At 39.0% G+C, this 144179-nt stretch overlaps 3 protein-coding genes across 7 annotated transcripts; 2 read left to right on the plus strand and 1 right to left on the minus strand.

Annotated features, from left to right (window-relative positions):
* Window positions 1-3081: 3081 nt before the first annotated feature.
* LOC306911762 (glucocorticoid receptor-like) lies at window positions 3082-59191 on the plus strand. Of its 2 annotated transcripts, XM_079487390.1 has the most exons (10): window positions 3082-3867; window positions 4988-5997; window positions 39320-39483; window positions 43864-43890; window positions 48159-48275; window positions 50752-51030; window positions 53219-53363; window positions 53600-53730; window positions 55145-55302; window positions 56595-59191. In XM_079487390.1, the coding sequence occupies exons 2-10, from the start codon at window positions 4997-4999 to the stop codon at window positions 56745-56747; spliced, it is 2175 nt and encodes a 724-aa protein (XP_079343516.1). In that variant the 5' UTR covers window positions 3082-3867; window positions 4988-4996; the 3' UTR covers window positions 56748-59191. The 2 variants fall into 2 exon arrangements, with proteins under 2 accessions (XP_079343516.1, XP_079343517.1); XM_079487391.1 differs by lacking the exon at window positions 43864-43890 and having other exon boundaries at window positions 56595-56871.
* Window positions 59192-59960: 769 nt separating this feature from the next.
* On the minus strand, window positions 59961-117435 carry LOC306911761 (rho GTPase-activating protein 26-like). 4 transcript variants are annotated; one of them, XM_079487387.1, is made up of 24 exons: window positions 116831-117435; window positions 94764-94859; window positions 93126-93187; window positions 90369-90440; window positions 89043-89144; window positions 88715-88825; window positions 88368-88472; window positions 87883-88012; window positions 87322-87422; window positions 85356-85450; window positions 82932-83010; window positions 81186-81222; window positions 80890-80955; window positions 80737-80811; window positions 78925-79009; window positions 77608-77666; window positions 75589-75694; window positions 73350-73509; window positions 71551-71701; window positions 70656-70809; window positions 63854-63889; window positions 63148-63249; window positions 62098-62189; window positions 59961-60822 (listed from the first exon to the last, which is right to left on the minus strand). In XM_079487387.1, exons 1-24 carry the CDS (start codon window positions 116982-116984, stop codon window positions 60734-60736), a joined length of 2319 nt encoding a protein of 772 aa, XP_079343513.1. In that variant the 5' UTR covers window positions 116985-117435; the 3' UTR covers window positions 59961-60733. The 4 variants fall into 4 exon arrangements, with proteins under 4 accessions (XP_079343513.1, XP_079343512.1, XP_079343515.1 ...); XM_079487386.1 differs by having other exon boundaries at window positions 70656-70812; XM_079487389.1 differs by lacking the exon at window positions 63148-63249.
* Window positions 117436-126905: 9470 nt separating this feature from the next.
* On the plus strand, window positions 126906-128597 carry fgf1b (fibroblast growth factor 1b). The gene is made up of 3 exons (XM_079487160.1): window positions 126906-127208; window positions 127362-127465; window positions 127653-128597. The coding sequence occupies exons 1-3, from the start codon at window positions 127004-127006 to the stop codon at window positions 127851-127853; spliced, it is 510 nt and encodes a 169-aa protein (XP_079343286.1). The 5' UTR covers window positions 126906-127003; the 3' UTR covers window positions 127854-128597.
* Window positions 128598-144179: the final 15582 nt, after the last annotated feature.

Raw genomic sequence — 144179 nt, forward strand, 5'->3', positions numbered from 1 at the left:
AAGTAAGTCATTTTTTGCAGTGCACATAGCCTGTACTGTGAGATTCAGGCAATCATGGCTCATCGCTTAACATTTACATTTAGTCATTTAGCAGACGCTTTTATCCAAAGCGACTTACAGATGAGGAAACATTGGAAACAATTGTAACAACATAGGCAACAAAATACATAAGTGCATCAAAACTAGTCCATTAAAGCCTAGCACAGTATACAAAGCTAAGTATAGTGAGGTTAGTAAGTGTTATTTTTTATTTTTTAAAGAAGGAAAGCGAAGAGAATTAGGATAAATCAATCAGCGACGTGTTGACGGAAGAGATGCGTTTTCAGGCGTTTTTTAAAGATGGCAACCGAGTCTGCTGATCTTGTAGCAGCAGGTAGATCATTCCACCAATGTGGAACAGATCCAGAGAAGGTACTTTTTTCCTTTTTGGGATGGTACCACTAGTCGTTGTTCATTTGCAGACCGCAGTGATCTGGCAGGAACATAGATCTGCATTAGCGAGTGGAGATACGATGGTGCAGATCCGGTGTTGGTCTTGTAGGCCAGGAGCATAGCTTTGAACTTTATGCGGGCGGCAACAGGGAGCCAGTGTAACCTGATGAAGAGCGGAGTTACATGCGCTCTCTTCGGTTCATTGAAGACCACTCTTACCGCCGCATTCTGGATCATCTGGAGAGGTTTGATTGTGCTTAAATAAGCCAAAACTTGTCGTTTTAATAAAACTGGCACACAGAAGCTATTTTTCAAACGTTCTGAAAAGGGCATAACGCCAAAAATAATAATTATAATTATGTATCTTTACAGCTGAAACTGAAAGAGTAGCTTATTGGGCCTAGCGTGGGAATAATTCTTCATAAGGGCGGTGAATCAAGAACAGGTTTCTATTCAGAACTGGTTTAATTATATTTATACCGGACCCAATCACTTTCATGATGTCAAGTTTTGTAAATGTAAGTGATGAAATGGATTTGAACATTGATGGATTTAGTAAAGCATGCTATCTTTGAATACACTCCAACAAAGAAAGCAAAATGTTCAGAGTCGCTACAAGCTGTCTGGGAGTGACCCTTGATGGCGGTTAAAAACGTGGGGGAATGGGTGTTGGTGCATCCGTAATGACCCAATTGCACACAACAACCTAGAGTCTCTGTGTTCCCTGTTACTGCTTCACAGAGTCAAAGAACAGTGCGATTTCTTCTAGCTGGCCCCTGGAGATGGTTTGTATGCTTTTCTTCTCCGCTGGCATAATGAGACATCCACATGCCCACGCCACACCCGTCACCCCGTAATGAACTTGTTTGCATGGGGGAGTGAATCTGCCTAGTCCCTTCACTCGCACAGCTTAGAACACCTTCCCAGTTCCTCAACACGCTTCCAGCTAACCCATCTATCATTTATGCTTTTGTATATTAGTAGAGCATTGCATTATGAGTGTACAGGTGGTGGGTTTGAATGATAAAAAGGTATAGCGTGAATGCACTGTATACGTCTCATTGGAGGAAAGCATCTGCCGAATGCGTAAATGTAATTGTGATTGAAGGCACATGAATAGTTGTGCAAAATAAATGCTTCCTACATCCTATGTCATGAATACTTGTTGTGTAATTGTATTGGGAGAAAAATTCTCATAATTTTCTCTATATCTTATTTTGAATTAGAACTTTTATGTTTACTTAATTAATATTGCATATAGGAATTTAAAGTCTGTTTAATATTTGACGTGTTTCTCTCTCCTTTATCTTAAATGTGTAATTCTCAGTTATAACCACTGTGCGTGTGTGTGTATGTGTGTGCGCGTGCGCATACATCTGTGTGTGTGTGTGTGTGTGTGGAATGTTTTGTATGTGGGTGTGTTTGAATCGGTGTGTGTGTGTCTGTTTTCACCTTTTTTTTGTACTTGTACAACCTTGTATGTTTTTCTTATAGTCAATATGTTTCTTGCACAGCTGCTTTGTGACGATGAAAATTGTAAAAAGCGCTATATACATAAAGTTGACTATACTAGACTAGATTTGTTGTTTTATTGCATTTAGCATCCTTTTAAAGGTATAGTTCACCCCAAAACGAAAATTCTTCAACGTTTAAATGTATTTGTTCGGTTCAACACAAAAGAAGATATTTGGAAGAATGTCGGTAACCAAACAGATCCCATCCCCCATTTACTTCCATAGTAGAGAAAAGAAATACTATGGGAGTCAATGGAGGATGAGATCTGTCTTGTCACTAACATACTTCTAAATATCTATAAATATATTCAATTCAGTCAGTAAATAGTTAAATTTCGTTCTAACGTGTTACAAACTGAACCACGTAGTGCTCCTGGACCAGGTTTGTTTGTCTATAGCGTTTTGGGCATCACAGTGGCTGAAAGGTTTGCGAGTCCTGCTCGAAGGTTATGTTCTCCCCGTCACCGTGGGTTTCCTCCAGGTACTCGGGTTACCCCCACAGTCCCAAGTGATGCAGATCAGGTGAACTCCAGTCACTCAAATTGCCCTTGTGCGTAGTTTTAAGTGGGCTGCTTTGTAAGTCACTTTGGATGAAAGCATCACTTACATGGCTAAAATATAAGATGCTGGGATAGACTCCAGCCCCACAGCAGAGGATAAGCAGGCTTAAATGCGTTTTAATGACGCATTGCCAAACAACTACATAACAATGTATAATCATGACAGATATAAAAGCACGACTTTTGTTTATGTATCTCCATAGATATGTTAGGACATATGTTACGTTCGAGCTTCGCCTCGCTGGGTGTAAATCAACATGACGTCAGCGCAATAGTTTAAATGTAAAGTTCGTCTAACATGCGCATCTATAACACTACGTTAAAGTAGATCCCCCAGTGCGCATGTCTCTTACCTCAGTCTAAAGTCTCAAACATTTTGTTTATGTTTATTGAGCAGATGGGGAATAATTGCCGGACATGGTGCAACGGGGGGAAGTTGCTACCGACGATAAAGACGTTCGCGGGCGCGTTTGTTATCCGTGAGGTTTTATTTGGCGTTTGAGCTCCGTTTCGCGCGTATGTGCCCTTTGCCCCTCCACGGACTGTACTGCGCCATCGAAGCCCTGAATGTCTGTTCCGTCGTGTTTCCTGTGCGCACCCGTGGATAGTTACCTGACATCAAACGCGCACATCTCGCTTGTTTATGTCGCCGTGGGCCGGATACAAAACTTGCGTTACACCGGGCGAAAGTTGCAGCGCGCGCGACCTGCGCTAACTGGCATTAGCTACTAGATCGGTTCAACCGAACTAATCGCTCTGGATCTCTTTTGACAGTGTTCGTGCGATGCCCGAGGACTGAAACGACACCCGCAGAATGACATTCGCCGGTAAACGACGCGCTTGACAGTTTTAATCTTCTCCCACAGCCGCGCTGGCATTATCACGCGCGTACACACTTTGGGCATTTACAGACGCGTCAGCGCGATCGTATGTGGTTTATATGTTGCGTCGCGTTCGTATTGGCAGGGCTGAAGGGTAGCTTGTGACCCACACTTGCTCGAGTTTGTGTCTGAGGGGCGTGCACCGCGAAGCAGAAGCTGTTTGACGGGCAGATCGCGGGCTGTCGGGAGTTTGACAAGCGGCTTATGTAACGCTGGAGATTCTGCGCTCGAGCGTCAGCAAAATAACGATTATTCCTGCGGCGCAAAGTTTATTCGCCGACATGTTTTGCGCGCGTCGACCCCGCGCCGCGTCGATTTCTGCGTGAGTTGTTTGTCGAGGCTCGCTTGTGTCGAAGCTGCAACGCGTCCTGGCAACATCTTACAACGCTTATCGGCCATGCTGGAAGTTCCTCGAGCAAGTGTCGCGGATGTGATCTGAACGTATAGAAATATGCACTTTTCGACGGAAAGCTTATAAAGGTAAGTGTGGACTTGAGGTCATTTGCGCTGCGTAGCGAGTGCGTTGCGCGTTTTGGCCAAAAACGCAATTCGGACAAAGATTTTGCCTTTTTGGTGAAGGCGAATTTATATTCTTGGCATTTGAAATAAAACACTTCGCACGGCAGTATATGTTTTACACGTCTCCGGCTGCCTCAAAACGCTTGCGTCATGTGGAGGTCATTTTTCGGATTACACCGCGCTGTTTTGTTTCTTTCCGATTATTGCTGGTAATCTAAAGCTGTTGCGTTATTTCCTGTTTACAGGATCTATGTTTGTCAATCTTTAATAAACATTAAGCGGTTTGCTCGCTTGGTTCTGGGCGCAGTAGCGGAGCTCGGCCGACAGCTGGCGGCACTGCGGCGCCTCCGCCGAATATGCGTTTGTAGGGTTTTTATGAGTGATAACGTCGCTGCGTGCCTCGAGCCTTCGTTATCTGAAAAAACAGCCTCCCCATCAAACTCCATGTTGTGGTGTTAGTTTGAATGCTTTGTGTTAGTTTAATCAACTTTAGGGAACAGGATTTAATAGCACCGCGATGTTGCTTATGGATTCACGAGAGACAGGGACTTGTGTGCAAGGGTCAAAGGCTACAGTTAGGCTACAGGTTTATTTACAGTCAATATAGTATAACATTTTAGAAATGAAATCAAATCCGAGGAGATGAACGGCCTTTTTTCTTGCACTGGTATTCTGGAAGTCTAAGACGGACAGGCACCATTGAAAGTCTAAATGTGAAACATTCCTTACGAAAATAAATATTTTGTTATTAATATAGTTTAACTATGGCATTTAGAGTTAAACCGCAGTAAGCAGAACTGTGTGATGGTATCATCACAATAAAAATAGTTAAAATGGGATATTTGTATTAAAACCAATGGAATACAAATAATAATTTGTCAAGAAACCCATGTTTACTACTTTTACTAATACATCCATACTTCATTTTTCTTTAGTGCAAAAGCCAGTTTCATTTATACATATTTGCTTATACTTATGTGAACGGTATTGCAATGCAACCGATGTCGTTTTATATAAATGTATTCCTGCCAACCACCGGTTTTGTTGATGGTAATAACTTGTTGATCTGTTTGTTTGACAGGATCAAGCTATGGAACGCGGAGTGAAACGCAGCAGTAGTGAAGCTGAGGGTTTGACTTTTGGGGACTGCATTGAGAGAGGCCTGGTCCCTGATGTTTCCGATTTCTCGAATGGACTGAACGCTGATGACGTTCACAGGAATCTATCCATGGCCGAGCCTTCTTCGATAGGACACAACAATGAGGAACCAGATCTTAAGATATTGAAACCCTTCAGAATGCACCGCCAGCAAAAGGTTAAGGAGCCGCTTAGTCTGAGCATTGGGGAGAACTTTTCTCTCTTGGACGAGAGCATCACAGAATTAAACCGCAGTTCTGGCATGCATGCCACGGACACTTTCGCTTTGAAAATGGAGGAGTTCTCCCCTGTGGAGAAAGATCGGCTGGACTTTCCGTCCTACGGCTACCAGGATAAAGATACAGATATTAGCGAGAGACTTATCGGAGACAACGCGCTGGACATCCTGAAGGATCTGGACCTTCCCGGCTCTCTTTCAGACCTGGATGAGTTTTACGTTGCCGACGAGACTGCCTTCCTCTCATCCCTGGCAGTGGACGAGGCCCTGCTCGTAGAGAGCAACTTGCTGAAGGAAACCAGCCCTGTTGTCACTGGCAACAGCGCAACCTGTACAAATGTGAACGGCGCGGGGAGACGGCAGCAGATGGTGGAGGCCAATGTCAACATGCCGGTCATAAAGACGGAGAAAGACACAGATTTTATCCAGCTGTGTACACCGGGTGTCATCAAACAGGAGAATGAAAGGCGGAGCTTCTGTCAGATGTCAGGAATGGGTGGGTCTCACGGTGGGCCCGCCGCTGTGGGAGATCTGGGCGGACAGGGGTTCCACTACGGAACCGGTAATGTCGGGAGTTTACCCGATCAGAAACCTGTTTTCGGCTTGTTTCCGCCCCTGCATACCATCAATGATGGCTGGAATCGAGGAAATGGATACGGAGATGGGATGCAGAGAGCCAATGAGAATGTACTTCCGTCAAACTACCCCTACAGCAGGTAGGACAAAGGGCTTTTGAATGAGATTATTAGAATCATTTATGCAATTACCTTATTTTCCACAGAATTAAATAAACTGAGGTGATATATTTGCAGGGTTCCCACGGATATGAAATTATAAAGACATTTTAAAACTGGAATAGTCATAGAAACGAATAACATCCTTAGTCTCTTGAAAATTGTTATAGTTAATATTTTTATTTAGTTCTTCTCAACGATTAATCGCATCCAGAATAAAAGTTAGCGTTCTGTGTCACAAGTGTACTGTGTGAGCAAATTCATTTTTGTATTTACATCACAAACACATACACATGTGTATATATATATATATATATATATATATATATATATATATATATATATATATATATATATATATATATTTAGGAAAAATATAATATAAAAGTGTAATTTAAATGAAACATGCGTGTATTGCAAATATTTCCTAAATATATACATGTTTGTGTACGTGTATGTGTTTATAAATACAAAATAAACACGCACAGGGCACAGATGTATATTATGTAAACGCAAACTTTTATTCTGGATGCGATTAATCGATGAACAAGCATTATTAATGTAAATCTATTATCGTGTTTAATATCATTCTATAACATCTATTAATATAAATATATATTTTTAAAGCTTTTGTCCAAAAAATGACTTTTAGTACATTCGGACATTTTATCAGTATTTGTGTTCTCTGAGATTAAACCCATAACCTTTGTGCTGCTCCTGCAATGTTTTACTATTTGAGCAACAGAAACACTTTTTATGTGTTTTAACAGCAATCACAAATGCCTCGTGAAGTCATAGAAATGGCAAAAGCTCTCATATGCCTTGTGTTTGATAAAGTTGTTGATTTCAACTTTAATTAGTTTGAAAAGATCATGTGCCGAGCAGCGCGGCGTCCCATGAGGCCGCGTGTGCTGATCTGTATAGGTGCTGTGCCTGCCGGCACAAACACATGGGCCTGGTGGAGCTCCCCTCGGCCCAGAACAGCACACACGCCGCGCTCGTCTCCGAGTCTGACTCCGAAAGCCTTCAAGTGCTAATAGTGCTCGGCTGATATTTCACTGTATTTTAGACTTTGGGATATTGTTTTTCACGGAGTGGACTACAAGCTGCGACTCAATATAGCTGAAAAGTCCCCCAGTTCTGGAAATAATAAAGAAGGGAGTCTTTTGGTCTTTGGAAATATGACTTTGCGACTTGGGGCCAGACTTTCAGATGAACTGAATAAATGGTTGGGCGTGGGCCTGCAATGGGAAGTTTAAATGCACATTTATACACTCTGGGAGATTTTGTAAGATGTGAACTTGCTTGTTGTGTATTACAAGAGGTTGAAGTCATGGGTTTACTTAGGTGCATGTTTCGAATTTGTATGTTTAGTACCGCTCTGTTTATTGGTCTATCATGGTGAAGCATGAAACTGCGGTGTTGTTATTTTCTTCAACTGGTGCTTCGTGTCAGACTTTCTGAACGATGGTATTGAATATCAGTCTTGAAGTCGACAACATTAGATTATTTGTTGACCGTAGTAAATGCATCAGCTAACAATGAACAATTTCGTTTTTCAGCATTTATTGTTAGTTCATGTTAACTAATGCATTAATCGGTAACATGTACATCCTTCTTGTTAAGTGTTACTATCAGATATTTGGTTTCTTGCCACAGTTGCCTTTGGCTTGCTCACAGGACTGCCGACATTAACACACATACTTTCTTATTATCGCTATGAACAGTTTACAATGTAAAACAATGTAAAATTTGGGAAATTATCACACTGCATTAGAGAGAGCGAGCTTTATTAAGGCAGTAAACATGTCGGCAGTAGGGCTGTGTATTGGCAAGGGCCTCACGATACGATACATATCACGATAGATGGGTCCCGATACAATATATCACAATAAATTCGATACGATACAAACGTTCGATATATTGCAATAATTTGTTTCAAATAAAAATTAAGAGTGACCTAAAAATACATGTTGGTGTGTACAATCTATGGTATTTTGTTTTGTTCATCACATTATAGTGATAACTCTACACACACAAAAGATTCCATTCAATTTTATTAACAAAGCTATTTATTTTTATTTGTCATCTTGCTTGCACAGTGTTACTGAACAGCGAACATATACTGAAGTGTTTAAAGTGCATATTTTGTCAGTAAACACTTGAATGCAAATGCCACAAAAAACGGCATTAAGTGAACATTTATGAAACTCGCTGTCAGACAGAATGTTGTAAATAAAAAACAAAGTACATTAAAATTAATTCATGAAACTGAAATAGTGAGTATGCTTTACTATGCTGTAAACAATAACAAACTGCAGTTTTGCAACAAACTTATTTGTTGTTTTTAACTTATAATTCATAAAAAGTATCCAATGTGAATAACTTTAGCGGTCCTCTGAGTAACTTTAGGCCCACCTGAAGTGAACTGAACCAACTTTCCAACAAGGATACAAATACAGTGTTAGTTTATCTTTCGATTTTTGTTCAGGAACAGAATTTGATCAACATGTCCTGGGCTAAGTGCACTCCTCTGTGCTGTGATTATATCCCCTGAAGTAGAGAACACTCTTTCTGAGGAGACACTTGTGCCCGGGATACACGGGTATCTTTTTTGCGAGGTGTGACAAGAGTGGATACTAAGAGTTAGATAACCCTAACCCTAATCTTGTCATCTCCTCCTTTGACTGGTCGTGTGTGGTTTTCCTGTGTGAGGGTCTCACTGCACTGTACGTTTGCCCAAGTGGGTCAGCTAGAGTGAAAGAAACCCTTGGTCTCTTGGATGGACCTGCAGAGATGTCTTCTTGCACAGGACCTTGATAGCCCTCCTCTGGCACTACATCAGTCTTTCCTGTCTCCACACTAGTCTCTCTCTGCTGAAAAAAACATCAATAATTGTTTTAATCTATGGGATTGATTTAGTGCATCAGTAAATAGTCCCAAATACAAACAATGACTAGTGCATTAATTGTAATGTTAAATAATTATATTGGTGTAATTCTTTTTTAAATATAATTAAATAAAGTATTTATGGTTTTCAAATTTTTTTAATGTTAGCATTTATTTCATGCTTTTTCAACTTAAAATCCAATTGGTGGCATTGATTGTTTCTATGTGAAAAATGTAAATGGGATATCTCATAATATTGACAGAGCATTCTAATTTTTATTGGCAGAGCTTACCTGGCTCTTCGCAGCTTCTGCAATGACTTTCTCATTGATGTCCTGGCGTTTGTCCTCAGACAGAAAGGGCAAAGCCTTAAATCTGGGATCCATAGTAGATGCCACATAAAGAACGGCCTTCTCTTCATCATCCAAGTACCTCTTGTTAAGATCTAGGCATATGGCAGATTTGATTTCTTTTGTAATAGTGGAATCAGTGGGGCTTTCTTGTAGATCATGGATAAGCTGGGCATGGAGCGGTGCCACAACTGATACCGTTGGTGTGCTCTCCTCTGACATCACAAGTGTAGCTACCTTCATGGGTTTCAGCGCGATGACAATTTCCTCAGCCGATGTTATGTCTGACTCACTGAGGGTACAACCTTCCTTCTCAGTCTTCCTCACTTCACCTGAGAGGAGGGCAGCATGGATGGCTGGCTGCTGCTCCAGAAATCGTTGCAGCATGTCGAAAGCACTATTCCATCTGGTAACGACGTCAGTCATCAGTTTGTGTTCAGGCAGCTGTTGTAGTTTTTGTTTCTCCCGTAGTACATGGCTAGCTGTAGTGCTTCGTCTGAAAAAGCTGGTTATGCGTCTCGCTCTTCCCAGTAAGCGTGCGACTGATGTGAGCTTCAGTGCACGCTGTGAAGCTAAATTGATAGTATGCGCGAAACATTTCACATGTGTCATACCGGCCAGTTGCGCTGCTATGGCCGTGTTTGATGCGTTGTCTGTTACAATGGCTGGGTCTTTGTCTTTTATGTCCCACTCCACCAGTGCAGTTTTCAGTAAATCCGCAATGTTTATGCCTGTATGGCTCTCGTGCATTGCGCGTGTCTGTAAAACATTTGAAACGAGTTCCCACTCCTCAGACATGTGGTGTGATGTAATCATAATGTACGACTCCGTCACTCGAGAGGTCCATGCATCGCAAGTCAGGGCCACTCGCTCTGCCGAGCTAAGGGATGATTTGACCCTTGTTTTTACCTCTTCGTAAATCCTGGGTACTTCTACGTCCGTTATGTACCTCCGAGTCGGAATCACGTAACGAGGCTCCATAGTGTTCACCATTTGCCTGAAGCCGGGGTTTTCAACCACAGACTGTACGGTCGTAAATCTTTACAAATAAAATGTACCACCGACTCCGTTATTTTCTTTGCGCGAGCTGAGGTAGACGGAAGTTTGTTAGTGATATTATCTAATGTAGTTTGCCTTAAATCGACAGGTTTCGGCTGAGGTAGCTGTGCCGCCACTGCTCCTGAGTGATGTTTTGTTAGATGATAGCGCAAGTTGGTTGTGTTGCCTGGATATTTTAGTGTAGCCTGGCAAATCTTGCAAACAACATTTGTTTTGTCTAATTCGTTACTACCAGATTTATTTTTAAAGCCGAAGTGCGCCCACACGTCTGCCCTGCAAGCTGCAGGCACTCTAATACTTTCCGCCATTTGCTTTCTCGCACCCGCTTCATTTTGAGACATTGGCCGTATCTCAGCAAATCAGCGACATCAACAGGAACGGGAAAAATGGTCATGTGATGAAATTTTAACGTAATTTTAAATCCGTTCAAAACATGACTTATTTAAGGTATCGATACTATAGGTCGGACTATCGATACACTATCGTGAAAAAAAATATCGCAATAGTTAGCTGTATCGATAGTATTGCACAGCCCTAGTCGGCAGTGTGTGGAGCATTTTAAAGTGTCAGAGAAAGACACAGCAGGGAACTCGCCGCGCCGGAGTACATTTCTGAATGAAAGCATCTTTAACTTGTGTACTTTTTTTCTTCAAATCATTTTGCAATGTAGCCTATAATAATCCTACAGTTTATTCATATTTTGATCTAATAGTGTTGAATGACACTTTTTAATGAAGTGTCTTGTTGTAGGGGTACAGAGTACAGTGCATTCTTTCAGCAGTTATAGGCCTGATATAGGCCTATTCAAAAAGGGAGAGGGCTCTTTTTTTGTTTTAATTTAGCCCACTTGTTTTGCTCAATGTTCAATTTATATTCAAGACAAAAAATAAGAAGCATTTTGACCGTTCAGTTTATTCAATGGTGAAAAAGTTGGTTAAATAAATAGAAATACGAAAAAGCCACGTTCTGTGTTTCATTTTTATCCGGCTTCAGCCAAGAATTCTTTCGTTTTGGTGCATCGCTAGTATTTATAATCGAACCGTGATAACATTGAAATAGTGACAGTTGTTTCAAACTTAATGGTGTTTTTCTTGCCTTGGTTTAATCTGGATAGTTTAAACTGCACATAATCTGTTTGTTGATTCTTGTTCGCGGCCGAGTGAAAACATGTCCTTTGCCTCACCAGCGCTGGTGTTTCGTCCAGAAAATGCTGATCTCTTTTATGCTATGAAATTTCAGTCATTCTAAAACTAGATTTTAAACTTTTGTTCAGGACTTATTTCTTGGATATGTGTCATGATGAAAATATGCTTTTTGTTTCGCTGGGGATTTATGAGTGAAAATTTGCCGAAGGCTGGGACTGTCATCTCGGCTATAAAAGGGACGATGAATCATATCGAAATATTGACACTTCTTATAAACCTGTAAAAGATGAGAGTCAGAAAAGGGACACGTCAGTACTGATTCATGGTGATGTTGTAAATAGTTAGTCTCAAAAGGCTCATGTCAGTATATATATATAATTACATACAGATTGTCATGATGACTAAAGAATTATTGTTTTAATATTAATATGTTTAGGATGTCTGCATTAACTTTTAACATATAAGCTTTGGACCTCACAATTAACTTTACATTTTTGCATTTGCACAACTAGTAAAACTGTACTGGGTCGTGAGAGACCAGGGTCTGCTATGGTGCAGTGTAGTTTACTTGTCCATCACATTTTATTTTCAAGCCCCATGTGTTGAAGTGATGGCTAGGGCTAATCTCACGATTAGGGCTGAACGATTAAATGCATTTGCGATTAAATCGCGATGTGGTGAAACGCGATTTTCTAATCGCAAAGACTGCGATTAATTATGGGGATGCACTGTGTGATGCGACCCTGCTTGGAGCTGACCAGTACCATCTCAAAAGCATTAAAAATGCATGGAAAATGCGTGGCATTTTCTCCTTTTCCCCAAAGTGCTCGGGGCGGAAGCTTGCTCTCCTGTGGAGGAGAGAAGACACGTAAGCGCTGTTCGTCCACTAGTTATTCCATCACAGAGACAGTAATTAGCACAGATGGATAAAATAAATGTGATGGCCATAAATATACCTAAAGTAAATGCATTGTATGGGGATCGCTGGACATTGTTTAAGTGCAATCTACATGTTTATTACAGTGACTGCATTATTAGATTTATGTCATTTGCACTTTTGTTTTTGTGATTAATGACTTTCTTGTTACACCAAGTTTATTTGTCAGCGCTTTATGTCATGATAATAATAACATGGCTAGAAATGTATCAAATTATTCAATATATTAGAATGATTGAGGTACAAGTATAAAACGTTTGTAATCGACTTTAAAAAGCATCACCGGAATACACTTTTTAAGGACAAAGGAGATTAATTTTATATACAAATGGATCCATTAAGGCCATACAATATTTTGTTTATTTTTATTGTTCTGTGTTGTCCATTTTTTTAACTATACAATAGTAATATATTTGGCCACATAAAAATACTGTAGTAGCCTATACTATTGTATATACTAGGCCTATAGGAAACTGCAGCAGATAATATAGTGTTTTTGAACCTTTCCATAGTACATATTAAAGTACACAACAGTTGATCAATTTACAACAAGAATGCAACAATTTGCTGTATCAAATACTATATAACGCAACGGTATTGTTTCATTCATGTGTTGAGGTTAACCTGTGTTTTTTTTGGACATGAAACTCTGGACATGAGTCCGCATTACAGAAACACATCAAGGACCTTGCAGCATGGCGAGAGCGATTCGATAGCACACAGAGATCTTTACTCTCGCCGTGCTTCAACGTCGACTCGTACCCCGATGGGTCTGTTCAGCGCTGAATGTTGTCCAACACACCTCTTGTTTTAGACAACCGACAAGATCACCATCCTCGCGATTCCGTTGAAAAGTGGATCGAGGACGCCTTCAAGATCAGTTGAGATTTAAGATCGTCAGACATCTTGTTTTGTTGATTTGTTTGAACTTGTTGTTGAATCGGAGAAACAAGCTCATGGAATTTCCTACAGCAGGCCTGAATTCCAGCAGTTCTCTCATACTTCACTGAAGAGAAATATCTTGTCCATATCGGTCCAGTCGGTTCTGCGCTCCGTCCTGTGGGCAACATATCAAAATATGCTCATTTGCTTCACATTGATAGTAATTTGGTCATTCTTACAAAACAGATGGTCATTTAATTATGAAACATAATTGGATGACACAAAATGATCGTAATGAAAGTAATTGTGTTTTCAACCTTACACAAAGCATAATTTACCATGCGAATGAATTATGTATTTTATTGCTTTTTCTGCTGAAATTTTCATTAACCGTAACACATCCCGATTTGTCTAAATGTGCGTTATACATTCTAATTTAAACCGATTATGATACATCGCTTATTGCTCCCTGAACTCTCTGTAAGTAGCTTTGGATAAAAGCGTCTGCTTAATGACTAAATGTAAAATTATAGTATTCTGGATGTTGGATGTTCTTCTAGAATCTAGACGTTCTCAAATGGCAAAAGAAATTTGACTGAACATTCATGTATAATAAAAACGAGGAAATAGTAGAAAAAAGAAACATTTTCAAAGACTGTTTAAACACACACAAATATATTTACATTAAGTTTGATTTTATGCGAAGGAACACGTGTACAAGGATTAACAGATTACTTGATATTTTTGTAGTTAAAGGCTTAAAAGGAATTGTTCACTTTCGACATACAGTTTCATGATAATTCACTCACCCCGTAGTCATCAAAGATGTTTGTATTTTTTTCTTTAGTCGAAAAGAAATTAATTTTTTGATGAAAAGCACGCTCAGGACTTCACGTAATACGTAATTACGTTGAAAAGGTCACGCGTGATGTAGGCGGTACTGAGTCAGTGTTTACATGTTGAACATGCCAATGTCAAAGGCCGTTTACAAAAAAAATGGAGTTAAAAGGTAAAACAACGATGTCGGATGATTTTGAATTTGGGGGAGAAGATGAGAAGGATTTTTTCGCCCTGTCCTACCGACGTCAAGTGTGACCTTGTCAACATAGTTACGTATTACGTGAAGTCCTGAGCGCGCTTTGCAGAACAGAGCAAGGCGAGCATTTGTGTTTATAAAGCATATTGATTTAAATCTTTTGAGAAAATGACAGATTATTTTGCTAGATAAGACCCTTATTCATCGTCTGGTATCGTATAAAGCCCTTTGAAGCTGCACTGAAACTAATTTTGACCTTCAACCGTTTGGAGTCCATTGAAGTCCACTATTGGAGAATAATCCTTGAATGTTTTATAATTTACTCTGTTTCATTAAAACTTGATGAGGCATAAATGCTTTCCCTTTTTTTAACAAAACATGCGGTGGGATTGACGTTTTAATTGGTTACTGTAAAGTCCATTTTAAAGCCTTTTTAATTTTTTTATAACACATTTGATCTGGGTGGGACTTTAATCAGTTGCGCTTGTTGTAAAAGATTCTTTGTGTTTATCTTGAATGCACCACAATCGGTTTTGGACCAGCCTAAGTGTCTGCACAATGTGTGTAAATGTAAAATGCAATTAATTTAAATGTTTTCTATTCTCTGTTTCATGATTTACCAAAACTCCAGGGATTATATCAATATAATCCTCTCCTAAATCCAGTTCATGTCGTGGAATGACATAAGAGGTTTTGCTGGTGTTTCTAGGCGAGCAGATGTCAGCACAAATAGAAGAATATTCCTCCATGAAAATGAAACTCATTCCACTGGACGGTGCCCAAACGCTGAGTGCATTTGTCAGCCGAACAGTTGTGTGACTTTGAATAATTGGTGTCTCTTCTGAAGTTGCGATCTTACACCTTCCTTAAGGAGACTCTCACGTTTCTCGCAGTGGGACTTATCATAAGATAAACATTAGTTTGCCTCGCAAGTGAAGTTATATAACAGATTTCCTGTTTGGTTTCCAGTGATCCACTCTGTCGACAGTAGTGCTGGTTTTTATTTTATAACTTTATCTTATTGGAAAGACACATTGGGGAGTATCGCTGGAAATGAAGGGGGCGAGATTGTGAAATCCACTAGATTTGAACCCACTATCATTTTTAACTCCTGACTCATCTAGTGCACAGAATCAACAGTGTCGTGGCACAGCATTTGGAGAATATTCCTTTCCGAATCAAAACTCTGATATAAAAATCCTTTTGAAATATTCAGATATTTCATTTTTTATTCAGTGAATACTCATTAATTACCCATGTTGCATCGCGTGACACATTTTACAGCCTAGTATAAAAAAAACGTGTTAACTGGTCACACTGTCTAAATACACTTCTGGTGCTTTTTAAATGTTCAGTGTTACATGTTTTTCTTGTATTTGCTGTTATTGAATAATGACATGCTGTTATACGCATACATAGAATACAGTGAATTTTCATTTGTAAGGGATAGGGCTGAGGATGATGTATCGCTATTCACTCTTATTATACAAATCTATGCTTTATCCTCCATGAATAATGGATCTTGATCAGTTGGAAGTACCACCAATGTGCAAATGTATAGTATAATGCAATCTAGGTAGCTTTGGATAAAAGTGTCTGCCAAATCCATAAATGTAAAGTAAATTTAGCAATTGCAAGCATTACATTATATTAAATGCACTCACGAGCAAACATCTTAAAATGCAGGTGTGTTCGTCTCATACCTGCTAAATATAAGCATATAACATGATGTGTTTTTAGTTTTAATTGATTCTCTGTGTGCTATGATGAGAAATAAGGGTCAGTATAGGAAGGAGGATTGACAGCGTGATGCGATCGCTTTCCTCTCACATATCTAATTTAAGATTTAAAAATATGATTTCCGGAAATCATGAAGCCTTTGACTATGTAAAACACAGCAAACATCACATGCATGCTTTTAATGTTAAAATTGTCAGTATTTTGTATTCAAGTATTCAGACAGACCATGGTATTAAAATTCAGGTCCACCAGTGCTACCAAGCAGAAAAGTTAATTTCGACACACATCGTACATTTATTAGTGTGAATGTTATTGCTACAACTATCCACTTTTTTATTTTTACAACGTGTGGATGTTACAACAGGGCAGAGGTTGTGCTACGTCACTTTGGTGCGATGTGATATTCGTGCCAATTTGACGCACATGTGTTCTTTACACTTACTGTATTTTAATACCACTTAATACCACATTTTAACCACTGGTTTGTGCGCGCCTGTGTGTGTGTGTATGAGAGACTGCGACGAGAGGCAGATGAATGACAGATGTAACGTTATGCTTGCAGAATCAGATCCAGAAACAACACCACAAACAACGTTAGTTATTATAAAAAGTGCAAAAAAAAATTCTGTTTGTTTTGAAACTTTGGCGAAACAAATTAGACTGTGGTGGGCCGTCATAGTTGTCTTGATTATAAACGCCCCTGGCTCATATGGCTCTGCACCGCGAGTCTCCGCTGATCCGCGAGGGTTTTCCTGAATGGACGAGGCGTTTATGAGTAATGAATGGGAAACGTACACGTCCCTACGATCACGTTCTAATGAAAGGAAATGATAGGATGCTACCAACTCGACAAAAAGGGGCCTTACGAACTGCCCTCATTGTAATCCATCAAAAAGAAGGAGGGCCTTCAGAATTGTCAGTTAACACGACCTCTGCAACAGGGAGCATATCGTTCATTCATTGCTTCATTAGCATGGCGGATGTGGGTGTGTTGTCGAATTGAACATAACCTTCATATAAAAGGCAGAGGTGATCACAACCCCTCGTATCTGCTAATTTGGGGAAATTTAGTTTGTTATACTGCAACTTAAATGTAAAATAACCTGTTGTGTTTCAACATACCCAAGTACAAACTTGTATTGCGATTCATTTTACATCTCAACCGACTTGAATTGTCACGTTTTAATCGATTTTCAACGGGCTCGCGGTGAATCGTTACGGCTAGAGTTTGTCGTGGTGTCACTGGCTTTTGTTTTTATATTTAAATACAGTTGCGTGGGCTTGATTTCGATTCGCTCTGATTATTGTGCCACTGGCTGCCAGCCCTGATCATTTGTAATCTGCCGATGGCCATCTGGTTAGAGTAAAATCCCCATCTTTCTTAAAGAAATGGTTTTCTTCTTTTCAAGTTCAGAGGAAGGAAGGCTATGCCTCGGTACACATTTTATGTGACGGTGCATGTCCTGCTTAAAGCTGAACATTGCTGTAGAAATTGGACATGGCCCTGCGTAATAGGGGTTAAAACGCAACAGATGTGCTCTCTGTGTTTCCTTCTCTTGCAATCCTTTGCTGGCATTCCTCAAAACCATTTCTTAAGACTCCTGACCATTTAAGACCATTAGTATTTAAATTGCTCAACTTCTACGTATCCCCATTTTCTTAGGGGTAAATGTGGCAAAGAAACCCTCACACAGTCTTAACTGTAAGATTATTTAGTCCCACAAGAAGGATTTCCTCCCCAGAAAACACGTCAGCTTTTCTGTGGTGCGTGCTCCTTGGAGTGGATTGATTGATGTGTACTGTAGCATTCTGCTTTGTACAGTAGAAAACTGTACAGGAAATGCTAGAGTTTTTCGAGCTGTGGAATGTGGGTCACAACGATGCCACCGACAGACTTGCATCCGTTTCGCAACTTTTTTTTTTGCTCTTTATGCAATGCAGTCTTAAGCAAAAATCACTATCGTCGCAAACCAATGTGCACCATATGACCTGTCAAACTTCGACACGAATGAAGTCTTTTAGTTCTGAAGCTTAAAATAAAATATTGACCCAAAAATGAACATTGTCGTTATTTAAGCGCCTTTAAATGTTTAATGCAATTTTAACCTTAGATCTCGAATCAGATATGGTTGTGTCGATGTTAAAGGGACAGTTCCCCCCAAAATGAAAATAAAACAAGAATGTTTGGGTGAACTATCCCTTTAATGATTTTTGGTCATGTTACAATCATTTTAGGCTTTATAGGAGTGTTCCCCATTCACTATTTTTGTGTTTGAAACCACACATAAGCGAATGGATGCAAAGGTATATAAGAAATGTGATATTTTTGAGTGAACGGTCCCTTTAAGAAACGAAGTTCTTGCTTTGGTGTTCGAGTGGGAGCTCTTGGCCTGTTTCCTGGCTTCTGCAAAAGCGTCTGCCCTCCCCTGACTATCATGAGAGGAGGAGTCGAGCTGTACTGTAAGTGGGCCTGACGCCAGCTGGACTAAAGTTTCAACTTCACCCTCAAGCTTGGTGAATTCCTCACTGTTTATTTTGACATTTCCAGGAGCTTTGCTTGGATTCGCTCTCGGGTGCTGGGGGGTTATTGCAGTGGTCGGAATGCAGTACCTGAATCACGCAGAAATCTCACTGCAGACCTTTTTTACCGCCATTGTGTGTTTTTTCAGCTGTTCACACGTTGAATTGTGGGTATATTTGATATACACAAGCTGTGCTTTTTTCCAGACTGAAAGCCCAATTTTAAGATTAGTGCGTAGACAGATGTCCTGTGCTCTTAGTTAGGAAATGGTCATGGGGAAATGGTTAGATCTGCGCTGGATTGAACACCTTATACTGAAAATGGACAAATAATACCTTTTGAGATTGCGACGATCAAACCCTCTAAGAAAACCCATCTAACTCTTTCTACTGTGAAATTTCTACTGTAAACCGTTTCAAAATCAACCCAAATATAAATTCATGTTTTTATGGTTGAAAGTGCACAAATAGCATAACAAAAAATCATTTTAAATAAAAATAATTGAAATGTAACTGACGAAAACAAGCACCAAAACACTTCATGTAATGCGTTTTCTTTCTTTCATGCAAATCTGTTTCAGATTTACAGTAGCTTTCAGTGGACGCTGAATTGACTAGATGTAAATTCGGGTTTAATCCGGGTGTTATTTAATGAATGCTGGGCTAATTCGCTTAACCCGACCACTTCATTCTCTGTCTGCAAGCGACGACAGGATAGTTGGTAAGGACACGCTCTGAATGCGGTTTTTCTTTTCATCCATTAACTAAAAGCTGATGCTGAATCTAGGCTGTATAAGTAAAGATACGCTGGATATTCAGATCGAAGCAAAGCCCTGTCGTCGTCTCAAGTGGTGCACTTGAAGTCACTTGGGTTTAAAAGCATCTGTTAATTGCCAACTAACCAAATCTTTCGCACGCATTTGCATGACGTGTCTTTTTATTCGAATGCATTCGAAATGCAGATTTTTGGCACGTTCATTTCTTGTCTCCTGTCCTATGGCAACAGAGGAATCGCATGGATTTCCTCGTGCCTTCGCCCTTTCGGACCGTGTCTTCTGTGTGCTTGACCTCTGACCGCAAAAATCAACATTTCAGTCCCCCAATTACACTTGTTTTTTTCTCGGCACCTAATGAGAGGCGTTTTTCTCGGCAAAATTAGTTCACCATTTTCAGCGGATGCGGAAACTAAATTGCCTGCCGTCTCGAAAGGCACATCTTTAAATGGAAAACGAAAGATATAGGACGTGAAATGGAAATGCAAAAAAATACATGCAGGTCTCTGCTCTTGAGAAAGACACAATCTAGACCACAAACAAATGCCTCACAGCTGGTTTCCGTTGGTGAGGCTTGTCTGGTTTGGTGAGTTTAAGGGGGCTTGCCCCCCCCCGTAGCAGAAATAAGGTTTTAGCCTAGCACAACACATTTGGTTGCAGGACTGTATGTGTAAAAGCAGCAGTCATTGATTTTATTGCAGGTCTCCACTAATGCATCAGTTGCCATGGTGAGAATTTCAGGGTCTTGTTCATGTTTACCTTTGATGACTTCCTGTCTGCTGTCGGCTTTCATTTGGTCATTGCTCTAGCTGGTGCGATGCTCCCACGAATGCCACGACACCACCCTTATCTTTTTCACACCACAACAACTACCTACGTGGAACTTTCTGTTCTTTGATAAGGGTGCAATTTTTTATCTTGTTTTTTTGAGGCTGAATGGATTTTTGTTCACATGCAGGCTCGCTGCAGTCTGATTTGCGATTCCCATGAGTTTGTTTATCTGTTATTCAATATTTCTGGGCTGGTAACCGAAGGGTCGTAGGTTCAAATCCAAAAGTATTGGTCAAAGGAAATGTCTTTTGATGAGATCAATGGTACTTTTGTTTACGGTCAGATAATATGTCTGTGGTATTCTAGTGGTCCGTATTTTTTGTATAGATATGGCAGGTTGTTCCCTAATGGTAGCTAGAGAATTCTGGGCTTATATTCTTATAAATGTTTTATGAACTTATGAAACGTTGTCTTAAATAAGTGCATGAAGACTTTGAACAAACTAATAAAAGACAGTACATTATTAAATTGAATTAATGTAATAATGACCATCATACTGTATAATAGTCTTTTCAATCAGTTTGTTATCAAATAACGAAAGTTAAAATTAAAAATGTAAATAAATAAAAATACCACTTAAATGTTAAAAAAGTCTTGATGTTTGATGAAAATAATTTGGTTTTGCATAATATATAATCAAATAAAGCCAATAAATATATTTATTAAAAAGCGTGCAGAACCCTGTTTAAATTCCATTGTTTTCTCTAAAAGTATTTTTTGCTAGAATACTATTGTATATAGTTGAACTATACTATACTATACTATAACATCACTATGGTATACTTATAGTAACCAATACAGTTTATGCAACAAGTGTACTAATGTGTATTAGGCCCCTGGGCATTTGGGGCCCCTAGAGTTGTCACCACCTTTCACCCTGGTGCCGGTTGACATGTTAGAATCACATAAACCAGCCAGTTTTGCAGTTAATAAACACAAACCAGTGCTAGAGTGAGTGGTTGCCAGCACGTTGTAATGTGGTTGCTGTGATGTTGCGAGTTGTCTTTGGCATTGTGCTATAGGGTTTGCTGAGTGGTTTCTTACTGGACCAAATCTAACAGGGCAAACCTACCTTATTTATTTCATTACTGCTGAGAAGAACTGTCACTTTAGATAACACAAAACATAAATTAAAAGGATAAACTAAAACGAACCCTTTGATGAATAAATCAATGAAAACAAATGACATGATTCTGTACTCTATAAAGACTCTATGAAAAGCCGTCTATGGGGAGCTCCGAGTTTAGAGTTGAGTGTGAGTTTATCTGATGAATGATGTAGATACGTCATATCGGCTGATATCTTTCCACCGTGTATTTTCTTCCATCTTCTTCCTCATCAGCAGAGGCCTCGGTGGAAAAAGAAAACCACTTTTGCACTTGTTCATTTTGGCCAACGTTTTACAAGTCCCTTTCCACCTCTTCACCGGCTCTTCGACTAAAATTGAAAGACTGAGATCAGTTAATTGAGTTTCTCTAAGCTTAGACGCTCAGCCTTGCAGCCTGTTAAACTCAAATCACCCCGTGTATCAGACAGAAATTCTACTAAATTCAGAGGAAACATGGTCGGTATGACCGTATCATGCCCAGACCATGAACCGTTTTTACTGTGGATAAACTGGTCGAGCATGGCGCCTGCAAGGTTAATGCGAAAATGCAAATAAGAATTGAAAGCATAGATTGAATGCACTGCAAGTCAGATAAAAACGCATACGATGGAATGAAAACAAGAGAGCGCGATGTACAGACTTGTACATTTGCTTGTAATTTACATGTCTGTTAGGATTTAGTTTTTTTCATTATCAAAGAAGAACGTTAGCAGTTATGCAAAAGAAAAACGGATAAAAATTCAACGCGTTTCAAGAAAACATTGTTCTACTATTACTTTAATATTTTGAGTAGTATATGAATACAAATTTCAATACTTTTCTTTTTTGGTCTTTATTATTTTAAAAATCATGTATATAGCAGAGGATGTGATAGATTTTTTTATTGGAACGGCTCTTGTCCGTCACAATCTATTATTATGCAAGGTGGCGTTACGTGGTAATTAGCATGTTCGTGACATCATCACGCTATATTTTACTGCGGTTTACTCTCCGAACTTGCTGTATTTTAATACAACTGACTGCACAATAAAGCCGTTGTTGTTTATATTCATTTATATATCAAATGTTTATGTTCATATGTCTTGTAGGTAACCATGACAGGTGCTTGTAAATAGTGTAAATGAATGTGAACAGAGATGATTCCGACATTTTTCCGCTCGCTGAAAGTTGAGGTTTATCCAAAAAGAAGCTAGTCGTTTTCTGAACGAAAAAACTCTCTAAACACTACACCAATGCGCGCCTGTATGCTTGCATGCGACGCAGGGGTCTGTGACATATGCATCTGCACCGCTGACCGCGCGCGCGCGCACGTTCCTAAGTGGCATTGTAAGTAAGGTAATGAATGGGAAACACACATCCCTTCTCAATCATGATCAAGGCCGTAGTAGTAGCCTGTGATCGTGCTCTAATGAAGGGAAATGACAAAACGGGAGTCACAAATTGCCCTTATTGTAATCCGTCAAAATGACAGAGAACTTTCGGTTAATGTGACCTTTTGTATATATTCCAAAATGTTTTGATTAACTAGCAAGACTAACACGTGTTTTCCGGCACATTTTGGCACGCTACAGTTATTTTCCTACTGTGCTATAAGTGACATGGAGTGCAATGAACACATGACCTCGACATAAACCACATGTCACACATTAACCTATGACCTTGATGTTACTAGCCTCATGCGCATTCATCTAAGTTACATGGAAATACCTATCATTGCATACAAACTGTACATACATATACAATTTGTGTGGGCTGGAAGAATCGCATGTTTTTGACGTGTTGCATGATTCTGGGTATTTCCTGAACCTTATTTTAACTTTCAAGGGTTTCATTGAACTGAGGCAATGTAATTTGGAAAACAGTCAAACTAGGCCTCAGAAATCTGCAGGTGTAGCCAGACAGCAGTCATGACGACAAGTATGACGACACAATAGAGCGACACCGTACTCTCACTCTTTTTAAAGCGGGGGTAACGCGCAGTCTCTGCCAATCTCATATTAACCTCGAGAACCTATATAGTAGTATTGCATACTTCGTATCTTCACATTTACATTTATGCATTTAACAGACTCTTTTATCCAAAGCGACCTATATTGCATTTAGGGATGCACCGATTTTAAGGATCGAGTACGAGTCCTGGTACTCGCCGATACCGACGCCGATGCTAGTTTTTTTTTGTTTGCGGCAATTTTCTAAGACCAACACAATGAGACTAATGAACATATCAGCATCTTTATTTTTAACAACTTCAACTCATATTATGAAAAAATAAATCAATCTTATCTGCTTATCAACAATTTCAAAGCCCAAAATTCACAGTGTCCAATAACCTCCAAAGGGCAAAACCAAGGACATAAGCATGCAGATTGCCATGCGTGGGTCGTCATCATTGATTTGGAAAGATTTCCACACTGCAAAGCGCGAATGAAGCGTTAACAGAGAGTGATTTACATGTTAAGTCAATGCAAAGACGCGATAGACCTACTTGCGGTAGGAATGAGGCGGCGCGAATTGAGCGTTCGCGTTATTCGCGCGAGTTAAAAAATCTGAACTTTGGTGAAAATTTGCGCTGGGATCGTGCCATCTATCAAATTCAAACGACCTGCAAATCCAGCGTTATTTCCACCGTTTATATAACATTCATCACCCAAATGCACTGAACTAACAAACACACTTTGTTACGTAACAGAAATCCTTTTAGAAAAAAAACTTGCCAGCGTGTATATGGCGCGCGTTCATAAGTGCACTTCGTCGTCGTCTTGGACGAGAGCACTTTGCCTCATAGCGTATTAGGTTTGCGCGCTGAACGCCACTTGGGTCTTGCCCTTATTGTATGCGCTCTGATTCACAATGCGAAAGTGCTCTCGTCCAAGAATGAGAAGACCAAGAAGAAGTGCTCTCGTGAACATGCGCCATACACTGACAAGACATAGGAGAATATATCAATTACAGTCAGTATTTTGGTTTGTTTTTCGCACATAAAGCATTCTCATCACTTCTAAGAAAATGTACTGCGCCACCATGCACGGATGGACCAATTTAACCATGTCTTTAGTACTTTTCCGACATGATGATGTCTACGGGGAGGCCTGTAAATCTCTCGGATGTCACCTAAATAACATGTTTAGCGTCATCTGTTGGTTTCCTTCAGATGCTCCAACACGATGTGACTTAAAACACATCATTTAACCCACATTTTCCTCTGAACTGTGCTGAATTACAAACAAACTGCTCTATTAGTCTGCACCAGATTACTTCAAATTGTGACAATTCACCGATACACCAACTGCTTTGTAAGCGTGTTTCAGCGTCATCTTCACTCTCGGTCTGTCTTTTCCTTACTTTGGGTTTCCTGGGGCCTTGCGACACATAAGTACAGCTCCATATGGGCAGAGGTGGTGGGTGGGTATGACGCATACAACACTTGCAGGTGCGGTGCGGCTCGGCATCATCCAAAGGACTGACCTCTTTTTTGATGTCCCCTAGTCAAAATATCTTTCTCGGGTTGATCTTGAAATGGGGATGTTGAAATCCTTCAGTTGTCTGCACAAACACATGTTGATTACAGGTGTAGAAATGCTATTTCAGGACAGATGAGGGCGCAAACTTCCTGCATTTTATTGCACTTCCTGAGGGCTGCCAGGTGGGCCGCTTGGCTCCTTTTATACTCCTCACATGTTGTTCACAACAGGCAAAACAACAAATGGATATTTCCATTGAAAAGCACAAAGTAACCGCACACGTTAAAGTTAAATTTAAAGTGAACCAACTTTTATTAAAAACAGATTGGAGTTTTGCAATAAGAGATAAATGCGTCAGGATTCTTATTTATCATTATGTAGTACTAGTTTAAACCTTTAGTTTTTATGTTTAGTTTTGGTTTTAACAGTTTCTGTGTTCAGCATAGAATGGCTTTTACTTTTTTGAGCATTTGTGGTTCTGCAAATTTAACTGAATAGCTTCATGTCTACAGTAGTGGACCACACCGGAGAACAATGATCACTGATTTCAAAGATTTGCCTGATGGCATCAAATCTTTAAAATCTATTCAAGAGTTTTGGCCATTTGTCTCTACTAAATGAGTCCTGTTTATTCACCGATGTTTTACAGGCACTGCGGCTCGATTATTTGATTAAGATTTCACACACTTAGCCTCATGCTGATTTGTTTTTGTGTAATTATAGTAAAGTGGTCTCCTAAAGTAAACCTGAAAAGGATGTTTTACATTTCTTTCATACGCCCCCGTTGCCTAATTGGCCATTTTACATCAGTAGTGAGAATTCAGGCTTTGTTCATAGTGTACATTTCTTGTAATGGTTTTCTCATTTATCATCAACTTTTTTTGGTAGTTTACTTAAGTTTAATTTAAATGGTGTAAATATTTTGTGTCCTCTCTCAGTTAGTGGTTTAAACGGTTTATATATGGCGATGTCGATACAATAAATAAAAAAACACTGGCTGATTGGTGGATATAAATCAAATGCAATTACAGGAACCAGAGCCGTTGAGAGAGAGAGTTGCGACATCGGAAGTTCAAATTGTTTGCGATTCACGTGATTCATGGAGCCTTCAGATAGTTCAAGGAAGTTATTTTTAAATGCTTTTTTTCTTTCCTTTTTTATTCATTAAATGACTTGCGGTATTTAAATGGGTTAAAAGTTCGTCACAATCGGTCTGTTTTGTTGCAGCTCTGTGCGTTACTAGTAACCGTGACAAAACTGTTCCATTGACGCAACTCTCTCTCTCAATGGCTCTGACAGAGACATACAGTAAGACACTTCCATGTAAAAACACAAAATGTAAGCACATATATTAGTTTGTAGCTTAGCACACTAGGTGTACACATGGTGGTATGCTAATCTTGGGCAGCTCCATGTGGTTAAATATGAATAAAACATATAGGAATGTATTATTAGTACTTTCCATAAAATATTTGTGTCTTATCCACCTCACATGAGAACCGAAGTGCGCTATGTAGTGGACGAACAGAAAAAATGATCGGCCATTTGTAAAAACGTATAGGCCAATGCAGATCATTTAAAAATCCAGATATCGGCCATGGTGAGATAATTGACTATGACTCTCACAAACGTATAGCAGTAATAAAATGTGCAAGTTTCTTAGTTGCCTCTATATCATCTATTTCTCTGTTTGAAACATGACATTGCAGGATACTTAATGTACTTATCTGTAGGTTAAACGTAGGGGTGTGACGAGACAAGACATGAGACACGACATTTTTGGCATTTTCAATGATGAAATGCTTTTAGTAAAGAGCTGTGGTGGTTTTCTCTATATATTCATGTTACCAGAGGTGGGGATAACAAAGTCGATCCTCCTTCCTCCACTGACTGAACCCTCATAGCCTTCAGAGAAACAGTTAAAACTACATAAACGCATCATGTTTAATGCTTACATTGCACATATGTATGAGACAGATGATCCGATTTTGAAGAAGTTTGCCTGTGTATGTATTTAAAATAAAACAATGTGAACTTTCAGTTGCTATACTGTACTTGTGGTACAGTCAGCTCAGCTGCTGTTCAGCCGCGTGCTGTGCCAAAGCGCTGGCTGTTTATATAGAAACATGGTGGGAAAGTAGCACCACAGGATCGAAAATCGCATCGTCAATGAATGGCCCGGCCGGTCACTATAGCTCACAGCAAGGCACATACTTTGTGCAGGTATAAGCGTGTTCTGTACAGTGATGAAACCACAACAAAACGTGCACTTGGACAAATACACCCAAATATATTTTAAGGTCACACAGGTCAAAGTAAGGGTCGCAACTTCAAGCCAAGGACTCCATCATGCCAATTGCGTGAATAAATTGTGTTTTAGCGAGACCGTCTAGCAAGCCTTATCGGATCTCATGAGATCTCGTGCCAAGAGATCTGGTCACACCCCTAGTTAAAGTCAAAGGACATCAAAATCAAGTAAAATTTTCCCTGAAATTGTACTTGACAGCCCAAATTATTCATTATTGTTGAAAGATTACCGTTGTGATTCTAATCAGTTTTTCTGTTCTTTGCTTCGCTTTTTGATCAAAAATGTTACGTATTGCAGCTTTATTTTCAAATATTTTAGATAAACGGGTACCCTACGTCATGGTTATTATAGATAAGTAAAACCATAGCTATAACAAGTTTCCCCAAAATAACCTGCAAAGGAAAAACAAGAGACTAGAATTTTCCAATTTCCCAACTACATCAGAACTAAAGCAAAATAAAAATGATTCTAAATTATTTTATTTTCAATACTTGTGTACGCATGCATTTTAAGCATGTGCCCCTGTTTTTTTATGATTTTGTTGAAGGGTTTGCTTCAATGTGCGGGCTGTTATCATTTTGGGTTGTGGAACAGGGCCACCACCTCCCAGGATCAAAGAGTGTTCTTTAAAATTAACAAGAAAAATGTGTCTGTTGACTGAGGAAATTTCCATCAACACACAAACACATTTATATCGACTGCAAAGAAGAGTTGTCAACATCACTTTGTTCAGTGCTTGTCAGTTAGTCATTTTCTTCTTCATATGAATCCTCATGCTGGGGCGTGATGCCAGTCTGTTTCAATTCACAGAATCACCGTCCATAAAGTAGATACACGTGATAAAGACAAAATAGGTAAATGATGTGTAAGCCGATGTAGAATGTGAAAACTGTGTCATTTCAAATGAATTCGCCACAGTACTTAAACCAATATTGAAATATATATGTTTACAGCAAAGTCATTTTCTCATCTGTATTAACTTAAATCAAAATAGACTCAAATGGTGTCTGCACTAATATAAACGGAAAACTAATAAACAGAGTAACATAACTGAAAGGAAATAGAGTTTTAAGCTGTAAAAAGCAGGTGTGAGAAGTCCTCACGTGTCCCCCTGTATTTCAGAACTTTTCCGCGGGACCTCACGTGTCCGGAGACAGGAGGGCGGTTGTGTCCGTGAGACGCCACTCCTCTTCGGGTGCACTGCATTTAACTGTGGCAGGTGTCCAAGAATTTATCAATCACAGACTCTTCCATTCATGTGTGTAATTGTTGCTAGGGCTTGAAGCTCTTTCTCATTTCTTCTACCAGATGACATTTAACACAACATGTAAGATCCAGGTCGAGGAACGGCAATTGCACATCAACATGTCAACAACTGTGACATGGTTTTAAATAGTGCGAAGGAAACTTAAAAACAAGCAAACTTATACTAATGCCAGCAAAAGTGTGTGCGCGCGCTTGTTTCTATATCTCGGTGGCGACCTAAACTTGAATGCACACAACACATGGGGACCAAAATTGAGGTCTGCTAAAAAGAGAATACATCGCACCGAATGATATTTTTCAAAAATCTAAAATGCTAAAACGTTTTCTTAGATCTTTAGGTTTAGAGGATAAAATATACAGTTTGTACAGTATAATAATCATTACGTTTATAGACCTTCCCCATGGGGATAATAAACCAGACGTGTGTGCGCTTGCGTGCATTAATGAAATATAACACAAAGGTGTGTTCAAATTCCAAGGATTTCAGGATTGGAAGCTAAAACGCATTGCTTTATTTTTAAGATAGTTTCACAAAATATGTACCGTCATACTGCCAAGACATCCTAAGCAAAAAACTGTTATCTTGTTGTACCGCATCTCTTTTTCTCATGCTAAGAATTACAATTTGCTCCGTAATTTGTCATCCGAATGTTTCCCTTCCACGTGTTTCATTTACCTGATCTGACATGCCCCTGTTGATCCCACTTTTCATCTCTGTTTGCCTAACCCAGTTTGAGAACTTTGTACATTGATTTGTTCTTTAGCCAGGATCTGATGATCACCACAGCTCATTTACTTTCTTTATCCTCCAAGCCAGGAAACAACAGCTCCCAAAGTCCTCAAAACACAGAGAGAATAAAGACAGACGGCTCGAGTCGCTTTAATCTGTCAGCAGTGTGCAAACAATGTGTTATCGTCAGCTTTTCGGCAGCTTTAACGCGCTAAAATGAAGGCTAATCGCATAAATTTGAGCAAGAAACGGCCCGTCTATCGACACCCTGACCATCCGTCTGCTTTAACAGTGAGGATGTGTCAGGAGTTAATCGAATTGCCTTCTCTGGATCCGATCTTTGAATTCTTTTATTGCTGCCCCGTGGTATCGAGAATAAGCGCGTGTGAGCGCTCCCTCCGCGTCGACTCGCTCTTACTGCGGGCTGGAACGACGCAAGAGTCACCACAACCCACAGAAACGACCTTGAAAATGTCAAAGCTTGAATTTTTATTGGAAATGCGCGAAAACAGCTCATCTGCCACTCTCTGTGGGGTTTAACCCACGTACGCGCTTCAAGCTTTCAGTTTTGTCCTGGGAGTCTCTGGCCTGCCCCTTGCCGGCCCGCAGATACTCGTCCCGGTGTCAGGACTCTTAAAATGGAAGCTGAAGCCATTCAGTTGCAAAGCCTCTGCAGTCTGAAGCTCTTGGTTTTCTTGTGCTGCGCTTATTCATAGTTTAGACGTGCTTGAAGATGGAGGAGTCACAACGAACACTGGACTTTCTGAAGTGATAGCAGCGCAGTGTCAGATGTGAGAGAATAGCAATGACATAAGCTCCATGTTGGGACTTCCTACAGAAAAATATGGCTTGTTGCTGAGTGAATATTTCGCTTTTTTACCGTTATAATGTCTTATTTTAATTGTATAATCTCATTTCAGCTTAACAAATACTGACTTTCTAGTCTTTTCTCGTGTATTGTAATGCAGACACAATGCCACATACAAAACCTTGGCGTATGTTGTATCATCTCATTAATAATTGCACAGTACATTATAATTCTTACCTATTTGTGGTTATAAGAGTGATATGATTTATAACACACGGGTAGTTGACAGATAAACCACACATATGTCCGATGGTGTGACATGGAAACATTTTAGAAAAGAAGCTAACAATGAAGATGAATCTCTCTTGTGCTATTTTATATTATAAATATACACATCAATAATAAAATGAAATGTGTTGTTTTCTACATTTGTTTTCTACATTTGTGCTGTCACACCATCAACAGTTTATTTGTCATCTACTCGCATGATAAACTTCACATAGTTACTGTAGTTTAATGTGTTATAAGTATTATAATGTATGCTCTCGACATTGCATTTGGAGTTGTTTTATATAATGTCATCATAACAGACTCATCGTAGTCTTAAAAGTTATAACCACAAACAGAAACCAATTACAAAGCCAAACTGTTGTTTTTATACCAGTATGAATGCAGGTATTTTATTTTCTTATTGTTTTGGTGATGCATTCATGTTTTTAGCACCATTTAAATATTCTTGTATTAAATGCATGTGCCAAATGCATACATGTAGATAAAAGCGTCTGCTAAATGACTAAATGTAAATGTGTAATAGCTCGGAATCGGTCGAATGCATTTTTTCTTAACCAGAAAGTAGTGTTGAACGGCTAAAAAAAGTCAGATTGTTCTATGAATAATGTTATTCAGATGCGGAAAGAGTGACGCGGTTACGTGAACTGCACGTGGGATGCTTGTGGAGCTTTCACATCAATGTCTCAAAACGAGGAAGCGACCGCATCGAAGCTACGGTCAAACACCCTTTGCGGCGACCCGTCAAAATAAAAGTCTGGTTAACTTAAACAAGTAATAACACACACGTTGTACGACACCACCCCGTTGATTTTTTTTATTCAACCAATTAGTATATTATTAACTTTAGTAAATGGAAGTTAATGTGCTAGTAAAATTATTAAAGAAAAATATACCAAAATAGCACATTAAAACAGTACTTAAATTCAGGTAGAGAAAAAGAAAAAAAGAAAATGTACTGGTTAGATGCTGGTTATTGACATAATTGTAAATGATAGACTGGTTTGACATATTTTTCCCTGTGTGGTGCATCTTCTGTAGGTTTTTAAATGCAGATTATAAAGGAATATGTGTGCAGATATATTACTATTTTATAGTAAAACAGGGAACACAGAATCCAGAAAAATTTAAACGGGAAAACCTATTTTCTTTAGAATAAATCTAACATTTCATAGGACCCTATTTGTTTTACATGACAAACACACTAAGCGGGTACATATAGAAACATCTGTAGAACATGCGCAGGGTCTTTTTCTTCGATTACTAATCTTACCATTTGCATTTCTGAGTTAACATCCAAATTATTGAACACAATATCTGACAAAATCCCATGAGCTCTTTCTTGTCCTGTATGCCCGACGTTTTTTAAACAAATATTTGAAGATAGAAAAGGAAAGTTATTAAAGTAAATCTTGAACAACTTTAAAGGTCCAATGCGTGATTTTTTTATAATATCCAAAACATTTCTTATCTATTGACAGAAATGCAAAATAATAGTACATAATAATGTGTTCAGACGTGTGTTCATACCTTACATAATGAAACGTTATGATCTTGTTACCTTAGAATGAACTATTTCTATCTACACACAGCCCAGGTCCCCTAACATGGAATTCACCTTGTAGCCTAAACGGACAAACTGCGCTTTCGTAAATACATTATCTCATTCGGCTAAGAAGCAAATTATTATTATTATTATATCTTTGTCCTGTGTCGGCCACCGTAGTGCTTTAAAAGTGAGCTTTTGGGTGCAATTCGCAACCTCACCGCTATATGTCTCGAAATTTTCTACAATGGACCTTTACTGTTGTCAAAGGTTTTAAATAGGTTATCAACAAAGTGTCAGCACAACACAGGCGTCTTTTCCATTTTTTCTACTTTGCGCTTCATTTTATGGGTGGTCAACACAGGGGGTGTAAAGTACATGTACGGGACACTTGGATGAGTGAGAGACTGATTGATATCCACAGATCGAAGGACACCGCACAAGCCAGTGGGCGATTTAAGCATCCGGCGAGTTTGGTCCCAAAATAGATGAGTGAGTGCAGGATCAGATGCTTGTCGGCGACGAGTCCAAATGATATTCTTGAACATAAAGTCTGTGAAGGAAACAGAGAGCTCATTCATCAGCGTACCAAAAAACTAATCGGCCACACAGAAGAGACACTGTGAACAACTGTTGCTGCGCATTTCCTTAAACCCCGAGCCTGCCAAGGGTGATCTCCCAGCCTTAAAACTTTTAGTCATAGAGATTTAAGAGGCGCATATTTATGAAATGATCGAATAAACTGTGGATTGGGTGACGTAACGCGCCATGGTTTTTAGGTAGCCGTGTGTACCTAATGTCATATAAAGCCGCGAGAACGGCCATTCTTTCTCCGGCATGAAAGCTCGGTGTTCTGCTGGCAGCCTCAGTGGAAATTGGTGGTAATGAGACAACGTGGCAAGTTAAGCTAATCACCCTTTTTGGCCAATGAGAATGAACACAAGCCGTGAACACGAGAGGAAGCCGAAGTTCCTTTCTCTTCACAGTCTCTTGAGGCCGTATGAGCTGCTTTGCGAATGTGAATTCGTTTGGCTAGCTGTCGGCCCCAGTCTGAGCGGACGAGGTGATTAAACGGGCTGTGAGAGATAAAGGGGCGGTCTGTTTAATGACCTGTACCGTGATGGAGTTTGTTATGCATTGTTCAGCTGACAGAACTCATTTTGCAAAAGTTGAATTCTGGAAAACAAACGCTGTGAAGATTTACAACGTGTTCTTTTGTAGAGCTAATGGTTCTCCGCCAACAGAAAAATAAACGGATGATCCTCATGACCTCCTTTACTCTTCGTGTGTGGAGCGGGACGCAGTTGGGCGGCTGAAGGTCCGCAAGCGGCATTCGAGATATTATATGCACCTCCGTGCGGGAGTGAGCGTGCAGAGGCGGAAGAGAAGAAGCCGGAGTTTACAGCTGGAGCAAACCCCAGCACTTCAGCCCGTGAGAAAGTCATGAATTCTCCTGAGGGGAAAGTCAAATGACTGTTTCTGCATCAGTACACATGTGACATCTGTGTGACTTCGACCGGCCTTCAGTGACCAATGCAGATTTGGTTATATCAGTCGGTCAGTCTTGAAGATGATAGTGACAGACGGTATGACACTGGATATCTGCATTTACGGTCATCGGCATTGAATGAGACATTTCGGGAATTATCTGTAGCAACTTTGTGGTTATGAAACTAGTCTTTCCTGTTGGGCGTGAACTCTGTCCTAGCAGACTTTCTGTTTGAGAACTACTACTTATTATGATAGTCATAGGATGCTTTGGAAAAATATAATTTCCTTCATAAGTGTTTTTATGTTGTTTTTCAGTGAAGTTATCTTTTTAACTCACTTAAAGCAAAGTTGCATTAGGTTCATGTAGGAAAGTGGTTCTCTAGGTCTTATTTACTTAGTTTTTCTTCCCAAGTAAAATGATCTTGTTAAGAAGATGGTTAGATGTTTTTACTGTAAAATGAGACCGATTTTGGACCGTTGCTCGCCTAAATGAAATGGGATCTCAATTTGTTTTTGCACATAAGCAGGTTGTTTACGGGACTGTTCAGGTCAGACATTTTGCTTCCGGCAAAAGGCTAATGTGATTATGATTTATTAAACACATGGCTCTTACTGGTATCTAATACTTGAGAGAAATGTGCTTGAGAGGAGTGCCATTACCATGGAGGTGGGGGATTTTTCACGATCTTTCTCACATTGAGATCGGGAACATACCTATGCACTTATTCGCAAAACATCAGCCTTATTAAAATGGTGGGAAGATAGAAAGAAACTGAAACCGCTACTAGACTTGATATATGATGTACTTTAGGATAGATCATAATCTGTACCTTTTGACGATGTAGTAGTCGTGGGCCTCTACAAAAGCAATCATGATACAAAATCGTCCAATCTTCCTGTAAGGATCAGCTCATCTTATCCTTAAAGTCTATATTTCTGCCATCCCAGAGGTATGTGACGAATTTCATTGATCTTAACTGGTTATATGAATAGAAATGTCTGGCATCAGTGCAGAAATGGCTAACTCACACTATATAATAAATACATTACAAAATATAATAACCGCACATCAGTGAATTATATAGTAATGTGCTATATTAATGTCGCACCTTTGCGTTACATTGTGACATAGTCAAAGTGTGTCAACAGATGTTTGTCACGACATGTTGTCCAGTGTTGTTTCCTGTTGTTCTACTGTATAGCGAAACCTCTTCCTGCTGACAGATATATAGCCTCACATTTACACTGTCATACCGCAAAACCCAACAGAAGTCCATGCCGTGCAAACATTATTACAGTGCAATTCAATCTTGTAGCGGTTCACGGTTTTGGACCAATACATTTGCCATTTTTTTCCACCAGACAAAAGCCACAGTGGTAAACTACCCATCAATAGTGCGTATTTAAAGATTAGGCACTTTCAGTTGTAGGTTAGCTTCATATCATCCTTCAAGATCGTAGGAGGCAAAGCATTGCTGAGGTCACCGAACTGAGTTGTCATGATGTGGAGCAGCCGTGTGTTTGTGCAGAGGAGATCCGAGATTGTCAAGAGACACAAGAGACCGTCACACACCACCTGCTGGACTGAGCTTAAATCCCCAAATCCTTCAGGGAAATATAAACCCCGTGAGCAGAACCTCTATGTCTTTCAGCGTCCGAGCTTTACACTGTAGCTAGTGCTGCACGGTTCATTCGAAACGAAAACAAAGTAACGATCACATCTGCCATTGTGACAACACTGTGTAATGTTTGGAGCGTACAAATCGCTTCGAATAAGAGTCAACTAAGTGAATGAAGATATGGAAATATCCCTGGGCGATTTACTAACAAGGCATAATATCTCATTCCCATAAAGACCAATGCAATCTAGCAAAAGCAGTGCCAATAGAGTACCGCAGAGATGACTTGTTGTTGTATGCAAACCCTGGAAACGAGTTGGCATTTTGGCACATCCGGGTGAGTTTTGGTAAATTAAGAGTGTGGTTAACAAACAAACTCCCTAAACGTGTTGGAATCATTCAGAATATAAGAGTATTTAGTTACCAGGGAACACGTTTTTAATAAAGTTCGGAGGCTTGGTGGTGATGATGTTGATATTGAGCAACCCTGGTGAAGTTTGTTTATAGCCTGATGTTAGCTTTTTACTTCTGGGGATTTAATTTAGGCTGCGTAATTTAGGCTGCGTAATACTCTCCTCTGTGTATGCGTCTGATGAGGAAACTCCTACAAATGCAAATGCAGTTAGGTCCACGTCCATGCCTTTCCAGCGCTAGTTTTTACTGCGTGTCTTTAGTAAATACTGACAGTAGCCTATAGCAGCATATTTTCACTGGGTGTAAATATATTCTATTGCTATTTAAACTTGAGGTAAATAGTTTCAACTTGGTTGGTAATAATTTGACTCACAGCAGAATACAAATTTGTCATTTGATCAGAGGGAGAAAACAATTCAAAGACACGATTCGTCACGGTCAACTCGTGAAGGATTTTGGCTGACATCTAATGTCCAGACTGGCGCACTGGTTTATTACCAGTGTGATTTTTCCAGTGACCCCTCTTTTCAACCTAACTTTAGGTCAGACATGTTGGCCGTGTGCCTCGTATCTGAATACAAATATCTGCATACATTCTGGAGAGCGCTTGGTATTACATTATTCTGCAACCCGAACCACTATCCCAATTATTGTAGTTCTTTAAATGGCCGTGAAGGTATTACTCGCACGCAATTACAAATCTGTTTGCTTTGAACGGTGAGTCGATCGGCTGGCAGATGGGAGCTAAATAGGGCAGCGTGTAAGACAGCCTAACCCGTATGAAGGTTCTGGTTACATGAGAAGGTGTTAGCAATCACGCAATACCAAAATCCCATCATCAGAGCGGTAAACCAGAATAAATGAAGCTGGGTGGGGACTGCATAACGGTAGCTGGTTAACATTGTCAACATAGCGGCACTATGCTGATAATGATTATTAGCCGTCATAAGTATTTGTAGCCGACACAGATGGGCAACACATGTGGTATGTTAAGATGTCATTGAGCTTTTGAAATCCACCGTTTAAATCTCCGGCCTTCCTCTATTCTGTTTTTTCCATTGATCATGGGTTTTAAAAGCCACAAGTTATAACGTGGTTCATCTATATCACGTTTTCTTTTTGAAACCTTAAATTGCAGATTATTCATGTACTTATCTGTACATAGAATGAATTTCAATGAGGTCAAACTGACATTCCCCACAAGCCCCTATTCCACAGCTGAAATAATACGTTTTTATTGTAAGATTACTGTCTGTGAATTGGAGACAATTTTACTTTTTATATTTTTGAACCATGAAAGGTGCAGCTGGATTTGTTTGTCAGGTGTTGGGTTTTGAAAGATTGTTTTGCATCAGGTACTAGCAATCAAATCAAATCCTTGACATAGAGTCAGGTCAGTTTTGTTACTGCATGCGACATTTCATTCAGAATGCCGCACCATTAGCTGTTGTTGTCGTGAGCGATCTATCATGGTTTTCTGATGTAACGGTCAGGCAAATAGTTCAGGTTTGTTTTACCTGCCAAAATTCGCCCTCGCCCCACACCGAAATCAAACTCATTTTTTGTAGGAAGGCCTAACACTTTTTTTAAAGCTGGGCATTTAGAGATGTATTGATTTAGAGACCTTTGCGCACGATTGCAACAACATACTGTTCATTATGTTGTTTTAACTTATTTACGGATTTTGGTTACATTCAATGTTTGACTTTAAGAGGCATAGAAAGCATGTACACAATGAAGGAATGTGAGATGCATATATTGTTATAACCAGTGTTTTGGTGTAACTAGTTACGAAAAGTAAAGCAAATGTTTACAGTTACTTCTGATGTAATTTAACTAAATTCTTTGTGTAATTTATGTGTTTGCAATAGTGGAACTGACACGAAAATTCAAAGTCTAACTTTAAAATCTGTGTTTTAATGTTTAATTCTCACATACTTAGGTCAGTAAGTAATACTAGTTAAGTTAGTTTTATATTGTTGTTTGAATGAATTCAGAGGCGTTTCATGTCTATCCTTGAATCACTTAACTATCAAGGTTGATGTAGGATTTAGAAAGTATGTTTTGAAGAGGCTCATTTGTACAGCAATCTAAATAAACGATTGAATATGTAACTAGTAACTTACCCAACACTGGTGATCACGCAGCACAGGTTTGATCAAGAACATGATTCAGAAACACTCTGCACCAGATTTGCATGCTGTCAGAAGTCAAACGTGATGTAGTGGAAACCATTTCACTCATCCAAATGACACCAAAACCTTATTGCCAAATCATCGTGTCATTTTCAATGACACCGACTTTTCTGTCACATCTTCAAACACATTTATAATGGATATTTGCCTGTTTTTGTAGATCCTCTATATCGGCCCAAACAACCTGCTGTAATGGTGCTTTATCTTTTCAGTACAGTGTACAATTGTACTATAGTTGGCTTCCACATCATGTTGTTAAAGACTTCTGAATGCTGTATCGCAAAAATCAACGGGTGAGTCATGACCTAGAATTATTGCGAACAACAGGGTCCAAATGATGCTAAAAAACAAACGATGAAATGTACGCAGGATAAAGCAACCGAACACAGCGTCTCCTAAACCACAGTACAGAAACGGTTAAGATGTAAGCACATCCGACCCCTACTGTAACACATTTATGACACAACGCCTGCCATCCGCAGGAAAAATGATGAGAGCGTTACAAATTCTTTTTATTCAGCATTTCTGGATGTATTGTGGTCATTCAGTCCAGTGTTTGTTGAATTCCTACAAAATCAAACCTCAGGAGTGACACAAAGTCATCCAACAGCAATGACAGGACGACAACACGCATGAAAACCGTTATCAAAATTATGATTTTAACTTTCCCTAAATACCTGTACACTTATTACTGTTATGTTGCTTAAAAGTAAATATGAACTTGTTTCCCCAGTTTTCATTTCCCGCAAGTAAATGCAAATAGAAACAAGATTTTATTAGAAATGTGAATGAAAGAATGAAAAAAATATATCGTTTAACGTAAACACATACCTAAACATAGTAACTTTAGAAAAACTGTAAATCATTTTGAAATAGGCTTTTCATTTGCAACACAAAAAAGTCACGGCACTGGAGAATCGCTAGAAAATAGCACCACAACTGTTAAAATGTAGAGGATTAACAAAGTAGTGATCATATCCGTTTTCCTTTTTTCTTTCCTTTGCTATATGATTTGTCGGTGTTCTACCGTACACCTCATATTTTGATGTATTAACTGAACCGAAAGGGTCATTTCAAGCAAATATTGTACAAATATGCTTCCCACAGACATCGCTCTTGGCCACTTCTCATTTCAATCACAAAGTTTGTCTAAATAAACATACTGCTCTGGAGGTCGGGTTTAGAAGTTGCCGTGTATAAGAGTGTATGGAGGAATAGGAATATAAAGTGACTAGCAGTGTTGGGCAAGAAACTTTCAAAAAGTCTTTAGTTATAGTTACTAGAGCTACTCGGATGAAAACTGCGGCGTCAGTGAGCTCAGTTATAGCAACGCTACATTTTATTGTCGTAACGGCGTTGTAACCGGGCAAACAGTCATTCGTTTGATTCCTCGTACTGGAAAAACGAACGCCGTTTGTTTATAATGCCGTTATTCCCCTCAAGGGTGACTAGCATGTGAAGCATGTAGTTGAATGGGTGAACAGGTTTGGAATGGCTTGTGTTTGGCATTGCTGATCGCCCGGGGGAGAAACTCATGGCTCACAAGCTTCTGAATCTTTTATCAGATGATAGTGGGAGGCGTGAGATGGGTGGAGCCCTTTACGATGCGGTTGCTTTCTTAAAATCGCGCAAAGTAGGAGGGTCTTGTCAACGTGTCTCCACACCTCAGCATTGTAGAAGCAAATTCATATCAATTTAAAAATAGGTACTGTAGGTACTGTACTGACATGCCTTGTGCTTGAAAACTATGAACCGAGTAACTGAAAATTGCATATCAGTACTTGCGTTCCCAATTGAACCCGTGACCTTTGCATTGCGAATGCAAAAACACTGTGCCATATGTGCAATTGATTTGATAAACATGATCAAAAATGTAATCGTGCCACTTTGTTTGTTTCTTTAATGTAGTTCTTTGGGAAGGACTGAGGTCAGCAGCTCCAGTACGTCCGGATCAGTCAAGCCCACCTCAAGCCATAAGATCTGCCTGGTTTGCTCGGACGAAGCCTCAGGGTGCCATTACGGGGTGCTCACCTGTGGCAGCTGCAAGGTTTTCTTCAAAAGAGCTGTGGAGGGTGAGTTCATATCTCACAAACGCACACACACTTTCATTTTCCTTCCACAGCGGGATGACTCAGTAGACAGCATTGGACAGATAATGCTTCATATCTCATTTTATCACGCAGTGAATAACGTCCAAACTGCATATGATGTCACTGTTCTCCTGTTCTCTTGCCTTTTCGATATAATATTTTGATAAGTGGGAAACCGGTAGGGTTTTTTTGCAGGACAGCTGATATAATGCTGATGTACGACTTCAGGAGACCATGGAAATGGGAGTTTTAGTTTATGTCTGTTATCTTGAAGGTCATCTGCAGGCTAGTGTAGAGTTAAATATTGACAAAACTCTCTGTAAGCAAATGTGTGGTTTTAAAGCTGCAAATTGTAACTTTTGCCACTCTGTCGCCATCTCTGTTTGTAAGGGATAGTTTACCCCAAAATACACGTGTCATCATTTATTCACCTTCGTGTTGTTTAAAAACCTGTTAATAACACTTATTTTGTGGAAAAATATTATGAAAACGATTTGTGTGAAAACGATTAAGCGATTCCAAAACAATGTTTGTGTTTATATGTGTGCATATATAAATGCACACACACATACATATTTATATATAACAAATTATTACATTTTATGTCACAGAGACATATTTGTAAACAGAAAAAAACTATTTTGTAACCGATGAATTGATTTGACAGCACTAGAAAAAGATTTTAACATATAATATCGTCTGTGAAAACCAAACTTTTAAATCAATTTTATAAACGTATTGAATCGGGCTAAGGTAAGGACACGATCTTTATGTACTTCTTGAATAACAGATTTGTATTTTATGCATTGAATAATTATACCAGAAAAGTTACAGATAGTAGCTTAAAAATCTGGGAAGATTGCTCAGAAATATTGAGTCATTTCCATTCACATTTTGTATTGCATTGGCTACTAAAGCCAAACTAAAGCAACAAAGTGGCCAAGTTCAGTCAGATGTTGATCATCTCGTGGTCTGACTTACAAAGTTCCCAAAAATCTATTGTTCATTATGTAAATCACGTACTTGTAAAACAAGGGCTGTCCCAGACGAAAGATGACTATCGTGAAACAATGGGCTCCATGCATGTGTGACTTCCGCGTTTCACAGTAAGATCCCTAGCCAGTTTCCAGTTGTGGAGACTTAAAGAGAGAAATAGAAAAAGTTCAATTTAGTAGATGCTATAATGGCGGCACACAGCAGCGTTATATAGAAGTGACGTTCTACCGTATTTGAATGTTATGACGAGATGTTAACTTATGAAAGTAGCAATGAACAGTATCTGCTAAATGTCACTATTTTCTCCTTTTTCCATTTCTTTAAGAGCGCTTTTTCAACATCACGCCGAACCGTTCTAACCACAGCTTAAAACTGTTACAGTTATGTTTTCACGTGAGCCTGGTTTGACACGGCACGATAACAAACGGTTCTCGGCTCTGAATCTGAACGCTTGTCTAACCGTCCTGAATCGTGCTAATGAATGCGCGCAGCGGCGTTGTAGCTAAGTCTCTTGTGTTTACATTCTAAACTTTTTCGTTATCAGCCCTGCGGTGGAGAATGAAACCGTTTATGTACCGAGTTGAAGGATTATGCAACTTGAACGATTCGGCGCGATGGTGGAAAAGCACTCCGTGTGTCCCCTACCGGAAACTGACCGTGAAACGCGGAAGTCACGCATGCATAGATCCCATCGTTGCAATTTCTATGGTTGTGGCTCCTAAACACTCGTCCTATGAGAGAAATTGTCACAGTCTTGTTATCAAAGCTGGTCTTGCGCTATAGCCTGCGATCATCATCATCATCATCATACAGTCTACATACATGACGTACCCAAGTTTCCCAAAAAGGATACATGTAAATATATATTCATAATTTAGTTAAAAAAAAGGAAAGACCATATTTTATACAAATTCTGTGTGTAAAGACAGGTTAGAAGGTCTGTTCCTCACACAGAGCTATTGAGATTCTTGTTGTTTCTTTGGCAGCACCTGGTCTGAGCGGCATAAACATTTAATAAAAATTCATACATTTGTATTCCATGGAAAACATAGCATCGTATGGATTTGGTGTGGTGCTGGGTGAATATATGATGACAGAATTTTCATTTCCCCTTGAAATGTACTTATTAACTTATGCTCAATTGTAGTCGTTTCTAGCTTGGCTTTATAAGATGAAGTTGCTAATTTATGTTTTAATAACATCGCCCACATTCACTCTCCTTCAGAGCGAGACTAATCTATATCCTTTGAGTCATTGCTGTATGATCGGCTCCATCCGTCACAGAGTTTTGCAGACAGACCATCAGGTCTGAAAAAAAATCAATACGCGAATCAGAGTGTGCGGTTTTCTGCGAAGGTGTGAAATGAAAGTTTTCTTCCCAGCTGGAGTGTGACTAGAAAAATAACAAAGATGCCCTCTGACGTGTCCCAATATACAGGCGCGGAAAAAATTAAAAGACCACTCCAAATTTTCATTTATTCGGCATTTCTAGATGTATTGTGGTCATTCCAGTCCAGCATCTGTTCAATTTCAACAAAGCCAAACATCAGGACACTAACTCATCCAACAGCAAAGTGAAAGACTGACAGCATGACGAGATTCACAAAATCAAGATTTTCACATAAATAAAATATGTTTTTTTTACTTTTCCTAAATACATGTAGAAATATTACTGTTGTATTGCTTAAAAGTGATTATGAACTTGTTTTCTTTGCAGTATTTGAGGTCTGCAGCTTCCTTTCTGTTATTTTCACCTGTTTCTCCGGTTTTCATTTTCTGCGAATAAATGCAAATAGACGATGTTTTTATTGAGAAATATTGTTAATAGTTCACACATTTACATATTTACTTAATCACGTGCCGTAATAAGTACATTTACAATCAGAAAAACTGATTTGACCTCTTAAATGTTTGTGCAGCTGTATATACGAAGCGTTTATTTCCGAAAAGAAACAAAAATCATGTTTTTTTGATATGTTATCATGCATTTCTTCTGTTTTGTTGTGTTAGTTAGCTGTATTTATTTGAGTTAATATGGCTTGAATCAAAACAAACCAGCTGCAGTTTGATTGATATTAATTGGAACGCACAATACAAAAACATGATTTTTGAAAAGAATCTTGGAAATAAACTCTTCATAAAGTCTGAGCCGGCACACAAGTGCCTTAGAAACGTCAAACAATCGCTTCTCTGTTTTGCTTCAAGAATACAAATTTTACATCAAGTGCTGTCCACACGCTGCAATAACTGTTTATCATACAGAAGTAAACAAAAACGTCCTTAAAATCAAACATTAAATGTCATATTGCCATGACGTGCAGAGCCAGACAGTTTTCACATGATGGGATAAATAGAAAATATACGTTTTGGGATTTTCAACATCTCTTTGAGTTTAAAGCCCAGTATTCACCACACAAAACACATTGTGGTCTGCACAAACCCTGTTTATACTTTCATATTTAATGTAGTCTGGGTCAGATTTTCTTTTCTTCTCTCCGTCTTTTTTTTCTTTGAGAATTTCATCTCATGCAACCTGTCCGTATTTGCATCTGCCTCATATTTATCATTTGTATCCCTTTTCCAAGTGACCTAAATAGCAGAAGATTTGAGATGTGCTTTCCCCTCCCGCAAAGTCGAAAATCGTATTTAGTATCTTAACTATGCATGACTGTATTAGTCGCATTTAGTGTCGCTCCTTTCCTTTTCCGAGACCCAAACCGCCAATAGATCTTTTTGAGAATCACATCTTCAAAACCAGAACTCCGTTTGGTCTCGTGTACTAGATGAGCATTTGAATTGAAATCCATTAGTTGGGTGAATTTTGAGCTGTGCAAATGACCAGATTTATCATGGTTTAATAGTTAAAATGTGCATGTGTGATAGATTTTATGTTTTGGTCATGAAAGCAAACTATATCTGCTCCCATTAGACATACAGTATATATTATTGAATCTGAGCTGTAAAAATGCCTCATTGAGAAACCTGCATGATCACAACCACTATGACCATACATACGACCATCTGTATATAAACATATATTCATCTTGACTTTGACGTGTCATGTTGACATCTTAAAGGAACAGTAGCAAAAAGTAATAGCGGCCTTAGCTTAACTGCGAGAACTAATATTAATGAATAATCTAAACTGAAGAGAAAAAAAATGATCCTTCACCACAAAAAACAGATATGAATGCGTCCTACAAAGGATCTTTCACATAGAACATTTGATTTCGATTGGATTGGACTTCTCATTTTGTGAACAATGCTACGAACATGAACTGATGTGTTTTTTCAGCATTAAAGCTTCAACATTTCTATCTGTTATTTTTTTTCCTTCTCCTCATTTCTGCGGTTGGAATCGTGAAGGCTGGAGAGCGCGACAAAACACAGATGGTAAATAAATGTACCTTCAATAATGCTTTTGCTTAAAGTCAATAACTCCCCTCACACCCCCCAGTCCCTCCCACCCTGGTGTCAGAAATTAACTTTATTTTAAAGGGCAACGTTTGTCCCCATTTTAATTTTTAAAAGGGTATTTTGACTTTTAAGGGACTGTTTTTATTCCAGCAACATGAACGAAAGACTTCATGATTTATCCTATTAGTTTAATTGTACTGTCTTTTCTCACAGCAGGTTCACATCATTTACAGGTTTTCAGATTTCTAGGGGTGTTTATAAAGGTTACTTTTGTAACACTTAGAAATGACATAATGATCTGCAGTGAAACTATAAAGAGTGAGTGAACTACAGAGTAGTATGAAATATTACTGAAAAATACAGAAAGATTTGTCACCATGCGTGGCACGTTTGCCCCGAGCCCAGGTTAGTTTCTGACCCTTCCCTCACGCATGTTAACTGCACTAGTTGTTAGTCACCAGTCTGCATTCTGACTGCCATCACACTTGTTTTCGCTTGCACCACCATTAGTTCCTCTAAACTGCTGTATGACTGCTTTGCATTGATGTGTATTACAGAAAGACGCTTTGTAGTCGGTGCGCTTCAAGTGTTTGAGCTAAACAATTGGGATGCTTAGCGGTGGTCTGGGGAGCAGAGATACATTCTCATTTGTGCTTTTTATTTGGTGGTTTACTTGCTTAGCTTCACTCAAGCCTAGAATCATTTGTTTAAAGACATTGACAAATGGTTTTCAAAGCTCCATCAAATAAGAACTGCAATAATAGCCAAATACGTTAAAGTTAAGGCTTATTGGCCACTGTCAAAGTGGCATTAATAGTTTAGTAAAAGATTAAAAATGTACTTCTGAAGACTTCTTCTATTTTTTTAAAAGAAAATGTGTTATACAACTAGCTAGGTTATTTATTTTATGTGTGCTAACTCACTATATGACTTCACTAATAGTTCTCACAACAATAACACGTTTTTTATTACTAATGCGACGACTATTCGTTTCATTTGATCGTCCAGTAATATTTAGTAAAGCATCGTAAGTGGAGCCGTGTTTTGTTATCGCATATTAAAACTAGTCAGTTTTGTAGCGGATAGCAATCGCATGCTAGCTTTAAAAGCACAACAGTTGAGAAGTCCCGCCTTCTGTTCAGAGCTCTCTCCAAAGCCACGCCACCTCAATGACCTCATGTCTCACATACCGGTGATTGTATTATTGTTGTAAGCACGTAAAATATAATAAATGTAAACAAGTTAACATAAAAAATAATTGCATCGATCCCTGATAGCACAGATACATCTTGGAGACATATTTTTGGGATTGGTTCATTTCATTTCGATGTCTAGATGATATCTGTAAGATGTTTATCATTTAGACTGTGTGAAACATCATTTCCTAAGATGCTTAGGAGATGTTTTATAAACCAGATCTGTTCCAGATCTTTAGCAGACGTACCTGTGCTATCTGGGATCTTGGACTTTCACAGAAGAAATGCACATTTTATTATTTAGACTGTTAATCGTCAAATACATTTTTTTGATATTAAACATTGCCCTAGCTTTAAGTGACTGCTGTTAAACAGTGTTCTCATGGCCGTATGTAACATAGAGTATGGGTTGCCTTCAGATCACAGACAGACAGAATCTGAGTGTGTAGGTGGCCATCGAATGCTTTGATATGCAAAATGAACAATTATGCAAGTTGGTCAGCACAGACGGTTGGATGGCATGTTCGGAACGCCAAACGGAGGAAGCCTTCAAGGTCTCGTGCCGACCGCTTGGCAGTAGAGTGATCGGGGCTGTGTGATTATTCATCTGCTTTCTCCGTTTGGATGAATCTTCTGAATTCCAAGCATTTTTGACTTGAAAGAGGTTTTCTCAAAGCTTCCGAAGGGTTAGAATTCTCTCGGGAAGTGAAGGTTAATGTGACGGCCCTTCTAGGAGAATATGTAGAGCACAACCTCTTATTAAAGACCAAAGACCATAGTTCACCAAAATATTAAGATTTCTCCCACTGTGTTGTTTTAATGATGTTATTTTGATTTATTCCATACGTGAAACACAACAGTAGAAACGTTGATGTCAGGAAGAATGTTCTTGATGTTTTAAAGGGAGACTTAACTAGCAAATCAGAATTTCTTCATGTTTCCTCACCCTCAAGGCATTCTGACTGAATACGACTTTCTTCTTGAAGAATAATGAATGCAGTCGGAGTTATAACACCACGTGTACTTCGAAGCGGTAGAATGGGAGTGAATGGATGTTGACTTTTGAATCTCCAAAAAGTTAAACCATCGATCAAAGAACGGCTCGATGCAGCTCTGTGGTCTTAACAAAGGTCTTCTGAAGTGAATCGATGTGTTCCCTTAAGAGAAATATCCATAATGACAACGCTATTTACATAAATATCTGGCTTCCGTCCTCTCTCCAATGCGCTTGAACTAGAGGCTTGTTTTTCTGGCAAATTGCGGTGACGAAAGCTCCCGCACAGATGAGATGCTATCCTATTGGAACAAAACGAAAAATGCAGCGTTCGTCACCGGAACTTAAGACACGCCTGTGTCATCTGCCGGAAAAACAAGCCTCAGGTTCACGTGCATTCCAGAGATGATGGAAATTAGACATCAACGTTTATACAATATCAGTCTCGATGTTTCTCTTAAACAAACGCATCCAAGCTGTGTCGAGCAGTTCTTGGATGGATGGATGCACATTTTGGAGCTTCAAAAAGTCAACACCCATTCTTTCCCATTCTACCGCTTGGAAGTAAAATTATACGTGGTGTTATAACTCTGCACTGCATTATTCTTCCAGAAAGTCATATTCAGTTAGGATGCCTTGAGGGTGTGTAAAACGTGGGGAAATTTTGACTTGCTAGTAAAGTATCCCTTTAAGTACAATAAACGTTGGTGTGATTTACGTATGTGCAAAGAATAAAATTATTTTTTCCTACATAAGTACAGAGCATCGCAAGACACCTTATACGAAGCAGATTTAATTGAACTCATTATTCACTGGCTGCCATTGTTGAGTTCACGTGCAAATGAGATTTGCGAGCTCTATTGGAGGATAAGATTATCAATGAATAATCGCTAAAATTTCAGTCTTGTGCTTACAGAAAGAAATTAAAAAACTTCAGATACTTTTCTTAGTCTTTTATATCACCAACAACTCTATGTTTAACAAACAGAAGAACTTGTTTCACAGAATAAAAATAATTTGACAGAATTGGAACAACATGGCGTCAGTGTCATCCGTGATAATTCTGGTGTTAAAGGAACTTTTCACCCATAAATGAAACTTCTGTCTTAAGTTGCTCACCCTCAATCTGTATGAATTAAGTTGCTCACCCTCAATCTGTATGAATGTCTTTGTTCTGATGAACGCAGAGACAGATATGTGGAAGAATGCTCGTAAACCAGACAGTTCTTGGCCACCATTGACTACCATAATTGGAAAAATTGCTTTATATATTCGATCTGTTAAACACAAAAGATATTTTGAAGAATGTTGGAAAGCAAACAGTTGTGGTGCACCATTGACTAATAACATTGTCATGGTAGACCATGGTGGCCAAGAACTGTTTGATTATAAGCATTCTTCCAAATATATTTTATATATAAGGAAATATTTACAGATTCGGAAACAAATCGAGGGCGAGTAAACGGTGTCAGAATTTGGTTTTGGCTGAACTATTCTTTTAAGATGAAAAACAGTAGCTCACACATTTCTAAAGTCAATGTTAGGGTCTACTTGGTGTTTTAGAAGTTTGTAGCATAGCCACGAGATTTCATCAATTGTTATAAACCAATATAATATTTCTTAGATTTTTTCAGCCTAATACATAAATAAAAGCTTTATGAATAATCAGGTTTGTGTTTTCTGTTAAGACAAAAGCTAAACATTCATTAAACCGTTTATTTGTGTCATTGCTAACTTTGTATTTTAAAGACACGTTAAGTAAAATCAACTTCAAGCAGTCTATTATATCAGTCTGATGTTTGCATTTACATCCAAACTCAACCCTCGCCTAAGAGCAACATAACACAGCGCTCACGCCAACATGAACACAGTCCAGAGTGAGTTTAGCTGTCACTATTCTCCTTTGCAAAGCATCAATTATTGAACTTTTTGGGGGTGTTTATGCATTTAACCCCTCAAACTCTGAAAGGGCTTTATTGTAACTGCAGTGTGGGCATGAGTTCAATCCTCTTAGTCTTTCTCGACCTGCAAATAATGACCTCTCTTCCTCTCAGGACAACACAACTATCTGTGCGCCGGAAGAAACGACTGCATCATCGACAAGATCAGGAGGAAAAACTGTCCGGCGTGTCGCTTCCGCAAGTGTCTGCAGGCTGGCATGAACCTGGAAGGTGAGGAAACTGCATGTCAAATGATTTACTGTACATGACCAAGATTCCACTGCCTTATGTTAAGTGCATTCTATAAATGGTTCATATTTACATTTTTCTAGAAGCCCGCCACATAAAACGTAATAGAGGCAAGCGAAGACTTTACGGCACGACAGCAGTGTTTATTGCCATGGGTATAAATCTAGACTTTCAGCATCCATTTATGCAACATAACGTGAATCATTTGACCCTATTCAAAGAGCTACACGCATCAGTGCCGTATACATTTTTTCCTGCGCACCGTCTCACGTAAGCGGTCCAAACGGTGCGACCAAGGACCGTCCGTGCACGTTTCCTTCACGCACAAAAGATGAAAGAGGCTGTGATATACTTCATGCCAGCGGGCCTCATTCATCTATCTAAACGCGAGGCTGTAAAATCCTGGGTGATTTATTTGTGCGACGCACCAAACAGGAGAAAAAGACCTTGATGCGTTAGCAGCAAACTAAATCTGGGGTTCTACCACAGAGGCTTTTAGTTGCCATAGAAACAGTTAAGGCTGAAAATTAAGAAAGTGGGACAAAATTACATCGTGTTTGATGGTCAGCTCTCAATCAGAGAAACGGACGGATGAATTATCCGATAAAGCATCGAGCAGTTTGGCATTTGTAAAAAACAGGAGTACATCTCTGCATATACCTTGTTCATATAGATGATAATGTGTTGTTTCATTTGAAGAATCACTGAGAGAGGAAATCTGTCTGACGGATATTTGGTTTGTAGTTCTCTTAAGCAGCGCCGGCTGTTTATCAAAATGTGGAAGGAAAAGCCGCCTTGCTAAATAATTGCTTGAATTCACAATAAATAACCAGAAAGCGTGTGCTAGTTTGTATCTCGGGGACATAATGCTACGTGAGAACATTGTTTTCAATGTGGAATATTAACGCTGTGTATTTGTTCATTTTGACCGAAGTTGTTCTTTACATTTTAAAAGCGTCCATTAGGTCTGCTGGACCTATTCATGTGGTCAGGAAAAACAAATGTGATGAACACATGTTTAGTTACAAGTCTTTGGTTTAAGAGATGTCAGGGTGATGTTACCATCTTATTGAAAGGTCTTGACTTTTACCTGAGATGCATTTAACTGTTACACCACTAAACATTACATTAAAACCATATTAGTATGATATAAATATCAACCAATAATAAGAAATAAATAGAAAGTACAGCTTATTTATTATTTGTCAGGTGTTTAATTACACCATACTAGATTTTAGTAAGTAAACCCATGTAATGGTGATGAGAAAGCTTAAGATGCCCTCTTTACGTACATACATTTTATGTTACATGTGTATTTGACTATTCGTGGCTTAATATTGAAATGGTCATTTTTACTGACACTTCATTATAAATAATTACCTTCCAGTGTCAGTACAACAATAACGCTTATACATGTTTTTTACGGATAGCTTAATCGACATTTACAAGCAGCACGCTGTGGCCGCCATTATTAACTACATAACTACGATTAGCAGATTACTGTATTTATTTGTTAAATTACGAGATGCAAACTTTAGCGTAGCTAGCGGACCAAGCTAGCTCTTCAAATGGCAATATAATCCATGCAATGGCACGACGGAATGACGGAATGTGCCGTTAGCGCTGAAAAAAATGTCAATTCCGCGGAATGAATATAAGTAGGCGGGGTTAACTCGGCGCACTGCAAATTGGGAGTTTTGATGAAAACATTTTCATTAATGCACCCATAACAAAGTAACAAATCAAATACTCCCTGAACTTCTTTCAGTCTGTAGTTTCGTGATTCGCTTCGAAATGATTTAGTTCGCCGCGGCAACGGCATATTCCATCATTCCGCCCAGCCATAGTTTTCGGTGGATAAAAGTTATTTTTTACACTAACGCCCATAGTTTAAAAAGAGCCTAAAATCAGTGCCGATATATCCTGTCAATCAAACGATTTTTGATGTCCAGCAGTTTGATGTTCAATATCTAAAGTCATAATATGAATTAATAACATTCAGATAGATAATAAATATGATATTTATATCGCTATCGCTCGGAATAATCAGCGATCGGTTCATCTCTCATAAATAAAACTTTTCGATTATTCTTATTTAAGGATGTCTCATTGGGAAAATATATTGTTTAGAAGAAGCCTTTAAAAATGTACGTTTGAAATACAATCTCCTCAAGAATTTAGCACAGGCATTTTAATCTACACTTTTTAGTCCTATTCTAACATTTCTTAAATATCTGTATTCATCATTGACCGATTTACAAACCCAGAGCAGAAGAACTATTAAAAGAAAGCCTGTTTTCATACCATCAGTACTTTGGAAGAGAATCAAGTGCTTTAACTGTAAGCTGCCTACACAGTTTTTATCATTCAGCTTCACGTCCTTTTTTAGTCCTAAATAATTGTTAAATAATGAATGATCACTGAATAATGAATCATCACATATCCTCGTTTATTTAAGCTCGCAAAAACAAGAAGCTGATGCGGATGAGGGGTCAGTCGCCCTTGAGCGAGCCGGCTTCACCTGTGCCCGACGATCGCATGTGCTCTCTGGTGCCCAAGGCCATGCCCCAGCTGGTGCCCACCATGTTGTCCCTGCTCAAAGCCATTGAGCCCGAGATCATATACGCCGGCTACGACAGCACCATCCCGGACACCTCTACTCGTCTCATGACGACGCTCAACCGTCTGGGCGGACGTCAAGTTGTCTCTGCGGTCAAGTGGGCCAAAGCCCTTCCAGGTGAGCAAGCTTCATCTTCATTGTTAACATTGTCAATGTGAAAAGTCTGTAGAACACTGTCGATTTCTAATAACTGACCGGTACCTGATGTGACCAGTGCCGTGAGAAAAGGAGCACATGATTTTGTAATGGCTGTGAGCATAAATGTGATAAGGCAAAATGTCTGAAATGTCGGGGTACACCATTTTCAAAACACAAGCCACAAATAGTCAAATGAACAAGACAATTTCCTTAAACATCACGTTACAAGACTGTGCCACTTACTAGACCAGAAACAATTTTTAAAACGACTATAATAATGAATCATTTTTTACAAACAGGAATTACAAATGAACTACCAAACAAAGTTACGCAGGTTACCATTTTAACAGTCAAAAAGTCCCTTTTGCCCGTCTGCTACGCCACTGCCCGTAAAACCAAAATGGCAAAATCCCCATTGCATAATCTTTGGGCAGGTGCTCTTGACTCTAATTCAGGGCCATTTACAATAGCTACACTTGCCCAATGGTGCAACGAAAAACAATGTTTCTTTATCTGGAATGACTTTTGAGTGGTGTCCCATTCGTGAAGTGCATTTCAAAGGAACAAAAGAAAGTGTGCACTAGCCCTGCTTTTGACACACAGACACAGGGCAGCGCTAACAGAGAGAGCACATTTGGATATATTGTTAATGTCATTCATTTTTATGTAAACAAACGCATATATAAACACTGCAGTGAAATATTGCGTCAACAAAAATGACTGACGTCAAGTTTATACGTGATGTATATCGCGCGATAAGTCAATAAATCGCGACAGGCCTAGTTATTTAATGATTCTCTTTGGTTTAATGAAACTTGGATTACCAAAGTATCTCTTGATCAAGTATGGTTTTAGCTGCACTGTGTCCTTTGCTGGCTACCAGCATAAAAAATGTGGCCTGTCACGAGTATTACAGATTATTTAATAACTACAGTTATTGTATCCTTAAATTCCAGTCACATATTCCCATTCCAATTTGAATATTGTCAGTGAATTTATAAGCAAATGAATGTAAGAAGGAAAGACTAAAGTTTCAATAAGGAATTAACACGCTTTTGTTTCATTGCATTTTAGTATTTACCTTATGGAATAATAATAATAGTTGTAATATACAATATACTATTTAATGTTAAAGCAAGCATGCATTTGATTAAGAATTACCTTAATAATTCATTCTGTCAGGACCATTGTCATCAAATAATTAAACAATAGCAATATTTAAGGGCAAACCTTCTGCATTCACACATGCAGCCTTGCATGGACAGAGCGGATGTGCAGCAATACATGTCCCTCCACTTGGGGAACCAGAACAATTCACGATGCATAACAGGATTCAATTCAAATGAGCCGACAGATACAAGCAGATATGGTGGAGATGGGGATGGAGGTGGGTTTTGAGGGCAGCACGATTAAGCAGCTGTTAAGGAACTATGAAAGGCTACTTAAATAGGACACAGTCTAGTACGTGTTGTATGACTATTGGTTAAAAATGATTAGCTGCACCTGATGTGATCAGCTGATGCAAGCTAGACTCACGTGACCTGCCAGAACTGACGCTACGCTTTACGTGCGATGAAATGGCCAAAGTTTATGTTATGTCCAGACGATACGTGACAAGCAAATGATGATGAATAATTTGTTCATCTTACTTTAACAATTAATTCTCAACCAATGAATGAATATGGAAGCATATTGGTAGCAATGTTCAATTTGAAATTTTGAAAATTGCAATGCAATTAATACATTTTTCAATTGGGTGCAAAATGAAAACTCAATAATACAATTTTACACGTGTCAGTTCCTCCTACACTAGTTTTATTATGTAATTTAAATGGATATTTTAACCATCTTTTAGTTGCAAAGAGCTATTGACTATACATGTAGTAACTGTAGCAGAATGATCATTCAAATGTTATATTCCCTAAACACATTAACACAAACACATTTGAGTGTTGCAATGCATTTCCAGCGTCGCTTGTTACGCGAGTTGTTTGGAGGTGTTGGAAACACATACAGCTGCAGAGCTGATGAAAGCTAGCCACACTCCATAATATGAAAGCCTTACCGTTGATCTTTGAAGAAGGTTGTCTATTGGACTTGTCATTTACAGTAAAGTGTACTGTACACGTGCTGTGGTGTTCATGTGTGTATGTGTGTGTATGTTAAGGCTTCAGAAATCTGCACCTGGATGACCAGATGACGCTGTTGCAGTGCTCGTGGCTCTTCCTCATGTCCTTCGGTCTGGGCTGGAGATCTTACCAGCAGTGTAATGGAGGAATGCTGTGTTTCGCTCCAGATCTCGTCATCAACGAGTGAGTTCAGTTTGACATGCACATTGTTATTGTATTTTATTCTGTGTAGGTAACTATAAATCATTTCAAAAGTTCACCACCCCAAATCCCAGGTCTGGGTCCACGGTTATGTAGTGTATTTCAATTCAATTCGAAATTTAGTAGCACATGGATATGGGTCATTCTTGACTTTCTATATGATGTTTTTTGCAGGTTCTTAAATGTTGTGTATTAAAGCTGCCTGTGTTTGTTTCCAGAGAGAGGATGAAACTGCCCTACATGAATGATCAGTGTAGCCAGATGCTGAAGATCGCCAATGAGCTGGTCAGACTGCAGGTGTCCTACGATGAGTATCTCTGCATGAAGGTGCTTCTGCTTCTCAGCACAGGTACAGCCTCACCTCAATCACTCCTTTATACACCTTTAAGGGCGAGTCACATTTGGCCGCACTGCTTTTTTTCCCAAGGAGCTCTCCTGGCATCTGTCGTCGCTAGGCAACCATGTGCCACGCTAGCCGTTGAGACGAGGAGTTGTAAACAAAGGATATATGGATGATATGCACTGACAATACCTTGTAATAACAAGCTCCTAGATTTATTCATGCTGTGATCCTCCGTCTCCATCGTCACTGAGCTTGTCTATTGGTCGGTTTGTTCTTGTCACACGACCTGCGGGTGCGTGTGCGTCATTCCGACAATTTGAAATGTTTTCTAGAAAAATATGAACTGAAGGCTTGAAATGTAAAACTATAATATGACTTGAGGGTACGGTAATCTGCTCTCATCTGACAAGAAAGGATATAATTCCACTGAGACACTGCTGCGTTTTAAACAGGTTCACTTGAGTCTAAGCGTTGGCCTGGGCTGAGATCCAACGTCCCCGGGTCACAAATCCCAGTCTGATAGAGCCGCCGGGAAGACTGCCATTTACATAAAACACATTCACTTCGCTTTTGCATACTTTCCGACGACTTGGGCGTGCAGCACAGACAGCATCGTATGTAAATCTCTGAACCGGCGTTTGTTACCTCGTTGTACTTAGATGTGCCACACGACGATTTGCTTTTAGAGAGTCACGGCGTCTGCAAACTTGAGGTCACGCCGGGTCAGGGGATGACGTGGTGCGGGCAGGGCTGGGTTTTGCCCACTAGCAGACGTCTCGATTTAAATCTGTCTCGGGCGATCCATTTCACTTTTGTCTCGAGCACCGCACCGCGCCCACAAGCTTAGAATTGATGCAGAGTTCAAGTATTGATGCCAGATCATGAGAAAAATAATTGTGATGCGTCGTTACACGATTCAGAGACAATAAAAAATGTCCGAATTTCATCGCATGGAGTCCTAGCAGAGTAAACACAGGTGTACTTCATCACATTATAAATGTTTCGCTTTTATTGAAAGCTTTTCTTGTGTACTATAATATAATAATCAAACTTTTTGAGGCTTTTGAAATGCGCATCATTCACCACCTCACTTGACTTAAAATTTTGTAATGCAATGCAAAGACAGTTATCCAGTCGCTAGGACAGGGAGGAAAAACGCAACGGTTGCAAAAACTATTACTGCGCTGATGTCCTTTGACCAAATAGAGTTTGACACAACCTGACGTCAACAAGGTCAAGAGCAGTCCGAGCCGCCCAGCTTGCAATTATTCGTTTGACATTAATGATTTTACAAGTCAGAAAAAGGCAGTTACACACATTCCACACGTGACACCAGAGCGGTTTTATGATTAGCGTGATGCATCATTTGTTCATGTCTCTATTACGTGTCATCCTGACCTCATCCGTGGTGTGTTTACAGTACCAAAAGACGGGCTCAAGAGCCAGGCCGTGTTCGATGAGATCCGCATGTCATACATCAAGGAGCTTGGCAAAGCCATTGTGAAACGAGAGGAGAACTCCAGCCAGAACTGGCAGAGGTTTTACCAGCTCACTAAGCTCTTGGACTCCATGCAGGAGGTAAGCTGGGATTTCTTACAATTAGCAGACGGAAACGTTTGACAAACAGGTTGGCACAGACAGACACAAACACTTGGCCGGTGCCGTGCAAGTTTAAGAGGGCGCTAGAGTTCCTTTGTCTGTTTAGCAGAGCTGCATTAAAAAAAAGAAAAATTGCTACGGTTTACATAGTCAGATTTGTGTTTACTGCAACAGTTAAACCTGGCTATTTAATACTAAATTATATTGATGCGTGTAGAAAGGTATGTGGTTTTGTATGTACCGTTAAATACATTTTGATCAAACTTACGTTCAAAATGAAAACTCAGCCATCACACATTTACATCTTCTCATTTCAAACCTGCATGACTCTCTTTCCTCCACAGAACACAAAAGAAGATAGTTTGAAGAACGTTGTTAACAGCCCCCCATTCACCCCACTCATTGGTTGCAATAGAAGTGAACGGGGGGCTGCGCTGTTCTGTCGCCAACATTTCTCAAAATATCTTCTCTTGTGTTCTGCAGAGGGAAGAAAGTCATACAGGTTTGAAATGACGAGAGGGCGTGTTTTCATTTTGAACGTGAACTACTCCTTTAAAGCATAATCATATCTAGGCCCCTGTCCGTTTTCAATAATGCATTTCATCATTACAATAATTTGCAATATTGTTCCCATGAGAAATTCAAAATGATACGAATGATTCCTGAAAAACATACAAACATAATTGTTTACTGTCCACAATTCAAGAATCGAATAACTCTCGCGCTTATGGTCTGTTAAACACATCCATTCTGTACCTCGATAACAGAGCGTATACCAAACACAGCAGGTATATGCAGCCGATAAATGAAAGGACGACAGTTGCATTTGTATGACATTGCTGTTGACAGTAATGCAGAAACGTTGATATGCTGGGCATGTTAAGTTGGCTACAAATCATTTAATTGAATACAAATCATCATTTATTTGTGGATTCATTTACAAAGTTGCAACAAATGACTGTGATAATACCATATACTGCGGTTAAAAGAAGAAGAATGGAGGCCTTTACAGGATCACGGAGCTGGGGTTCTACTATTGTTATTATTGCGTGTTTGACACATCGCAAAACTTAGTTAGTCATTTCTGGCCTTAAAATGATCAAGCTGTGTTTCTATATAAATACAGCTTTTGTTTAGTGTGACATTAGACGCAGAGATCAACATTCAGTAAATTCGTGCGCTCTACAGCACCTCTATCCTGGGGTGATATTGTTGTCGTCATTGTGCCGTGCGTTAAGAAACACCGGTTGAAATGTCCCTTCTGTCCACAGATGGTGGAAGGCCTCCTCAACTTCTGTTTCTACACGTTTGTGAATAAATCCCTGAGCGTGGAGTTTCCCGAGATGTTGGCGGAGATCATCACCCACCAGCTACCAAAATTTAAAGACGGGAGCGTCAAGCCACTTCTGTTTCATCAGAAATGACTGCCTTAGTTCGTAACAATGCCTTAATGATGCCACCCGTCCCTTACCAGCATTAGTCCCACAAGCCCGCCTCCCCCTCCATAACCGTCCCGAATGAAGCAAGGGATCACTTCGATCGAGAAGAAACGGGTGAAAATCATCGACGACGGAGCAGCGGATGTAAACTTTTTAAACGCTTTTCAAACTCTTCAAGCCTTCACGTCCACCCGAAGCAGGCGAAAGACCTCTCTTTAATCTTTTTTTGCATGTACACTGCTGAAATGTTTACATGGGTATATCAAAAAAGGGAAAACGTGCCTTTTTTGCGCTTGGCGAACTGACTGGCAGCCGTTTCTCAGGCTAAGACTTTGCGTTCGTGCTTTTGTGTCGATATATCACACTTGTCGCGCCTGTTTCTGCTCGAATCCGAAGCGGCGGTTCTCTGGAATTGGCAGCTTAAAGGTCCCCCGAGGTGCTAAAGTTTTAACTCGAGAGGCGCTTGTGGAAACCTTCAAGCAGGTCCTTTTGTGTAAGCGTCATCGCACGTATTTGTATGAAACGCCATTAAATGCCACACAGTCTATGTTCCACGACACGGAAAGCGCCATTGAAATTGGAAATATTTGAATTATTCATGCGCTTTTGTTTGTGGAATATTAGCAGGTTCACTTAGAATAATTGACCATCCGTCGCCTCTTACATGCGTTCAGATGCAATTCACAGAGCTGATGGTTGAATTCAGGGTCAGAATTATCGGCCATTCATTGTGACCCCCCCCCCTTGTTTGTGCAAGCTGGAAGGGTTGCTTGTTTTTACCTTCTGCCATATATCAAATGATTCTTATTTCATTTTCCTTGCAAATTATTTCTTCATTGTCGGAATCCTCTCCACAAAATCTGATAACCCATCTGAGACTGAATAAGCATGTTAAGCCACTCTCTTCTGCCTTTTCATGTGTCCCGGCGGTGCCAAGCCACAGATGCTTTCTTTTGTGCTAACTTCAAGAACAAAAGGAACATTTGTTTTCCTGCGCTCGGCCATGTTCGCTCATTGTTACGTGTTCATTTGCCCGCAGATCCGCCGCAGCTGCATTTCGTTTCCGGCTTGAAGCGAAAGGTCACCAGAAATGCCAATTTCTTTCATCATTTACTCATCGTAGGACCACGAAAGGATCATTTAAAAAATATATTTTTGCAGAATTGAAGTGACACGAGTAAATAATGACAGAATTGTGCATTTCGGCTGATGTATAACTACACGCTTCTGATTGATATTATTTTTGGCAACACGCTGCACATTTAACAAAGTGTGGCTTCATTACGATCAGTCGCGACTAATCTTTTGCAAAATAAAAGTTGATCTTACGTAATATATGTGAATGTAGTGTGTGTGATATTATGTATATATAAATACACACACATACACACGCATGTATATATATTTAAGAAATATTTACATCTGTGTATTCATTTTTATATTTATATATCATTCATATTGTATGTAAATCTACATATTTAATTTTCTTAAAATTACACATGCATGCGTGTGCATTTATATGTACATAATTATTGTAAACAAAAACTTTTATTTTGCAAACGATTAGTCGCGATTAATCATTGCGCAGCCCTATAACAAAGCTTCATCTCCAGCTGTCGCTTGAACGTTCGGCTTCACTCTCCTCATTTAGTCAAAAACGGCTCAGTTTAGTTATTGGGAGGGGTCAAGCCGTCCAGTTTTGGCATTGGAAGTCTCCCGTGTCAAATAACATCATCCTGACCCGCTGCGGCCATGTACAGTATTAAATCTCTTGTGATGGTGATCAGAGGGTTCAAGGTTAAATCCCACCAACACTGTTGCTTGTCATCAGCTGTCTGTGTTCCTCACAGTTCTGTAATAGAGTCTGACGTCGGGAACGATGCGCGCTTTAGATTACATTCATAACCAGTGTTACGAGTCGCTGTTTAACATTCATTTCCACACGCTTTATTTAACCCTCATGAAATTGAAATGTACACTGTTCGTGTCCCGCGCCCTTCCCTCGTGTTGCTCGAATATGTTCGCATATTTTCTGAGACTCTTCTCGTTTCCCAATCGTTTCACCGTAGGCCTTTTGCAAAGGGAGTCCGTGAGCCATACGAGTAGGTTGTTTGAATTCAGGAGAACACTGAATTGTGAAAGTCATTGATCATTTTGAAATCTAAGATATATAGTCAAACGAATCCTCTTTGATATACAAATCATTTTACAATAGAATAATTTTAATACCTAAAAAATACTTTTTTGTCAAGATGCGTATTGCAGATGCACTTTTGAAGCAGTGTTCAAATGTTGTATGTAAATGTAAATTCTATAAATCAATAGGAGAAATATACGAGTGATCACGGTTTTAAAGATTGACAGCTTAACGTTATATGCGGAGTATATTTTGTATAGTGCAACAGAGTGACCAAAGCAACGCAGATTTTAAAAAGAAAAAAAAGTATTTAAAGCAGTTACATTTGAAAGTAGCACTTACTACCCAACTTTAGTACTTTATTTTATCCTTTTCTATTTCTTTTATAAAGATTTAGGCTTTGGTCTCATGTATAATGTTGTAAAATTTACTAGTCATTACAAATATATATATATATATATATATAATACATAAAAAGACAGCTGTGTGTTAATGTATCAGAGCCTGAAGATTTGCACTACCCTAAGACTGGCCTGACATAATCTATTCTATTTTGTACAAAATTTCAATTAATACCATCTTTAAAGATTAAGGGCAAATCATATTTCACTGGTATAAGTCTTTTTTTGTTTGTTTGCATTTCAGTTTCATATGTAAAAGTAATCCAATGTAAAAGGATATCTGTTTAAAAATTGTTTTGTAAGACTTCTGTATTACACCTCTACTGTAGTCAATGTCGATCTTTACACCTATTTGATTAAATGTTGGACAAAAGTTGTTCGGAGGGACAATAGTGTGTTTGTTATACTTGTGAAGCTTCATCGTGATTTCTTGTATCTGAATTATGACACTTCTAGACCTGGACACGGTGGCTTATATTTCTCTCGGCTGTCTGTACCGTTCGCTGTCATATTTACGTAAATAAGCTGTCCGGTAGATGAAAAGCTATTTCTCCATGCTTAGTTCGACATTATATTTCATCTGAACCAAATGTACCCGAGACTAAACCAGATCTAAATAGTTGCAGTTTTCTTATTGCAAAAATAAAATGACATCAAAATGCATTTCATTGAAAATCGAGCCATCAACTTTCTTTTATTTAATAGAATAGAAAAAGCTAAACAATTTTACATTTGATTTACTAAAGAATATTAAGGCTCACAAAACGTTACACCATTTTCCCTCTTAAAAATATGTAAGCTCAATTGGGACGTCCAAAAATTAAGTTAGTATGCAACGATAAAAATATTTCATTCACATTTTACAAAAATCAATTATACCTCAAACATGTTTACTTATGTACAAAGTTAATACACTCCAGAACACAGAACTCCTTTGAGAGATGATGCATCATAAATAAGAGTGCTTTACATATGACGTTAATTCACATTAAGAAATACTTTACAAGCTTTTTTACTTACAGACTATAAAAGGAAATTGTAAAAATGAAAACTGCTGCCTCAAATACAAAAGAGTTCAAGCGTTTGTCCCCCGAACTTTTTGTCTTAGTAGTTCTGAACAAAACCGATCAAGACAAGCATCATTCAAGAAACCTCTAGACTGCATAGAAACACATAATAGAGCTGTTGTCCATCATTCGGCCCGGTTATAAAATGTAAAGATTTTGGTCCCAGGGTTTATTTCCCTTTTATCTTGGGTTGAACTGGTTTTATTTAAACCGTGGCACGCTAGGGCAATGCCACATTTGCCAAAACCCATTGTATCACATGGGCACGCTCAGGCATACTAACTCACTTTCTGTGTTTGAGTTCAGGATCATTTTCAAAACGTGACCCCCTCGCCTGTCTCGACTCGAATCCAAAGTCTGTTCCGGCTAGAAAAACTCCACATAGTTCTCCGGGATTAACCCTTTTTTCCCATCCAAAGTGCCTTCCAACCAGCCGGGTTCCCTTGACGGGTGAACTGTAACGCAAGATAAAAACAGAAGTTGAGTTCTGGTTTCACGTTTAGCTCCATCAAGGAAAAATTAAAGCAAAATAGTTTGTTGGCTCGCCCGTTTCAAGGGGTTCAACTGGTCTAAACCATCTTATGTGTTTTAGACCGGAAGAACTACTTTACGAGGTGGATGAACTTGTGAACGGGTCATGCCCCTGAACTCAAATCCCTTCGAGGGATTGGCAGAGCTTTCCTGTAGCTCAGTGGTAAGAGCATTGTGTTAACAACGCAAGGTTGTGGGTTGGATCCCATGGGAATTGCACATACTGTACCTATTTATAAATGTATAGGATCATGCTATGTAATGTCGCTTCTGATAAAAGCGTCTGCTAAATGTAAATGATTTAGTCATGTTCATGTTTTTTATTGTCCCGGCTCATCTACTTCCCTTGTACTTGTGTGACTGTAACCACGACTTTTGCTTTAATGTCTCAACACTATGGATTGGCCTCCCTGTCGCCATCTCTGTTTGTAATGCAAAACTGCAGGTTTACTTACGCACGTTAAGTTTACGTGAGTTTAAGTCAAATGACGTCAAATTGCCATTTTCTGTGGAACCGTAACTGACAGCTCAAGTCATTATTAGATTACTGTAGTAAATCATATGATTCTGGTTCAATGCTACGGATAAACTTACTGTCAATTTTGTGACAATTCCACCTCTAGAACGGCAAAAATAGTGAACATTTTCCAAAACACCCCCTCGTCTGTCATTGGTCAGTCACACATTAGCCCTCGGCCAAATGTGAGTATATGTTTTAGTCGTTTCTAGTGTAGATGCGCTTTACGGCCTCCAAATGATCAAATCTGTTAGAATTTGCTTTAATAGGCGAGTTATTGATGTTAAACGTATCAGTAGAAAGAGGATGTGGAAGCGCTTTCTTACAGTCCGAGTGAAACAAAAGTGACATATTCAAATAAAAGAGATTCAGTGTGCATGAAAACAATGATCGTTCCACAGCTGTATTTGGAAGAACAACGGGGTGAGTACATTTTCATTTGTCATTGAATAAAACTGATGATTGTTTTTGTTGTTTAGTGTCCTTCAGTGTGTGTTGAATGATGCAGTCGAGCTCTAATCTGATCAGGAGGTTCACGAGTCACACAGTGGAAGACTTGTTCTACCTCCTGCCCCGAATGAGAGCTCAAGGAAATATATTGATTTGATGTCTCGCATCGTAGTGCAGACCTGCTAATCTGAGCAGATGTACTCACTAAACCTGCTGACGGTTAAAAACTCACCGTTCTCAAAGACGGTCCCGGCGATAAAGGAAAGCTCCGAGTCATGTTCCGCCTTACAGGCGTACAGGGCACGAGCTCTTCGTAGCGGAGGGCTGAGAACAGAAAACCAGTTAAATATCACCCTAACCAACATTCAACATGCTTTCACTACAGTTCACTGCAGTTACTACAACTATAGTTGCCGTTGTAAAACAACAGTAAACACAGATTTGCTATGGTGTCATTGTAATAAGCATCATTTAACAATGATATCTCTTGGTGTATTGCTCAACTGGATTCACCATTACCACTGCGTTATGATATCTTGAACAAAACCATTCTGAATATAATCGGTTATATTGTAATAGAATTGACATTGACAGAACCGTCTGTAGGTAAATTAATAAACATTTCAAATATATTTGTACTGAACTTGTTTTAACATAAAACTCAAACGAATAAATACATTTAAAAAGCTGAACTCTAAAGCAGTAAACATAAAACATTATATATGTTAACATAGCGTGGTAAACATGGCCACCTCCGTAAACAAACTTTGGATTAAGCGCATGTCAAATTGTAAAACAATTCATTTGATGAATTCAACAATGGCTTCAATTCACTGTAAGTAACACGGTAACATAATCATCGATCAGAAGGCACCATGGTAATACTCCCGGCAATAATATGTGTTATCTTGTCCTGCTTCCGCACTTATTATTCAAAATTCACATTTCCCGGCTCTAATTTTATTTATTAATGACATCATCGACTAGTCGACATCTCATTATTTAATATATAACTGTTTATCTTGAACAATCACACATACAGTATAGTGTGTTGCTTGTAATCCAAATAAAAGAAACATCTGTCAAGTATGTTTTATGCGTCATTGATTTAAAAGCGAATAATGCTGACAGAGTAAAACATCAGGCTGGCAAACACTGACAGAGTAAAACAAGCACGAACACCACACGAGGGTTAAGAAAGCTGACAGGATGATAATATCAGGAGGTTATTAGTACATTAATGCTCATGTGTTTAGTCAGATGTGCAGCGGAGGACACACACCTGATGGGAGAGGATTCACTGGAGGCCAGCTGAGGGCTGGAGGGGGCAGAGAACATCGGCCAGGAGGGCGAGCGTGGAGAGGCAGGGCTGGGTGAAGCTGGACTGACACACACACACACAGCACTATATAACCCCCGGCACCAACACATGGTAGCTTTCACATTATTATCTTGAGATGTACACAGTCTAACGTACAGGAATAATTCATCCTGAAATGATCTAGTGTGGAAGTTATAGTTCTCTTTCTTGGAGTAAACGGGCTAGAACTTCCTGAACTTGAACTTTTTGGGTGAATAATTCCTTAATAAAATAGGATCTAAATAAAGTTAAACATGCAAACTTCGAGGAAACATTAGTAGTCTTTTGTGTTGATCAGTGCTGTCAATCGATTCAGAAAATAATCTGATTAATCGCACATTGCATTGTTTTTATAAATATACTTTTACATTCATTTTGGAGATGAAATGTGAAATGATTAGAATGTAGAAAGAACATATTTCTTTTACAGCATTATTTTTTGAACTAAAAAGCCAACATTCTGACATTAGTACTGCAACTGATGTTAAATGCGTTGAATATTTGAACGTGTTAATCTGAAAAATGAATCTCATGCGTTTACGTTGACCGCCTGCGAAATAACATAAAAGCAACCGAGTTCATGTTTTTGCCTTTATTTGTGTAATAAGACAAGTGCTGGAAATCTTACCTGGTGGAGGAGTTGCTGCGAGCCTTTGGATTTTGACTGAAAGACAGAAAGGAAACTGGTGAATGTGGACTCTTGACAGTTTCATTATTAGAGTTTCCCGAGGACACTACTGTAAAAATGAACGTGGGTGAAACTTCCGGTGAAGCGGCGGTGGTACTCTATTGCACCTTGAATAACTGATAATGACACTGTGATTTATATTTTTAATTGAAGTTCTGTTGGTTTCATGTGAGAATCTATTGAAAAAGAATCTGGAAACTGATGAGCAACGCCTGCTGTTACTGGCTGAATGTACAACCAGGCCGAGCTTATTATGCGTCTTAACTTTCGATCTGTGTGTGAAGCGCTTAAGACAGACTGCTCCTGTGAGGGACTTCAAAATGTGGACCGCTTATCTCAAAGCAAATAGATGACGAACATTAAACTATGAGCACATTTAGTCTTCAGTGATGTTTAAAGAGAGTTCAAATAGATTCATTTAATCGTCACCACACCGTATGATCTTCAATACAAACGCGAGACCCTAAACTGGATTTACAAGGATTCTTACTGTATTTTACAGACGTGTTGTCAAAAATCTGTTGGAATATATGACATCATGTGGACTACAGTTCTCATCTGATATGCTTGATGTAAAGTAGGAATTTCTCCACTTATATAAATACAATTATATAAAAATAAAATATAAATTATATAAAATAAAATGTAAAAAGGCAGTCATGGGGTGTCGAAAACTGGTGGATAACACACACAAAGGCTGTACACACAGACTTCATCTTTTGCATCGCTGCATAAGTCTTGAGGTGACGCACATTATAGTTCATGTTTTCTTATGCAAGTAATACAATATTATGTTTCAACCTTTTGTCTCATTATAATCCTCAACTTTTGCAGGTAGATGCACTTCACTGACAACAGCAGAAGGCCCATGTTTTTAATTTTAAAGGCCCATGTTCTCATGTGAATGTTTTCTTGTGTCTCCAAACCAACAGCTTGAATCCGTAATGAAATGAACATTTTCTCAGGCAATACACAATGAGGAGGTGGACACGACTTTATTTGCACAGCACCGAATGAAGCCGCCGATTGGACGCTGCTGAACGGGCGGTCAAACATTGGCCGAACAACCATCTTGCCGCTAAACTGATGAGCAGCTATTCAGAGAGATAGTCGGGTTGTCATGGGAACGGTATGACCTCATAGGGTGAGTAAAGTGTAATGATCTAAATGTCTGTACATTTAGATGTAACCGACCACCAGATTGAACTCAAATTCTCTGTGATGTTATACAGCTGTGGCAAAAAAGAGAGCATTCAAAATCTTCTAGATGTATTGTGGTCATTCAGTCAAGTGTCTGTTGGATTTCAATGAAATCAAACCTTTGGAGTGACAGGAAGTCATCCAACAACAATATGAAAGACTGACAGCATGAACACTGTGATAAAAAATCAAGGTTATATATACATATAATACACATTCAGACCCTGGATGCTGATTGGTTAATACAGCAATCCAGACTACTTTAAACAGAATTTATATCAATCATTTATAATATTCATGTTTGAGTTTTAAAGTTTTGTATCACAGGCCAAACAGTTGTGACACAACTATACATCTGTTATCATCTTGAAAGAAAACACAAGACCAGGTCATCACATAAATAGACGGGTAACTGAAAAAAGACACTTACGTTATACAAATAGATCGATTAGGGTCATATATAATTTTTAGTTTTTACCAAATTCATAATTTTCCTGTATTTTAAATGCTTTACTATACAGTAAAATACAGTATTTGCTAAAGTAAACTGTAGTAACATTCCTGTGTACGATAGTATATTTGAACCTTACTATAGTAAATAATAAAGTGTTAAAGACCGTTTATAAATTAACTACAAGTTAATTAATTTATCAAATGATTCAAATTAGGCAGACTTTTATTTTGGCGGGTCGTCGCCAAGACGCTTGAGTTTCAGTTTGTTTGACAGTAGCTTCACTCAAACACTGAAAAGCTTGTAAAATAATCTCCGAACAACTCTGTGGATGAAGCTCATGTGATAATGTCCGCGTATAGTAAGGTAAGATACAGACAAATCCACCAGTGTCACGATTGTAACATGTTAAACTGTGCAGCTTATTCACTCATAGACACGCAGAACAAGCCGAGGACATATTTCAATAGTTGAATTGGGCTTTCGTGATTCCTTACGTTTTCCCACATCGCACAGATAATAGAGCTCTAGAGCAATGGACTTGATACAGCTGGAAAACAAGTTTTTATACTGGTGCACCACAAGGTTATTTTAGTTTTCTAAAATTAGAAAAAGTTTGAAAACGTTCCTGTTCATTGAAATCAGATCAAATATTGACCTAAAAATTATTGGAAAAACTTAACTCAAGGAAAAACTGAAATTACAATAATAAACAAAATCTAAAATAAAAATGAATTAATCTTATATAGTAAAAATAAAAAGAAACCAATACATTTTAAAATAACAAAAACATATACCAAAAATGAACAAAATGCCAAAAGAAAGCTAATATAAAATAATAAAACTAAAACTATACTAACTCTGGTGCGCCCGCCATTAGTTAAACTCACACAACGACAAACGCACTTCACACAAACAGCAGCTCTGTCTAATGTGCCTGCAAAACTTGTTTGTATTACATTTATTCATAGCACAGACAGATTTCTACGTAGCATGTTCGACATATATGTTGCACTGAACAGCCCTGAAAAATGGACCTACAGGAACCATAGTTCAACCATGGTATGAGTAGCTAATCTGTACTTACAATCAATTAGTATGATAATGTACTTTTTGTATGTAATAGTACATACATTCCAGAGAATATTGTATGTTTGGCTAGTTTCAGAAACACTTCATGGTTCATTTGGCCTTTTCGTTCAGTTGAATGTTTAGTAAGGCTCTGTCGTGGTCAGTGTAATTCAATTGATGACAGGTTTCCTCAGGTAGTCTATCAGACGTCTGGTCATCATTGATTTACAGCCCGGAGGCTTATAGAGATGAGTATATCATCAGCAGTGACACACTTCATACACGGCTCATCCTCTCCGATACATCAACACACACAGCAACTATTAATCTCCTGATATCATAAACAAGTATCCAGATTAAGCCCCAAAATAAATCGAGCTCGCAACTGTGCTGACTGTGAAAAGGATGGATTTTCAGCTAAATCCATGAAAAGTATTTACAGGAGATGATAAAAGTATCATCACATGTTTAGTTATAATTTATTATCCATGTTACGGTATTTATCTGCAAGCTGTACATTTTATCTTAGTTTCGTTTTGAAATGGAGTTTATTAGACTATTCGAGTATTAGGACAATGACATCATGCATGTCTCTCAAGCTTTACAAAGCACCAGAGGCTCTTCTGAAGCTTTGTGACAAACAGGTGAAAATGTGAGTCATTATTCTCTCCATCAAAGCTCGGACATGCATTAGGAAGAAATCATTTATCATATGGATTGAGAATATGTCATATGGACGACTTTCATTTTTGCTTGCATCTCATGTGTCTCAGAACTTAACTTCTGATTGACCTCCGCAAAGAATCAATAACTGTTGTGTCGTTTTAATGTCATTTAATACAATAAAATATACAAAAAAATGATTCATTTGATATTAAATAAATTGTTATATTATAACCAAACAAAGATCTACTTAATAAATTGTAGTTTATTATCCATTTGCAACAGAGCAAAATACCAATTTAAGAAGATTTGCATAGCGAGTGCGGATCATTTATCTGAAAGGCATGTTACTGATCGATCTACCTGACTAAAACTGAAGTCACAAACTGAGCTCTGCCACTAGAAATCTCTCAGTGTTGGACTGTTCACGGATGTGAATCGAAAAGGGATGAAATGAAGTGCTTGGGTTGTTTACTTTGTAAGGAATCTTTCCACCTGCTTGACCCATTCAGGCCCATATCAACCGACTGTGAATATAATAGCGTGTATTATAGTATTGAGAGGTAATCCTGTACATCCACTATCATCCCTCGCCACATACTTTAATGACATCACAGTGAGTACACGGGAGACATTTCATCCACTACTGGGTCACATTACTTCAGAAAAATAAACCCTTTACAAAATGTTTCAGATGTATCTCCTCTGACCACTATTCTGAAATAGAAAGTTACATGACCTAAGATTAATATTGCTGTAGCGCTATTGTTCACGTTAACTAATGTAGTTCACCAATATTACGAAATGCAACCTTAAAGTTAAGTGTTACAAAAAACAGACACATCCATTAGGTTTGCACGAGGAAGACTGTCCTTTTCCTTGTAAAGTCACACAAAGTGCAGTGTTCACACTACAATCCGATTTTGAACTCACTTTATATCTGTATCTAGAGCTGATAACTTTCACTTTTCACACTGTCAGTTCTGTTAGCATTCATATTCTTTTTGAGTAGACACTGCCAGCCTATCCTCCTCTGAGAAAATGGCCCTGCTAGTCAAACAAACCTTTCTCTGAGAGAAATACAGTTCTTATTACTCGCTGGCTGGCTTCATTTATTTTTTCCATAAATTGAAAATAAAATTGCTTACATTATCACTTTGCATGCTTAATAGAAACCCCTTAACAGAATGTCTGCATTAGATGAATGAAAACTCAATTAAACAGGCCCTTATAATTAGAAAGGAAAAAAAACATCAAATGAATATATTTTGTGTATGTTTGAGCCATGGGAAATCCTGGAGTCTGATTATTTGACGCTGCTGAATCTGAAAGCTTTGACTATTTGCATAGCTTGCAAGAGGTGATGGCTAATCTACCTGGCTTATTTTTGTGACTACCAAGTAAAGGCTGAGCATGTCTCGGCTTGCCTTCAAGTTTGATTAATAGCTTTGTGTATGAAACTGAAGTGGGGGATGTTTCTATGACTGCATTTCATAGAAATGTTTCTGTGTTTGCTAATCTGTTTACTTCACAGGAATGACTTGTTGTTTTATAGAGGACACACTTTTCATATGATGTTAAATATGTGTCTTCTAGTGGAGAGGTGAGAACGGGAGAGTGACACGGACAGAGCCATGGGGCACGCCGGCTATAAGAGGTCATGACCAGATCTCACCAGTCATGGATCAAAACGGTAAATATGTTGGCAGGAAATTGTGAGAATCTGAGGGTTGTTGGGTTTCATCATTTCAAATAATAAAACCTCAAAGCCGACAAAGACTGTACACAGTGCAAGGCACTGAAATGAAACACAGATACTATCAGCAGGCTGTTTGCTCTACACTTTTGACCCCAAAGCAAAATATAGCAAAACACAACCACCAGTATTAAGGTCTGTGCACTTTGATGCAAGCATTACACAAACTTATTCCAACTGAAGAAAATATACACTGTACATATAGGGTTTGGTATTGTTTGGTTTTTTTCTGAGACCGGTGAATGTGATGTGAGCCCGGACACTAACATTGCTTGAAAGATGTTATAGTGTTTACTGTTTACCCTCCAGCTACAACTAAATGCTCGCCATAGTTGTATTAAATATGGGCAAATGTGTTGAATATATCAACGGATTAAGTCCATGTACAGAGAGCCATCTTGGCTACATTATATGTGCATTATTTTAAAATCAGACCGTGTGTATAATGAATGAGTACATGCATATACTGTACATGCAGTCAGAGTAAAAAGCTTGACCGACTGCATGTCTAGAGATCAGACTGACACAAACTGTCAAATGTGTTAAGAACGAGCTCCACAGCATGCAGCACGTGCTTCATTGATTTTAAATGCGTGCAACAGTTTATTGTTATCGCTTGCGTTACAGACGCGTGCGTCATATGCGTTTCGAATTAACGTTACCGGTGTTTGGTACTCAACATGAACTGTATACTAACTTATTTTTCAACATGTAAACATATAACATGATCTTAAAGAGCCCCTTTGCTGTTCTATTTTTAAGGGTCCTAATATTGTATTTAAGTCCCCAACAACAGGTTTAAATGCGTCCGAGATCAAATAACGTGTCATTTCCTCAAAATATGCATTTAATATCACCCCATTTCTCAAAGATCTCCAAACGGTTCCCTCCAAGAAGTTAGAAGATTTTGTTTCTCTAAACCCCTCACTTTTACAAACCCACTGTGCTCCGATTGGTCAGCTACCCCAGTCTGTTGTGATTTGTCTTTCCGAATAAACGCACAACTACATTCAAGCTCTTGGAGGCTTATAAGTAACTACACAAAGATTAATAATACACAGAGATACTGAGGTTACAGAAATGTCATAAGTGTCATTATCTTTATAACACAAATTTATGTTAGTGAAATGACCCACAGCCAAAGAGTACAGTAAAACCATGTTAATGTGCTAGCCGCAATGCTAATGTAACTGACTTATGAAACATTACAGCTTATAAACTAAAACTATCCACATCCTTTATCATGAATCCAATTAATAAAACGACAGACGCTCGACATTAAACTAAACGTTTTTAGACAATACTGGGCTCACATCTGATTATCAGAACTACTTGGTTCTTTACATCACCATCCTTTGGGTTTGGAAGTAAAACAACTACATGCTTGATTTTGCAGCCCACAACACAGCTAAATAATGAGTGCATTTCATTAAATTGGAGATCTTTGGAAAATTGGGCAAAGGTGTCTCAAAATGTACCTCAAGATAATGGTTCCAAAATCTCAATTATTCACCACAGACTGCTAAACAGTAAACAATGTGTCATGTTATCATAATGTTGAGAAGTGTAGAATGTCAGTTCTTTAAAGCATGTTGACTCACAGTGAAGTAGGCCGGCTTTGTTGTTTGGGTAGTGGAAGGCCATCTTGGTCTCCGGTGGTCGAGCTGTCGCGTCGGGTCCGGTTGTGTGTGTTGTTACAGTTGGGCGTCTGAGACTCTGTGCTGGAATTTACCATCACACTGTTCCTCTTCTCCACTGCTGACACAACATTGTTTTTCTTTTAACAAGTTAATGAGATTCTGATTTCTCCAGCCTGAGGCTAAACCAGAGTCTGGTGTACACAAGTCTTTCGTAAGGGGTGGCTGGTATTTTTATAAACCCAAGTTGCACTGCTGCTGGATCAACTATTAACAAAAAGTGATTGAAAAGTACAAACCAGTGGTTCTCAAACTGGGGGCCATGGCCTCTGGGGGGGGGGCTCAAGATGGATTGAAGGGGTCCACACATTTTGTGACATTTTATAATTTATAGACGTTTATCATACATTTTTGCAATCAAACTAGACCACCAACCAAAAGGAATTGGTTTAAGCATTGTATAACTGAATATGTTTTTTGTTTTAATTAAAATTCTTTAATTAAAGTTTAAGATTATAAATCTTTATTTGGGGCAAAGCAATGCACACTTCACAAAGGGCGCCTTACCACAAAAAAGTTTGAGAAGCACTGGTGTAAACTAATGGAGTTAGTTATCTCGCAGCTGTCACCACTGAATGCGTGTTACTGTAGACTGTGCCAACTTGAAACTTTATATTAATATTTAATTCCATTGTTATTTGAAGCACCATCATTTATGGACTTGGAACAGCAGTGTTTCCTTTTGGCCAACCTGATGCCCCCAGCAATACAAAATAGTTTATTGAAAAAAACACCTCAGGAGAATTTAGATTCTCACATAAGTCTGAAGCATACGAATGAACTAAAGCATGAAGTGTACCTTTGTCTTTGTCTGAGAATGATGGGGTGTGAAAGAGAGTGAGGGGTCTCTCGCTGCAGGAAGGGGGCTTGTTGTCAGCACTTCTACGTCTGGCCAGGTTGAGTTGGGAGTTTCCTTGTCCTCCTCCACACACCGGCATGTCTTTAAATATCTGCATAGCGGAGATTCACATCAGCATACAGGGTCACAATAATGGGGTCAGGGTCTCTACAAAAATATCACAGACTCAAATGACTGCTAATCATGTAGGTCGGACAGGACCGCTTTGATGCGTCTGGGCATAGAAAGGTCAATATTGCTGTATCTTAAAATATTTTTCTACACCTGTTCTTAGCATTTAATGTACTGGTTATGGTTTTTCGTGTTGTTTCAAGGGTTTAAAAGATCCCACTAGATCATGTTACGATGCTAAATGTTAATATCAGTTTTATTGGATAACTAGTAGCTCACTTCCGTCTAAACAAAATCTAATAGTTGTCTTAGCGGGGGGGAGTAGTCTTGTGTCAAATGATGCTGGGGTCAGGTCAGGGAATCAGCCTTCAGTCGATTCACACGTTACCATGGCGACGCTTTAAAGTCCCAGCTGGATTTGAAGTTACCTGTTAGAGTAAACACGAGGGTTTCACTGCCGGATAAACACAGGGAATCAGAGCCGTCCCTTTAAACTGAGGACTTACATCTTTCATTCGCACCCTGGTGCAAGCGGCGCGGCTCATAAACGCTCATAAAAGTCACCAGAACCTACAGAGTCATTTCACTGTATGGACATAATGTTTAATTTGTCAATTGCTGGAAAAAAAGTATTCACCATCAGCACAGATGTTGATATCAAAGGTGTTTTCACTTGCATATTTTTTACGTTTAAAGAAAAGTGAATGGTTTAGATTTAGCCTGTGTTCATTGTGAATAGAGATTTTATGTTGTGTTGTTTAAGTCCTTTTTATGGCTACATTCATGTTTTAGCGCTGTCAAATGATTAATTTCATCCAGAATAAAAGTTTCTGTTTACATAATATATGTCCGTGCATAACAATTTTGTAATAATAAACAAATACACACATGTTTAGGAAATATTTACATTGATATTTATCAATAATGTAAATTTTATGTATAAATGGTAGGCTAATTTGTTTATCAATACTAAATATGTACAGTACACAGACACATATTATGTAAACAAACTTTTATTCTGGATGCGATTAATCACGATGAATTGTTTGACAGTCCTAATGTTTTTGTTATTTTATGTATGTTTATGTTATTACGGTTTGCAGCTGCAGTACTATTATCAGAATGTTGGCTTTCATTCATAAAATGATGCTGTTTTTTCTACATTCATTAGAATTTTTTAAGAATGTAAAAGTATATTTATAAAAACATTCACGTTATACATTTTTCTAATCGATTGACAGCACTGCTTTAATACATCTGTCACCCCTGTTTCCATATATTGTGTAAAGTCTGCTGATCTGATTGAATCTGTTTGTCTCATTTGAAGTCGTTTTGGAGAAATGCGTCTGCTAGATGACTAAAATGAAAACAAAGTTGTAATTAATAACGTCAAAGGATCTGAATGACGGTGTGAACACACCTTTAAGCTTTTAAATGACACTTTTGCTCACTTGTCATTTAGTTATTAATAAGGCTGTAATTCAAACACAAAAGTAAAATTGTCCGGCGATGTCTCGAAGCTGTTTAGTGTCAACTATTTGTACATCACCACAAGAATATTAATAATAATAGATGGGCTTGGGGTGCTTTATTTTCCCAGTAAAAGACATAGAATGGTCATTATTTACCCGTTCATGGTTCTCGATCAGGATTTCGATCACGATGTTCTGGAATTTGATGTCCATGATTGCGGCCACAGTCTCCTCCTGGGGTCTCAACAGCGTTGGGCCGAACACCACGCCGAGGTTTGCTACTGTCATCAGATTCTGCTGGTGGTGACTGGCCACTCTGGTGAGAGACAACAGGCTCTTTTAGTGTCAAAAATAGAATAAATTCTTCATTTATTCATCACATGACAGAGCCGGCGTAAGATGTTTCCATGACTTCCAGGTTACATAACACTGTTATATTACAGCAGCCTGTGAAACCCCGTCAGGTGGTGTAACCCGACCGTCATCACTAATACCACATTCAATTAGAGTTTAGTTCATATATTTCACATGACGTGTAGATGAAATGCACATAAACCATATTTTCTGGCAGCAAGAGGAGAGAATGAACTTGAAGCAGGGCGCATCTCACTTTAAAGCTGGTTTTTTTTGGAATGCTGGTTGAACGTTTTCACGTCTGAAGGCGATCGATAATAAGATAATCATCTTCTGTGGAAGCCTCAGGACCGTAAACTGTTCTTCCTGTCATTGCATTCGACAGTTTGGAATACACCCTTCCTGACGCCATACTGACACACCACGACCGCTTGAAGGGTGTCCGCGGGGTCTTAAAAAGTATTTTATAGTTGATCAATAAATGGAGAGAAATAAAGCCATTTTCCAAGGTTTACATTTTGTATTTTTAAACCTTTTCATATTTGTCCATAGAGGTCATATGCTAAAGTTTGCCTGAATTTAATCATTGCGCAAGCGAGTAGTGGGAGGTCCATTTACACCTGGTTGTTAAACAACATCGTTGACTAATGTGGAAATGCAAGTTTCATGCAAATGGTTGGAGGATCAGGTTGGACGCCTCCGTGAGGCGTACTGCTCTGTGTGTCCGAAGGCGATTAGCGTAGCCTCGTTTCTCTTCTAATAAACCTTGTATCGGGTAAGTCGCCTTCAGACAAAAATTGGGTGTTACATTTAGCTCCATGATTTCTGTATATACCCTGGCTTGGCTATAAATAACTAGTGATAATGTTATAAATAACCATCGGTTTCTTGAACAAACCAATCATGTCATGTCCTAGCCTAGCATTAAAGGGATACTTCACCAAAAATTGAAAATTCTTTCATCATTTACTCACCTTCGAGTTGTTCTAAACCTGTGTACATTTCTTTGTTCTGGTGAACACAGAGAAAGATATTTTGAAGAATGTAGGAAAGCAAACAGTTCTGGGGCGCTTTTGACTACCAATGGCGTTTTCCCTATTATGGTAGTGTCAATGGGGTCCAAGAACTGACCAAATATCTTTCTCTGTGTTCAACCAAACAAAGACAGTTACACAGATTTGGAACAACTAGAGAGTGAGTAATTCATGACAGAATTTTCATTTTTGGGTGAACTGTCCTTTTAAGAGCACCGTGGTGAAACTCCAGACCTGTACATCTTTGTCGTCAGTCTAGTACAGCTGTAAAGGGAGTACTTGGGTTGTATGCTGCAGATTTAACCCCAAAAAACATCCAAATGGCCAAATGTTTGGATTTAGTGAGAAAACTAAACAATCCCAAAGATAATTCTGTATCAACAAACATTACACCAAATTACAGCTCTTCACAGCGGATGAATGAACAGAAGATCTGCCAAGCGAAAACCGCTGGTTTACAACTATTATAAATGTATTGGCAAGACCGAATCATCCAGCGTTGATTAACATTTAACGCTGACGACTGCCAAACTCGGAAACTGTGGTTTTTCCAGCTTTACTGGAATCACAGGCTACTGTACATCATTTGTTTCAAAGGCTTCCTGATAAGTTTGTATTACAGCATTGGACCCTGACGCTCTGGCAAATGATGATATGCAGATAAAAAGTTGGTTATAAAAATTCTCTGTGTTCGTATTCTGAATCTTTCGCGTTCATCTGCTTTGTCGATTTTCTTTCCCTTAGGGGTTTGCCTGTGACTCTAAAACAGTCTTGGCTCCATTGAGAGCGGCATCCACGGGCGTCACTCAGGGTGTCAAATTAGACTGGCACAAAAGAAAATGGGAGCTTGTAGAAAGCTGGAGGACAGGTGGAGGAAAACAAGCTGTGCGCTTCAGCCGAGCAAATACAAAGGAGAAGGACCTTTATTGGCATCGGCAGGGTTTCTTTACAATAGCAATCCTCTCAAAGCCTTTGGCGCTGCTGTCTTTGTCAACACTCGAACTTACTTGGCCAAGTGTTTCATAAGCAGTTCCAGCATCTGCCGGTTCTTCTCCGGGAGACGGTGCACTATGGAGTGAATCTCCGCCACCCTCGCTTCAGGATTGTCTAGTTCTGTGGAGAGAAAAAAATGAGTGGCGTCAAGCGAGCACTTTTCATGTGGTTTCGCATAAACTGTAGTAGTTTTATAGTTGTATTTTACTGCAGTGCATTCGCAGCAGGGGTGGAAGTCAGGAGAGACTTTGCATTGTGTGTATCTCCACATTCACACACGCGTATAATACACAAACCATTACACATCTGATATCATCGCTAACTGACCTGATCCGCACCCATTATTCCAATAAAAAGTACATTCATGCTCGAGCTTCTGTGTCCCTTTGGATGCAAAAACACAGGAACAACGCCACCTACTGTATGTTGCATCTCCAACGGTGTCCATTAAGGGCAAAGCTAAGCCACCAGACGTGTGCTCTTAAAGGTCACTGAAATATTAGAGCAATCTTTCCCACTGCCATGATATCCTAATAATCCCCCAGTTACAACGCTACAAAGAGAGAAGTTGTTTTCGACTGGACGGAGGAATAAAATCAGGTTTATTATCAGGAATTGTGTTCTAGTGCGCTTCAAGCAGCTGTAGAGACATGAAATGAGAGAGAGGGCATCGGACTATTTCACTGCCTTAAAAACATACAAGCTGCCTACTGCACTAAAAAATGCATTATTTTCTTGCAAATATCTAGTAAAGGTCTAAAATACATTTACTTGAGTGTTTAAGTTTGTTTAAAAGAAGCAAAACATCTGCCAATGGGATAAAAAGTCAACTTGAACCAACTTTTTAACTAGATAGCGGCCATGCAACGGTATGTCATGCTTTCAAAGTGAAACGTGTTGTCTTCTCGTGTTTAACTTGGTCAACTTGTCAAAAAACGATTACGATCGTTACGTAACAACTTTTCTTAGTCCCTTATTGGACATTCTCCCGGAAGGAGAACGAGGAGCATGCGCACAACTGCTACATTAATAAAAAGATTGTTAAATATAGCCAAACGCCTCGTCTGAAATATTCATGACCCTTATTTTTTCATTTCTCTGAGCAGAAAGTACGGTTTGGACAAGCACTGCTGATATTAAACCCAGAGCAGACAAGAGCTCAAGTCACACACTCATTTTCACACTCTTTACCTTCTCCAGTTACACAAACACATTCACACGTCTCTCTCTCTCTGTGATGATGGGCAAACTCCAGATGGCACCTTGCCCTTTATCACATAAATGCCTCACACAGACAGGAATGAACAAGGGGAGGGCCAGAAAAAAGTGAGTGAGAAAATGAGAAACAGAAAGGGAGGGGTGGACCTCTCCGAAAAGAGTTCACATGAGGACAAGGGCCCAACGTCACCCTAAACCACCCGGTGAGAAAAACACAAAAAGAGAAATACCATACAAAGCGGGATGCGATAAGATGAGAAAAATGATGCTAAATTATTTTTCTTATCCCCGTTTTCAACTTTACAAAACAGATACGCGCAAGCAGATATCGTGCAAGATACTTAAAAACTGTTCAAGTTTATAATAACTTGTCAGTCTTAGATGACTAGCTTATAAAACATTAGGCCTAGTTAATGGACATAATAATACTTAAAAATATATAAACATTACTCTTGATTTAAAAAGAGTTTTCTCTTGTTTAGAAAACGTTTTTTGTTGCGTTTGGCAGTGAAACGGTGGTGTTTGTGGTAAAACCGTATAAAACGCATTCATTAACAATCCAAAGTTAAGCTTGCGAGTGAAATGCAGAAAGTAGGTCTGGAGGAGGGACGACGTCCCCCCGGGGGCTCAAACAACGGCCGCCACACACTGTAAATCCATTTGCTTTCCTCCACGCCCCGATTTCCTGTTTCTCTCGAGCCAGCTAATGTTTCTTATCAAATACTATAACAGTAACACAGTAGTCAAATAGTATCATATAGTCAAAACAGATGAGGGGAAAAGAAGCGTAACCAGACGAACGGAGAGAAACTCACTGGCTGCTTTGATGAAGCTCCTCTGATACTGGTATGTCATCAGTGGCGCTGGCAACATCCTGGTAACATGACAAATAACATGACAAATATAATTATATAAAAGGCACATAAAATCTCTATTGGAAGGAGGAGCTTGCAAAAAATGTGAAGCATTTCAGTAATGGCACCTCTAGGGCCCTTACTATACTAGGTGAACGGATACTTCACCCAAAAACTAATTCTGACACCATTTACTCGCCTTCGAGTTCTTCCAAATGTGTCTACATTTCTTTTTTCTGATGAACACAAAGATATTTGGAACAATGCTTATAACCAAACAGATCTCAACACCCATTGACTCCCATAGAAGGAAAAATACAATGGTGGTCAAAAGTGCTCCAGAACGGTTTGCTGTCGTACATTCTTCAAAATATCTTCTTTTGTGTTCAACTTTACAACTATTGGATGCAATGGAGGGCAAGATCTGTTGATCATGGTAGTTGATCACTGTTACAAGCATTCTTCCAAAAATGAGTAAGAATATAAATGTTTGGTGAAGTATCCCTTTAACGGTGTTACATTTATGCATTTCTCAGATGCTTTTATCCATTATAACTTCGGGGTATGGGTTTCATAAGCATGTCTGCTCCTTGTGTCGTAATGTGAATGTCCTATCCAAATACACAAACAACATTTATACATTTTCGGACAAAATGTGAGTGGTTGCCAAGAAAAAAGCCCACCCCCAATTTGACAATTTTCCAGTTTTAGGGACTGTAGATTTTTTTATTTTAATTTTCTCAAGGTGAGTTGTAACAACAAAATGACGAATACAAATAATTGACTCTGCCAGGGGTATACGACTTCCTTTCCTCAGAACACAAACAAAAACTGTTTGATAAATTAATTAATTTTAATTTATTGGTTAATTGGTTAATTTATTGGTTAATTGGTTAATTTATTGGTTAATTAATTAACCATAACTACTGTTGACTGAATGGTGGAACATTTTCGGGAGATTCCATGGGAAGGAATTTGGGCAATATTCAAACTTGGAAATTTAATGGGATGGGTTCACCCCAACCCCCTGTTCTACGATGTTCTGGTCTCAGATCATTTTTTGCCCACTTGCAATGTCAGTTGTAATAAGTTTTGGAAAGAAACGTGTCTGAAACAAAGTTGAGGCTTTTTTCACTGTTAAATTTAGAAATAAGACCCGGAGACAGGGAGACGTGTTCACACCCTGCGTGACGCCCCGGGCGATCGTGCTATCTCTGCAGGAGCCAATGCAAATGGAGGCAGGTGAAAGCTTTTGACACGCTGCGGTCGGGCGGGTACCTCAGATAGTGCTTTATAGCGCTGGTGATGGTCTTGATCTCCCACTCTGTGCTGTCCACCTCCACATCCGCACAGGTTTTGGGGTCTAAATACAGAATATTATAGTTACAGCAGTTGTTATATGTGTCTATAAGCAGTACTCTGCACATTATATGACTTTAGCATGTGTGATCACTGAACACACTGTAAAGATCTACAGTATCTCTCGTGCATGGAAAAATATATAATATAGGCCGGTAAACTGTACGTATTTCGCAAATGATTTCCTTAAGCAAAACTGTCAAAGTATATCATCATCCTAGAGAGAGACAGTTGAAGGCTGGTGCGTTCCCTTCTGGCGACACAACAACACACACGTCTATTCATCTGCTCTTACCACGAGGTGTGGCAGCATACCTGTCACTCTAGCTTGACGTGAGTATTCAACAGGTTCGAATTATGGATCATTAAAAAAAATACAATAATGCCAAAAATTCTGAATGGTATTTTGTGGTGTGTTGACACTATGCAGAATGGGAGAGGCACGTTTATCAGATACATCATCTTCAGAGAGGTGCCAAACGTTTGAGGTCAATGCGTTCAACTATCACATGACTTGTCAAACATTTTCACATGAACGCTTTTGTCGCCTGAACCTTGTCGATTATTTCTGATTACAAGAAAAATATATATAACACGTAAATGATCTTAGCTAGCAAGTTAAAAGTATGTTGAGCGAGTATTATCTTGGGTGACTAGTCGAAAACCGTTACTTGGCTAATCCTATATGGTAAAGTTACACGACCCATTCAACATATTGTTTATTTAATCGAATGAATCTACTATCCAGTTCAAGAAATTGTTTAGTTAATTAAATTGGAATACAATTAAATATAAATAAAAATCAAGTAAAATTTTATTTATTTTTATTTTATTATTTATAATAATATAGACCGATCAACGAACACAGCCTGGAAGTTAAATTCGGGCCCGGGTTAATGTAATGTTTTTCAAATAAAAGCTCATTTATGTCAAATAAAAAATTACATGCAAAACATAAGCGTAACGTTACAAGTAAAACATTTTAATAGTGAAGCAACACCAATCTTGAGGGGGAAAAGGAAATCACAAGATTACAAAAATCATAATATAATATAAAAAATAATAGGTTGTTGATATTGTATCAGCTTTATTATTTGTAATGTATATCGAGTATAGTTTAATTATATTTTTGGGACATAAGGAATATTATTAGTGGTTACGCTACAGCTTTATTCTTGTATTTTATAAAATAGTATCACAATATTTTCCAATGTGACTTGTCCTACTGGTTCACTGCTGCGCTGCTATCTTTATTGTGTGTTTTAATACTCTTTTATGATCTGTGATAATGCTTTGTGACGGTCTTGAAAGCATCAGTTGGAACGGGTTCAACATAATAAACCCGTAATGTTCTGTATCAATGTACCATCGTTTTGCGGTAAAATTCAGTTTAGAAATTTATAGCCGTCGTAAAGTTGTATGACTCAACCATTACTGCAAATTAAACCTCAATTTTAAGTCAATAAACACATTCCAAAAACCCATATGAAAATCTAAAAATATGATCAAAGTGAACGGTATAACTACATATAATTGTTTAAGAAGTGTATAATTATCATTTTTGGTGGAAAGCGGCTTGAATGAATGCCTCATTTTGTGGTGGGACGAGTGAAAAATTTGCACTTTAAATTTCTAAACTTAAAAAAGTACAAAAATGTCTGTCAAAACTCGATTTCATTTCAATCTCCTGCAGCTAATAGAATTGAATGCCAGCATGATGTCGTCTCTCACCCATTGCCATGCTGATCAGTTTCTGAACTCTGGAGCTAACACCAACGATCCTGTACAGCCCCTGTTCATCAATACCTGTTACATCACAAGAGACCGTCATCAAACGTAATCACATGACCTGCACGCTCTTACAGAAACACCAGACTAGCTTACCTCTCGTTTCCACGGCATAGATGAACTTTGTGATGACGTTGAAGCCGATGACATCCAGCTGAGCCACTACATTGAAGACACATTGTAAGACAAAAAAGCGGTTAGTACAAACAAACACGGTTAAGAGTTACAATGTGTTCATGAAAGTGACAATGAAGGCCACGTGGTACTGAACAAAAATACAGGTGAGGTTGAATATATATAAATGATTTTCGGTGTACTGTTCCTTTAAGAGTCAACCCGCCCACCAAGCAAGAATATGCAATGGCAGATGACTGAATTGGCAGCACACTTACTGGCTTCGTTCTGGCTGTCACGGTTCAAGGTGTAAACCTGTGAGATGAGACATTTTGGTTATGGTTCCGGTTTTTAACACAAAATCAATTTATGTCAAACGAATAAAAAAATGAAAAATTGCCATTTCAGCGTATCGTACTGCGCAGTGTTTTCAGAGCTCGTAGAATTTTACTTATTGCGTTTAGGATGCAATGCAAAAATATTTCTAAGTATTTTATCTGGTTTTTCAGAACAAATATCTGAAAATTCTCGAAGTTGTCATAAAACGAAAATGATGATGACGTTTCTTCCAAAGTGTGACATATAACAGCTTTTGGATTGTTAAAAGTCCAAATTGTCCTTATTTTCTACTTTCCGAAAAAGGACATTCTTAGTTTCGTACTCTGTTGTAGGCTAACTGAGACCAGCTTAACTGCACATATGCATTTGTGTTCTTTTATTGCACATATTGGCCTCTACTTTGGATTAAAGCGTCTGCTAGATGTAAACGTAAACTAGGGTGGGGCTTGCCATTGGACAGTCAGTATAGCCCCGCCCTCAGGCTGTGACATACGTTTGTACGTAAAGATGTCGATCGGAGGGACAGGAATAATTTCTGATTCGGATTAAAGATATGAGGGCACAAAAATGACCCCCGCAAATAAATCATTACAATAAACAGTGCAAATTACATGAAACATAACATTTTTACATTTTGTTTCATGATGACTTTAAATGAAGATACAAAACTAAAAATTAAATGGATGGTACTGTTAAATGACAAACTGTTTGCTTTCAGAATGAAATTCTTGTAGAAAAATTGGTTTATGCTTAAATCCTTGAAAAAAAACCTTGAACTTGAAAAATAATTTCTTACCCTATTGGCAAAAATTGTATTGTTGTAAATATAAACTCACTTTATTTCGTTTCATTCTTTCAATAAACAAAGCTTAATATTAAGATATCTTGTCGTTTCACTTCTGACGTCAACGTATCTTGTTATAATTTGCAACGACGGATAAATCGTGTTATTAATATATTCGTTTATTTATTATTACATCATCGAAATAACTCCAAAACATGATTTTTGAAAGATTTGATTCATTAGAAATACATTGCGGCCAATATCAACTAATTGTTTATTTGCATGCGCTGTCTGTCTTGCACTCGGTTTGAAAAAGAATGCAAATCCTGCCATCACACTTTGCTGAATGCAAAATGTAAGTTAAGGACGCATTCAACAGCCCGCGGGCCGGTAGGTTGCTGATAAAGTATCGCAGTGACGGGATCTGGTGTAATTCACTGGATCAGCATCACTCCAGACATCTTTGCTGGCGTGACGCGACTGAATATCTGCCCGGTTATAAACGCCTCCATCATTTCATTTTAATTTGATAATGATTTAATTATATAATGACAGCTACCATGATCAATAGATGATGAACACCAACATCTCTTTTTAACAAAGCTCGATTTTCCCACCTGTTTTCAGCTTGTGGCAACAGTTGACTGAAACCACCTCTGCGTCATATACTAAGCTTAGACCTCCCGACTTCATCTGAATTATTAGTCATAAAAAAATCCACTCGGGTAAAGTGCTCTATCTAAATTTAGAGGAAAGGGTCTTAACGTGCGTATGTACGAGTCTCATGAATATGCAGTACAAATGAGAATACGGTTTATCAGATGCATTCAGAACGCATGTAAAACGCTCCGTCTATCCGATGCAAGAGCGAAACAAACGTGTGATCTCTGAGATAAAGTACCGGCTCTCTTCCGTCCATGGCTTCCATCCAGAGTCTGCGGTCTTCCTCTGACATAGCCTGCATGGTGATCACGCCGGGCCTGAACACATGCGCACACACACAACAGTTAGTCAATGTGATAAACAACCATAATGCACAAAAAGAATGGTATTTTGAGAACAATAAGCAATTTTAGGATGTTTACAGGTTACTTTTGTTTATTTTTATGCTAACAGATATATCGACTACACTGTGCTTTCTTGTGAAAGTGTCATTTTGTCACATCATGTCAAGAGTGAAAATGTCATTATCAAAACACATCAAATATATTTGTTTGTTTGTTTGTTTAGGCGGCATAATAGCGAGATTGTAAGAGATGTCTAATGTGTCCGTGGTGTATTTGCACCATTGAATATAACCGGTAAACAAATTAAAATATACTTTTGAAAGAGTTAAAAGCGATACAAATGATCTAAACCAAAACGCCAAATTAGACACGCCCCATTTCCAACCCCCTCGCATGGCACAATAACGCCCGTCAGCTTCCGTACATTTTTTGCCAGCGGTGTAAATAGTCACAGAGATGATCATTTAAAACACGGTGTTGTTCCGATCAGTCTGGATGTTAATTCCAACACTTCCTAAAGTCCTCGGGGTCAGCATGCCCACCGATGAAGAAACACCCATAAATCACACTGTAGTCTTATACAAGACTGAGGTTTCTCTCATCACCATCCATAAGAAATCAACATACGAGGTCCACAAAATGCCCACGTTTCTTAGACTGTCATAAATCTAGTGTCTCGTCTATCCACAAACTTAATAAAACGGGTCCACTTCTATTACCACAAGTCTGTGCGAGCTGATGTGGACTAACCTTCAGCCGTCAGCAGGTTAATGGTCTGTGTGCTGATTCACCTGCCATGATGAAATATTAAGAGGTTTTCCAATACAAGGTACAGCGAGCACACTGCCTTATACTTCATGTTCTGCTAAATCACTGTGATATTGACAACAATCGTTCACTGTCTGACTTTCACGAGTCTCTTTGTTCAGACTGCACAGCATTTTCCAAATTGTGAAATCACAAGACAGCGTGATGGTGTTGATCCACATCGGTTGCCTTAGTAATGCTTTAAATGTCAGCGTAATCCCGAGACGCATTAAATTCCCATCATTCACTATATTAGGACAGAACGAGTGAATTCAGACACGGCTCGTGTCAGGTACAGATCCGCCTGCGCGCCAATCGAACATTCACGGCCGTTTTTTAAAGCGAGTGTGAGTCCAGAGGGTCAAAATGCCCAACGGTAAAACACCCATAAATCAAATTGTCGTCTTATGCAAGACTCATCGCAGCCGCAGAATACATATGATGCGTGACATCACACGCAATACCAGACAAAAGTTTGGAAACGCTTGACTGAAATGTTCTGAATGATCTTGAAAATAAATTCATCTCAAATTTACTCTTAAATTGTATACAAATTAAATTAAATTGTGCCACCTTTCCAATTTCCGTCCAAAGAAAACAAAAACAATTATTTAAATATTTAAATGATTATTTAAATGATTATTTGGTCGAAAAATATTAAGGCAACGCAGCCTAATGGAGTCCTGAAAAGAACTCATTCGATACTCCTCAAGAAGATGGATGATAAAATGCCGAGTGTATGATTTTGTCAAATGGTGGCAACTCAATTGTGGCAAACAATATGTTTTTTTACAATGTATGTACATGTATATTTTTACAAACAATGGCGCTACAATTCGCGGCTCGGCGCTTCCACGTCCGGTGTGCGACACCCTTAAGTCAACCTCCAAAGCATCGTCCATTCAGTGTACTACCATTTTTTAACACTTCTGAATCAGATTTGAATGGATTGAGAGACGTGTTTGATATGCACTTATGCAAGAATGAACTGCAAAAGTTTGTGCAAAGCCTGATGTTATCCCAAAGTGGTTTGCGAATGTTCCCAAGAACACACATTGTAGATGTTCCCAAGAACACTGCTTCAACAGCCAGAAAATCTGACCTTTTGTACGAATGAACAATGTCTTGAATATTTCTTTAAATTTAAGCATTGCGAAACTAACTTAAAAATATAGACTTTTTAAGAGTGTACCATCAAATTTTTGTTGCTGCCAAACAGTCCAACATTACGTCACCGGGGCATCATTTGGGAGGGGAACTAATAAATATAAAGGTATTAATGGCCACTCCCCCACCTCGGACCCATTGCGGAACCACTTTTTGCATCTCTTCCTAGTTACTGCGACAGTTCTGACAGCTCAAAGCGATCTGCAGTGTATGCGTCTTTCTGTCCTGCCAGCCCTGTTAACATCCCCCTTCCTGAGCACAAGCCAGGAAGTGCATCCTCCCGCTGTAGGTTACGTGGCCAAAGCGCCACCTGGTGGAGGATACGCGTCCTGCCGCCGACTCACCGGTCTGTGGCTTCGATGTCAAAGCAGAACCTCTTCTCAATCGAGTCCGTTTTCCTCCGGGTGCAGGATTTGAGCGTGAAGCTGTCTTCATCTCCCTGAAAAAAAGACCATAAATCTTAAATTGCATTGAGGGCGACAATAAACGTTCATGTTTACGTAAGCCTGGACCATTGACAGGAAAGTGTGAGCTGATGCTCTATATTTACCCACTACGCTGTCATCACATTGAAGATTATATAAATGTACGACAAAGTGTCAAATTGCTCTATATATGTAACTTCTTAAAAAGGCAGCCAAGGTATGAGGTTCAAATGTGGCGAGCTATTTTTATTCGGACACTTCACAAGTTCTTCACAAACTAGCAGCAGGCCTGACGGATGCCTGTGAAGTCAATTACCAGAACGCTGTCATGCCCTCCCATTCCTCGACCTCTCCGCTTACAGTCTCATCTTATGCATCCATGCACCCTGCTGAGTGACCGCTTTCTAGTGTTCCCTCGCTGCTCATTAGTAGTAATCTGAAGTCATCTTGATCATACCGAAGAGGGTGATGATGTAATGTTAGCGTAACGCTAAGAAACGTAGGGTTCAGAGCTTAAAGCGACAGTTCACCCGAAAATAAAGGCTGCTTCATCATTGACTCATCCGCCAACGTGGTGTTTGTTTGACTTCTTTTGCCAAACACAAAAAACATCAAATATGGACTTAGTGTCCGTGACGTCACCCGCCCTTAGGTTTCTTTTGAAGCTTAAAATGGGCGGAGCCATCTTAGAAACACGGCACTTGCGGATAATCGAAAATGGGCAAAGAGGCGGGCCGTGGTTGAAGCCGAGGCGCCCGGTTGGATGAAACCACTCGTCACTCAAAAAGTTGTAAAACAATTCATCCTCCTCACAGTTGTTATGAGAGGTCAAACTAGTTATATAGGACCAAAATAATATTTTTTGTACCAGGCTGTAAATATGTCTTTTCTGCTGTAAAGTGGGCCATTTTAACACGGGGCTCAATGAGATTCTGCTCTTTTCTGGAGCCCGTCTCTAGTGGCCTTCGAGTTCTTCCAAATCTGTATACACTTCTTTATTCTGATGAACACGGAGTAAGATATTTGGGAGAATGCTTATAACCAGACAGAATTTGCCCCCCATAGTAAGAAAAATTACTCTATCGTTTGTTTTTGTTCTGTTGAACTCAAAGAAGACATTTTGAAGAATGTAGTACAGCAAACCGTTCTGGGGCACTTTTCACGGCCATTGTATTTTCTCCTACCATGGTAGTCAATGGGGAGCAAAATGTACAGTCCATTACTTCCGACGATATGGACAAACACGTTTAGGACATCATTCACACTGTAGCTTCCAGACAGTGAGGATACTTAACACAAGGGGGAGGGGCAACGCAATTATCTGTTTTAATAGAAATTACGACAACGCATCAAACAAAGCTGCTCATTTCAAGACACTTTAGTTTACTGGGTCTTTACACACATATTAATATCCTTCTTGCCCAAAGGAACGGAACATACATCATACAAGGGATGAATTTAGGCCAACACAGCAGCATGAATATCCTCAATCATATGATTGTGTTTCTTATGAAACTTTTCATCCCTTTTGATCCACTTTTTTAGTTTTTTAGTTAAGATTCACCAAACAGTTTTTGTTCAGCAACAGAAAAACGCCAATCACAATATAAACCATTTCCATAATCTGCTGCACTTTACCGATTCGTGTGATCATTGTGTGGTCTGGGCTTTTGTCATCACGTGCGGTGGGATTATAATCAATCCAAATGTAGTCGCTATTAACCCCTCATGTGTGGCATTGGAGAGCCGGGCGGCCACAACACCAGATGCCCACTTGAAAAAAAACAAGCCCTGCCAGCATCCCCTCTCCCATTCAAAGGTCACACACGCTGAGTAGGGGACGTATTTCCGAGACTGCGAGAAATGATAAAAAGATGACACTTACGATTTTGCCCCCAGACTTCTGATCGAAGATCAACAGGGTCATGCGTTTGGGCTCTCGATGGTAGATGCAGTAGTACTTCACCCAGGTGGACACGAAGGAACCTGTAAACAAAACAACACAGAGTTAACTAGTGAATTCTATCACAACAATGAAACAGGCCTTATAATGCACATCGTTTAAAAATAAAAAGTGGTATTACAGCAAGTTTTCCTGTAACCTTGGTTCTCTATAGACTTCCAAATATACTTCAATAAAGAGCTCAAGCCAACAAAACAAAGCAGCTTAACATCACTGATTTAGTTTGAACATAAAATAAATATAAAACGTGGCCTTAAACACAATTATAGTACATGAACTACTCATCCCATGATGCATTGCTGCTTATGTTATATCTTACGGTTTGTAAACATGAAAATAAAACAAGTTTTGTTCAGTAGAAATTCGACGATTTCACACAATTTGAACACACACCATGTATTTGCTACAGAAGAGGTCCGTTTCAAAAGTTTGATGAAAACCGGCTTTTTTTACATCCAGCGCCCTACTGTTGTAAATACATACGTTTCTCTAGCACACACAGGTATCCCTCCATGGTGTGCGGGCTGATGCTCTTGTGTTCGTGCGGGTTTTCTTTCATCTTCTTCATCAGGCATTCCACCTCTGATCTTGTGCTCTCGAACCGGTTCCTTGTCTGCAAGAGAACACAAACACAAGGTCATTCATAGGCTGCACTTACTACCATTACTGATCGGATTTCAAGAGCAGGTGCGGGTCAGAAACAGATGTAAAGATATATGACGTCTGTTGGAGAATGCTTTAAAAACTGGTCAAACCTGCTGTGAATGTAAAATTTCACATGAAAAAAAATCAAGTACATATCATTTATTGCTGTGAGCAATTTTCCCTCATTCCGGAAGAAAACGAAGTTACGAGTTGTGACCTTATGAAACGTAGTGATGTTCGGGTCTATAATATACAGTAGTACAGTTTGCTCGCTCTAAAGTATTGTACAGAGGTTTGAAACAAAGATGGTGTTGTAGACTCACATTTTGAATGCTGATGGTGAGGTCTGTCTTGAAATGGTTGAAGTCTTTGGCCAGTTCGTACCCATGGTGATAATACGTGAAGAGACCCTGTAGAAACGCCAGCAGCTGCAAAACAAAACATTAAACACAGCAGCAGTCAGTGATCAGAAAATGTTTTAAACTGTATTACAAACATTCAATGACTGTTCCACATAAACACGGAAATCCATGTCAATGTCATCTGAATGTGTGATCGTTCATTGCAAAGCTGACAAAAATGTCATTATTGTACTACAGTAACGTTTGTAAGTAAGATACATAGAGATGCTGTCAGAAGTAAAGACCGAGTTGTGTTGAAGATGCGTTACCGGTTCCACAAACTCAAACATCTTCCTCTCCTGAACCTCCTGGACTTTAAAGACGTATTCCAGCGAGACCTCGTAGAAGTGCTGCCTCACGTGATCCACCTGGTTATCTGCCTGAGGAAACAACACATTACAAAACACAAACAGAAAAGGGGATCTTTTGTCCATTTCGGTTCGCTTTAAATATACCATTTATCAGACTTTTAGCAGATATCGCACGCTGTGTGTGAAACGGAGTCATACGTCTATGTGTTTTGTTGGCAATGGGTTGCCACCTGCTTTAGTTCAAAGGACAAACTTCCTTTAGTAAAATGGCACATGCTAAACGTACTTCATGAAGGTGGGCTTCCTTCTTCTTGGCGGACAGGCTCAGGTGTTTCTCCAGCACTGCACAATACTTCTCTGTTTCTTTGTCATATTTCTTTTTCGCCTCCTGCAGCACACGCGAAAAAAAAAACAGAGCGAACTCAAACATAGAACAAAGTGAGGATCTTTTACATTTTTCAACAGGCGTCAATGTGACTTCACAAACAAGATGTTCAGGTCATAAAGTTTTCAGCTGCAAATCCGGTCACGTGTTTTCAGAACACTGTGGATAAACCATTTACATTTGAGTCTTTTTGGAGTATAACATAGTTCCCATGCAGAGAACCTCCTCTTAAGGAATGGAGAAACAACATATTTTGGGAACTATCCCTTTGATGGTCTCTGAACTCCACACGTGTGAATGTCCAATAACCAGATGTGTGGTCACAGTAACGTGGGTGTAAGGATCCGATTCATCGCTTGAGAAGCAAACACTTGAAAGAAGAAAGACTAATTCGCCAAACTAGATATCACAAGTTCGCCTGCGCATCTGAGGTCAACAAAAGTAGACACACTCTTCCCAAATACCTTCTAGCATCGCAGACAAACATCCATTGCGAAATAAGTTTTCTTTATTTGTAACCATTTTCTTTGTCGTTTCAATCTTAAACTGGACGATAAGTGAGTTATGCACAAACTTCAGTTAACTGAAGCAGATTGCCTTTCCATCAGATGAGCTTACAAGTCAGAGCCAACAGATGGCGGTGTTGTCTAACCAGATTTACAGCGGCGTCTCTTAATAAAGAGGGCCTGTGTCCGTCCACAAGGGGCCAATTAAAAGTGTATTATCGGCTTGAAAAGTAACAAATGTTGGGTTATTTGTATTGTCTAGTCACACAGTTTGTTTTACTTCGGACATTTATTAACCCACTGGGGTCATTTGAACGTAACACCAAACATGTCCCATATACTGTAAAAAGATGACATGTCAGCATGAAGAGAGGAAGTCCCACATCTGGGATGACATGAAGACGAGCAAGTGAACTGTTCTCTTATTGACCTTCAGAGCATCTTTATATATAGAGTGGGTACAGAAAGTATTCAGACCCCCTTAAATTTTTCACTCGGTTATATTGCAGCCATTTGCTAAAAAGTGAAGTAAAGTTAATTTTTTTCTCACACACAGCACCCCATATTGACAGAAAAACACCAGAATTGTTGACATTTGTGTGTACATTAATGAGAAAGAAATGAACTTAAATGATTTAAGGGGGTCTGAATACTTTCCGTACCCACTTTATATATATATATATAAGCATAAAACAGCTTTAACAGGAAGTTCTGCACTGACCTTAGCTGCTCCAATCTGGTCCTTCCTGAATCTCTCCAGGGGCAAAATCAACACATCATTTGCGTTTTCAATCTGTCCAGACACAAGAAAAAGGGACAGTTCACCCAAAAGTGAGAATTCTGTCATCACTTATACATGATGACACATGAGAACAGTGCACTCTGATGTCCAGTTGTTTTCAAAAGATTTACAATATAACACACATTGTAAAACAATTATTTTACAGAATTTTCCTGTTATTCTTTTAAAGATTTTCCACGTAAAATAAAAAAATATGTAATTTTACAGATTTTTTTAAGTATTAAAAAATACATTAAAATACCGCAAATTTACAAGAAAAACAGGGAAATGTGATTTTACGGCTCCCCTGCTTTTTTTACAAGATACATTTTTTTAATACGGTTAAAAACTATAAAAATACATTTAAAGAGCGCAAATTTACAAGAAAAACAGGGAAATGTGATTTTACGGCTCCCCTGCTTTTTTTACAAGACACATTTTTTTAATACAGTTAAAAACTATAAAAATACATTTAAAGAGCGCAAATTTACAAGAACAACAGGGAAATGTGATTTTACGGCTCCCCTGCTTTTTTTACAAGACACATTTTTTTAATACGGTTAAAAACTATAAAAATACATTTAAAGAGCGCAAATTTACAAGAACAACAGGGAAATGTGATTTTACGGCTCCCCTGCTTTTTTTACAAGACACATTTTTTTAATACGGTTAAAAACTATAAAAATACATTTAAAGAGCGCAAATTTACAAGAAAAACAGGGAAATGTGATTTTACGGCTCCCCTGCTTTTTTTACAAGACACATTTTTTTAATACGGTAAAAACTATAAAAATACATTTAAAGAGCGCAAATTTACAAGAACAACAGGGAAATGTGATTTTACGGCTCCCCTGCTTTTTTTACAAGACACATTTTTTTAATACGGTAAAAACTATAAAAATACATTTAAAGAGCGCAAATTTACAAGAAAAACAGGGAAATGTGATTTTACGGCTCCCCTGCTTTTTTTACAAGACACATTTTTTTAATACAGTTAAAAACTATAAAAATACATTTAAAGAGCGCAAATTTACAAGAAAAACAGGGAAATGTGATTTTACGGCTCCCCTGCTTTTTTTACAAGACACATTTTTTTAATACGGTTAAAAACTATAAAAATACATTTAAAGAGCGCAAATTTACAAGAAAAACAGGGAAATGTGATTTTACGGCTCCCCTGCTTTTTTTACAAGACACATTTTTTTAATACAGTTAAAAACTATAAAAATACATTTAAAGAGCGCAAATTTACAAGAACAACAGGGAAAACTATTTAATATATATATTAGGGCTGTCAATGTTAATGCTTTATATACAATAAATATTACAATAAATATTTTTCCGATTAAAGTGTCAAAAATATTTAACGCAAATAATGTAGCATCCGTTTGTTTTGTCGTCCTTTGTCTAGCGTTACAATATATAAATAACGCTCTTATTCATAAACAACCTGTCCAGACATGTTTTTTGTCATGTTGGTTGGAAATCTCTTTACATCCTGATACCAATCAAGAAGTATAGCGGTCAGATAATATTTTTATAATTGTATATCATTTGTGAAAGGCGTAGGACCAAAAAACGTTCGCCATATCAAAACGAAAGTCCGTTTTTGTAAAAGCAGAGACGAAAAAACGTCTGGATCATGAAAGAGGAAAAACTCGAATTAACATCGGTTCAGTTTTTACACGATGAAGGTCTGAAAGATGATACCATGGTTGCCTTCTTTCTTTTGGAAGGATATGTACATGCCTTATGAAGAATTTAATGGATTTACTCTGCAATTCGTTACGTGGATTTGCGAAATATGTTCAATGTGTTTGGAGGAGGCGTGGCTTTGGACGGCGAAGCGCATTGAGGGTGGGATTATAATTTCAGTGTTTGCAGGCTAAAGTTAGCACCTTTCCAAATCACCCACCCCACCTTTGAGCACGATTGGAAACAGTTGCTTAGTGAAGATTGACGGCTTGTAGCTGCGCGACGCGGCAAAACGCAACACGAGGTCCAGATTGGTCCTAAAGGCTGCTTAGTGAATCTCTGTCGGACATCGCATCGGTATTAAGTTCTCTTTCGCTCTTGAATGAATTAAACCACACAAGATTTTGCCAGGAAGCCAATAAAATCTTAAACGAATGCAAAGAGTTGTGAAAATGGGCGTCGGATCAACGTAGCGAGACGGCTCTTAAAGGGGCGGCGTTAAAAAAACTGCTGCTGTGACTCCTGTCGATAATCAAAGAACACAAGAAAAGAGGAATTCACTTTAATGAGAATTCTTCTGTATTTCATTTACAATTTAACATTAAAGACCAAAAAGTGTTTGAGGACTTCAATTTCTGTATATATCCTACCTGTTAGATGGCTGTAAATAATGTTTCAATAAAGACAAAATAATCAATGTAATAGAGACATGGGTTGCAGTACTAATATCAGAATGCTGGCCTTCATTCATAAACTGATGCTGTTAAAGTAATCTGTTGTTTCTACATTCATCAAGTAAAGTTTTAAAACATGAATGAATGTGTGATTAATCGTGATAAATATTTTTAATCGATTGACAGCACTAACATATATCCATATCTCCTATAATTTTAGAGGAAACTGTTGTTTTATTATTACGGTATATTTCTGTTTTTTTCCAGTGCATGCATACAATACAGATTGTTCAAAACATCTTCAGACATTATAAAGACACCCGCTCACCATCCGTGTTCTCTCATCCTCCAGGTTCTCCAAGACACCAGCAAACTCCTGCAGCGATTTGGCTATAAAACGAAAACGAAAGTCGATGTTGATGATCATGTGCACATTAACATCACTTCAACTTGAATCTTGATGTCAAACATTCATTTGTCATTGAATAATCCACCATATACACCCTTAAAAACACGGCCTAAAGCTCAGCCAAGATCAACTCTTCTCATTTCACAACTGTGTACAACTGTGCAAAAGTGGTTTTGTGTTTGCCATGCAAAACAAGTTTATGTGACATATCGTTCCTGCTTAGTGCTCTTAACAGAAAACCCCGGCCTGCCAGACAGCGTTTAAAGGAATAGTTCACCCCAAAATGAAAATTCTGTAAATGATAATGATAAATGATGACACAATATTCACTTTTGGGTGAACCGTCACTCTAACACCCAAACAATGAAAAAATCCACAAACATAAAAAATGAGTTTGTGCCCTGTGGAACAAATTGATCCATTCTTACCTTTTCTGAGGAAAAGTGACGGTTATTGGTTCATAAATTGCTAAATTGGGTTGTTCCCGGGCCATTGCCGTCTATGATATCTGGTCTTGATATACGTTTTGTGTTTAGAAATATCTGAGCAAAGTATACAAGCAATAATAAGTGATGTTTGCCTTCCACAGCTAAAGCAAGTAACTAAACCATCAATTTAAAGAAAACTCCAGGAAGGTTACAGTCGGGTTCTGCTGTGGCCTGTTGTTTCTAATGTTGACATTCATGAAGAACACAAAACAAGAGACTGCAGTTGAAGAAGAGATCAGAAGAAAGGCAAGTCAATACTTGCTCCTGAAATCAGCCAAGCAGGATCTGAGCGAGTTTCCATCTGAGGTGCCAGAACTTACAATAAGCCACAAATATTCCCACAGGTTCCAACGCTTAAGACTTTGATGCCACACCATCACGAGGAATTATGGGGAATAAATAAAAGTAAAGCTGAAACTTTAGATTTAGGCATAAGGCATTAAGACACAATAGAAGCGTAATGAAATATGAGTTCAATACGGATGAGCTTCAGTCACTGGACAGTTCACCCAAAAGCCCCAAAACTCTCTAGTTGTTCCAAATCTGTGTAACTGTCTTTGTTTGGCTGAACACAGAGAAAGATATTTGGAAGAATGTCAGTAACCAAATAGTTCTTGGCCACCATTGACTACCATAGTAGGAAACGTGACAATGGTTGCCAAAAGTGCCCCTGAACTGTTTGGTATCCTACGTACTTCAAAATTCGTATTCAATGAAAAAAATGGTAATCTAGACTACGATAGTCAATGGGGTCCAAGATCTGTTTGTTTACAAGCATTCTTCCAAATATGTTTCTCTGTGTTCATCATAAAAAAGAAATGTATACAGATTTGAAACAACACGAAGGTGTGTAAATGTTGAGTGAACTATCCCTTTAAGCTCTTCTTGAACATATTGCGAACCCCTGGACTGGGATCAGATGACAACTAACTCTTTATTAGAAACAACAGTATGGAAATGATATGACAGATTTGTCATTCAAACTGATTTAAGGAACACGTGTTAACTTGTTGTAGTGAAGATCTCGTGTCAAGATGCTCTAGACATGGATTCAATGTTGATAACTTACCAATGCATATCTCATCATCCGTTTCTGCATCACCAATGCACTGAAACTTAAACTCGTTCAGCGACTCTGCAAATTTCCTCTTTGCAGTGGACAAATCTGCAAAAGATGCAAGACGGACGTGTTAAAACAGAGATGTGGGTGATATTTAAAGCAGAGGGTGACAAAACCACACGGTTATCAAGATTTTTTTTGACCGTGCCTAAAACAAGAAAAAGAAAAGGAGAATATGTTTTGGAAATTGTGTAGCGTCTGGGGCAGCTAGAAACATCTTGACTGACAAAGCGAAAGATACAGATGAACAGGAAAAATAATTTGTATTTTATTGTTTTAAGGAATGAGATGTTGGCTGGTCAGACCCTTTGGTTTTCCATCATAACTGGAAAACGTCTTTTTGGAAAGAGCAAACCGAGGAAAACACTGCACACAAATGAGTTAGTGGGGTTATTGAAGTTTTCAAAAATAAAAATACATTTGGGATCATAAAAAGCAGCCAAATTTCATTTGGTTGACTTAAGATAAAGGACCTACATAAGACACTATACACTCTTTTGGATTTTAGGCAACTATAGAAAGATTATTTCAGATCTATATTACCGTGCCCTACATGGCTTAAAGTATTAAAGTTAAAGTTTGACAGGTAGGGGAAATGATCTCCAAGAACAAACTGTTCTTCACCTCAGCGGGAAGAATGGCAAAAGGTTATCATCACATTGCAAAACCTGAACAAGGGTCAATTTTCTGGCTTACTGAATTGCAACTTAGCACTTTAGTAGAGATGCAACCGGCGATATATTCATTCATTTCGAATGCCGGTGTGTTTTTGTTATGATATACATTTTTAATAAACAGCATTACCGGTGAATGTAGCTTAAACAGCGTGATACTGCTTCAGTCGGGTCCCTTTTCACTGTTGCACTGTGACCAGCCATTCACACAGATTGCATCTTTATATGCCGCGGTACTACTGTATCGCAGCAATCACGCAGCCCGATTTGCGCCATTCGCACCGCCTGTCCCGTGTTCGCATCGATGCGAGTCTTTGCATTTACTTTGAATGTAATTTACTCGCGCAAAACGCCTAATTCACGTTTGGTGTGAACCCAGTGTACTCTGTTCGCGATGAACAGCAGATGACTGTAACACATTGTGTTATATTAAATGCACTCATGAGCAAACCGCTTCAAAGAGCGTGTGTGTTCCCCTCATACCTGCTCAATACAAGCATATAACATGATGTGTTTCTAGTTATAACTGATTCTCTGTCTGCTATGATGAGAAAGGGTCAGTAGAGGAAGGAGGATTGATAGCGTGATGCGATCGCTTTCCTCTCACATATCTAATCTTTGTTTTATGATTTAAAAATATGATTTCTGGAATGGATCGCACTGAAGGGGCTTATTTCTGATATGTTGTACATTATCCCGCTTATTACATGGCTACTTGTCATATAAGGAAAAAACTGGACATGAAATGTGAATTTGAAATATTTTATAATATTTATTGGAAAAGCCGTTTACTTACGGTTTTAAGTTAAGAAACGACGTTCAAATGTCACAAACAGGAAATTTGGTTTAATCATTTGTAAAAATATAGTCGTATGTTTTTAAAAGACATTAATATTTCATTTGTCAAAAGAAACGATGTGCTACATCCGGGTGTTATTCGTTTTGAGAGGTTGTTATCTGCGAATAACAAACCTGCAAATGTCGCGACTGGGTGGCCAATCAGAATCAAGCATTCCAACGAGCAAATAATAATCATTCAAATTGTTCCAAAGCAATTTCACAGAAGAATAAAACGCTTCAGAGAAAATGGTCTCAAAATTCAAAAAGAGCTATAGCGAAACATCTCGCAACGTTTAGCTCCATAAACAATACAACAGATATTCACCAACACATCCGAAAACGCACAATTTAGTAATCCAATGATCTGTATTATAGGTTTATAGCATTATTGTGTACTTTGTAATAATTAACAATAACCAAACAACAAAAGTGATCAGATATGCATCAGTACAAAAAAGACACTTAAAGCTTTTTAAACAAAGTCAGAAAGTAATGCAGGTGATTTATATGCCGAGTGAGCGATGGCATTTAACCACAGAGCAGATGCCACACTGTAACACACAAGAATCTGACCCACTTTCTTCAATATTTATCCAATCCAAAAGAAAAGCATCATTCACAGCAACATGAGACAAATATTCTGTATGTGTTTCTCCAAATCAAAAGCACATTTCGAGTCACTGTGTGTAAACTCTCTCCAATATAAATGACACAAGCGATAAAACTGATACACATCAGCACAATGGGTGAGGTCACCAGCACACAAATTCATTACTTCAGGACATGTGTTTGCTTCTTGTGAAGCAAACTGACCCAATTCCTTCACATGGAAAGAAATCTGACTCTGTGTTTTACAAGCCACCATCTTACAAGACGTTTTACAAAACTGCAATGTAGTTAAAACTGCATTACTAACAGCCTACCAAATCAAAACTTTATACATTTACTCGTTTAGCAGACGCTTTTATCCAAAGCGACTTACAAAGAGTTCGGGGAGCAATAAGCGATATGTCATAAAAGAGCAATGCTAATACCTATTTATAGTGAAGTTCTAACAATGAAAAAGCAAGAGACACCTCATTGTTCACATGCAACAGGTGCTAAAAATAAGCAGCTTCTGCTGACATCGACATTATGTCATCCTAATGTCCTCTATGAACGCAGAATCTCCCTTCATTCTTCTCAGTGTCCTGTGCTTCCGGCCTTCTGTCCGGAGACACAATGGTGCCGTTCAATCGCCTGGAATGGACGCAAATCCAAGCTTGTGGAGTATACACACAAATACAAGACAACAAGACAGGAAATCAAAAGAATAATGCTGACAATCCACTGTGACCTCTGATCTCAAAGTGCAGCCAACATGCAGCTCACTTGCCCCAAAACAGTCAAATGATTTCAGTTCAGTCAAGTGAATGGATCGAGGCTTCATATTTGTTCTCATCACTGGTCTTATTTGTATAAAAGTACTTGGAAAAATTCTAATTCTGGTTTCATTTTGTCACCCTCACGCCATTATGTAATGCATGTTTGGATGACATTGAAGCCTTATTGGCATTAAAGGTGCTGTTGCCCATTTCACATGCAAAATAGTGGTTCTTAAGTGGCCAAAATCATCATTTACTTTCCCTCGATACATTTCCAGCATAAATGTCTTGGTTTTGTTACAAGTATTTTTTCCAAAAACCTCTCTTTTTTGTTCATAAAAAACGTTTTTGGACCCCATTGTCTACCATAGTAGGAAAATTACACTGGAATTCAAAAGTGCCCCAGAACTGTTTGCTGTCCTGTACATTCTTCAAAATATATTTTGGTAGTCGGCCAAGGGCAAGTTCTGCCAGGAAGACTTTAATGCTACGTCACTCATGTCCTATAGTTCTAGCCTACCAGCATCAAACACTTTGAGTATATAAGATCCGTTCATACTTAACATGTGTCTTTGCAGATACTGACACCAACATTCACCCCCTCCCCACCACTACACCACAAAAGTGACCTATTTGTCAGTAATGGTGACCCATAACAGAAATGTGACCTCTGCATTTTACCCATCCAGTGAGTAGTGAACACACACACTGGAAGTCGTGAACACACACCGGGAGCATTGTGCAGTTTTCACTGCAGTCCCCAGGTAACAAACAGGGGTTAAGTGCCTTGCTCAAGGGCACGTCGGTCGCTACCTGCCCACCCTGAGAATTGAACCGGTGACCTTCAGGTTACGAGATTGACTGACTAACCACTAAGCCACAACTGCCCCCTGATGAGACGAAACAGATCCAAGAGAAAATTTTAAAAGGAGAATTGAATCGACCGCAACGTACTTGGCTCGATGTTTATTAGTTTATCCAGTCATTGCTTGGGCTGAACATATGGTTTGTGTGTTGCAATGACAGAAGTCTGAAGGGAGTAATAAAGCCTGTGAATTTTATTAAAAAATGTAGGCAAATCTGGGCGAAGCCAAACTTTTGTTTTATACATAAAAGTGTTCATTTAAAAGCCTAAGATCAGCGTATATTATTTATCAGAGATGCGCAAATGAGCTGTAACGTCAAGGAATCTGCAGTTAAAAAACAAATGATCCACTGACATCAAGCTTAAAACTAAAAATTTGAATAATGTGATGATCGGGTGCGGGTCGGGTGTGGATATCTACACCATACAACAATTATAGGTGCAGGTGGGTGGTGGATTTTGTTTGAAACAGCAGATTTGGGCGACATTTGAGCTGATCCGCGCATATCTAGTGACCAGCCCAGCCACTCATAGACAGTGTGATTTTTCATCCCGCAACGCGACCTTCCCACCTTTTCTATGTAAACACGCACTAGACAGACGGGTTTCAACATTCTCTCGCATCTGCAGCGCTTTGCTAGTGTCTTACCGTTATATATGGAAAATGTGTGTGCTTCGCTGTTGCGAAAGAGAACAGGTTTAGGTTGCAACCATTTGACGTCACAGATTTTGACGCAAAAAATCTAAAAAACTTGAACCCAGTATCATGTCTTGTCTCATGGGATAAGTGTCTCGTCACACACCTATGTAATGTATCATATTTGTATTATTGTAATACAGTATTCTGTTGTCAAGTAACGCAAAAATCACAAATGGATTGAGTATGAGGTGCTCTGTATAGTCTCTGGGTTTCATCTTATAATAGTACATTTTATTGAATAATAGTTCAGTAAGTATATTTTAAAGTCAGCTTGTGATTTGAGAAATCTAAGACGCTTTCCAAACTTGCTACACCAAAGTTATTTCATTTTATATTTAATTGACTGTTTGCAGCTTAACCTAGAAGTGTTGTGGAATGCTAATAGAAAGATAAATGACACCACATCCAACAGCAGGGTCATGGCTGAGGTCCAGCAACACATAACTCAGCATCAACCGAGTAAAGGAGTGTAATCTCTTTCTGAAGAGCGTTACAGAAGACATCTAACAGTACAACCCAAAACCTCTGGACTAGGCCGAAATGTTGGAATGACGCTAACATCATTACAGACATTACGCCGCAAAGGAGGCGCTGTTTCGAGTTGAATAAAAGGCGATTTTCCCCTATATATTTTATGATTGAGGATTTCTTTTAAAATGTCTAAAAATCTTGTCTCGTCTCGTGTGATAAGTGTCTTGCACACCCCTACTAACCATATATCACTATTGTTTTCATTATATTGTCACTTCAATTATTTAGAAAGTTTTGAGCCAAGTGTGTATAGACAGCATAATATCATATGATACACTGCAATGGCAAATATCCCGTGTTTATTCTAATACTTGATTCAAGAAGAAGAGGTCGTCACCTCTAATGATGATAAAAGCCTTTTTGACAGCAGCCAGAGAAGATCTGGAAGACATATCACACCAGATGGCCCAAACGGCAGAGCTTTCATTACACACTGAGGTTCAGCAGCAGGGAGCCGCAGCGCAGGGCCACACAGCAAGAGCCCGTCGCAAGCCAAAGCCAATTCAGCAAACCCAACCACATCACTGCCAGACACACACGTTCAAACGTCCGGACTCTTCATATGGACTTGAAGAAGGTAGGGCTGTAAGTTAACTAAGACCTAATTAAAAGAAGATGCAATTATGATGTGCTTTGATAAAACATATATTATTTTGACCATAACGGTTGCATAAAACTGATACGGTTTCTGCTCATTTAGTTTAGTCAGCGGGAGATGAAAGGCGCGGGCGGCTGGGATTTGTGCGGTGGCTGGCAGTCGCAGACGGCAATGTTAGCAACTCGTCGAGCATGAAATGCCATGTCTAACTTTCCAAAAAGGTCTTTGGAATACACTTCCCCTTTTACAGCTCTCAAGGTAAAAATGTCAATGACAGAGCAGCAGCTCTTAAAAAAACAATGAAAAAAGCTTGTGTTTAGCAACGTCCAGGAAGTGGATTTTGATGGACCATGAAAGTGGATTTCCGACTCATATCCTACAGAAAGGAGGATGGTGGTGTGCCACAGGAAAAGGAAATAATTGGGTAGGAGGTGGTTTATCCCTGCACTGTCAGCACTTACATCATCACTCAATAACTTATCTGTGATTCTCCTATTATAGACCAGGGAAATTCACAAGGCCCCAACAATCCTACACTTTCAAAACAGCCACACTGCCCTGAAAAGACGGATGATATAATGAAAAACGTCGTAACCCTTTGAGCAAGTGCAACGTTAGCAACCTTTCATGAACCTTCACTTAACCGTGTATCCAAGAATGTAGCCAGCCTTTGTTAGACAGGCAGCAGAGATCTATTGTTCTTGCCATACCTGACTCATATCTCTTCAGATGTTTGAAGTCTGAAGAGCAAAACCATACGTGTAGTGTTTTTACATGTGGTCTGTAATCAAGTTTCAAGTCACGCAGACGTCAGAACATTTACATTCATGCATTAAAAAAAGCTTTGAGACTGCTTTGAAGTGGGTGGGCCAAAGCATTGCGTCATTCAAAATAATGCGATGGAATAATACGGTTGCCGCAGCAAAATATTTCAAGTGACGGTTCACCCAGAACATTCTGTCAGTATTTACTCGCCCTCTTGTCATCTCAAACCTGTATGACGTCATTTCTTCTGCAAAACACAAGAAGATGTGGTAACCGAAAAGGAAGAATGTTGGTAACCGAACAGCACTGGCCCTGTTCACTTCTATTGTACAGACACAAAACCAATGCAAGCGAATGAAGCCCAGTTAACAACATTCTTCATCAGATCTTCTTTGTCGTTCTGCGAAATAAAGAAAATCGTACAGGTTTGAAATGACAAGAGGGCGAGTAAATGATTACAGAATTTTTATTTTTGGGTGAACGGTCCCTTGTGAGTGTTTGAGATTAAGCTATAAGTGATAGCGCCACCCGATGTCCATTTTCAAATGATTCGACAATTATATGCGACGCTTATATTTTCAATAAATTATATATCACGTGCCACAGTTAAAACACTTCGGATCATACGCTTCCTCTAACTCACGGCACTGTGCGGCTCTGTTGGGAACAACAAAATGGGACAAACAAAACTCTTGCTTTGTATATTCATCAAGAGATAAGTATACATGCAAACACATCATCATGTTTTGATGGTGCTTCACAGACAAACAGTAGAGATCTCATGACATGGATCTGTTTGCAGTCGAGCATGTGCTGGATATGGACACACGCCCTTTGTTTCGGCAACCGCTGCCTTTCATTACATAAGGAAGTGACAGCATGAACACCAGTCAGCAGGTGTTTGTGTGTTGTAATAAAATGAAATATGTATGACATGTCATTTTAATCAATATAATGTCATTACGCTTTCCCCTAACTTCCCCTGGCTAACCCAATGCTCTCCCAACGGAGCCATATGAGCCCTGTATGAGCATCCGCAGCAACATGCCGTGTTTCCCAAGAAAAGCACAAAGAGCTCAAACGTGTCATAAGAATGCACGAAAAGTTGCTCTGAATAAACGTGTCTGCATAAATGTCAATGTAAGCACAGGTTTGGGGACGTCTCGGCAGACACTAAACAGAACTGCCGTGAGCTTGCTCCAATCACAGAAGCCCAAATCTCCACTGAAGCCAAACAGCTGACAAGAGGATGTATTTATGTCTGGTCTGTGTGGCAGCAAAGACAATTTAGCGCTATTAAGAAGACCGAAACAAATAAATAAGTTTGGTCTCACTGGCATCTCATCGCTCTCTCTCCCTCTCTCTTTTGGCCTGTCCCATGCCTATTCTCCAACCGCCCCGCGCTCGGTTGCATAGTTCCCATTACCTAGCAACCCCGACAAAGAAGTTAGCAACAAAGTCAGAGAGAGATTTCTTTCTTTCCTTGTTTAACCCCCACTGACACAATTCTCTTTTGGGGACTCAGGCTTTAGCCACGGCCGATGCTCGCATTGCATCCAGAGAGAAAAGAAAGAGAGGCTGCGCTGAAACAAGACTATAAAATCATTCGCAGGCTTCAGTTTGGTTTTCATTTTGCAACAACGAAACTGTAAATGTTGGTCTGCAACAGGAAAACCAAAAATTGCTCAAGATAGTCTGAAAGACAGACCGAAGAGAAACACGACTCTGAGGTTGAGCGTGGTGAACGCAACATGAACGACATTATTCAAGTAGAAGGCACTTGATATTTCGCACATCCTAAACCTTTTCGATGCCTAGCAGGAAGTGTAATTCCCTCAAGATCAAACATTTCTGTAACGTAAAGATACTCGTCAAATGTAAAAAAAACAAAAGAACAGGATTCTACAGGCCGACACAGACTTTCAGGCCCATCTGGATCCCAAGTCATAACATACTTTTTGAAAAGCCACAGAATCCACTGAAGAGCGCATATTGAGTGCATTTAATATCCCTGCACCTGGCTCACAGCTGCATGACCGTTGAACTGAAAAAAGCATCCATTATTCCGTCTGACAGGTTACCGTGGTGATTCTGTGACCTCGTTCCGTCAGCTTTCATTGTGACTGGGGAAACTCTTAAAGTGAAAGACGACAGAAAGTTGCAGGCCGTATTTCCAGAAGTTAACTCAAAAATGAATGCCTTGTTGGCTCATCCGTCAACTTTATTTTTATCACTGCATTAAATATTGCTACTTGATTATGAAAGAACTGTAGTGTGTCTTTTGTTTCCATTGATGTAGTGGGGTAGACACTTTTCCATGATTGTAGATGAGCTCCTCTTCTTATGCAGCCTATAAATCACACTGTTATTATATACAGTTGAAGTCCTCTTTTAATTTTATTTAAAAGATCTTCTAACATTATTTACTCTTCACTTGCCAGCGCTTGGCTAAAATCAAAAATTATATATCAATATTTACGGGCAAATATTTCTTAAATATATACATATACTGTATGGGCTACACAATAAACGTTAATTGACCGCACACGGTTGGGCGATTTACTATGGTTGTTTTTGCGCAGTGCTTCAGTGATGTACGGTGTGGTGAGGAAGGCGGGACGAGAGCCGTGAGGCGGGGCCGGTGGCGTGAGTGATAGTTGGAATCAGCTGTGCGCACACCGGTCCCGCATCTCTCCCGCAGGAGATTGGGAGCTTAAGAGACGAAGCGGCAGGACTGTTGACGAGAGAGGACCGTGCCCGGACATGTGTTAAGTTTGTTTTTATATTCTGTGGCCGGCAGTCTACCGTGAGGTGGCAGCCCGTCTTTCACTTCCGTGTTATTGCTTGTTTATTTTTATTAAATTTCGTTAAATGTTCGCCGGTTCCCCCCTCCTTCCTTCCCTTTATGGAACATTGTTACATCTGGTTAAATGATGCTGAACCTGAAAGCAAGAGGGCACTCTAGCACAGAAACTCCAAATATGAGCCACATTAAAAGTCACAGACAAGCTGCGCTTAAACACATAATAGTAATCGTCACAATCGATGGGACGATTTACACATTTTTGTGAAAACTACAATTAATCTTGCGGCCATACCCAGTACGCAGACCTATATTATGTTAACCCAAATTTTTATTCTGGATGCGATTAATCACGATTAATCGTTTAACAGGGCTACTCTGCTTTTAAACAAACTACCTTCATTCATTTTTTAACACCACTTCATGTGAAATTCTATAAAAAAGATTATGGATAATGAAAAAAGCTACAAAAAAAGTCTTGCAGATCCAGTCCATCAACACCCCCAATCCTAGCAAAGTCGTTGGTTTGACATTTTATTCGGTAACGCTAGACACATGTAATCATCTTATCACTTTATTCAGGGATGCTGTATTCTTTTAGAAGATGCGTAAGAGCGCCCCTACCCTATAACAGTGACAAAATGTAAAGCCGTCAACCAGTACGTCAAAAAGCTTTTTGAATTGATGTGACAGCACACCGGCTTCTAAGAAGATAATGATACCAAATCTCTATTCATAAAGATCTGCTGTGGGCATATCAGTAGGCACTCTGATCCTTTTCAAGCGTTACTTTTGCAAAGGAGGAATGAATGATTGAAATATTCATGAGATTGAGCGTGCCAACAGGCTGAACATGTGCGGAGTGTGATGTTTGTAGTGGAGGTGAACGCCGAGTGCTTCTGGTGGAGGGGGCAATGGGATCTCCGCTCTGCTCTCCTCGGATTGTTGGTCAGCAGGGAAATCCCATTAAGACGGCGAGCCGTGACGGATAACTTTGAACCTCAATGCATGTGTTCTTGTGCGCGCTTGCATGTTTTTGTGTCATACCAGAATTTGGCAAGCGTGTTTAATTGTGTTTATCGGGGCTGAACGTATGCTTGCATGGGCCGGTGCTGTTAAGATGCGAAAACACCTGCCACTTTTTGTGCTGTCCTACGGGTGTTGAATGGGATAGAGTTCTAGCTCTGTGAGCAGGCGGTTCGGGATTGTTGTTATCTCGATGAGGCAGAAGGGCTGGGGGAGGGTGCACGTCCAAGACTCTGTCGATTATAGACAATGCTAAGAACTGAAACCCAATCTTGGAAACTGTAGCCAACCTACAAGAAACATGTAGTAAAGCTTCAGCTTCAGAACTTCACACATCCAGCTATTTTTCTGCTGTGGACATTAAAAGATAGCGGCCAGATATGAGAAATGTGCTCTTTCTCTTCTTCCAGTAAGAATCTTCAGATTATAACGGGAAGTCACAATATTTTAACTCAGCATTGCAGAGAAGATGTAGATGAGTTGCTACATTTAGTGCTCCAGCTGAAACCATCATAAATTATTTCCCCTTTTTTGTGACTAAATTAGCTTTAAGATCACAGCCACACAACGTACTTCCTCAATTATTATAAACTGCACAGCATCATTTAAGACAATTGTGATCATGTCTCTAGACTGCGAGCAATTGGTCGCATTTCGCGACAATTTTTCCTGCCGATGCAACAGAGTTTTTCTTTATGGTCACACCGGTGTGTCATTAAAATATGACTTTTTCGCAGTATAAATCTGCTCAAGCAGTATTTTCGTCTACACTCCTATCATTCGCTTATCTATCAGTGCCCCCGCCCCAAAAACGTAATGCATGGGTGTAAAAGGCGCATTTAATGCTACGATGAAGCGGAAGGACCGACAGAGCGAACGCGTGTAGCGCTCAGTCTTGCAACTAAAATAAATATGTTAAATAAAAACAGCAAAGATAACCAAATGTGTATTGTATGCTGTTTGAAGATAATGCAGGAAAAATGTGTTTATAACTTTAAGCCCTATACTAATGTATAAAGGGCTCCAACAATACTGGAAAGCATACAAAAAGTTATACATCACGCTAAATACTTTTTATTTGCGTGTGGTTATGGATAAAAGCCAAACTATCAACTTAAAAGCCTTCAGGTATCGCAGGGTTCTTTGAGATATGCGCGTGGCCAGTTAGTCCGAGCATAAAATACATCTTTCATGCCTTCTTTCTCTAAAACTGACATACAAGTACAAAATTACATAAAAATTCCCATATTAGCAAGAATCCATGTAACAGTAGTACGTAAAACAGTAAAACGCATGCGTGTTACAGTATAGTGCACAAGCTCTTAAAGGGGCAGCAACATAAGATCTCTGTTTATAATGTTATCAAACAACAAAGGACGGGCCCAAAAACACACTCTGATATTAAAGGAACTGTGTTGTTAAGTTGTTAAAGATGCTTTAAATATGGTAAAGTGTTGAAATACAAAAGAACCATTAAATCATAAACCATGATTTCTATCAATTTGACTTATTCATGTATTAAACGTTTGGATGTAGTTTTGGTGATCCTTTTTCTTGCCTCGTCCCAAAACAGTGACCAGTGCCACCTCTCTTAAATATTAGTGTAGAGCCCTGGTGATGCTGTCAGCATTATTGGATAATAGAGCAGAAGAGCAACCTCACATGCTCCAGTGAATGAATCGTCTCCTTAAGCCCCCGCGGCTTGAAGATGAAGTGATCTCCTACACTATACCGTACGCTCTTTCAATGCTAAACGCAAAATGTTCCTTTGCACTTTTAACATCCTCTGACCCACGTGAAATGGGCCACGTAGTGATCATGAAAGCACAGATTGCTTGAAAACTCATGACATAATGAAAGAAGACAAGCTTTAGTAGGTCAGCTGCCGTCCTCACCCATCACAGGAGTCCCACGTTGCTTTGGAGAGACAAGGCGGCATATTTACTGTGAGAACAATAAGAATCCCATAACTTGCTTGAAACCTACACAAAAAATGATCTAAATGAGATCTTATCTAAATGATATCAGGTGAAAATCTTATGACGCCATCACGTTATAAACGCTGGCTTTTGTTCGACAGCAAGATTCATATGAGCATAGGCACGTGGTTCACATTTGTGTTACTACACAATAAAACTGCTTTGAAACACCAAAATGAAGCATCTGAAAATGCTACTGTATGAACCATGAAACCTTGGCAGCTAAAGTAGTTGTTCTGTTAAGACTGAGCTTCAGCAAAGGTCTTCGATTTCATCCTTGGCTGCTAACGCTTTGGATCAGCGCACAGGCGCTAATCGGTGATGATCTATAAAAAAAATAAAACCACACGCAGATTGTACCGCAGCTCAATGTTTCCTTCAACAAATCCAATAGGCTTGAATTTTAACAATACATCTGCTCGTCCTCGAACCCTCCCGGGGGCCAGAGGGGTTGTGTGGAGATTAAAAACCGTCGGCAGGGGTTATTTTTGGAGCTGCATGAGGGGAAATGACTCGGGAGTTTGCCTGCGCTCTCCCTCTCACTGGCAGCACGCTGTGGTTTGTTTTGGCCTGTGGAGTGCCAGCAACAGCCTGAGGCCGAACGCTTTCGGTTCAGAGCCATTAGCCGCTTGTAACGCGCACACACACTGAGCTGGGCGGAGAGCTGAGCCCTCCTGCCCGTCCTTTCCAGGGCAGACCACCAAGATCTGTCATTTCCACCATTAGATTGATGTGAAGATAGTCATGTCACACCAGCGCTGATGAGCATTACTTAAAGTCAGAAGACAAAGGGTTAGAACAAGTTCCGTAGCATAAAAATGGCTGGAAGAGAAGATTCAAAGAGTAAACGCTTTACATTTGAATTCAGACAGAAAATAGAAACACAGTTTAACTTGAGATGTAATTTAACTCCGCTAATAATTTGCATGTTCCCAGTCTGATCAAAATGATCCACTATGCAAAACAGTAGGACAGCGACGGATGCATTATGGATTACTGTTTATTCACAAACTGGACTTTACAAAAACAATTGACGCGTGTCTGAATATTACCGTTTAACTGGAATGTTTTACAGTGTATTATAGTAAAGTACACTACATTTTCTTTCATGTGGAGATATATAATAATATTCTAAAAGGAATTAGATTCTTAATAAAAAATAAACAGATACCAAGGAACAGGGCTGTACGTAAACTTTTTTGCTCATAGCACTGGTGATAAAGAAGTTTTATAGTTTTGTAGCACAGGTATATATTAAGTATAAAACGTATCAAAAAATATACAGTTCATCACATGAATAGGCAGGAAACAGACAAATTATATTATTGTTAAATCCAGATGGATAAATTAGAGCCATATCATTTTTGTTTACCTAAATTTATTTTTATTATTTTAAGATCAGTGTTTTTCATTTTTTACTATACAATAGTGGTATATTTGTCCACATAAATAACTGTAGTATACTATAGTAAACTGCAGTAAAATTCCTAGATACTATAGTGTTTTAACCTTACTATAGTATACTACCTTGTTTAATACGGTTTATTCAATTGACTTTTATTTTGACCAACAGGGGTTCAACGACAAATGCACTTCACACAAACAGGTAAGCTCTGTCTAAGGCCCTGTCCACACAAACACGTGTATTTTCAAAACCGTTCGTCAACACGCAAACGCAGTACTTGGTCACTGAAACCAAACTAATTTGAAAACACCGGCCAGGGTGAAGATTTTTTGAAAGAGGAGATTTGGTGAATGACGTTGGAATCTCCTTTTTTTGACGTTAGATTCCAGGCTTCTGATTGGCCAACAAGGTTTTATGGTTAAGGTTATATCGCCCCCTGTTTTTAGTAGTATGTTTTTGCGGTTTCGTGTGGATGCTAGGGCTGTGCTAGCATGCTAAATAATGCGATATCTATATTTCTAAAATACATTTAAATTGTATTAAAATATATTAAAGAAATGATATAACCAACATATATTTCACATTATTTTAGGAAAAAGAAAGCATCACTACAACTTCTGAAAGCCAACAGCCATGTTTTACTGTTGCATTAAACAAATCAGACATTTAGCAAACAAACAAAAATAAATTAAACTAATTTCGCTTAAACATCCGCGTGCCAAATAGATATTATACTATCCGCATCTACCTACAACTTTGACCATACATTACTATTCAAAGAATTAAATAGTTAATTTATCGCAAACCATCGCTATATGCATACTGCGATATGCACATACAACGATAATTGGGATATATTGCACAGCCCTCGTGGACGCAGAGTTTCTTTTTCAAACAAAAGGAAAAAATCTGTTTATAAAAATACCTGTGTATGTGTGGACTAGGCCTAATACACCTGTCAAACTGTACTCATGCTTCATGTGTGTTCTGAAACAGAACATATTGACTTACAGCAAAAACACTTACTGAATGTAAAATCCGTCAAGTGTTTTTAAAGCTAAACGGGTTCAGGTATTCAACCACCAAACCACGTGATGACACAGCGTTTCTGTTAAAACCGATAGCACAGCCAGTGAAAGATAAGAGTCCATGACTTACTCCTGCACCCCAGTCAACCGTCCTTGTTAATTATTCATCTCTTTCACACACAGAATGAACTGCAGAGTGAATTTCTTTTCACAGCGTCTCAGACCATCATGCCCCTCGCTATACAGTAAAAGTCAGATGAGAACAATACCTCCATTATAGAGCTTCCTCAATACAGATAATAGAATGGCAAGATAATTAATCATGTCACGTTTCTCAAGAATTCTTTCATCCACAATAAATCATGTTGAAACATAATATATGTTTTTATTGTCATGTCAGCAAATTGAAATTTCAGTCATTCTCGGGCTTGACTTTTCTATAATAATTGTGATGTAATATAAAAAATGTATCGGTGTGTTGCCATATTTTAATTTAGCAATTATTTGGTACAATATTGATCCACTGGAGAATTTGCATTATTTTAATTATGTATTGAGGTGCTTTGTTGAGTTCAATAAAGCAAATACAATTTTAACATTCAATTATTTGTTGGTTTTCAACGGGGTGATGAATACATGATCTTTTTTGGTAAACTATTCATTTAAGCCTGTCTTATTATGCTGTGTTTGGAGTAATCATTGGTCACATGTCAACTAAAAAACATATAGTTTATTGAGAAGTCCATTATGAAAACTGATCAGGATGTAGTAGGCTGGCAAGACACTTCAAGCTTGGTCTTGTCTGCTAAGAGCCTGGAATATCCCGACCCCAGTAGTCGGTTCTGTGAACACTGGTTTATTGTCTTACTGATCTCCTCCTGGGGACTCACTGGTTCTACACAAGTTAGGACATGATAGAGAGGCCTTGAGCCACAATGACCAGCATTCAGAAAGAGAGAGTAAGAACCAGATGGGACTTCACCCTGAACCCACACGTTTTATGGTTTGGAAGAGATTTGGGACAAAGATTGTAGTGGCTGTGAATATGGGACTGATGAGCAGGATGATGATTACATTAAAGAAAACAAGGATTAGTTCATCCCAAAATAAACATTCTGTCTGAATATACGCATGTACAATCTGCCTTCGCCCCAATGACAATTGTGTTGTATGTTGTACAATGTGGTTTCATTCTTGCTTTTTTTCATAATAATCTTAAATTTTTTAACAATTCCCATTGTACAAATTCTTAAAATAGTAGGTCTGGGACAATATATCGCGACACACACCACCTGTCTAGGGCGACTCTGAAATCGCAAAGGCTTCGATTCTGTGTTTGTACTGCTCAATCTAAAACCACTACGAAATGGAGTCCTTTATCACGTGCATTTGAAAAAGCAAGCATCATCATTATAAATATACTTTATTAAAATAAAAATACCTGAAAAGGTTTGAAGAACAGCAATAGAATATAGAATATGGAATTTCTACGTGTGTAAACGGTACTTCTTCTGTGGCCCATATTTATAGTTTATGCGCGAAAGTTACTTCTGCCTTTCGAATGTGGCGGCAATTATAATTAATTTAGAAACTGAGTATAAGAATAGCAAGATATATTGACCCAGCCCTATAAAATAAATTGTAATGACAGGTCATTTGAGTACTTCACAATAAGGTGGTAGCGGTTAAAGGTGGGTTGTCCGATTTCTCTTAGCCGTTGTTGATGTTCAGACACACCCATCTTTTGCTTTGGTCAGCACACGGCTTGACCAATGTCCTTCCTGTACACCTTACTGCTGATTGGCTACAAGGTTGTATGTCTAAACAAGCGTAATTCGGAAATTGGCCACCCTGCCTTTAACATTAGTACTTATATTAGCTGTAAATGACCAATAACGTTGTTACAGCATTTCTAATGTAAGTTTGTGCCAGTACAAACATTTTGTTGCCAAAACGCTAAAACAATTGAGCTATTTTTTATTTAAAAACATATTGATATCGCATTGAAATTCCAATTAACTAGATGAGCAAATGCTACTGAAGTACAGTTCATTATTTATCAGCTAATGCATCATATAATGTTAACAAATACAACCTTGTTGAGTTACAAAATGTTAACTATTTGGGGATCTAGTGCTTTAAAAATCGATTATCATCAAAAAGATATCATCATGTTTTTTCTATGCGTTCATACATACCAAATTAATACGCACAGCACACAGACATACAAGTAAACACAAATTTATATTCTGCGTATAAAAGCTTCTGAGAGATCTGTTCCCAAATACCAAACAGCTGACAGGAAAGGAAACATTTCTGGGTTTGTCAGAGGGAACAAAAGCCTGTGTTCTAGCAATGACCAGTGTTGCCTCATGATCGAACGCCCACTTCCCTTTTGTTCCTGTCCTGTCAATAGGCCAAATAGAGCTCTTCGGTGCACAACATACAGCGGGCTGAGCATGGAGTAGTCACAGTGATGGTAAAACTGGACTTCGTAAATAGACAACATCTGTCTGACACTCCTACATGACAAAACACCTGCATTTTGGTTTCCTCCAGATGAGATAACTAAGACTGGATAGTACTGAATATGACATGATCAGCTACCAACTATAGAAACCCAACCGTGTGCAACATTTACATCTTACGTACAAGTACTACGGACAACTGATTTAAGAAATCTTAAGTTGAAAATGTGTTAATGATACTATTAGTTACTTTGGTTGCTCTCCACCAAACAAATGAAAATTCAGATGGAACTGAATCGTGTTAACCACCTGAGGCCAAAACCTGGGTTCGTATTTCCATTGTGTTTTGTTCAACGAGACACGTTTTTCAACGTTCTTTTCCAAGTGTAAACATTATGGTGAACCCTTTCCCTTTGAGACAAAGAATTGCTAAAGACTTCTTTAGCATTACAATACACGGAAGCTATATCTCGGTAACATATGATCTGATTATAATGTCTAGAGATCATATTAGATCATGCAAACATATTACTTAAGCTTTTAAACACCATTTGAACTCATTCTGTCTATCAGACAAACACGTTCGTTCCTGTGACGACATGTTTCGTGTTGAAACAGGATCGAAGGTGTGACATTCAAGTTCTTTGCTGTATAAAAAACGGCCTTTATTTTATGAGCAAAATTATGATTTGCTCTTTACGCTAATCTGGCGCCGGTGTTGGTAGTGGGAGGGACATTTTGACATGACAGATTCTAGAAGACAAAAATATGTGTACACCAATCGATATTTGTTTCTATGTTTATCGAAGGAAATTTTTCTTAGCTTTGGATGTATATGCTTCATGATCTATGAATTAATTTAGTATACTCCAGCTCAAAAACTATACACGCATTTGTGTTAGTGTGTAAGCAAAGAGGATCTTTAGAGACTAAAGTCAAGACAAAACACAACATCCAGGCTTAGAATAGATTTAGACTATATACCAATCTCTATGCAAACAGTTAATGGTTAAACATAAACAGTTAACTGAATTTTGGTTAACGGGACTACTTTTGACGTTAGACGTCATTTCTTGTCATTAAATGAAATTGTTGTCTTGCATAACTTCTACATTTTGCATCCCAGGGATTTGCATCTCCGGGAAAGAAGATTATTGATATAAAAATATAACATATGTAAATATATCTTCTTGCTTTTAAATATTACTATGGTATTCATTTAGCACTATGGCTATTCTAATAGTAGATCTTTTTAAACATGTCTCAAGGCCGTTAAACTCAAGTGAGGAGCAGGAATCATATCCTCTGCAGGTATGTCACATGTACAGTATGTCACAGAAGTGAATACACCCCTCACATTTTTGTTGTTTAGACATTAATGGCTGTGTGTTGAGTTATTTTGAGGGGACAGCAAATGTACACTGTTATACAAGCTGTACACTCACTACTTTACAATGTAGCAAAGTGTCATTTCTGCAGTGTTGTCACATGAAAAGATATAATAAAATATTTACAAACATGTGAGGGGTGTACTCACTTCTGTGAGATACTGTATTTCACATCCAGTTGGACAGCACTAAAGATGACATACGTCTTCTATCTGGCCTCCAACTCAATAACTTTTATAGTATCGCAGGAGAATGTTACAATAAAACAATTAATGTTTAACAGAACTTAAGCTCTGGTGCACGCTCACAAAATTTCACACAAACAGGATAGCTTCCAAACCACAGCCGGTTTCTTAACCCTTTTTAATTACCCTTCTGGATCTCCCTGTAATTGAAAAACACTGGAACGGATTACAATGAAACCTGCAGGAGTCCGTGAGTCAACACAGGTCATGTTCAAGCTTAACGTTAATGTAAGTCCACAAACCTTGTTCAAAACAATAAACCTGGAGATCCCTCATCCATCCATCTTTGTGGGGGACCAACGTTCAATCTCCAAATGAAACGAACAATGACCAAGTCCAAAAAGGACAAGAAAACAGTATAAAAGTACAAGAAATGCTACTTCATGCCCCACACCCCAATGGTACATTATGATGAAGTCCTGCTACATACTGCCACAGTAGTGTACCCTAAAAATAAAGATGTCTCTCTGCGTCCCCTATGGACTCATGCAACACTACTAAAAGAACTAAAGTCTAGTCTACCACAACAAACAAAACAGTTTAACTAGATTTTTACATTGTGAGCCCTAGGTGAAGAGAGCTTGGCCATGCAAAAATCACCTCCACAATGCCAGCTTGTTGTGGTACTGCTCTATGGCTGTTTACTGCCCAAAGTCAAGAGCCCAACTCCAAATGTAAGTCAATTGAATTTGCCCTTATTATTGCCCTCCAGAAAATGAATTACGGGATGTAGTATAATCTTAGCAAGTAAATGAAACGCTTTGATTAGAATCCGGGGCGGACACCTAATGCAGTTATAATCTCATGATGTACCTGACTATCATCATTAAAGAGGATATTACGTAATCCAACTAACAATCATTGTTCATCATGAAAGTCAAGTGGAAACTTCAGCTAGTGTAACTCGCCTCCTGCCAGGCTGAGATTTCAAGGGACATTCTGTCATTATTTAGGCTATTTATTTAGAGAAATGTCTCATACAGTGTTAAACAACATTATTCAAATGATTTTGGGTTAACAATCCCTTTAAGAAGCAACCGTTTATCTTCACGCTGCCGAAATTCACAAATCAACACACACACCTCTTTGTTCACTCGACGCATCAATTTAAGGATGTTCCCCATGTTCTCTAGAGACGCACTACTGAATTGTTCATCTCCATTCACAGCTGTGCAGTGTGAGAAAAGCCCAAGGGAGGCATATTCGCTTCCTCCTTGTGCCATGCGTTACTGTCTGCAGTATGAGAGTGACGCAGGAATTTCAATGGGGTCAGCTGGAATGACATGGAATTTTAACAGCTACATTTCTGGAGATCTGTTTTAGTTAACACTATTTTTTACCGCACTTGCAAAACTAAAATATATGGAAAACATTTGTACTGTAATAAAATGTTTTAATGTGGCTGCGCAGACACAAGTTATTTATACAACGTGGGCTACACAGTTATAAAGTAGTCTGTACCGTGCAAGCTTACATGTTCATATTTGTATACAAAGTGATTTGCAGCACAAAAGTGAAACATTTGTTGGTATCACGATGCCGGCTCACCATCGTGATGTCTGTCAGCGATGCCATCGTCTATCGGCCCAACCCTTGTTTTTGTCCATCCGATACCACTCATAACCCGAAAACATCCGAGCCTTGTACTGTTGCTATAGCTACCCCGCAATTCGCATCCTGACAGTCCAGTCAATGTAAACCAACCACTGCCACACATCATCCAAAAAAATCAGATCAAACATAATTGAATACTTACACTGTGAGGTGCAGGACAGTGAACAGCACAGCACAGGTTTATTATGGACTACGGTGGCCCGTCTGAATCCTGATGTTTGGGAATTAGTCACAGCTCAAGAGCTTCTGCGGCTCCCGGCTCATCTATCAAACACATCTGACAGAGGGGACGCGGTGCAGCTATTCATGGGGATGCCAAACGATTAATCGAATCCTGAATGAAGGTTCGTGTTTACATAATATATGTCTGTACTGTGCATATTACTTTTATATTTATAAATACATATATGCATATATTTAAGAAAAGTTCAAATGTATTAACATTTCAATATATTTAAAATGATTGGTAAATATAAAAAAAATCCTAAATATGTACACAATATGTGTTTATAAATACAAAATGTATACGCATGCACCTGTCTTTCATACATAGTACATAATCTGAATATATGAATATTAATTTGATCATTTAAAAGTAGACACTTCAAGCTTTCTTTCGACGTGTGCTTTACGTTTCTATGACGAGTAGTTGGCTTTTAAAATGAACGACGTCGATAAACGAAAAAATGCTTAATATCGATGTCGATAGGCAGCCGGTTCCATAAAAGGTCGACCACTGATTCGGATCATCAGGTTCCTCTCCAATCGCACAGACAGGTACGCCCACCTTACTTGCGTTTACATTTGGGCCCTCTTGGTCGACTCATACCACGAACTGACATGGATTTGTGGGGGTGTGGTCACTTTTAGACATAATGCATAATTTACTCCGACACTTACATTTTGCAATTTTACGTGTCTAATACATGCATGACGTGAGCTACTTCGAACACACCAAAGACACAGAAAAACATGTATTCGCGCCATGTGACCCCTTTAAAGCTCAATTAAACTGAGGACATTCCAGCTATACAATTTCATATCACAAAATTAGACTCGGCACTGCCTTCAACGCCTCGGTTCACAGGAAACTTAGTTTTGATCAGTCTTCATTTATGTCAAAGTGACTGTGATTCCTAGTAAGCTCTCGCTCTGCAGGGGCCAGCGTGTTTGTTTTGAAAGGCAATGGGGTGGAGTGGAAATGTCAGGCAGTGTGTAACCGGAGGTCAATGTGTGACAGATGCTTTTAACTCGGTAGGCACAAGCAGTGGCACCCAGTGCTGTTTGGACACTCCGGCCGAATGTAAAAATGAAAACAAAGCAAGCAGAAAGTGCACATAACATCGACATGTTTGGCATTCTGAGTATGTGGCCGTGGCAAATAACCCTTCAAAACACCCAGTTTTGATCTAACATAGTTTGCCAGCATTTGGTTTGATCATGTAATGTGACGTCCTTCGATGACACTCAAACATGTTTGGGTGTGACTGTCCAAACACTATCTAGGGCCAGTAACGTTACATGCAGCCCAAACTGTCAACTTGTACCTGACTTGTCTTGCACGTGACACATCACTAAAGATTCTTTAACATGACATAGTTACACTTTCAAACACCATCCCAAATAAAACAGTGCATGTCGCCTCTTTAAAAACGCTGAGTGACTCTTTATCAAACTAAATATTAAGCAGAAAGAGTTCACAAACAAAGCAAACGTATCTTACTTTTAAGTGCTTGAATTAGAGCTTTCCCATCCTTGATAAGCTCCTTGATGAACTTGTTTGTCTTCTCCAGTTCCAGTTCATGAGACTTCAGCCTCTCTCGGAACTGCGGGCTGTCCAGATAACAGTCGCTGAACTCGAGCGCAGGCAACCCCATACTTGTGCTTCAAAGCCCCGTGCAGCTCGAACGCAATGTCACGTAACGCGATGCGACGCAGTTGAGCTGACGTTAGACGCAAACAGCCTTCTTGCAACTTATCACCAACGCAACGCAAGTGGAAACTACATAGCTCCCCTCGGAGACGAAAAATCCCGAACGCATCCCTTCCGCGACAGCCCTCCGTACAGATATCGTTGCGTCGATCAAAGCAGAGCGGCGCGCATATCGTCACGCAATGCAATGCACGGATGATGAGACAAAACGCGGTAATCGCCGACTCCTGCTCTGTACTAGCCTACCGCGTAATCCGTTGAGCGACAGCTCCGTCGACCAATGGCGTTGCGGGATTCCGAAGCCAGGCCGAGAACGCCATACGTTCCCTTTGTACGCGGGAGGATGGGATGGGAACGTAATCGGTTGGTCCAAAGCAATGACATCACGCAGATATGGGGATTTCGTGATGGGTGCCTTTAAGAATAGGCGTTCGACGTCATGCGGCGCTGCGCAGACAGTGTGCAGTATGATCTCAAAGTATGGCGAGAATGCAGCATTTCGACTCGCTCTCGCGGTATTTTGATCAAACAGGCTGCGCGGTTGCGCACCGACGCATTTCATTACTTAAACTTTTGTCCTTTAATGAAAATATTCATATTTTACACTTATTGTTTACGTGCGCGTAGCAACATTTGTGATGAATTTCTTGATTTTACGTTGCAGATATTTTATATTAAGTATATAAATAATTTTAAATACGATAAAAAATGTTTTTCTTGCATTAATAACACAATGAATAACATTCTTTATGACAAAGCCTTGTCAAGTCACCTTTATTTGCACAGTGCTTTTTACAACATAGATTTAAATGCAGATGTTGACGTCAATGTAGACATTTTCCTTCACTTTTCAATCTTTGCCACCTAAACTCCATCATAAACAACCTCTTGCACGACTATACTACCAACCATCTTGAATTTCATGTTTTTTCTTCAGGTTAGCTGTTAATATACTTCTCCAGAATCTTGTTCAAACCCGTCAGCATCTCCTAACCTGAGAATTTTATAGTTGTATTTAATTCTCACTGCATATAGGAATTCATAGTAAATCTGATATTTGACCTGTGTTTTGACTTGCATAGCCTTATATATTTTGCTTCGGCTTGAAAATGAATAAATATAAAAAAAACTTCAGTTTGATAGAGAAAGTGAAAGATACCATTGCATTTCTGTGTAGATTCTGTAATTGCAAAATACAAGGGCTACAAAATAAAGCAACAACGTAGAATATAGGCTACTAAATACCTATTCAGTTAATAAACATAATATAACATGCATATCATTGTTCCCCTTTTTGTTGCACATTTGTGTACAATTAGTTCCACAAACAATCCAGATCACGTGACTGCTCAGAGTCAATGAACCTGCAAGTAATCTGAAAACCATTTACCAGTTATTATGGACTTCCTCTAGTAGCTATAGGGGAAACTGTCCTAAAACAAATGGTCCAAACCACTCCAGGTACAGAGTTGGACCCAAACTTACATATACAAACATTCAACTAAATGTTAATAGAGTTTCATACAAAACACGAGGACAAACAAAATGTGTTGATGTTAATGTAACTGGAGAACGCGAATGATTTACGGAAGTGAACCACAAGGTGGCACTATACGATGTCTCACTTCAAAGTGCTTTCCATAAACCTAATATAGTCCAAACGTGTCCTCGCATCGCTTAATAATCGCTTAAGGCTTAATAGCTCATAATAATGTGTTAAAATGACGTCACGCGCAATGTGGTCAGGACGCAGCACGCTGCCGACATCTGCTGGCAAAAACAGTTTAAATGAAACCATTAGATTTACAAAACAGCCGCAGTTGTTTTTCTGCTGTATATAATTCCCAAAGGCATTTATTTGATCATTCAAATGTCAATGAATGTCACAGTAATCATTCAATTTGAAAACTAATTATTACAGCAGTGATTTAAACAAATTCTACGGTTTTCCACGACAGAACCTTATAATTTTAGAATCAGAAGGTTGTTTATGAATTTGACCCGTTCCTCAAATTTGATCAGATTTGGATACAGAATACATTTAGGGTCGTCGTCTTTTTCATGTGTGAAACACCACAAATATTCTGAGGAACAAATGTCGACGTAATACAAAATCTTTGAAGCTCGATATCTCAAAACTGCTCGGAATGCAGATAGAAGCTTATAATCCCAAGACTGTCCCCAATGAAGCGCTCAATGAAATATTACAAAAGGTGCAAACTATAAAACATGAGCCGGGTGTAAAACAACGTTCACTCATCATCCACTACGGGGCACTGTTGCGCAACGACATTTACATTTCTCAACTGATTTCAATAGTTTATGATCTACTTTGGACACAAAACACTTTCGTATCTCAGTTATCTAGAACAAAATCCTTAGGTATGTCATGGCACCTGACGGCCACGTTTGCAGTTATTTCAGTCATACCAAGACCACAGTACTGTACACTTGAACGGGGGAAGAATGATCTCTCTCATATAGAAGACTATAATCACAATGAATATATGTAATAACATTTTCAACCAACAGTTAAACTTAGACCTAAATCTAACTAGTTTTTTCTGCTCTACGTTCACAAATAATGACATTATACTAAAAGTTTTTATTTAGAAAGAAAATACCTTTAAGGGAATTTTTAGTCAAAAGAGGTACAAATTCATTTTAAAGTACATTACAAAAATGCCCATGTTATTTTGTTATTAAAACACAGCAAATACTTGAATAGTTCTGGACATTTCACCATAAATCTTATGATCATAAAGTTACATTCAAAGTTTTTCACAAATAGATGAGATCAAATCAGAAGACATAAGACAGAAAAATCACAGATGAGATTTCTTTCATTTCTCTCAGACACGAATGACACCAAGTGGAAACGTTTAAGTCTCATCTGCGTCTCAGACGTTTCTCCCGAGAAAGATACAGAAATCTCACAAATGTCTCCATTAGAGTTTCAGAAGAGATCTCAACTTAAGAGTTAACACTCAGATCTCATATATACGGTTAAACATGCGTTTTGCTTTTACATTCACTTAGAGGGATTCTGTCATGATTTACTCACCCTACAACCTGTATACATTTCTTTGATCTGTTGAACACAAAGGAAGATATTTGGAAGAATGTTAGCAATGTTAGCATTTTTCTTGTTCTGTTGAAAACAAAATGAGATCGTCACATTTGTAAAAGACAGATACAGCTGCACGATTATTTCCCAAAACATGCGACGCGTGTGGGGGGCGTAACTAAAGCACGTGCGCACACATCGCCAAGAAAACACAGACATCAGTTTACTTACCGCGTGCTGTTAATGTCTGGCATCTTTTAACGCTGGGACCACCGCTCCATACATCAGATTCAAACGATCTCCAAATCCAGCGTTATATCAACCGTTTATTATTATAGTGAAAGTGACTTGTGCGCATGCGCCTTCTCCATGGTTGATGCGTGAGTGTGCCGCGTGCTTTTCTGGGAGAATTGTTCACCTGTACGAACGCTGGCGGAGTGTATCGAGCACAGAAATACTACGTCATACGTCCAACTCATTTTTGGAAAGGTTGACCATGTTAAGCGTGAGAAGACAGCACGTTTAACATTGTAAAAAAGTCAGAATGCAATCATTTAACAGGATGTATTTAAGCAGTAGCTTACCTCTCTCTTCTGGCATCACTTCATCGCTCAGACTCTCATTACCTTCTGGTTGATGCAGACATCAGCTGTGATCATCACGAGACTTGAGCATTCAGTCAAACCGGAGCCGGTTCTGTCAGACTCAGATGTCCCGAGGATGAGGCAAGGAAACAAACTTATTAGCGTACATGTAGCGTACAAACTAAGTTCCTGGAGGGCCGCAGCTCTGCAGAGTTTAGCTCCAACCCATACCTGTTTGAAAGTTTTTACTGTGCATTCCGAATGGGATACATCGCCCTCCAAAGGGCCCTTCGGAGTGAAAACCATCATGGCCGCCATATTGAAGGGCCTTTACAAACTCAAGTGCTCATAACTGGCCACTTCAAAGGGTTCCTGGAGGGGCGCAGCTCTGCACAGTTTAGCTCCAACCCTAACCAAACACACCTGATTCAGTTTATCAACATCTTCAGGATTACTGGCCCTGCATTCCATTTCCAAGGGCTCATCCCTATGCCCTAAGCCCTTCAAAGGGTTTACCCTCCGGAGTGAGAGCTTCAGGAAACAGTTGTTTGGTCCCTTACACCCTTTGAAGTGCCCTTCTGCGTCATCTTCAACGCTGGAGTCTTCAGGCTTCTTCTTCATCTTCTTCGGAGAAGCTGTTGAGAACAAATCAAACAGACAAATGACACTCCTGTTCATCCAATGACTGATATAAAAATGTGTTCGTTTTAAACAGATGCTGTACTCTCTGCTGGAGTGACTATTGGTCCGTCTCGAGGCCTCACAACATTCACTGTTGAGGAGCTTGTGGCCGGAGCTTGATGTCTAAAATTACAAGAAAAAATACTGTAAGTAGTATTTCTGCAAACACTGGAGCATTTATAATGTGACAGAATTATTTTAACTCACTCAGGTTCAGGATCTGGTGTGACCGAGGGTTCTTCAGACAGGTCTGATCTCCTGCATCGGCGGAAAACCTGTTGAGATCAAATCAGAGCAGGTAAATGATACACCTGTTCCTCCAATGACTGAAATCAAAAACTAGAGTTTTCATAGCAAATTGGAAAACTCCAAACTCTCAAGAGTTTGTAAAATAAGAGCATTGATATTGTTGGAATGAAGTAACTTACGGATTCTGTTCTTCTTTTCTGTCTTTCCGTCAGACGCTCCAGGAGATGTAATGGGGACGTCTGAAGCAGGATGTCTATAAACACAAGAAAGAATACTGTAATTACCAATTCTGCTAAAATTCTAGCACTATTAACTTGACAGAATTAGTTTAACTCACTCAGGATCTGGTGTCGGTGTGACCGGCGGTTCGTTGGGCAGCTGCTGTCTTTCCTTCAAAATGCACATGTTTTCAATGTTGGAGTCGACCTCCAGCTCGGTCCTCATCTCCAGCTGCTCTGGTAAACCTGTATAGAGCCAATCAGAGGAGGTAAATGATACACGTGTTCATGGACAATTTGGGATTTTAAAGCAGTTTTGTAAAATAAGGAACACTGATAGTGTTGTGCAGATTGGAGAATAATGTAATAACTTGCAATTTTTATTCCTCCCTCTCCGACTCCTCTCCTTCTTCTTCTTCTTCTTCTTCTTCTTCTTCTCCAAGAGGTGTACTGGACACGTCAGGATCCTCAGGGTTATCCATGGCTGGTTCCCTTAAAATCCAAATATTTTGAGTAGTGTTTTTACAGACATTCAAGCACTTATAGATGGCTGTATATATCAGGAGAATTTTCACAACTCACTCAGATGGAGGTGCTGGGTCCGCTGTGACAGGGGTCTCTATGGACGCCTCCTATTCAACCAGTTGTCTGGTTGTCTGCAAAGGCTGTTGAGAAAAAATCACAGAAGATAAATGACACAACTGTTCATCCAATGATTCATAAATCTATAAAAACTGTTTAACATTTACTATAGAATGTTGTTATAAATTTGACAAACACACTGAGAAACATGCTACCAGAAGTACGATTCTCAGGAGTTGATAAGTGTTGGAAAAAGATTTAGTAACTTACAGACTCTGTTCTTCTTTGGTTCAGACACGACAGGAGATGACGTCCTATACACGTCTAAACTGCCAAACTCCAGCATCATCTCATCTTGTGCAGAGGACCTTATGGTAGAATGATAACAGATATTTTAAGTTAATGTGTCTACAGACATCAAATCCGTGTATACATCAAGAGAATTGCTCGACTCACTCAGATGGAGAAGGTGCTGGAGTCTGCCACACATCCGAGACGGTCTTCTGGGTGAACGCTTCCTTGTGTGATGAAGCTGTTGAGAGCAAATAAGAGCAGGTAAATGAACACCTGTTTATCCAGAATTAGAGTTTTCAAAACAGTTTTGTAAAATAAAATGCATTGATACTGTACTCTCTGGTGGAGGGTTCTTTGGCCCGTCTTGAGGGCTCACTCCATTTGCAGAGGCAGGACCTTGACATCTAAAAATACAAAGAAGACGACCTCAAGTACCATTTGTGAAAATATTCAAGCACTTCTAAATTGACAGAATTGTCAACTCACTCAGGTACAGGAGCTGGTGTCGGCGTCACACGGGGCTTGATGTAAGTATTATGTCCGCCCATCTCCTGGTTTTGTGCAAAACCTGTTGAGAACCAATCAGAGTAGAAAAATGACACAACTGTTCATCCAGAATGAGGGATTTTGAAGCAGTATTGAACAATAAAAAGCAATAAAACTGTACAATTTTCAGGAGTGTTCTTCTGTGTTCTCCATGGATTCCCTCTGTTTATTCCAGAGGGTCTTGTGGCAGGACCTTGACGTCTAAAAATACAAAGAAGACGACCATAAGTACCATTTGTGCAAACATTCGAGCACGTCTACATTGGCAGAATTTGTTGCACTCACTCAGGTACAGGAGCGGGTTCAATCACTTATAGATTGCTGTATAAATCAAGAGCATTTTCAAAACTCACTCAGATGGCGTTGCAGGGTCCGCTGTGACAGGGGCTTCCTGTTTAACCAGCTCCTGCTTTTCAGCAAAAGCTGTTGAGAACAAATCAGAGTAGATAAATGACAAAACTGTTCGTCCAATGATTGACAAAAACTAATTTGTGTGTTGAAAAGAATATAACTTACAAATTTTGTTCTCCTTTGGCAAAGACGCAACAGGACATGACTTCCTGTAGCTGTCCAAACTGGGAAACTCCAGCATCATGTCGACCTGTGGGCTCGGTCTGGATGTTGCAGAAGAGCTTATGATCTGAGACTCTTTTCTGACTGAACTCCTTGTGTGACGAAATTGCTGAGAACAAATAAGAGCAGGTCAATGACAATAAATAACACTATATGCGTTTATGTAGATTTTATGCAAACATTATTACCATTGAAAATGCAGTAGTTAGAGTTAATGCCTAATATAGAGAATGCCTTCAAAATAAAGCGTTTTGTTCTCCTTATTTGATTAAAACAACAACAACAACACAGGAATCGACTGACATTTCATTCTATTACTTTACACATAAATAAATAAAGTTGGTTTTCTAAACATTGACTTCAATGACATTGCCTTCCTCACTCAATATTAAAGATGTCAAAATGTAAACAGAATGACTTCATGTAGCAAACAAATTCATGACTTTAACTGGCTTTTCACGGACAGGGTCACACATGAAAGAGCATTGATAGCGTTGGTCAAAAATATAAGTAATATAACCATATAACTCACCATTCTTCGATCTCTTTGCTCTCTTCTGGACTGGGGTTGATGGCTTCGGATTATTGGCCTTGGCGGCAACATCCGTGTTCGCCCATGATGGTAAAGTTATATCCGGTTCACAGGCCTCATTATTATGGCCTCGTTATTATGTCTTGAATCAAAACAAACCAAATGCAGTTTTAAATGACATTTATTGTAATGCACAATAAAAACATATGATCTCATTTTATCTCACATGTCTCTGTGTGTGTATGTATGTAAGTTGATGTATGTTTATAAATATGTAGATATTATCAGGTTTTAAAATGCTTTTCTGATGTCTGTTTTCGACATTTGATCTTTTGTATAAGGACACTTTTGTTATATTTAGAATGTTCAATAAAAACATTCAAGGGTTAAAGGGCTCCCTTAAAGGGACAGTTCACCCAAAAATGACAATTCTGTCATCATTTACTCACCTTCGAGTTGTTCCAAATCTATATTCATTTCCTTGTTCTGATAAACACATAAATAAATCTGTAAGAATGCTTGTAACCACACAGTTATGGCCACCGCTGACTCGACAATGGTTGTCAAAAGTGCAGAGAACTATTTGCTGTTCTTTAAAACATCTTCTTTTGACTTTTGTGTTTAACAGAACAAAGACATTTATAAGGCAGTTATCCTACTACGGCAGTCAACGGTGACCAGAAACTGTGTGGTTACAAGCATTCTTCCAAGTATTTCTCTCTGTGTATATCAGAACAGAAAGTATATAGACTTGGAACGACTACAGTGTGAGTCAATGAAGACAGAATTTTCATTTTTGGGTGAACTGTTCTTAAGTTCTTTCGTGCGACCGATCATTGACCTCATCCAGCGGAGCTCCAGGAAATGACTACATGTCTCAGTGAACGAACATTGCGTATGTTATCAGAAACCGAATCATAATGTTACACAGTGAGGTCTTCCAAGCACAGCCTGGGCACACGTCGAACACACACACCCGTGTGTAAGCGGTTGTACGGACACCATGTTAACTATTTATCCACTAGGCATTCTTTAGAAAGCAGGAACAGACCCTACACACATCATGAGGCACAAGAGAATACAGTTGACTTTGTTGAAAAACCCTGCTATTTAAACTCAAAGCACTCTGTGCCAGAGCTGAAAAGAGATATGATGGCTCATATGGAAAAATGTGGCTTCTTTGTGTCACAGGTAAGTCTTAACTGCTCTACCCTTTTCATTCGCACCCCGTTGAGGGATGTAATTCACACTAGATGTTGCGCTCGATGTTCTGCGGGACCCGTCTGGCACCAGGGCGCTATTTCCAGTAGTACTGAGGCTGCTTGGAAACACATTCCTTTAGTACTCGTTCTCTCTTTTCCAACAGCCTTGACGGCCTGGAAACCATTTTAGATGTCATATGAAAATAAAACTAGTAGTGAGTGACCACCACTGGACATAGCAGGAATCTTTAACAGCCTCTTTTAGGCCCAATAACATGACCTGAACTTTCATTATGTTGTCTGATCAAACTGGCTGTTAAAATGATGCATTATGGATCATTGTTATTTTATATTGAAATTAAACATTTTAGATTAAGCTTAAAATTAAAGGTCAACTAAATTGAGTTTTTGTTTAGTCTCTTGTTAGTCTTCATAGTACAAAGTCGGGCACATACATATGATAGTTATTGTGATCTATAGCCAGCTGACCCTTCAAATATAACCCATGGTTTTACTAAGGTACTATCTGCAGTATAGAGTAACCACAAATGTTGGCCTCATCGCCATGACCATAGTTTAGCTATTTGTGACCCTGGATCACAAACCAGTCTTCAGTAGCACGGGCATATTTATGCCAAAAGTCATTAGTATATTAAGTAAATAACATGTTCCATGAAGATATTTTGTAAAATTCCTACCACAAATATATCAAAACTTTATCTTTGTGAGTAATATTCTATGCTAAGGACTTCATTTGGATGACTTTAAATGCGATTTTCTCAGTATTTTTCTCAGATTCCAGAGTTTTAAATAGTTGTATCTCAGTCAAATATTGTCCTATCCTAACAAACCATATGTATCAATGGAAATACAAGTGTATTCATGTATATATATATATATACAGATGTATACATTTCAATATTGAAAAAAATGACACACAAGGTTTTGTTGTCCAGGGTCACAATTTGTTGTTAAAGTGATAAAACAAATGATAATCAATCAAGTGTAGCAAAACAAACAACACTTTCACTATAATAAAAGCAATGATTTGTGTATCTGCACATTCCCACAATGCCACAAGCAACCATAAACTTACAAAAACAAACTGTGAAGCAAGCAATGCTGTTACTGCACACTATACCAGCGCTCTGCACGCTCAGCCAATCAGATTAGAGCACCAGAACTATATCTGTAGAATGATAACATAGACCAGATTAAAATAGATTTAAACCCCTTTAAAATACATTCTTGTCATTTTTAGCACTAAAATGATGGCCACTATTATCATGTTTTTTTAAAGCGTCATAAACTTTATGGTTATAATAAGAAGTGTGAAGGAGGTTTAATGACACGCGCTCGTTGTAAGTGGCAGTTGAGTTCTACTGGCGCCTGGTGACGGCGGACTGATCCATTCCCGTCACCGGAGGGGGTGTTCATGGGCACCGTGCGTCCCGATGAAACACTCAGCAGAATGACCGAGGGAGATATCGGCGTTTTTACACTCGGTCCGACGACGATCGGCCAAAAAGATCCGAAACATTCCCCTCTCCAAAAACTGTACTGCAGGAATGGAGGATACCATCTCCGCATCCAACCCAACGGCACCGTGGACGCGAGCCGACAGGATAACGACGTTTACAGTCAGTATCGCGTCAACCTATGCGAACCGTATATGTAACGCGAGGAAATTATATAAATATGTCAAACAAAATGTTAAATTGTACCCCAAAAAAATTGCACCTGTGAAACATGTATTATGTATTTATTTGTTTGATGTTGTTGTTGTATGGAAGCTATTTTAAAGGTAAAAGCAGTAAAGGCAGGAGTGGTGGCCATCAGGGGTCACGGTACCGGACTATACATTGCAATGGACAATTCGGGAAAACTTTATGGCACTGTAAGTTTAAGTTACCTTGTGTTTTATTGTTTAAATGAAGAATTGAATAAAAAACGAAAATGCCGCAGACTAAATGTGAAACATAATATAACGTTTGAATAAAAGCGTCTGCCAAAATGAATAAATGTATTTCTTCAGATCACGTAAACACATGAAATAAGCATCAGACTCGTCTTGTGTTTTCCAGGGCACATTAAATGATGAATGTTACTTCATTGAGAAGATCGAGGAGAACCACTACAACACGTACCGGTCACAGAGGCACCAGGAGAATGGAGACTGGTACATGGGCATCAAGAAGAATGGACGGACAAAACACGGCTCCAAAACACACAAGGGCCAAAATGCAATCTACTTCCTACCAATTCCAGTGGATGGCAGCATTTAGTGGGCTAAGGGACGCCCAGAAACTACTCAAGAACATATAAAGCTACATCTTATTACTGTATCTGGTAGCATGTTTTGATAGCCATGATATCTTAGATGCATTGCCTATATCTACATTGTATGTATATTTGAATTTAGAGAAAAAACATAAAGGCGATTGCATTTATCAGCCAAAGTATTTTGATATCTGATTCAGAAGTATTTGAACTAAAGCATTATATTTTCTTATGTAAATATACTATATATATTATCTGTGCCCTATATTTAACATGGTTAAATATTGAAGCATTGAAATGTTGAAACTAACTTGGTGTTGGCACCTATTGTATTATTGCTCCCTGAACTCACATTTTGTAATTACAAAAATACTATCAAAAGGTCCTTTCTAACAAATTTGCATTTGAATATTTTAGTACTCAATAAAAGAGAAAGAAATTCATCGGACACTGTTGTTAAAAACACACAATAAATGAATGTTAGCACGGTTTATAAAAACAAGACTGCTGTGTTCTAGGGATTTTCTAAACAATTCAAATTTCTTCTAATGTTTGGACTGATATCAATACTAGACTGTTCATGCCAAACAATTCAAGATAAACCAAACCCGGCCCAAAGTAATGCTTTCGTGATCTCTTGACTTGTTTCATTTGTTGGCGACTATTTGTTGATGACTGTAATTCATATAGACAACACTATACTATAGTAATACTATAGTACAGATAATAAAATCAGTACACTTTGTTGGAAATATGAATTTGATTGTTTTTTGTTTATTCATTTATTTGTATTTTGCCACATCTAGCCAGAAATCCCCAGAGTCATGAATGTAAGTTTAACACGGTGGGAAAGAAATGAGTGCTGTACGTATTGATCATTTATACACAGGCAACACACAATTTACAAATCATGCTTTAATATCCACAAATCTAACCTGCTTTTCACGTGGAATCCTTGCATGTTTTGAGCAAACTTCCATAACTCTTAAATTTGTTGTGGAATTTGTACAGTTTGTGATATGAATCATATCTTAAATTGTATAGCATAGCCTTACATTCAATGTAGTATTTTAATGCAAAAATATTTCAGAATTGGAGGTGCGGGACCTTTCATTTAAAATGCAGTGGAAACACCTAAAACCATTTCAAACACTATCAACTATAAAATAATGTCATTATGACGATGTTGAATTTAATAATTCCATTGTTTTGATATAAAAATCCAATTCAATTTACAGTTGAGTGGCTAAATGAGCTTGCTTTTTCTACAGCAGGTGGCAGTAATGCATGCACTTGCATAAAAGTTGTCTTGGACAGAAAATGGCAGAGCTCCACACACAACCCTCGGAATATGATAATGGCGATTCTCTTTTGTCCAGTTTCATTGTAAGGGCCAACATTATTTCCAGGTTGATCATCGAAATGTAGTATATAACAAGGAGATGATGGGCTGAATATAAATGAAAGACAAGTAAAAAACAAACAATGCCCAGAGGTTTGTGAAATATGAAATATATGACCCTGCTGTTTCAATCATGCAAATCCGTTCAACGACAAACACACATTATCAAACAAACAGATGTAGGATTGCATATCCACCCACACAAACACGAGGGAGAAGTCAAGCGCACACACACAGCCCCGCACCCCCGGCCCCCGGGCTTTGGGGCCACGGTCGGAGCAGGAAGGGAGCTATTCACTGTAAACTGAACAAGCAACAGCTTCCTTTGGGACTCCCCCAGCGCAACTCCAGCCAAGATACCAGCATTATAAAACGCTTTGACAGAGCCCTGTCAGAGCGGAAGACAAATTCTCCAAAAATTGTATAAACACTCCTTCATTACCTCAAGCGCACACGCACACCTGCACGCACGCCCCTGCAGGAGTGTTTCGACTTTCATATCAGAACGTCGACGTTCGCGCAAAAGCGTGTGCGTTTCTGCGTGTGTTCTGCTACCTTCATCCACCCAGGATGGAAAGAGAGGATGTGTGTCAGTCAGCTGATTCCTCTGTAATTAAAGACTGCTTTCCATCTGCTCAAGCACTTTGCAATGTCCCGCACGGCTGCAAAAGCTATGAGGTTAAAGGGTTTGGGGGTGAGGATGAGGGGGGTGTATGAAGAGGAGGGGGGGCTGTTCAGGCCGCTGACAGAATGGAGAATTCCTTACAGTGTGCCTCGCATGCTTGCGGTAGGGCCAAGGATAACGGCTTATTGGGGTCCGGGCCTGCTTGCGTTCCCAAACTGCAGATCTGTGCTGTGTGGACACTTGAGGCACAGTTACAGTGGTGCTCATTTTTCATGACAGCAGCTTGCATGATATGAATGATTTCGTTGACTGGCGTATGCTGGATTTTTGCGGTAATGTGATTGGAGCCCGCACCATCACTATTAGGGTATTCTGTGTGGTTGTCTAGCATTGCTATATGTGATCTGAAAAGAAAAGTTCCTCAAAGGTTTTTTGTTGGGTTGTGTGCTTTCATGAGGATCCTCAAAAAGAACATTCAAAGAATCTTTCTGTTGCCTAAAGGTTATTTTGAGTGGATTAAGGTTCTATGGACTGTGAAAATGTAAGAAGGAAATGGTGCTCATAAAACCCTTTGACTGAAATGAAGTTAGTATGACGTTAGAATAAAGCACTGCTGCAAAGAACACTGTTTACAGAAAGTTCTTATGATCTAACGAATTCATACGAATAAGCCACATCGTAAAATTGTAATTTGTGAATCAAACTAAAATTACTATTACTAAAATAGCAATAGTAAAGCCCCACCCCTAATCCCGCCCATATAACAACATACACATACACAGTAAAATAACACGGGAAAACATGCAATCTTACCATACAAAAAGTTCCTTTTTTTGGCACCCTGCTGCTAAAATATAAAAAATTGTACAATATAAAAACAGTGGTTGCATTTGTCTATATTTTACCCAACAATGGGATAAAACAACCTAACATTTATAAGAGTGTAGGCAGTTGCGTACTGTCCCGAGTCAACTGAGTGTTTATATTAATATACAAGTAAAAACTTTTTGTCATTCAGAACCTGCTTCTTTCTTCTGCGGAACACAAAAGGAGATATTTTGAGAAATGTGTCAGTGGTTTTGTGTTCATATAACGGAAGTCCAATGCTTTTTGGTCACCAACATTCTTCAAAATATCTTCTTTTTTGTTCTGCGCAAGAAATAAAGTCATACAGGTTTGAAACTACACAAGGGTGAGTATAAATGAGGACAGAACTTTCATTCTGGGGTGCGCTGTCCCTTTAGATCTTTTGGATTTTGTTATCTACATCCCAATGCTTCACATGGCAAAGTGTTGTGGCACAATGACTTCAATGTGATTTTCAATAATCACATCGGACCATACCGAGTGGCAAAGTCTCCTGGGAAACGATGTCCTTTGTGCTTAGTAACTCATACATTTAGTGCTCAGTGTATTGGTCACCTCTTCCTGTGAGAGGCTGTGAGAAATCTGCGAGATTTCCATAACAACCACAATCCCACCACATTCTCATCTGCCCTGTCAGATCACACCCTGTTCTTAGCCACGTAAAGTGACTGATTTATTCACAGCCAAAGCTAAAAAAAGAAACACATCCTCCGAAGTATCCAAAGAGGAGCGTGGTGTTACGATAACAAATACATGCCAGCTGTACTCTGTCTTCGTGCGTCACATTAAAGCAACAGAGACTCTCGGAAGGACGCGCTTTCCATATTCCCATGATGTGACACAGCACGAGCCATTATAGCCCCATCCAGATATACAGGAAGTTCACCTCCTGTCTTTCGTACTTCCTGATGATAAAACTCTCTTGGCAGTGAAGTGTGAATGGAATATTGCAATCTTTTATCCCTGTCCCATTTCTTTGATGAACTGTAATACATCCTCAGGAAATAGGATATTGACATTAGCTTCAATAATTAAGTGGCCGTCGGGGAGATTCTCATCGAAACTGCCCTCTTGTGGGATGGCGGCTTTATTTTTGCCTTAAAACTAGGTCACAGAGCGCATGTTATGATCTCTCCATCATCGAGGGTTAGAAAACAGCTCCAAAAGAGTGTTACTAGCCTCACGAAAGCTTTCTTTTCGAAAGCAGACGCGCCCACTTTTATCCACATAACAGCACATCCGCCAGTCGTAAAAAGAAGTGGCCTCTAGATGTTGTTGTTTTAACGTCCGTCGTCGTTTCCCTTTTCCCTTTCCAGCCATTCTTTAGATAGAATCCCGTTGGAATTAAAATAGCCCCGTCCGACCAACCAACAAACAAAAACCACTGAGTCTTGGCCTATTTATGGCGAATGTCTCGCATACCAAGTATGACCCAGCCATCTCCTTCCCTTTACGATGTCAGCGTTGCAGGAAACACACACACACTTCTATATGTACACACACAAACACCCACTGTGTTTTGTGTTGCTTTCATTGCCTCTTGTTCCATTGCATCCTTTCTCGTGAAAGAGCAGGAGAGCTCCTGCAATTATTCCCTTATTCACAGGAATGTCCAAACAAATAGGCCCTTTTGAAGTGGGCCATTGTCTCAATGTGGGAGTGGAGCGGGTCGAGGCACGGAGCACCTTCTTGTGGACATCGTGTCCCGAATGAAGCACTCCCCCGATCCTACAAGTCCCTGACGGCCAAACGTGAAATAACCGGACACTTCCTGGGAGGATAGTAAATATTTTTGACATAGCCTAAAATAGACACGTGACACGATGTCACGGAGAAGTGAATGTCAAAAGAGAAGTATAAAGGCAGAGAGGCATGACGACGGAAGAATTTGAAAGCTCAAGTGTTTTGTCATGTTTCGTAATGTCACAATACTTGTCTTGCTTTAGTGTGCTAATGTGTAGTGGCGGTCTGACCTCAGGGGAAAATCGAACTATTTTACAAGCCTGTGATTTTTTTATGCATTTGTGTGATGTGAATCGTACAAAAATGTATGATTATTGAAAAAGTAAGAATGAAACGTATCCCCTAAACACAACAAAGTAGACAAGAGTCTGTAGACAACCCAATGTCTGGGCAGCGTACAAAACTTTGAGTGAATCATCACACCTCGTGTAGTTTTATCGTGAGGCGATATGAGATGTAAGCAGAAGCTGTTTGACAACAGAAATTACGCACTTTAGCTTTGAGAATCATTTTCAGTTCTTCAAATTCCTTTTTTACTAAACACAAAGTCCCACGTGTCTTACTGTATAGATGAGTTGGGTGTGGCAATGTAAAGGCAATTCCGTTTTTTTGTATGAGGAACAAATTGAATTTCAGGTTCTGTTTACAATAGTCACTTAGAGAGCTGCCCACCTAGACGGTATTTAAAGGACACCACAGAGAAGCTCATTTTGGGCTTCCTGCCAAAGACAGTAACTCACTTTAGCAAATTCTAAAGCGACGGATGCAATCCCACACTGTACTGTAAGATAATAAGTAAAAAGAAGTGTATTGTAAACATTCAAATCAATATTCAACTAGCTAAAATGGTTCAATAGTATTAAAAACAATCTACTGTACTTTTACGGTGTCAGGTATGTATACCCTTAGGAGAATAATGTCGTTATCTTAACAAAATGCTGATGCAGGAAAAACAATGCTAGGACAAAGGCACCAGTCTAAATATATTCAAAGGAGCATTGAAAAGGTTAACAAAGCTTGAGCTGTGTATGTAAATGCATCTGTCAGCTGTGTGTTTACAGTAATGGGTTGGTCAGGAAGCGTGCAGGTGTTGTTGGCATTTCATTCAGAGGTAATTTCTGGTAGGACAGGCTGTTGAGAGTGTAATAAAGGTGCCACAGAGCTGCAGTGGGCGTGGTGAGAGGCGGTTAGAGGGGATTTCGAGGCTTACTGGCCGTATTCTGGCAAGAGTCTTTAAGGAGTCGTCAGGGGAGACAAGTCGCTTCCTGTCTGGAAGTGTCTGAGTGCCCTGGACGCAGGTCTGTTTGAGACATGAACTGCCGTGTGTCCTTTTTTCATGTTTGAAGAAACCAAAGTCTTTCTTTTTCTTTGCGAATGGTTGTTTTTATAGTACTTGCAGAGCGACTCTGTTTTGACTTTTATAAACTCTATCATTTTAAAGCGAAAGTATATATTATTTTATTATCGTTCATTGACTTAACTCAACCTCTTAAAATATCCTACATATAACAATATATTTATTTGGAAGAAGTCATACACAGGACGACATCCAAACTTTTGTCATGAAATTCTACAAACCCTCCTCCTTCCCCAGCTCCACCTGTATAGATCTGATCTGGCAAGGTATTTCTTATATGTTACATGATCGCAGCAGCATGTCGTGGATGTATTGGTAGTAGCAGGCCGCAGTACTTCTTCTGCCGCAGCAGCAGCGTAGCAGATCTATTTCACCACACATTAAAATCGTCATAAACATTACCATGTCAACTCTCCGAGAGTTGTCATGACTGCAATGAGTGTGAACAAATGATGGCAGAATGTTACTATCCCTTAAATGAATGCTTCTGTGTAGAAATACACAGCAATGACACCATTGTATTGACATATTTGCATAGTGTCTTTAATATTACAGCTATGCCCACACATTTGAAATTCTCATTGGTTGGTAAACCTTTCACTCTTGGTTGCATGACCGACTTTGAGTCCCTTTCTCAAACGCATGCATTTTCCTTCTCTACCTTCAGTTTATGTTGCTTTACCCAGTACAGGAAGGAAATTGTAAAAGCAGATACTGAATCATCCAAAAAAGCCAATAAAACACGGCCACGGAAGACAAAACTCTGCACCAAACTAAATGTTTGCTTTGACCTTGTTTGAGCTTCTGTTAAGTTGTGTCTTCACAGTGAGGCGAGGACGGGGGGTTCGGCAGCCGAGCAGGATTTCTAATCAGAGGTCCCTTTCGAGCCGGTGAAAGGAGCAGTGCCACGCTAGACTAGAGAAGAACAGCGGCCCTTGGGGCCCAGCCAGCGGAGCCCAGCTCACACATCACTGCTCGCCTGCGTCTTTGTATGCATGCGGAATTGAAAGGATGTGGGTGAAAGTTTGTGAGCAACAGAGGCTGAATTTCTGTCCGTTCACTCTTTAAATCACATTGCAATTGACAACAGAGATATTCTCCGTAGAAAAACGCTGCACAGGCGTTTGACATTCCGCTATGTTTACGTTAAGAGCAAATTTGCTCTCTTTACCCTCGGTGTAAATTACAAGATGGACCACATCCTGGTCTTTTTTAATGTACATAGCAAACATCCAAGACAGTAATCTCTTACAGGAAAGAGATACTTGGCACAGGACAGTCTGCTGACAGATACATGCAGACTCACGTACCATAAATGGGAAAATATCGGTTTACACTCTTAAAAGGACATGGGTTTTCATTCCACAATGACTAAAGGAATTGTTTTCTGTTTAAGAGCTGTCTTGCGCTATTTGTGGAGAGCAAGGAGTTGCTGTCTATGTAAGGTGTCTTAAATCTGAGAGATTATTTCAGTTAGGAAGGTGACTTAGAATACATCAAAGTTACTATTATCATGATACTTTCTAAGATGCCTTTTTGGCCCAAAGGCAGCTTCACATGATGTCACTCATATAGGAAGGAATATTCACCATGGTCAAATTATGGTTAAAGTGATTCATATTTATTGGGAAACTGATTACCGTTTGTGTACCCAAAGGTTTACTTCAAGCTTAACCATGGTACACTACTTTAAAGGGATAGTTCACACGAAAATGAAAATTCTGTTATCATTTACTCACCTTCAGATTGGTTCAAACCTGTATACATTTCTACAGGGAATACATTTAGTCAGTAACAAAACAGATCTCATCCCCTATTGACTCCCATAGTATATATTTTCCCTACTATGGCAGTTAATGGTGGATGAGATCTGTTTGGTTACTGACATTCTTCAAAATGTCTTCCCTTGTGTCAAAAAGAACAAAGAAATCCATACAGGTTTGGATCAATTTGAGGGTGACTAAATGATGACAGAATTTACATCTTTGAGGGATCCATCCCTTTAAGTACGATAAGTTAAAAACACATTCAAAACAGAGGACAAGTTAAATAAATGCTGATTAACTTCAGTCAACAGTAGATATACATTGTAAAATTCTGCAAATATATATTTTTGCCCAGTATAAAGTATATATCTATGTGACATTTTCACTCAAAACTTTGTCAAATATTCTCAGAGAATGTATTTATTACCAACATACTGAACCATGTGTATATATTTGACTTAACCCCTGATGATGATAATTATCATCCATTATTAGTCCATGCAAGAGATTTCTATTCTAAAAGGGAAATATTAATGCATTATGGATGTGACAAAAAAGGCTTTTAAGAAACAAAATACTTTGTAGGAATTCTGCGAGTTAAAATGTACAACCCATAAGCAATAATACACAACACATGGAAAATGACTGGCTCTTTATATACAGTAGTTATTCGATTTTTTTATGTGCCCATTTAAAGCCACAATATGTAAATTTGGATTGCTAGATGGTGCACTTTGGAAAACAAAAGGCTAAATGACGTCATGTAGGAGTGTGGAATTATGGGACATGTCGTTTTCACCATTAAGAGGCGTATGAAGATCGTTCATCATAATCACGGACAAGGTAATGATTGAATTTTATTTGATGTCATCCTTATGAATTAGCTTGCAAGAAATGTGGAATATAATGCTACGTAATAATGATTGTACTTTTTAAAAGGTTATTCAAGTGCTGTCTTACTTTTTTCACTGTGAGATCATGACTCGCACCAGTGCTCACCAGGTCAGGGTCGCGCAGCTTGAGGTTGTGATACGGCGAAGCTCAGTGGCGTTTCATATAGGAACCGCATCTGTCGGTTCGACACATATGATAGACCGACAGAAAGGGAACGCTTTGGTTGTGTTTTGATGTAACCTCAGTTCCCTGATGGAGGGAATGAGACATTGTGTGCCGCGCCATTTGCCAATTCCATTGGTCTTTTAAAAAGTACAATCAGAGTTGATAGGTTTTCAAGATCAAACCCCACCTGTCGGTTCGACAAAATGTCTCGTTCCCTCCATCAGGGAACTGAGGTTACATCCGTTACCAAGACGTTTTACGTGTTTAACACAGTCATACAGTCGTCGTTTAAAAAGTAAACTACATTAACGCTTTTTTGGGTTTCCTGTACTCGCCAAAGAGTAATCGTGATCCATAATAACAGAACAACAGATGCTGTGTCCCAGATGCTGTATAACCATTTCCACATTTGCGTGTTGCCGTAGTGTATCCAACCGGAAACTGAGGGTAGTGCTGAGCTGCGGATATTAAGTCAGTGATATGCGACAAATACAATGGAGACAAGGGACTGGCCATTATGTCAAATAGGAATTTCTCTGGATTTGCACATTCTTGGGAACATTTGGGATAATGTAAGTACACAACTGCATGAAATATATCACACTGTGCAAGTGATTTTTGGATATTTCATAACAAAATTCTTCCATATTGTGGCTTTAAGAGGACTATGGACCATTATGGATGTGACTATAGAACTATAGAAAACTATCCCTAAAAACAAAAGCGCTTTAAAACATTAAAAGAGAATTCACATGGCTATTATGCAGACATTTGACCTGACATTATATTTAAAGGTTGGGTAATAACATAAAGTTGACATTTGCATGGAATTGCCCATTTTGCAAGATGTAAACAACACTGGTCCAGAAGCACTTCATGTTTCAGTTTTTAACACTACACAAAAATAAAACAAAATACAACCAACAGAACACTTTGAAATAAATCAAAATCTTTAAAATGAAAAACTTTAACTAAAATACAGGAAAAGTGCTTCCGAACCAGTGTTGTTTACGTCTTTCCAAATGGTCTATATTGCATCGTAACACACTACCATCAAGTTTTATTGTGAGTCGACATGTGTTTTGTGTGAGCTGTGGTGCGGAAATGAAATAAAATGACTGCGACATAAACTTACACAGTAATATCTGAAGGGAAAGTCTGTGCTGGACTTTGTGTTTGTCCCTTAAAACAAGATGTGGTTTGATTGCGAGCATCAGATGTTCTGCAGAGTTTTGTGATAAACGCAGAATTCACAGGATTGTGTGTGTGTTTGAAGCGCTGGCGCTCTGCTGAGGTTTCCCCAGCGTGGCCCTCAACACAGAATATACAGTTACTCACATCCCCAGGAAGCGGAGGTATGACATCATCCTTATCTGCCTCACTGTGAGGAGGGGAGGGGGGGCAGGAAGACAGGAGAGGCTGCGAGATGGATTACAAGGAGAGGAAGAGAAAAGCTTGAGATTGTTTTACATTTTTTACATTACAAAGGTGTTTTACATTAAGGGGAACAAACATGGATTGAAATCCGGGAAACTGCTGACATTTGTTTAGTGTTGTCAAAAGGTGGATGATAAGAGAAGGTGAGAACATGCCCAGGTCATTTATATTAGCCTACCTCAAAATCAAAAGAGAGAAATACGAATTTAGATTTTGCAGGGAGGGGATGCTCCATTGCTCCTTATCGTCAAATATAAGCTATTAAAGGGACAGTTCACCCAAAAAGGACAATTCTGTCCTCATTTATTCACCCTCATATCATTTCAAACCCGTATGACTTTCTTTCTTCTGCAGAACACAAAAGAAGATATTTTGAAGAAAGCTGGCAACCAAACAACATTGACCCCCGTTGACTTCCATTTAAAAAACAAAACAACTGAAACATTCCTCAAAATATCTTCTTTTGTGTTCCACAGAAGAAAGAGTCAAATACAGGTCTTGGACAACACGAAGGTGAATAAATGATGAGAACATTTTCAATGAACTATGCCTTTAATTCATTTGCAGGGTATTTATTTGTGGTATTTGTAATGAGAAGTACCATTGGGAATTAAGAAAACATAAATAGAGCCTTACATATAATTTACATACGGAAAACAATCCCAGAATGCATTGGAATAAATTGGAGTTCAGATCAAAATTCTGACGTTCAAAAACATTGAAGTCAGAAATTATATATTGTTGTGGTATTATTATAACCAATGGGAATCCAATAAGGATCACCAAAACAATAAAGTCAAATAACAAAGTATTGAGAATTTGGATACAAATGTGCTTAACTGCCATGAAAAACCTCAAACAAGTTTTTAATTGATCTTATGCTAAATAGAATTACGTTGTTTCTCTTTCGGGCGGGACAGTTTCCTTTATTATTAGATTCTAAATCCACAACATATGATACAAGGATAAAGCTACAGTGCTCTACACTGACGTGCAGGTAAAAATGAATTGAAGTTGAACTCAAATGTACCGATTACATAATAAAAAACAAACCGCTCCACCATAAGTACCACCAGATTTGGACAAGAGCGCAGCTCCAATAACAACTTTTCCCCGTACAGCTCTGAGATATCATTAAAATGATGTGCTTTTCGAAAACAACAGGCTCTATTGCATAGTTTGCCTAAGCATGACCTGCACACGAGGCGATTACACAACACGTCGCCCAAAGACCGATTTTGACTTCCCGCCATCACAAAACTGGCTACGTGCCGTCCTGTCAGCATATTTGACTCTCTGAGTCAGATGCAACTGACCAGACATCCTCTCGTAACTTCACGAGGAATTTTCAATGAAATATTGCAGTTGCGAAACAGAGACAGACGATCTGCTCGCACATGTGTTGGATTACCCTTTGTCTTCAGCAGAATCTCTGTATTATCTGCTTTCCGATTCGAGCGCTATAGGTGGACCGTGTGTTCTGTCCCCGGGCCCGGCCATCGGCCGGAGCAAGCTACATCTTTATTTATTCTCCGGGAGCTGAAAGAACTTACTGTTTCTTTATAGTAAATGAGGGAAGAGCTGGAGCAGAACGGATGAGAGAACAGGAAAAGCAGATAGCATCAATTCAATTCACTGCCTGTGTCCTGTAATCAGAGAAGAAGAGAGGACACCAGCAGACAGTTCGGCTCGAGTTAAGGTCTTAAGTTATGGGTGAACTAACTACTGAACTATCGCCTTAAAGGAAAAGTTCACCTTCAAACATACACATTCTGTCTTCCTTTAAAAACCCTGTTGTCATTTATTTCTTCTGCAAAACGAAATATATATTTAGAAAAATGTTTGGCACTCATGGATGGTGGTCCCCTTTGACTTCCATTGTATAGACACAAAACCAATGCAAGGTAATGTTTACCAACATTTTTCAAAATATCTTTTGTGTCCTGCAGAAGAAGGAAAGTCATACAGGTTTGAAATTACAAGAGGGTGAAGAAAAGATGACAGAATTTTCCTTTCGCAAGTGAACTATTGAACTTTAAGGCCTGTTCACATTAAGGACGATAATTATAGTTTCAGAAATCGTTGTAAATAAAAGATGGTTTATTGTAATGATACTGTTGGCATCAATTTCACAACTTTTTTCAAATGATACAAAATGCTATAAAACATTGACAGCCAATCCAAACCCATTCAAATATATAGGGTTCAAATGTGAAAGCAGCATGTGGGTTTATAAGAATAAACATATAATGTTATCATCTGTTTGTCATGTTTATGGTTGATTTCTGTTTAGTTTAGTTTTTCTTGTGTTTTTTCCTAGTTTCTTGGTTCATTGTTCAATTAAATTCTAACATTAGTTCTCATTTCGGTAAATCTTTCCTTCCTTGGTTGTCTCGGTTACCCGATATGTTCTGATCATGTATCTGGTTTTCATTAGCAATGTTTCGGTCCATCTATTTATATGTGCATTTTGGGATATTGAAAAAGAAATGCTGGTTGGAAACGCCAAGGTGTGTCAATAAACTATTAAAAACCTTTTATTCGATATGAAGAAATGCAATGAAATCTCAATGGACTGGAATTGATTGATCAACTGTCTGATCTTGTTGCACAGCAATGAGAGATTGATGTTCTAAAATGCTTTAGCCAACGTCTAATGTGAAATTGGTTTGGTATTACATCTCATTATTGTACACCACTACGTTTCTAAAGAGCAGGTAACCGGCTCCGATAATCACGTTTATTGTGTTTCGTCTGTGCACTCGTAGATGCAATATTCATAATTTTAGAAAATAGTTTTTCATTTTTTTTGTGATATTTGGTGCCAGTTTATCAGGACGATAGTGCTTTTTTGGCAAATATTTTGTGATATTCAAATTTTGTGCAAAAGTTAAATTTGTAACTTAGAAAAAAACGATATTTATATGTTTCCATTCAGTGTATTTAAACCTTACCATCTTGGTCAGTCCTCATTTGAGTTTCTTTTTAGAAATTTTAGTCATTGGTTTGTTACCTGCTTTTCGGATTCCTGGATTGTTTAGTAAACTAATCTGTATCTCTTGTGCTTTGTAGATTACACGCAAACCGTTGGAAACTAATATAGCTTTTGTTATTGTTATCATTCTTGGTGAGTTTGATTGTTCATTGGGCATCCGTATGCAACCCAACAGAGCAAAACAAACATAAAACTAAACCAAACCTTGAAACTTGTTGATACTATATTTTTGTTTTACTATATGTTTTACTATATTTTTTCTGATTTTTCATGTATTTTTTTATATATATAGTTTGTAATAATACGGTCATCAAACGTAAAATTACGGGAAAAGACCACAAATATGCGGAAAACATGCAATTTTACAGGGAAAAGCTGTATTTGATGGTCTATTTCAGGCGCCCCAGCTGCTGGAGATTTTCAGTTTTATACAGGATTTTTTAAAAATAATTTATTCTTTTAAATAAGGGAAACAAAAACGTAGAATTACAGAAAAGGCCGCAAATTTACAATAAAAATAGGGAAAACGTCATTTACAGGATTTTTTTTACAGGATATACAATTCGTTTGGTTTCGTTGCAAGTATACTCATGTAACCTGCTTAAGGTATCTAGTCATTACTGCCAAATGACATGTATTTAGATCATCATACTATAGATTTCTATTGAACACACACTCTCAGGCAAAAACAAAAGATTGGAAAGTCTCTGAGAGACTCTGGAAGTGTAGCGGTACAATCTAGCAGACATTCGAGAGAAACAACATTTGACAAACCAGTATTACTGTACGCTGTGTACAGTGGAACTACTTTCCTTTCTTTTGTCACAAAGAGCTTCCGTCCTCGAGTGTTTTCACTCATAATAGCATGAACTTAGGGAACAAGTCTCGTCAGCTAGTTTTGCCTCCAAGGGACGCACTTGTTTGACTGGTAAACGCATACCGCTACTTTTAAACCCTCTGAAAAGTTGTCTGTGGCTGCTTTGAACTAAATCCCTGACTTCCCCCTACCCAAGGGCTCCTCTCCATCTGAATGAGCAAACCCGCATACACGCTCGGCCTTTCAGCCTCCACTTCCTGATGGTCAGCAACGCTCTCTTTGAAACTCAGGAAGTCCATCGAATAGGCCTGCTGTTCATCACCAGTACGTAACAACAAGACCAGGACAGGGGGCACAAATTTTGCCCTGCCACCGAAAGTGCCTCGTGATCATCTAAAAGGGCCGGAGGGGGCGGGAGCGGGGGTATTATTTGAACCCGGCCATGGCCCTTTTGTGAGCAGCTCATGTTTGAATGGGAACGATCAGCCAACCATAACAGACCATAATGCTTTTTTTTTGCTTCATCCACAAGTCTAGCGGTGCGTCTCTGGTCCGAAGCGGCGGTCAGGGTGCACGGGCGGCTGTGTGTGGAATGTATTGGCTACTCGGTCTACTGACGTCAACAAATCCACATTTTGACACTTTTGTGCTTGTCATGCGGCTTTTGCAAAATGTGATTTTGTAAACAGCACAACATCTTAAGTGAAACTGTTTCCACTATGTTTGCAATCTACTGTATAGTGCATATTTGCTTACTTTTGTTCGAGTGTTTATTTGAACATTGTGCTGCATTGCACATACTAATACTGAGTTCCTTTAGCGCAATTGATAAAGTATTGCATATGTATCTCAAAGGTCATGGGTTTAGTTTCCGGGAACGCAAATCCAGATCAAATGCACCTTGATTGCACTTTGGAGAAAAGCATCTGCTGTAAATATACTTGATAAGACATTGTGCCATGGCTATTTGGACTATCGTTTTAACATGATATTCATTCATAACCCTGAAATTGGTGTGGAAAAACTATCTGTAACACTATACTTGCACAGTATTTAGCAAACTGTAAACAAACCCAGGCCCTCTCGTTAAAACGTGCCATTCAGGTTTGTGTTTTTATAATTACCGGCTTTCCTTCAGTTCAGGCTGATTTCAAGGGCCCACAGTCTTTTCCTCTCGTTTTTCAACAGGATTTGCATCCATCTTTTGGAGAAGGGGGAAATTAAGTTCCTGGATAATTTTACAAGCCGTAGGGAAGAAGGAAAAGAGCCAGACAAATTACTAAATGAGTCAAGTAGGGGGGCACCCAATTTCAGTTACCCAGGTCAGAGGTATTCAGCTCAGGTAAGATAGAATCTGTGCCCCGATCCCCTACACCACAGAGAGGAAACTCGGGACCAGGTGGCCCCATCGGTCACTCTCTATGTTCGCTGTACTGGCTAAACAACACAAGGTAGCATGATTTGCCCTGCAGGCAATCCAATCAAAAGAGAGTTAGCTTAGCCTATCAGAAGTGTAAAATAAACATACACACACATGCAGAATTATTGACATTATTATTATATGTGTAGTATTAACCCAATTTTGAAAAACAGGGTTTTTGGTATACTGATTGTCATTGACACCCGAAAGCATGCATTGATGAATTAGGCACAATTTTGACTTCATGTTCACTTAAAAAAAAATGATAAGCAAAATAAAGGGAAATCTGTGCATGTCCGAATACAGAACCATTTTAGTTCCCAGCCAGACCCAATGATTTCATGCATGACAGCTGTACCTGATTTTTCTTTTACAAATGACCCTGTGTCAGATTCAAGATAAATCAACCCCTTTCTATGTCTTCTTCACCAATTAATTTGCAGTTAAGAAAGTCATTGTGCTGGAGTCTTGGAGGGACTCCTGCGCAGGAATGCTGCTCTTGAAAAGTAGTTATGACTTAATGAGAATTCCACTTGCTGCAGGAAGGAAGGGCTTAGAATGTGTGTCCCACAGCGGATTGAACGAATGTTAATCATGGGCCCGTCCACACACATGGAAAGCTTGAGGCCCGCTTGTTGAAGAAACAGAAGGAAAGAGAGGAATAGATATACAGTAAAGGAGTTAAAGGAGAGATCGATTTTCTCAAGGCGTTGTTGGTATTTTATGTAAACAAGTTGTCTACATGTTTGTTTAAATCAGCTGAACAACTACTTAAAATGTAAATGGATTCATGGACAAGTTTCTAATCCAGTTTTCTGGCTGTATCACAGCACACAGACAGCG

The sequence above is a fragment of the Barbatula barbatula genome (genome assembly GCF_947034865.1).
Source record: "Barbatula barbatula genome assembly, chromosome: 22".
NCBI classification, from domain to species: domain Eukaryota; kingdom Metazoa; phylum Chordata; class Actinopteri; order Cypriniformes; family Nemacheilidae; genus Barbatula; species Barbatula barbatula.

Coding starts and splice junctions, on each gene's coding strand:
- LOC306911762 (XM_079487390.1), top strand. CDS start 4,997: ATGGAACGCGGAGTGAAACGCAGCAGTAGTGAAGCTGAGGGTTTGACT. Junction 48,276..50,751: donor GGCTGGCATGAACCTGGAAG/GTGAGGAAACTG, acceptor CGTTTATTTAAG/CTCGCAAAAACAAGAAGCTG. Junction 51,031..53,218: donor GTGGGCCAAAGCCCTTCCAG/GTGAGCAAGCTT, acceptor GTGTATGTTAAG/GCTTCAGAAATCTGCACCTG.
- LOC306911761 (XM_079487386.1), bottom strand. CDS start 116,984: ATGGGGTTGCCTGCGCTCGAGTTCAGCGACTGTTATCTGGACAGCCCG. Junction 90,441..93,125: donor AGGATGAGAGAACACGGATG/GTGAGCGGGTGT, acceptor GTGTCTGGACAG/ATTGAAAACGCAAATGATGT. Junction 88,013..88,367: donor TCACCATCAGCATTCAAAAT/GTGAGTCTACAA, acceptor GTTCTCTTGCAG/ACAAGGAACCGGTTCGAGAG.
- fgf1b (XM_079487160.1), top strand. CDS start 127,004: ATGGGCACCGTGCGTCCCGATGAAACACTCAGCAGAATGACCGAGGGA. Junction 127,209..127,361: donor ACAGGATAACGACGTTTACA/GTCAGTATCGCG, acceptor GTTGTATGGAAG/CTATTTTAAAGGTAAAAGCA. Junction 127,466..127,652: donor CGGGAAAACTTTATGGCACT/GTAAGTTTAAGT, acceptor TGTGTTTTCCAG/GGCACATTAAATGATGAATG.